The sequence below is a fragment of the Ranitomeya variabilis genome, chromosome 1 (genome assembly GCF_051348905.1).
Source record: "Ranitomeya variabilis isolate aRanVar5 chromosome 1, aRanVar5.hap1, whole genome shotgun sequence".
In the NCBI taxonomy this organism is placed as follows: domain Eukaryota; kingdom Metazoa; phylum Chordata; class Amphibia; order Anura; family Dendrobatidae; genus Ranitomeya; species Ranitomeya variabilis.
This window is the reverse complement of record NC_135232.1, coordinates 1,166,164,498-1,166,308,676: the sequence shown is the minus strand read 5'-3', so window position 1 is coordinate 1,166,308,676 and position 144,179 is coordinate 1,166,164,498. Positions and strand designations below refer to the sequence as shown.

The window sequence follows — 144,179 nt, the reverse complement described above, 5'->3', positions numbered from 1 at the left end:
TGATAGTTTGTTCATAGAGCAGGAAGATACAGCTAGTAAATTATATATTTTACTCCATAAAAAGTTTGGCAGCGTTTACAAAGTAGAAAAGTTGTTAGCTCGCTTCTTGGACCAACTCTAACTCCATGTATGTATATATGTACAGTATATATACAGTATATATATATATATATATATATATATATATTCGGTGCACCCCTGTGCCGATCATGAAAACAGGGTGCAAAACCTGGCCTGTAGAATAAATTGAATAAGAACAAAAGAGAAAAAGACTAGGCCAATGACGGTATGCACACCAATAGAATATACAAAACATCAAAAACGTTAATTACACCTCAAGAAGACAAACACATAATAAATCCATTTAAAAGAGGCCTGAATACAGGACCAGTAACCACCACCCCTAGACATATACATGAAGCAGCATGACACATAGATAAAGTGCTTATCAATAGATACAAATATACAGTGTCTCTTGTCCATAGGGATATCTCAAATCACAAAATGATATAGAGGCATAATATTACAGACACAAATACATGAAGGATAAACCAAACAATAACGCACGATAACCAGTAATCATATATTAACCTGTAATCATATATTTATTATATCCCTATATACTAAGTAATTTGCAGTGTTAAATGAGTGTTAAATGAGCATAATCACTACCCAGGACAGTGATAGTGCCAATATTACTGTCCCAATATAGGTTTAAGCTGTATGCCTAAGACCTCAACCAGGTATATAATAGGTCGCCCATAATCATCCAGAATGGCAAAGAGGATATGCTGCAACTGGAGAACGATAAATTTATAGGTTTGAGCAAGATGGAACAAAAAAGTGCCAAAAGTGCAGCACCAGTGCTGAGCAATAGTATGCTATGGGCAGAAATGCCCGAAAACTCTAACTCCCAGCTCAGCAGGGGTGAAGATATGCCCTCTGTCGTGACATAACTGAGTGGGCTGAGTAATGATATGCACTCATTTCCCAATTATTTAAGTTTTTGTAAGTCCCCAGACAAAGGCATTCGTTGGGCAAGGGGAGGGGGAATGAGTGGCTTTACAGGATTGGTCACTGTAGTTTAAAAGCCACACCCTGCTCACATATTAGTATCAAGGTGCACAGTGTCTCTGCCATAGGCTTTGTTTGTAGTATGTGTGAATGCAGGGGGAGAACGGGGGGTCGAAGCTGCAGTGTGTGTGTAGAAAGCCATGTAACTTTCTGAAACTAAACTCACAATAGGACATTTTTGGCATTATAGTGACACCTCCCCCTTTTGGACTGCGCTACGGAGGCAGAACCTCTCAGTACTCCTCCATGCACACCTCACCAGGTTCACCCTGGTGGGACAACCCATCGGCATTTCCCTGCCCATTTTGTGTTTGATGGTAAAGTCATACTGCTTTAGGGCAAGGCTACAGTGTAGCAACCTTCCATTGGTTCCACACATGGCTTGTAGTCAGCGCAGAGGGTTGTGGTCGGTCACAACAGTGAATGTGCGACCATACAAGTAGGGCTGCAACTGTTGCAGGGCCCAGACTATGGCCAGGCACTCCCTCTCGATGGTGGAATAGGCCACTTCCCTTGGCAGAAGTTTCCATCTCAGGTACAACACGGGGTGCTCGTGGTTCCCCGAGTCGACCTGGCTGAGCAGAGCACTGAGGCCAAACTTGCTGGTGTCAGTCTGCACCAAGAACGGTCGACTGCTTTCAACACAAGAGCATTGCACAGGGCTGTTTTCAACGCCTGGAAAGCCCCTTCACAGCCATCGGTCCAGTTGACTATGTGGGGTAGCTTCTTCCTGGTGAGGTCCATCAAGGGTTTTACCAGGCTACTATAGTGCAGTATGAAGCGCCTATAGTACTCTGCAATGCCCAGGAAGGACATCACCTGTTTCTTCATCCTGGGGGTTGGCCAGGACACGATCACATCCACTTTTCCAGGCTCTGACTTTATGGAGCCCCCGCCTACCCGGTGCCCCAGGTAGTGGACCTCACTCATGCCCATATGGCACTTTCCCGGCTTGATGGTCAGACCGGCTTGGTGAATTCGCCTGAGCACCTCCTCAAGATGCTGCATGTGTTCAACCCAGGAGAAACTGAAGATGGTAATGTCATCCAAGTATGCCACCGCGTACTTCTCCAGTCCCTGAAGCAGGTGGTTGATCATACACTGGAAAGTGGCAGGGGCATTCTTTATACCAAAGGGAATGACCGTGGACTCGTACAGTCCGAAGGGTGTGAAAAAGGTGGACTTCTCCTGCGCCTTGGGGCTCAGGGGAATCTTCCAGTATCCTCGACTCAGATCCATTATGGTCAGATAATTTGCACCAGCTAACCACTCAAGCAGCTCCTCGATGCATGGCATTGGGTGCCCATCAGAGCCTGTGATGGCGTTGTGCCCCCTGAAGTCCACGCAGAATCGTTTGACCCGATCCTTCTTTGGAACGAGAACTACAGGTGAGGCCCACTTGCTCTTTGACCGTTGAATCACCCCAAGCTGTAACATCTCATCGATCTCCTGGTGCATAACCTGCTGAACCTCATCGGAGATCCGATAGGGTGTTCACCATAGTGGGGCATGATTCCCGGTGTCCACCTCATGGGCCGCTAACATCATCCTTCCAGGTCGGTCGGAGAAAAGGCCCGGAAGGGTTCCAGTGTGGTCCGCAACTGCGATCGCTGGGGTTAGGTTAACAAGGCGCTTACCTCCACTTCCTCGATGGACCCACTGGCTTTCACTTGAGCCATCATGTCCAGGAGGGGGTCTTCCTCCTAGTCTTCTGGCAGGCTGCAGACTGGTAGGACGTAAGGTTCACATTCGTGATGAGCCTTCATCATGTTGACGTGAAAGGCCTTTCGCCTACCCCGAGTGTAGTCAAGATTGACCACATAGGTGACCGGGTTGAGCTGTTGGTGGATCATGCACGGGCCTTCCCAGGATGCCTGAAGCTTATCCTTTGGTATGGGGACCAGCACCCACACCTTTTGACTCACGTGGCAGATCCACTCCAGGGCGTTCTGGTCGTACCAGTGCTTCTGATCAACCTGAGCCTGTGTCATGTACCAACTGCATCAAGGTCGGCATTTTGTCACGGTAGCGCATGACATATTCCACTATGGACATGTCAGAAGGGTTCGGCTCCTCTTCCCAGGATTCCCTTACCAACCCAAGGGGTCCCCGCACTCACCTGCCTTACAGGAGCTCAAAGGGGGAGATCCCCGTCGAGGACTGCGGAACCTCTCGGTAAGTCAATGGCAGGTGTGGGAGGTACTGCTCCCAGTCCTTGGGTCTCAACCAGCATGCGTAGCATCTGTTTGAGGGTACCACTGAAGCGCTCACACAAGCCATTGGTCTGTGGGTGATACGCACTCGATACCAGGTGCTTCACCTGCATTCTCTTACAGAGAGCCTCCATTAGGCGAGACATGAATTGGGTCCCTTGACCGGTAAGCATCTCCCTGGGAAATCCTACCCATGAAAAGATAGTCAACAGTGCATCCGCCACCTTATCTGCCCAAGTTGAGAACAGAGCCACGGCATCTGGGTACCGAGTAGCGTAGTCTTCCACAGTGAGGACATATTGCTTTCCAGAGCTGCTGGGGACGGCCAGCGGGCCCACAATGTCCATCGCGATCCTCTGGAAAGGCTCCTCTATCACTGGCAAAGGGATAAGGGAAGCCTTAAGAGCAGGCCCCGCCTCCCCACTCTTTGGCAGGTGATACAGGAGCGGCAGTGGTTTTTCACATCTGTCCCCATCTTGGGCGAATAGAAGTGTTGAGACAGCCAGACCTTAGTTTTGCTGATCCCCAAGTGTCCAACTAGCGGGATCTCATGGGCAATCCGTAACAACTCACCCCGGAATTGGTGTGGGACGACCAGCTGTCTTTCCTTCTGTGATTTTCCGGGTACTGTCTCCTGGTACAATCTCCCTCGTTCCCAGAACACCCTCTCCTTATCAGTCACGGAGGTGGGCGTCTCGATGAGGTGTCTCAAATTCTCCGGGCTCACATCTGCGTGCAGAGCTGCCTGGAAGTCCTGGCTAGGGGAAACCAGAAGCGACATTGGGGTCCCTTCCCCATGGGAACCCTCTGGGACCTGCTCTGGGTCCATCTCTGGTTCAGTCACGCCTGTGACTGAGGAGGATCCAGAAGGCAGACAGGTATCTGCGTTCCGGGCACTCTGACTGCGGTTGACAGCAGCTACGTAGGCTGTCTCCCCGGAGATTTCCACAGATCCATCAGCTGGCACTGCTATGTATACTACCTCCACATCCATCCCAGGAGCAGTGCTATATATGGGGCAGTTACCTTCCTCGGTGGCACTGGTCAGTTGCACGGCATCACCTTCCTCATAGTTCCCATGCATCTCCCCATTTCCCATAGCACTATCGCTTTCTCCTGTTAGGGGTTCCTCAGCCATCCCACTCCGCGGAGTGATGTGGCTGAGCAGTCCTGAACCTGTAAACACATCATTCTTAGGAAATAAATGGTTAGCTGGTGACACATGGACATTTTCATCATTAGCATTATCGGTATTACCCTCGGCATTTTCAGAAAAATGATTATCAGGTACATCATTAATTTGTACAGCATTGTCAGGTAACACATGCAATTTCCCATTGCTATCATCAGCATTCGATTGGGGAGGGGAGTCAGGGACATAATATGCAACCATTCTCCCCAAATCAGTCCCCAATAAAACATCAGTGGGCAAATTATCAGACAGCCCCAGTTACTTCACCCCGTTCCCGGCACCCTAATCTATATACACCCGGGCCATTGGCAGGGGACAGCTGATGCCCCCAATCCCGGTGACACTCAGGGTTTTCCCCAGAATTATCTCTTCAGGGGCCACCAGTTCAGCCCCGGTGTCCTTGAGGCCTGTAGCGACATGGCATCCCACGGTGATGTACTGCACGTTGTCACACGCCCCCCCAAACGCCCCACCCACTAAAAGAACCGCTGCATTAGGCCCTGGCTGGGGTATTCTTCTGCTTCTCTGGACAGTGGGCACTGATATGACCAGTCCGCTTGCAGAAAAAACACTGACGAGGATCGGTGGTAGGTCTGATGCTGTTGGCCACGGGGACTGGGCCTCTGGTGTGTTGGCTGGCAGGGGTACTGACGTTGTTTGCAGGCTTACCCCCTCTCCAGCTGGTGGTGACTGGCTTCCCCACTTCCGATCTACGGTTGGCATTATATGTATCGGCAATCTGCCCTGCTTTAGTCACGTCCTTGGGCTCTCTGTCCATCACAAAGTATTGCACCTCAGCTGGGCAAAGATGTAGGAACTGGCCTTTGATCATCAGGTCTCCCAGCTGCTTAATGGTTGTCACTGACAGTCCTTGGATCCACTGGTTAAAGTGGGTCCTGAGTCCATGCGCCAAATCGCAGTAGCTGTCGTGTGGGCCACGTTGGAGGTTCCAGACCTTTCTATGGTAAACCTCAGGTGTAAGCTGGTACTTGGCTATCAGGGCCTGCTTGATGGCCTCAGTCACCATCTTGTTCTTGCGGGAGAGCAGCAAACGCCTCCAGAGCTTTGTCTCTTAGCCCTGGGGTCAGGCATAGGGCCCATTCGTTCCCAGGCTGCCAATACTCTCTGCAGGCTTTCTCAAAGGCCCACAGGAAAGTGTCCAAGTCCCCGTCCTTTTCCATCACTGGAAAGTGCTCTGTCCGGGGGTTAGGGGTCTGAGCGTTGCTTGACTCACTACCCCGCCTTGTGGATGGTACTGCCCCAAGTTGGGCCATCTGCAGTTCATGGGCCCTCTGAGCTTCGGTCTCCCGCTCAGCTCGGTTTTGCTGGATCAGCTGCAGACATCCATCACGGTCGTCAGCGGGGAGTAGTTCCAAGACCGCCTGCAGATTGGGGTCCCTGGTTGCAAGTAGGGCCGGAATTCAGTGGTTGGACCTCTGCTGCAGCACCATTTTTAATTGTGCTGGCTTCTGCGGCCACTGGGCTCTGAGGCCGGGCTTGGTCCGCTTCAAATTTCGCCAGTTCCTTGACCATTTGGCTTTTGGTTTTGCCATGGGGGTCCAGGCCATAGTACATGCATAGTCCAAGAAGAGTGTCCTTCTTCTGGTGGGTGTACCAGGCTCCTCCTTTTGCGGCCATCATTGCCAAATAAAAGATAGGATAGAAAAACGAAGAGAAGGGAGGGGGTAATCGCAAGTACACACTGTTGTCTCAGGACTAGTGAACACTGAGCTTGCTCTCCAAACCTTATTTACGCAGAGTCCTCTCAAGAACTGTGCAAGTTTTTAGTGAGAGGAATGATTGCTCAAACCAGATCACTAATGCTGTTATCCCACTGCTCTGCCACCAATATGTCACGGATCACACAGTGCTGCCAACAATATGTCACGGATCCCAGGGAAGATACCTTTATCAGCCCCACCACTCACACCAATTTGTCATGAACCGGGGTTGTTTGGTTGACCCTGGTTCCTTCTGAAGGGGATTTATCTATATCCCACTTCCCAGTTCCGGTTTGGAACTTGCAGCTCTCTGGCGCCCCCCTTACCTCAGGTCAGACTAGGTACTGCACCTAGGGTAATCAGTCACCAGAAAGGCTGCCTGCTATGTACTGGCTACTGGGCACGCTGCAGCGAGGGTGATATAACTACTCCCACTCAGGCAGGAACATTAATTATCAACGCCGCCAGTCACTACAAAGTCTCCCAACCGCACTGAGCAAAGTATGCTGCCACCAGCTCCCATTCTCTTAGGATTAACGGGTCCGGAGCCAACCCAAATCAGTAGCGTAATTCATTTCAGAGGATGCGACAGTTCGTTTATAGAGCAGAAAGAGATAAGTTAGTAAATTATATATTTTACTCCAAAAAAAAAGGTAGGTAGTGTTTACAAGGTATAAAAAGATATTATAAAGAAGACAAAATCATGTGTACATTACAATTACAATTACAAATAAAAGAAGGATTAAAATTGAAAAAACACTTACATAGCGTTCAGATCATTTCATATCATCGTGGCTGGCTGTGGGGTTTGTAGGATGCACACATCTAGATGCATATCACATCTGCACACAGCTAGACCCCGGACACAAAGACACTCCCAGAATGCTGGTCTCACTAAGTTTTTCTAGCCCAAAACCCAGGCACTCCCCCTGTGGTGACATGACTTAGAGGCTGACACCTCTCCTTAACTTAGAGCTATGTTAACTATTTTCATACATAACTTGCTGTGTGAACCTCGTATAAGTACGAGACAATGCTCATGATGTTCCCCACATCAGGGGCATTCTTTTAAGTATGAACACAGAGTAAATACGTGAACTGCTTACTGAGAAATCTGCACTTTGCACTCGTTGCATTTAGCTGCTAGCGCTTTCAGTGAGCGACAGATCTATCGATGGACATCTGGAATATATAATTCTTATAACCCTAGCCCCGATCGGTGCCCCTATATATCACATTAATTGAACAAAGAATTTCAACAAAAAGTTTTGGCTGGTATTGGTTGGGAAGTGGGAATGAGTAGTTTTCACAGAGACTGGTTGTCACGATATTGTATGAAATATCATATAAGTTTAGTTTCTCTTGTTAGCCCAGGCTGTGGGCTAAAAACCCCCCTTCCCTTTCACTCAGGCAAGAGCTTGCCTTGTCAATGTATGTGGGGGAGTTTTATTGAAGAAAGGAATTTACGACCGGCATAGCTGCAGTGGAAAGTTGTGCTAGCAGAAACTGGTCTGATCCCTTTTAAAACATGAGGCTCTTTGTTCTGTTTTAGTAAGATATTGGGCCAACGGTTTTGTTTAGGAAAATGAGGGGTCCAGTTTGTGAATCTCCATCGACGGTTCGGTCAGCCACTCTAAACATGTGCTTCTAACTCCATCAGGTAAAAAGTAGGGATTTCTCTGTAATTATGCATCACAAATAGACAATATTTGATATCATTAGAATGCCAACGTTAATACGAGATGAATGCTGGGTTTGTTATGACTATGACATGTTCTGTAGCGGAGTTATAGGCATTAGACAAATTTAGGTTGAATTTAGTAAAACTGAAGAGATAGGAGGGTCTGGGAAAACCAACCCTTTTTGTGATGGCATCAGGCTGAGCAATAAGTCTGTCTGTCTGGTGGAGTCTATGTGAGTCTGACTTGAAGAGCTGTTCCTAACCAGAGTCCTGATGCATTGGGACATATGGGAACTCCACTAGCCTGGTTGCCTCAAATGATCTGAACACATGTAAGTGTTATTTCTAATTTAACCCCTGTTATTTTTATAATTACCTATTTTCAATTGTCTCTTTTTGTAACAACCTTGTAATATTTTTCTATAAACAGTGCCTAAACTTTAATGGGATATAATATTTAATACTAGATTCGTTCTTCATGCTCTAAAACGTATCCTAAGTCTTCTGAAGGGAATTACGCTACTGTTTTGGGTTAGCTTCGGACCCATTAATCGAAGCTGATTGCGGCATACCTTGTCCTGTGCCTTTGGGTGTCGTTGTAGCGACTGCGGCGTTGATAATTATTGTTCCTGCCTGAGTGGGAGTATTTATATCGCCTCGCTGCAGCGTGCCCAATAGCCAGTACATAGCAGGCAGCCTTTCTGGTGACTAATTACCCTAGGTGCAGTACCTAATCTGACCTGAGGGTAAAGGGGGTGCCAGAGAGCTGCAGGTTTCAAGTGGAACTGTAAGCGGGATATACAAATCCCTGCAGTTCGTGGTATATTGAAGAGCAGTGGGATACCTAGAATAAGCCCCTGCTGTAAACTAAGAGGTCAATAGCCTTGTGTGTGTTTTTTTCATCACATTGTAGCAGTGGAGGGATAACTAGGATAAGCCCCCCCTGCACATGTGATAGCCGTCTGTTGGCCTAAAGTCACCCCAATCCATGACGTAGGGGTGACGGTCACGGTGTGAATCGTGACATATTGGTGGCAGCGGTGTGGATTCGTGACACTGGTATTTGCAGCTAAGCCATAAAACTCCAGTGATAATAGTGAATTACACACAACAAGCAGCAGGCAGAGAGAGAAGAGGGGGGGGGGGCAGAATTGCCCACAGCGTGTATCGTAAAGTTAGGCAGATACTCAAACATGGGATACTCACATTATCGTGACAGAGTGTATGATAGGAGTAGTAGTCCTGCAGGAGGAGGTGTGGATATGGAGGGTATGATAGGAGTAGTAATCCGGCAGGAGGAGGTGGGGATATGGAGGGTATGATAGGAGTAGTAGTCCTGCAGGTGGAGGTGTGGATATGGAGGGTATGATAGGAGTAGTAATCCGGCAGGAGGAGGTGGGGATATGGAGGGTATGATAGGAGTAGTAGTCCTGCAGGTGGAGGTGGGGATATGGAGGGTATGATAGGAGTAGTAGTCCTGCAGGTGGAGGTGGGGATATGGAGGGTATGATAGGAGTAGTAGTCCTGCAAGAGGAGGTGTGGATATGAAGTGTATGATAGGAGTAGTAGTCCTGCAGGAGGAGGTGTGGATATGGAGGGTATGATAGGAGTAGTAATCCGGCAGGAGGAGGTGGGGATATGGAGGGTATGATAGGAGTAGTAGTCCTGCAGGAGGAGGTGTGGATATGGAGTGTATGATAGGAGTAGTAGTCCTGCAGGAGGAGGTGTGGATATGGAGGGTATGATAGGAGTAGTAGTCCTGCAGGAGGAGGTGGGGATATGGAGGGTATGATAGGAGTAGTAGTCCTGCAGGTGGAGGTGGGGATATGGAGGGTATGATAGGAGTAGTAGTCCTGCAGGTGGAGGTGTGGATATGGAGTGTATGATAGGAGTAGTAGTCCTGCAGGAGGAGGTGTGGATATGGAGTGTATGATAGGAGTAGTAGTCCTGCAGGAGGAGGTGGGGATATGGAGGGTATGATAGGAGTAGTAGTCCTTCAGGAGGAGGTGGGGATATGGAGGGTATGATAGGAGTAGTAGTCCTGCAGGTGGAGGTGGGGATATGGAGGGTATGATAGGAGTAGTAGTCCCTCAGGAGGAGGTGTGGATATGGAGGGTATGATAGGAGTAGTAGTCCCTCAGGTGGAGGTGTGGATATGGAGGGTATGATAGGAGTAGTAGTCCCTCAGGTGGAGGTGTGGATATGGAGGGTATGATAGGAGTAGTAGTCCTGCAGGAGGAGGTGTGGATATAGAGGGTATGATAGGAGTAGTAGTCCTGCAGGAGGAGGTGTGGATATGGAGGGTATGATAGGAGTAGTAGTCCTGCAGGTGGAGGTGTGGATATGGAGGGCATGATAGGAGTAGTAGTCCTGCAGGAGGAGGTGTGGATATGGAGGGTATGATAGGAGTAGTAGTCCTGCAGGAGGAGGTGTGGATATGGAGGGTATGATAGGAGTAGTAGTCCTGCAGGAGGAGGTGTGGATATGGAGTGTATGATAGGAGTAGTAGTCCTGCAGGAGGAGGTGTGGATATGGAGTGTATGATAGGAGTAGTAGTCCTGCAGGAGGAGGTGTGGATATGGAGTGTATGATAGGAGTAGTAGTCCTGCAGGAAAGGTGGGGATATGGAGGGTATGATAGGAGTAGTAGTCCTGCAGGAGGAGGTGTGGATATGGAGGGTATGATAGGAGTAGTAGTCCTGCAGGAGGAGGTGTGGATATGGAGTGTATGATAGGAGTAGTAGTCCTGCAGAAGGAGGTGTGGATATGGAGTGTATGATAGGAGTAGTAGTCCTGCAGAAGGAGGTGTGGATATGGAGTGTATGATAGGAGTAGTAGTCCTGCAGGAGGAGATGTGGATATGGAGGGTATGATAGGAGTAGTAGTCCCTCAGGAGGAGGTGTGGATATGGAGGGTATGATAGGAGTAGTAGTCCCTCAGGAGGAGGTGTGGATATGGAGGGTATGATAGGAGTAGTAGTCCCTCAGGTGGAGGTGTGGATATGGAGGGTATGATAGGAGTAGTAGTCCTTCAGGAGGAGGTGTGGATATGGAGTGTATGATAGGAGTAGTAGTCCTGCAGGAGGAGGTGTGGATATGGAGTGTATGATAGGAGTAGTAGTCCTGCAGGTGGAGGTGTGGATATGGAGGGTATGATAGGAGTAGTAGTCCTGCAGGAGGAGGTGTGGATATAGAGGGTATGATAGGAGTAGTAGTCCTGCAGGAGGAGGTGTGGATATAGAGGGTATGATAGGAGTAGTAGTCCCTCAGGAGGAGGTGTGGATATGGAGTGTATGATAGGAGTAGTAGTCCTGCAGGAGGAGGTGTGGATATGGAGGGTATGATAGGAGTAGTAGTCCTGCAGAAGGAGGTGGGGATATGGAGGGTATGATAGGAGTAGTAGTCCCTCAGGAGGAGGTGGGGATATGGAGGGTATGATAGGAGTAGTAGTCCCTCAGGAGGAGGTGTGGATATGGAGGGTATGATAGGAGTAGTAGTCCTGCAGGAGGAGGTGGGGATATGGAGGGTATGATAGGAGTAGTAGTCCTGCAGGTGGAGGTGGGGATATGGAGGGTATGATAGGAGTAGTAGTCCTGCAGTAGGAGGTGTGGATATGGAGGGTATGATAGGAGTAGTAGTCCTGCAGAAGGAGGTGTGGATATGGAGGGTATGATAGGAGCAGTAGTCCTGCAGGTGGAGGTGTGGATATGGAGGGTATGATAGGAGTAGTAGTCCTGCAGGTGGAGGTGGGGATATGGAGGGTATGATAGGAGTAGTAGTCCTGCAGGTGGAGGTGTGGATATGGAGGGTATGATAGGAGTAGTAGTCCCTCAGGTGGAGGTGTGGATATAGAGGGTATGATAGGAGTAGTAGTCCTGCAGGAGGAGGTGTGGATATGGAGGGTATGATAGGAGTAGTAGTCCTGCAGGAGGAGGTGTGGATATGGAGTGTATGATAGGAGTAGTAGTCCTGCAGGAGGAGGTGGGGATATGGAGTGTATGATAGGAGTAGTAGTCCCTCAGGAGGAGGTGTGGATATGGAGGGTATGATAGGAGTAGTAGTCCTGCAGGAGGAGGTGTGGATATGGAGGGTATGATAGGAGTAGTAGTCCTGCAGGAGGAGGTGTGGATATGGAGGGTATGATAGGAGTAGTAGTCCTGCAGGAGGAGGTGTGGATATGGAGGGTATGATAGGAGTAGTAGTCCTGCAGGAGGAGGTGTGGATATGGAGGGTATGATAGGAGTAGTAGTCCTGCAGGAGGAGGTGTGGATATGGAGGGTATGATAGGAGTAGTAGTCCTGCAGGAGGAGGTGTGGATATGGAGGGTATGATAGGAGTAGTAGTCCTGCAGAAGGAGGTGTGGATATGGAGGGTATGATAGGAGTAGTAGTCCTGCAGGAGGAGGTGGGGATATGGAGTGTATGATAGGAGTAGTAGTCCTGCAGGAGGAGGTGGGGATATGGAGGGTATGATAGGAGTAGTAGTCCTGCAGGTGGAGGTGGGGATATGGAGGGTATGATAGGAGTAGTAGTCCTGCAGGAGGAGGTGGGGATATGGAGGGTATGATAGGAGTAGTAGTCCTGCAGGTGGAGGTGGGGATATGGAGGGTATGATAGGAGTAGTAGTCCCTCAGGAGGAGGTGTGGATATGGAGGGCATGATAGGAGTAGTAGTCCTGCAGGTGGAGGTGTGGATATGGAGGGTATGATAGGAGTAGTAGTCCTGCAGGAGGAGGTGTGGATATGGAGGGTATGATAGGAGTAGTAGTCCTGCAGGAGGAGGTGGGGATATGGAGGGTATGATAGGAGTAGTAGTCCTGCAGGAGGAGGTGTGGATATGGAGGGTATGATAGGAGTAGTAATCCGGCAGGAGGAGGTGGGGATATGGAGGGTATGATAGGAGTAGTAGTCCTGCAGGAGGAGGTGGGGATATGGAGGGTATGATAGGAGTAGTAGTCCTGCAGGAGGAGGTGTGGATATGGAGGGTATGATAGGAGTAGTAGTCCTGCAGGAGGAGGTGGGGATATGGAGGGTATGATAGGAGTAGTAGTCCTGCAGGAGGAGGTGTGGATATGGAGGGTATGATAGGAGTAGTAATCCGGCAGGAGGAGGTGGGGATATGGAGGGTATGATAGGAGTAGTAGTCCTGCAGGTGGAGGTGTGGATATGGAGGGTATGATAGGAGTAGTAGTCCTGCAGGAGGAGGTGTGGATATGGAGGGTATGATAGGAGTAGTAATCCGGCAGGAGGAGGTGGGGATATGGAGGGTATGATAGGAGTAGTAGTCCTGCAGGAGGAGGTGGGGATATGGAGGGTATGATAGGAGTAGTAGTCCTGCAGGAGGAGGTGTGGATATGGAGGGTATGATAGGAGTAGTAGTCCTGCAGAAGGAGGTGTGGATATGGAGGGCATGATAGGAGTAGTAGTCCTGCAGGAGGAGGTGTGGATATGGAGGGTATGATAGGAGTAGTAGTCCTGCAGGAGGAGGTGGGGATATGGAGTGTATGATAGGAGTAGTAGTCCTGCAGGAGGAGGTGGGGATATGGAGGGTATGATAGGAGTAGTAGTCCTGCAGGAGGAGGTGTGGATATGGAGGGTATGATAGGAGTAGTAGTCCTGCAGGTGGAGGTGTGGATATGGAGGGTATGATAGGAGTAGTTGTCCTGCAGGAGGAGGTGGGGATATGGAGTGTATGATAGGAGTAGTAGTCCTGCAGGTGGAGGTGTGGATATGGAGGGTATGATAGGAGTAGTAGTCCTGCAGGTGGAGGTGTGGATATGGAGGGTATGATAGGAGTAGTAGTCCTGCAGGAGGAGGTGGGGATATGGAGTGTATGATAGGAGTAGTAGTCCTGCAGGAGGAGGTGGGGATATGGAGGGTATGATAGGAGTAGTAGTCCTGCAGGTGGAGGTGGGGATATGGAGGGTATGATAGGAGTAGTAGTCCTGCAGGAGGAGGTGGGGATATGGAGGGTATGATAGGAGTAGTAGTCCTGCAGGTGGAGGTGGGGATATGGAGGGTATGATAGGAGTAGTAGTCCCTCAGGAGGAGGTGTGGATATGGAGGGCATGATAGGAGTAGTAGTCCTGCAGGAGGAGGTGTGGATATGGAGTGTATGATAGGAGTAGTAGTCCTGCAGGAGGAGGTGGGGATATGGAGGGTATGATAGGAGTAGTAGTCCTGCAGGTGGAGGTGGGGATATGGAGGGTATGATAGGAGTAGTAGTCCTGCAGGAGGAGGTGGGGATATGGAGGGTATGATAGGAGTAGTAGTCCTGCAGGTGGAGGTGGGGATATGGAGGGTATGATAGGAGTAGTAGTCCCTCAGGAGGAGGTGTGGATATGGAGGGTATGATAGGAGTAGTAGTCCCTCAGGTGGAGGTGTGGATATGGAGGGTATGATAGGAGTAGTAGTCCTGCAGGAGGAGGTGTGGATATGGAGGGTATGATAGGAGTAGTAGTCCTGCAGGAGGAGGTGTGGATATGGAGGGTATGATAGGAGTAGTAGTCCTGCAGGAGGAGGTGTGGATATGGAGTGTATGATAGGAGTAGTAGTCCTGCAGGAGGAGGTGGGGATATGGAGGGTATGATAGGAGTAGTAGTCCTGCAGGAGGAGGTGGGGATATGGAGGGTATGATAGGAGTAGTAGTCCCTCAGGTGGAGGTGTGGATATGGAGTGTATGATAGGAGTAGTAGTCCCTCAGGTGGAGGTGTGGATATGGAGTGTATGATAGGAGTAGTAGTCCCTCAGGTGGAGGTGTGGATATGAAGTGTATGATAGGAGTAGTAGTCCCTCAGGTGGAGGTGTGGATATGGAGGGTATGATAGGAGTAGTAGTCCCTCAGGTGGAGGTGTGGATATGAAGTGTATGATAGGAGTAGTAGTCCCTCAGGTGGAGGTGTGGATATGGAGTGTATGATAGGAGTAGTAGTCCCTCAGGTGGAGGTGTGGATATGGAGGGTATGATAGGAGTAGTAGTCCTGCAGGAGGAGGTGTGGATATGGAGTGTATGATAGGAGTAGTAGTCCTGCAGGAGGAGGTGTGGATATGGAGTGTATGATAGGAGTAGTAGTCCCTCAGGTGGAGGTGTGGATATGGAGGGTATGATAGGAGTAGTAGTCCCTCAGGTGGAGGTGTGGATATGGAGTGTATGATAGGAGTAGTAGTCCCTCAGGAGGAGGTGTGGATATGGAGTGTATGATAGGAGTAGTAGTCCCTCAGGTGGAGGTGTGGATATGGAGGGTATGATAGGAGTAGTAGTCCCTCAGGTGGAGGTGTGGATATGAAGTGTATGATAGGAGTAGTAGTCCCTCAGGTGGAGGTGTGGATATGGAGGGTATGATAGGAGTAGTAGTCCCTCAGGAGGAGGTGTGGATATGGAGTGTATGATAGGAGTAGTAGTCCCTCAGGAGGAGGTGTGGATATGGAGTGTGTGATAGGAGTAGTAGTCCCTCAGGTGGAGGTGTGGATATGGAGGGTATGATAGGAGTAGTAGTCCTTCAGGAGGAGGTGTGGATATGGAGGGTATGATAGGAGTAGTAGTCCTGCAGAAGGAGGTGTGGATATGGAGGGTATGATAGGAGTAGTAGTCCTGCAGGTGGAGGTGTGGATATGGAGTGTATGATAGGAGTAGTAGTCCCTCAGGTGGAGGTGTGGATATGGAGGGTATGATAGGAGTAGTAGTCCTGCAGGAGGAGGTGTGGATATGGAGGGCATGATAGGAGTAGTAGTCCCTCAGGAGGAGGTGTGGATATGGAGGGTATGATAGGAGTAGTAGTCCTGCAGGAGGAGGTGTGGATATGGAGGGTATGATAGGAGTAGTAGTCCTGCAGGAGGAGGTGTGGATATGGAGGGCATGATAGGAGTAGTAGTCCCTCAGGAGGAGGTGTGGATATGGAGTGTATGATAGGAGTAGTAGTCCCTCAGGTGGAGGTGTGGATATGGAGGGTATGATAGGAGTAGTAGTCCTGCAGGAGGAGGTGTGGATATGGAGGGCATGATAGGAGTAGTAGTCCCTCAGGAGGAGGTGTGGATATGGAGGGTATGATAGGAGTAGTAGTCCTGCAGGAGGAGGTGTGGATATGGAGGGTATGATAGGAGTAGTAGTCCTGCAGGAGGAGGTGTGGATATGGAGGGCATGATAGGAGTAGTAGTCCCTCAGGAGGAGGTGTGGATATGGAGTGTATGATAGGAGTAGTAGTCCCTCAGGTGGAGGTGTGGATATGGAGGGTATGATAGGAGTAGTAGTCCTGCAGGAGGAGGTGTGGATATGGAGGGTATGATAGGAGTAGTAGTCCCTCAGGAGGAGGTGTGGATATGGAGGGCATGATAGGAGTAGTAGTCCTGCAGGAGGAGGTGGGGATATGGAGGGTATGATAGGAGTAGTAGTCCCTCAGGAGGAGGTGTGGATATGGAGTGTATGATAGGAGTAGTAGTCCTGCAGGAGGAGGTGTGGATATGGAGTGTATGATAGGAGTAGTAGTCCCTCAGGTGGAGGTGTGGATATGGAGGGTATGATAGGAGTAGTAGTCCCTCAGGAGGAGGTGTGGATATGGAGTGTATGATAGGAGTAGTAGTCCCTCAGGTGGAGGTGTGGATATGGAGGGTATGATAGGAGTAGTAGTCCTGCAGGAGGAGGTGTGGATATGGAGGGTATGATAGGAGTAGTAGTCCCTCAGGAGGAGGTGTGGATATGGAGTGTATGATAGGAGTAGTAGTCCTGCAGGAGGAGGTGTGGATATGGAGTGTATGATAGGAGTAGTAGTCCCTCAGGTGGAGGTGTGGATATGGAGGGTATGATAGGAGTAGTAGTCCCTCAGGAGGAGGTGTGGATATGGAGTGTATGATAGGAGTAGTAGTCCCTCAGGTGGAGGTGTGGATATGGAGGGCATGATAGGAGTAGTAGTCCCTCAGGAGGAGGTGTGGATATGGAGGGTATGATAGGAGTAGTAGTCCCTCAGGTGGAGGTGTGGATATGGAGGGTATGATAGGAGTAGTAGTCCCTCAGGAGGAGGTGTGGATATGGAGGGTATGATAGGAGTAGTAGTCCTGCAGGAGGAGGTGTGGATATGGAGGGTATGATAGGAGTAGTAGTCCTGCAGGAGGAGGTGTGGATATGGAGGGCATGATAGGAGTAGTAGTCCTCCGGTGGCTTTCCCCCCCTCTCTGCAGTCTGGGGGTCGTCACTGGCGCAGGATCATCTTTTATTGCCTGTTTTGCCCCCCTGGAGGCTGCGGCTGAGTTCTCCCTGGACGGGGTGAAGAGAAGTGACGGCAGTGATAGGAGGGGATGGAGACCCCCAGATTCTGGCCGGGAGGCTAGAAGGGGCGGGTGTGGGCTCAGCCTCGGGGTTTGGGGGGTCGCCCTGTGCTCGGGTGGGATAGTGATCAGGCTGCCAGAAGTTGGGGGCTCCAGACAGAAGGGATCAGCTGTGAGCTGTGGAGGGGACATGAAGGAGAGGGGACCCCGAGGGGGCATGGAGCCCCCCACCAAGCCCTTCACCGCCTTCGGCATAGAAGATATCCTCAGCCGGCCCCGCGATGCCAGAGGAAGACCCCCGCAACTGCTCCGCACCAGAGTAAGCCCCCCGCAACTGCTCCGCACCAGAGGAAGCCCCCCGCAAACGCTCCGCACCAGACGAAGCCCCCCGCAAACGCTCCACACCAGAGGAAGCCCCCCGCAGATGCTCCGCACCAGAGGAAGCCCCCCGCAAACGCTCCGCACCAGAGGAAGCCCCCCGCAGATGCTCCGCACCAGAGGAAGCCCCCCGCAAACGCTCCGCACCAGACGAAGCCCCCCGCAAACGCTCCACACCAGAGGAAGCCCCCCGCAGATGCTCCGCACCAAAGGAAGCCCCCCGCACGTGACCCGCACCAGAGGAAGCCCCCCGCAGTCCCCGCTCTGCGCCCTGGAGGAGCTGGCGAGCAAACCATTCCGAGGGCTGGAGATGGGGGTCCTGCAGGTGGCGGAGGGTAAGGGGGTCTCTGTACCGGGGAGGGATGTGTGCTTGTACTGAGGGGGCTACATCCATAGGGGCTGCAGGAGACGTCCAGTGTGTGGGTTACCGGGGGCCACAGCTCTGCACCGCGTATACCGGGGGCCACAGCTCTTCACCGTGTATACCGCGGGCCACAGCTCTGCACCGTGTATACCGGGGGCCACAGCTCTGCACCGTGTATACCGGGGGCCACAGCTCTGCACCGTGTATACCGGGGGCCACAGCTCTGCACCGTGTATACCGGGGGCTGCAGGCGGGGTGGGGCCCTCAGTGGGAGCAGTGCAAACGGGACGCGGCAACTCTGCGCTCAGATCGCTGCCCCCACACAGCGGACACCTCAGGATCACCGGCACCACCAGAATCATCATCATCATCAGCAGCAGAAGCAAATAATGGGGAAAAAGGGTAAACTGAGAGGAGGAATGAAGTGGTGAGGACTGAGGAGAGCGCGGCTGTGGGGATTCCTGCCCGTACACTCAGCTCCACAGAGAGTGCTGCCGAGTCCGGAGTGCTGCCGACACCTCCTGCTGGGACAGCGGCTGCTCCACAGACACTGAGGTGTGCACAGATTATATATATATATATGTATATATATATATATATACACACACACACACACACACACACACACACACACACACACACACACACACACACACACACACACACACACACACACACACACCACCCATACTTCTTACAGCAGGGCTTTTCAGGCTATGTGCACACGCATTTTTTAGGTGTGTGGATTTTTCCACAGTGGATTTGAGAAATCCACACGTAAAAGGCACTGTGTTTTACCTGCGGATTTACCGCGGATTTTATGCGTTTTTTGTGCGGATTTCACCTGCGGATTCCTATTATGGAGCAGGTGTAAACCACTGCGGAATCCGCACAAAGAATTGACATGCTGCGGAATGTAAACTGCTGCGGAATGTAAACTGCTGCGGAATGTAAACTGCTGCGGAATGTAAACTGCTGCGGAATGTAAACTGCTGCGGAATGTAAACCTCTGCGTTTTTTTCCGCAGCATGGGAACAGCGTCTGTTTTCCATAGGTTTACAATATACTGTAAACTCATGGGAAACTGCTGCGAATCCGCAACGTGTGCACAGAGCCGGACACACAACCTTCAGCCACCTGGAAAACCCAGACAGGAAATCTGTGACTGCCATGCACACCTATGGGCTCCATCCGTCCGCACTCGCATTCTGGGGAGCACAAACGGCGCCCCCTAGTGGTATCAGAGGCCACAGCCCTGCAATATATGTATACAGAGACCAGCGGCTACATTATATATATATATATATATATATATATATATATATATATATATATATATATATATATACACATTATGTGGTTATTATACAGTGATTATACAGCTATTATTATGTGGTTATTACTTATAGTGATTATACAGCTATTATTATGTGGTTGTTATACAGTGATTATACAGCTATTATTATGTGGTTATTATTATATAGTGATTATACAGCTATTATTATGTGGTTATTATACAGTGATTATACAGCTATTATTATGTGGTTATTATATAGTGATTATACAGCTATTATTATGTGGTTATTATATAGTGATTATACAGCTATTATTATGTGGTTATTATTATGTAGTGATTATACAGCTATTATTATGTGGTTATTATTATATAGTGATTATACAGCTATTATTATGTGGTTATTATTATATAGTGATTATACAGCTATTATTATGTGGTTATTATTATATAGTGATTATACAGCTATTATTATGTGGTTATTATTATGTAGTGATTATACAGCTATTATTATGTGGTTATTATTATATAGTGATTATACAGCTATTATTATGTGGTTATTATTATATAGTGATTATACAGCTATTATTATGTGGTTATTATTATGTAGTGATTATACAGCTATTATTATGTGGTTATTATTATATAGTGATTATACAGCTATTATTATGTGGTTATTACTTATAGTGATTATACAGCTATTATTATGTGGTTATTATTATGTAGTGATTATACAGCTATTATTATGTGGTTATTACTTATAGTGATTATACAGCTATTATTATGTGGTTATTATTATATAGTGATTATACAGCTATTATGTGGTTATTATATAGTGATTATACAGCTATTATTATGTGGTTATTATTATATAGAGATTATACAGCTATTATTATGTGGTTATTATTATATAGTGATTATACAGCTATTATTATGTGGTTATTATTATATAGAGATTATACAGCTATTATTATGTGGTTATTATTATATAGTGATTATACAGCTATTATTATGTGGTTGTTATTATATAGTGATTATACAGGTATTATGTGGTTATTATTATATAGTGATTATACAGCTATTATTATGTGGTTATTATTATATAGTGATTATACAGCTATTATTATGTGGTTATTATTATGTAGTGATTATACAGCTATTATTATGTGGTTATTATTATATAGAGATTATACAGCTATTATTATGTGGTTATTATTATGTAGTGATTATACAGCTATTATTATGTGGTTATTATACAGTGATTATACAGCTATTATTATGTGGTTATTATTATATAGTGATTATACAGCTATTATGTGGTTATTATTATGTAGTGATTATACAGTTATTATTATGTGGTTATTATTATATAGAGATTATACAGCTATTATTATGTGGTTATTATTATATAGTGATTATACAGCTATTATTATGTGGTTATTATTATGTAGTGATTATACAGCTATTATTATGTGGTTATTATTATATAGTGATTATACAGGTATTATGTGGTTATTATTATATAGTGATTATACAGCTATTATTATGTGGTTATTATTATGTAGTGATTATACAGCTATTATTATGTGGTTATTATTATATAGAGATTATACAGCTATTATTATGTGGTTATTATTATGTAGTGATTATACAGCTATTATTATGTGGTTATTATTATGTAGTGATTATACAGCTATTATTATGTGGTTATTATTATATAGTGATTATACAGCTATTATTATGTGGTTATTATTATGTAGTGATTATACAGCTATTATTATGTGGTTATTATTATATAGTGATTATACAGCTATTATTATGTGGTTATTATTATATAGTGATTATACAGCTATTATTATGTGGTTATTATTATATAGTGATTATACAGCTATTATTATGTGGTTATTATTATATAGTGATTATACAGCTATTATTATGTGGTTATTATTATGTAGTGATTATACAGCTATTATTATGTGGTTATTATTATATAGTGATTATACAGCTATTATTATGTGGTTATTATTATATAGTGATTATACAGCTATTATTATGTGGTTATTATTATGTAGTGATTATACAGCTATTATTATGTGGTTATTATTATATAGTGATTATACAGCTATTATTATGTGGTTATTATTATATAGTGATTATACAGCTATTATTATGTGGTTATTATTATGTAGTGATTATACAGCTATTATTATGTGGTTATTATTATATAGTGATTATACAGCTATTATTATGTGGTTATTACTTATAGTGATTATACAGCTATTATTATGTGGTTATTATTATGTAGTGATTATACAGCTATTATTATGTGGTTATTACTTATAGTGATTATACAGCTATTATTATGTGGTTATTATTATATAGTGATTATACAGCTATTATGTGGTTATTATATAGTGATTATACAGCTATTATTATGTGGTTATTATTATATAGAGATTATACAGCTATTATTATGTGGTTATTATTATATAGTGATTATACAGCTATTATTATGTGGTTATTATTATATAGAGATTATACAGCTATTATTATGTGGTTATTATTATATAGTGATTATACAGCTATTATTATGTGGTTGTTATTATATAGTGATTATACAGGTATTATGTGGTTATTATTATATAGTGATTATACAGCTATTATTATGTGGTTATTATTATATAGTGATTATACAGCTATTATTATGTGGTTATTATTATGTAGTGATTATACAGCTATTATTATGTGGTTATTATTATATAGAGATTATACAGCTATTATTATGTGGTTATTATTATGTAGTGATTATACAGCTATTATTATGTGGTTATTATACAGTGATTATACAGCTATTATTATGTGGTTATTATTATATAGTGATTATACAGCTATTATGTGGTTATTATTATGTAGTGATTATACAGTTATTATTATGTGGTTATTATTATATAGAGATTATACAGCTATTATTATGTGGTTATTATTATATAGTGATTATACAGCTATTATTATGTGGTTATTATTATGTAGTGATTATACAGCTATTATTATGTGGTTATTATTATATAGTGATTATACAGGTATTATGTGGTTATTATTATATAGTGATTATACAGCTATTATTATGTGGTTATTATTATGTAGTGATTATACAGCTATTATTATGTGGTTATTATTATATAGAGATTATACAGCTATTATTATGTGGTTATTATTATGTAGTGATTATACAGCTATTATTATGTGGTTATTATTATGTAGTGATTATACAGCTATTATTATGTGGTTATTATTATATAGTGATTATACAGCTATTATTATGTGGTTATTATTATGTAGTGATTATACAGCTATTATTATGTGGTTATTATTATATAGTGATTATACAGCTATTATTATGTGGTTATTATTATATAGTGATGATACAGCTATTATTATGTGGTTATTATTATATAGTGATTATACAGCTATTATTATGTGGTTATTATTATATAGTTATTATACAGCTATTATTATGTGGTTATTATTATATAGTGATTATACAGCTATTATTATGTGGTTATTATTATATAGTGATTATACAGCTATTATTATGTGGTTATTATTATATAGTGATTATACAGCTATTATTAGTGGTTATTATTATATAGTGATTATACAGCTATTATTATGTGGTTATTATTATACAGTGATTATACAGCTATTATTATGTGGTTATTATTATATAGAGATTATACAGCTATTATTATGTGGTTATTATTATATAGTGATTATACAGCTATTATTATGTGGTTATTATTATGTAGTGATTATACAGCTATTATTATGTGGTTATTATTATACAGTGATGATACTGCTATTATTATGTGGTTATTATTATTATTATATAGTGATTATACAGCTATTATTATGTGGTTATTATTATGTAGTGATTATACAGCTATTATTATGTGGTTATTATTATATAGTGATTATACAGCTATTATTATGTGGTTATTATTATATAGAGATTATACAGCTATTATTATGTGGTTATTATTATATAGTGATTATACAGCTATTATTATGTGGTTATTATTATATAGTGATTATACAGCTATTATTATGTGGTTATTACTTATAGTGATTATACAGCTATTATTATGTGGTTATTATTATTATATAGTGATTATACAGCTATTATTATGTGGTTATTATTATATAGTGATTATACAGCTATTATTATGTGGTTATTATTATATAGTGATTATACAGCTATTATTATGTGGTTATTATTATGTAGTGATTATACAGCTATTATTATGTGGTTATTATTATACAGTGATGATACTGCTATTATTATGTGGTTATTATTATTATTATATAGTGATTATACAGCTATTATTATGTGGTTATTATTATATAGTGATTATACAGCTATTATTATGTGGTTATTATTATATAGTGATTATACAGCTATTATTATGTGGTTATTATTATGTAGTGATTATACAGCTATTATTATGTGGTTATTATTATGTAGTGATTATACAGCTATTATTATGTGGTTATTATTATGTAGTGATTATACAGCTATTATGTGGTTATTATTATATAGTGATTATACAGCTATTATTATGTGGTTGTAGTCCTGCAGAAGGAGGTGTGGATATGGAGGGTATGATAGGAGTAGTAGTCCTGCAGGAGGAGGTGTGGATATGGAGGGTATGATAGGAGTAGTAGTCCTGCAGGAGGAGGTGTGGATATGGAGGGTATGATAGGAGTAGTAGTCCTGCAGGAGGAGGTGTGGATATGGAGGGTATGATAGGAGTAGTAGTCCTGCAGAAGGAGGTGTGGATATGGAGGGTATGATAGGAGTAGTAGTCCTGCAGGAGGAGGTGGGGATATGGAGTGTATGATAGGAGTAGTAGTCCTGCAGGAGGAGGTGGGGATATGGAGGGTATGATAGGAGTAGTAGTCCTGCAGGTGGAGGTGGGGATATGGAGGGTATGATAGGAGTAGTAGTCCTGCAGGAGGAGGTGGGGATATGGAGGGTATGATAGGAGTAGTAGTCCTGCAGGTGGAGGTGGGGATATGGAGGGTATGATAGGAGTAGTAGTCCCTCAGGAGGAGGTGTGGATATGGAGGGCATGATAGGAGTAGTAGTCCTGCAGGTGGAGGTGTGGATATGGAGGGTATGATAGGAGTAGTAGTCCTGCAGGAGGAGGTGTGGATATGGAGGGTATGATAGGAGTAGTAGTCCTGCAGGAGGAGGTGGGGATATGGAGGGTATGATAGGAGTAGTAGTCCTGCAGGAGGAGGTGTGGATATGGAGGGTATGATAGGAGTAGTAATCCGGCAGGAGGAGGTGGGGATATGGAGGGTATGATAGGAGTAGTAGTCCTGCAGGAGGAGGTGGGGATATGGAGGGTATGATAGGAGTAGTAGTCCTGCAGGAGGAGGTGTGGATATGGAGGGTATGATAGGAGTAGTAGTCCTGCAGGAGGAGGTGGGGATATGGAGGGTATGATAGGAGTAGTAGTCCTGCAGGAGGAGGTGTGGATATGGAGGGTATGATAGGAGTAGTAATCCGGCAGGAGGAGGTGGGGATATGGAGGGTATGATAGGAGTAGTAGTCCTGCAGGTGGAGGTGTGGATATGGAGGGTATGATAGGAGTAGTAGTCCTGCAGGAGGAGGTGTGGATATGGAGGGTATGATAGGAGTAGTAATCCGGCAGGAGGAGGTGGGGATATGGAGGGTATGATAGGAGTAGTAGTCCTGCAGGAGGAGGTGGGGATATGGAGGGTATGATAGGAGTAGTAGTCCTGCAGGAGGAGGTGTGGATATGGAGGGTATGATAGGAGTAGTAGTCCTGCAGAAGGAGGTGTGGATATGGAGGGCATGATAGGAGTAGTAGTCCTGCAGGAGGAGGTGTGGATATGGAGGGTATGATAGGAGTAGTAGTCCTGCAGGAGGAGGTGGGGATATGGAGTGTATGATAGGAGTAGTAGTCCTGCAGGAGGAGGTGGGGATATGGAGGGTATGATAGGAGTAGTAGTCCTGCAGGAGGAGGTGTGGATATGGAGGGTATGATAGGAGTAGTAGTCCTGCAGGTGGAGGTGTGGATATGGAGGGTATGATAGGAGTAGTTGTCCTGCAGGAGGAGGTGGGGATATGGAGTGTATGATAGGAGTAGTAGTCCTGCAGGTGGAGGTGTGGATATGGAGGGTATGATAGGAGTAGTAGTCCTGCAGGTGGAGGTGTGGATATGGAGGGTATGATAGGAGTAGTAGTCCTGCAGGAGGAGGTGGGGATATGGAGTGTATGATAGGAGTAGTAGTCCTGCAGGAGGAGGTGGGGATATGGAGGGTATGATAGGAGTAGTAGTCCTGCAGGTGGAGGTGGGGATATGGAGGGTATGATAGGAGTAGTAGTCCTGCAGGAGGAGGTGGGGATATGGAGGGTATGATAGGAGTAGTAGTCCTGCAGGTGGAGGTGGGGATATGGAGGGTATGATAGGAGTAGTAGTCCCTCAGGAGGAGGTGTGGATATGGAGGGCATGATAGGAGTAGTAGTCCTGCAGGAGGAGGTGTGGATATGGAGTGTATGATAGGAGTAGTAGTCCTGCAGGAGGAGGTGGGGATATGGAGGGTATGATAGGAGTAGTAGTCCTGCAGGTGGAGGTGGGGATATGGAGGGTATGATAGGAGTAGTAGTCCTGCAGGAGGAGGTGGGGATATGGAGGGTATGATAGGAGTAGTAGTCCTGCAGGTGGAGGTGGGGATATGGAGGGTATGATAGGAGTAGTAGTCCCTCAGGAGGAGGTGTGGATATGGAGGGTATGATAGGAGTAGTAGTCCCTCAGGTGGAGGTGTGGATATGGAGGGTATGATAGGAGTAGTAGTCCTGCAGGAGGAGGTGTGGATATGGAGGGTATGATAGGAGTAGTAGTCCTGCAGGAGGAGGTGTGGATATGGAGGGTATGATAGGAGTAGTAGTCCTGCAGGAGGAGGTGTGGATATGGAGTGTATGATAGGAGTAGTAGTCCTGCAGGAGGAGGTGGGGATATGGAGGGTATGATAGGAGTAGTAGTCCTGCAGGAGGAGGTGGGGATATGGAGGGTATGATAGGAGTAGTAGTCCCTCAGGTGGAGGTGTGGATATGGAGTGTATGATAGGAGTAGTAGTCCCTCAGGTGGAGGTGTGGATATGGAGTGTATGATAGGAGTAGTAGTCCCTCAGGTGGAGGTGTGGATATGAAGTGTATGATAGGAGTAGTAGTCCCTCAGGTGGAGGTGTGGATATGGAGGGTATGATAGGAGTAGTAGTCCCTCAGGTGGAGGTGTGGATATGAAGTGTATGATAGGAGTAGTAGTCCCTCAGGTGGAGGTGTGGATATGGAGTGTATGATAGGAGTAGTAGTCCCTCAGGTGGAGGTGTGGATATGGAGGGTATGATAGGAGTAGTAGTCCTGCAGGAGGAGGTGTGGATATGGAGTGTATGATAGGAGTAGTAGTCCTGCAGGAGGAGGTGTGGATATGGAGTGTATGATAGGAGTAGTAGTCCCTCAGGTGGAGGTGTGGATATGGAGGGTATGATAGGAGTAGTAGTCCCTCAGGTGGAGGTGTGGATATGGAGTGTATGATAGGAGTAGTAGTCCCTCAGGAGGAGGTGTGGATATGGAGTGTATGATAGGAGTAGTAGTCCCTCAGGTGGAGGTGTGGATATGGAGGGTATGATAGGAGTAGTAGTCCCTCAGGTGGAGGTGTGGATATGAAGTGTATGATAGGAGTAGTAGTCCCTCAGGTGGAGGTGTGGATATGGAGGGTATGATAGGAGTAGTAGTCCCTCAGGAGGAGGTGTGGATATGGAGTGTATGATAGGAGTAGTAGTCCCTCAGGAGGAGGTGTGGATATGGAGTGTGTGATAGGAGTAGTAGTCCCTCAGGTGGAGGTGTGGATATGGAGGGTATGATAGGAGTAGTAGTCCTTCAGGAGGAGGTGTGGATATGGAGGGTATGATAGGAGTAGTAGTCCTGCAGAAGGAGGTGTGGATATGGAGGGTATGATAGGAGTAGTAGTCCTGCAGGTGGAGGTGTGGATATGGAGTGTATGATAGGAGTAGTAGTCCCTCAGGTGGAGGTGTGGATATGGAGGGTATGATAGGAGTAGTAGTCCTGCAGGAGGAGGTGTGGATATGGAGGGCATGATAGGAGTAGTAGTCCCTCAGGAGGAGGTGTGGATATGGAGGGTATGATAGGAGTAGTAGTCCTGCAGGAGGAGGTGTGGATATGGAGGGTATGATAGGAGTAGTAGTCCTGCAGGAGGAGGTGTGGATATGGAGGGCATGATAGGAGTAGTAGTCCCTCAGGAGGAGGTGTGGATATGGAGTGTATGATAGGAGTAGTAGTCCCTCAGGTGGAGGTGTGGATATGGAGGGTATGATAGGAGTAGTAGTCCTGCAGGAGGAGGTGTGGATATGGAGGGCATGATAGGAGTAGTAGTCCCTCAGGAGGAGGTGTGGATATGGAGGGTATGATAGGAGTAGTAGTCCTGCAGGAGGAGGTGTGGATATGGAGGGTATGATAGGAGTAGTAGTCCTGCAGGAGGAGGTGTGGATATGGAGGGCATGATAGGAGTAGTAGTCCCTCAGGAGGAGGTGTGGATATGGAGTGTATGATAGGAGTAGTAGTCCCTCAGGTGGAGGTGTGGATATGGAGGGTATGATAGGAGTAGTAGTCCTGCAGGAGGAGGTGTGGATATGGAGGGTATGATAGGAGTAGTAGTCCCTCAGGAGGAGGTGTGGATATGGAGGGCATGATAGGAGTAGTAGTCCTGCAGGAGGAGGTGGGGATATGGAGGGTATGATAGGAGTAGTAGTCCCTCAGGAGGAGGTGTGGATATGGAGTGTATGATAGGAGTAGTAGTCCTGCAGGAGGAGGTGTGGATATGGAGTGTATGATAGGAGTAGTAGTCCCTCAGGTGGAGGTGTGGATATGGAGGGTATGATAGGAGTAGTAGTCCCTCAGGAGGAGGTGTGGATATGGAGTGTATGATAGGAGTAGTAGTCCCTCAGGTGGAGGTGTGGATATGGAGGGTATGATAGGAGTAGTAGTCCTGCAGGAGGAGGTGTGGATATGGAGGGTATGATAGGAGTAGTAGTCCCTCAGGAGGAGGTGTGGATATGGAGTGTATGATAGGAGTAGTAGTCCTGCAGGAGGAGGTGTGGATATGGAGTGTATGATAGGAGTAGTAGTCCCTCAGGTGGAGGTGTGGATATGGAGGGTATGATAGGAGTAGTAGTCCCTCAGGAGGAGGTGTGGATATGGAGTGTATGATAGGAGTAGTAGTCCCTCAGGTGGAGGTGTGGATATGGAGGGCATGATAGGAGTAGTAGTCCCTCAGGAGGAGGTGTGGATATGGAGGGTATGATAGGAGTAGTAGTCCCTCAGGTGGAGGTGTGGATATGGAGGGTATGATAGGAGTAGTAGTCCCTCAGGAGGAGGTGTGGATATGGAGGGTATGATAGGAGTAGTAGTCCTGCAGGAGGAGGTGTGGATATGGAGGGTATGATAGGAGTAGTAGTCCTGCAGGAGGAGGTGTGGATATGGAGGGCATGATAGGAGTAGTAGTCCTCCGGTGGCTTTCCCCCCCTCTCTGCAGTCTGGGGGTCGTCACTGGCGCAGGATCATCTTTTATTGCCTGTTTTGCCCCCCTGGAGGCTGCGGCTGAGTTCTCCCTGGACGGGGTGAAGAGAAGTGACGGCAGTGATAGGAGGGGATGGAGACCCCCAGATTCTGGCCGGGAGGCTAGAAGGGGCGGGTGTGGGCTCAGCCTCGGGGTTTGGGGGGTCGCCCTGTGCTCGGGTGGGATAGTGATCAGGCTGCCAGAAGTTGGGGGCTCCAGACAGAAGGGATCAGCTGTGAGCTGTGGAGGGGACATGAAGGAGAGGGGACCCCGAGGGGGCATGGAGCCCCCCACCAAGCCCTTCACCGCCTTCGGCATAGAAGATATCCTCAGCCGGCCCCGCGATGCCAGAGGAAGACCCCCGCAACTGCTCCGCACCAGAGTAAGCCCCCCGCAACTGCTCCGCACCAGAGGAAGCCCCCCGCAAACGCTCCGCACCAGACGAAGCCCCCCGCAAACGCTCCACACCAGAGGAAGCCCCCCGCAGATGCTCCGCACCAGAGGAAGCCCCCCGCAAACGCTCCGCACCAGAGGAAGCCCCCCGCAGATGCTCCGCACCAGAGGAAGCCCCCCGCAAACGCTCCGCACCAGACGAAGCCCCCCGCAAACGCTCCACACCAGAGGAAGCCCCCCGCAGATGCTCCGCACCAAAGGAAGCCCCCCGCACGTGACCCGCACCAGAGGAAGCCCCCCGCAGTCCCCGCTCTGCGCCCTGGAGGAGCTGGCGAGCAAACCATTCCGAGGGCTGGAGATGGGGGTCCTGCAGGTGGCGGAGGGTAAGGGGGTCTCTGTACCGGGGAGGGATGTGTGCTTGTACTGAGGGGGCTACATCCATAGGGGCTGCAGGAGACGTCCAGTGTGTGGGTTACCGGGGGCCACAGCTCTGCACCGCGTATACCGGGGGCCACAGCTCTTCACCGTGTATACCGCGGGCCACAGCTCTGCACCGTGTATACCGGGGGCCACAGCTCTGCACCGTGTATACCGGGGGCCACAGCTCTGCACCGTGTATACCGGGGGCCACAGCTCTGCACCGTGTATACCGGGGGCTGCAGGCGGGGTGGGGCCCTCAGTGGGAGCAGTGCAAACGGGACGCGGCAACTCTGCGCTCAGATCGCTGCCCCCACACAGCGGACACCTCAGGATCACCGGCACCACCAGAATCATCATCATCATCAGCAGCAGAAGCAAATAATGGGGAAAAAGGGTAAACTGAGAGGAGGAATGAAGTGGTGAGGACTGAGGAGAGCGCGGCTGTGGGGATTCCTGCCCGTACACTCAGCTCCACAGAGAGTGCTGCCGAGTCCGGAGTGCTGCCGACACCTCCTGCTGGGACAGCGGCTGCTCCACAGACACTGAGGTGTGCACAGATTATATATATATATATGTATATATATATATATATACACACACACACACACACACACACACACACACACACACACACACACACACACACACACACACACACACACACACACACACACACACACACACACACACACCACCCATACTTCTTACAGCAGGGCTTTTCAGGCTATGTGCACACGCATTTTTTAGGTGTGTGGATTTTTCCACAGTGGATTTGAGAAATCCACACGTAAAAGGCACTGTGTTTTACCTGCGGATTTACCGCGGATTTTATGCGTTTTTTGTGCGGATTTCACCTGCGGATTCCTATTATGGAGCAGGTGTAAACCACTGCGGAATCCGCACAAAGAATTGACATGCTGCGGAATGTAAACTGCTGCGGAATGTAAACTGCTGCGGAATGTAAACTGCTGCGGAATGTAAACTGCTGCGGAATGTAAACTGCTGCGGAATGTAAACCTCTGCGTTTTTTTCCGCAGCATGGGAACAGCGTCTGTTTTCCATAGGTTTACAATATACTGTAAACTCATGGGAAACTGCTGCGAATCCGCAACGTGTGCACAGAGCCGGACACACAACCTTCAGCCACCTGGAAAACCCAGACAGGAAATCTGTGACTGCCATGCACACCTATGGGCTCCATCCGTCCGCACTCGCATTCTGGGGAGCACAAACGGCGCCCCCTAGTGGTATCAGAGGCCACAGCCCTGCAATATATGTATACAGAGACCAGCGGCTACATTATATATATATATATATATATATATATATATATATATATATATATATATATACACATTATGTGGTTATTATACAGTGATTATACAGCTATTATTATGTGGTTATTACTTATAGTGATTATACAGCTATTATTATGTGGTTGTTATACAGTGATTATACAGCTATTATTATGTGGTTATTATTATATAGTGATTATACAGCTATTATTATGTGGTTATTATACAGTGATTATACAGCTATTATTATGTGGTTATTATATAGTGATTATACAGCTATTATTATGTGGTTATTATATAGTGATTATACAGCTATTATTATGTGGTTATTATTATGTAGTGATTATACAGCTATTATTATGTGGTTATTATTATATAGTGATTATACAGCTATTATTATGTGGTTATTATTATATAGTGATTATACAGCTATTATTATGTGGTTATTATTATATAGTGATTATACAGCTATTATTATGTGGTTATTATTATATAGAGATTATACAGCTATTATTATGTGGTTATTATTATATAGTGATTATACAGCTATTATTATGTGGTTATTATTATATAGTGATTATACAGCTATTATTATGTGGTTATTATTATATAGTGATTATACAGCTATTATTATGTGGTTATTATTATATAGTGATTATACAGCTATTATTATGTGGTTATTATTATATAGTGATTATACAGCTATTATTATGTGGTTATTATATAGTGATTATACAGGTATTATTATGTGGTTATTATTATATAGTGATTATACAGCTATTATTATGTGGTTATTATTATGTAGTGATTATACAGCTATTATGTGGTTATTATATAGTGATTATACAGGTATTATTATGTGGTTATTATTATATAGTGATTATACAGCTATTATTATGTGGTTATTATTATATAGAGATTATACAGGTATTATGTGGTTATTATTATATAGAGATTATACAGCTATTATTATGTGGTTATTATTATGTAGTGATTATACAGCTATTATTATGTGGTTATTATTATATAGAGATTATACAGCTATTATTATGTGGTTATTATTATATAGTGATTATACAGCTATTATTATGTGGTTATTATTATATAGTGATTATACAGCTATTATTATGTGGTTATTATTATATAGTGATTATACAGCTATTATTATGTGGTTATTATTATGTAGTGATTATACAGCTATTATTATGTGGTTATTATTATATAGTGATTATACAGCTATTATTATGTGGTTATTATTATATAGTGATTATACAGCTATTATTATGTGGTTATTATTATGTAGTGATTATACAGCTATTATTATGTGGTTATTATTATATAGTGATTATACAGCTATTATTATGTGGTTATTACTTATAGTGATTATACAGCTATTATTATGTGGTTATTATTATGTAGTGATTATACAGCTATTATTATGTGGTTATTACTTATAGTGATTATACAGCTATTATTATGTGGTTATTATTATATAGTGATTATACAGCTATTATGTGGTTATTATATAGTGATTATACAGCTATTATTATGTGGTTATTATTATATAGAGATTATACAGCTATTATTATGTGGTTATTATTATATAGTGATTATACAGCTATTATTATGTGGTTATTATTATATAGAGATTATACAGCTATTATTATGTGGTTATTATTATATAGTGATTATACAGCTATTATTATGTGGTTGTTATTATATAGTGATTATACAGGTATTATGTGGTTATTATTATATAGTGATTATACAGCTATTATTATGTGGTTATTATTATATAGTGATTATACAGCTATTATTATGTGGTTATTATTATGTAGTGATTATACAGCTATTATTATGTGGTTATTATTATATAGAGATTATACAGCTATTATTATGTGGTTATTATTATGTAGTGATTATACAGCTATTATTATGTGGTTATTATACAGTGATTATACAGCTATTATTATGTGGTTATTATTATATAGTGATTATACAGCTATTATGTGGTTATTATTATGTAGTGATTATACAGTTATTATTATGTGGTTATTATTATATAGAGATTATACAGCTATTATTATGTGGTTATTATTATATAGTGATTATACAGCTATTATTATGTGGTTATTATTATGTAGTGATTATACAGCTATTATTATGTGGTTATTATTATATAGTGATTATACAGGTATTATGTGGTTATTATTATATAGTGATTATACAGCTATTATTATGTGGTTATTATTATGTAGTGATTATACAGCTATTATTATGTGGTTATTATTATGTAGTGATTATACAGCTATTATTATGTGGTTATTATTATATAGTGATTATACAGCTATTATTATGTGGTTATTATTATGTAGTGATTATACAGCTATTATTATGTGGTTATTATTATATAGTGATTATACAGCTATTATTATGTGGTTATTATTATATAGTGATTATACAGCTATTATTATGTGGTTATTATTATATAGTGATTATACAGCTATTATTATGTGGTTATTATTATATAGTGATTATACAGCTATTATTATGTGGTTATTATTATGTAGTGATTATACAGCTATTATTATGTGGTTATTATTATATAGTGATTATACAGCTATTATTATGTGGTTATTATTATATAGTGATTATACAGCTATTATTATGTGGTTATTATTATGTAGTGATTATACAGCTATTATTATGTGGTTATTATTATATAGTGATTATACAGCTATTATTATGTGGTTATTATTATATAGTGATTATACAGCTATTATTATGTGGTTATTATTATGTAGTGATTATACAGCTATTATTATGTGGTTATTATTATATAGTGATTATACAGCTATTATTATGTGGTTATTACTTATAGTGATTATACAGCTATTATTATGTGGTTATTATTATGTAGTGATTATACAGCTATTATTATGTGGTTATTACTTATAGTGATTATACAGCTATTATTATGTGGTTATTATTATATAGTGATTATACAGCTATTATGTGGTTATTATATAGTGATTATACAGCTATTATTATGTGGTTATTATTATATAGAGATTATACAGCTATTATTATGTGGTTATTATTATATAGTGATTATACAGCTATTATTATGTGGTTATTATTATATAGAGATTATACAGCTATTATTATGTGGTTATTATTATATAGTGATTATACAGCTATTATTATGTGGTTGTTATTATATAGTGATTATACAGGTATTATGTGGTTATTATTATATAGTGATTATACAGCTATTATTATGTGGTTATTATTATATAGTGATTATACAGCTATTATTATGTGGTTATTATTATGTAGTGATTATACAGCTATTATTATGTGGTTATTATTATATAGAGATTATACAGCTATTATTATGTGGTTATTATTATGTAGTGATTATACAGCTATTATTATGTGGTTATTATACAGTGATTATACAGCTATTATTATGTGGTTATTATTATATAGTGATTATACAGCTATTATGTGGTTATTATTATGTAGTGATTATACAGTTATTATTATGTGGTTATTATTATATAGAGATTATACAGCTATTATTATGTGGTTATTATTATATAGTGATTATACAGCTATTATTATGTGGTTATTATTATGTAGTGATTATACAGCTATTATTATGTGGTTATTATTATATAGTGATTATACAGGTATTATGTGGTTATTATTATATAGTGATTATACAGCTATTATTATGTGGTTATTATTATGTAGTGATTATACAGCTATTATTATGTGGTTATTATTATATAGAGATTATACAGCTATTATTATGTGGTTATTATTATGTAGTGATTATACAGCTATTATTATGTGGTTATTATTATGTAGTGATTATACAGCTATTATTATGTGGTTATTATTATATAGTGATTATACAGCTATTATTATGTGGTTATTATTATGTAGTGATTATACAGCTATTATTATGTGGTTATTATTATATAGTGATTATACAGCTATTATTATGTGGTTATTATTATATAGTGATGATACAGCTATTATTATGTGGTTATTATTATATAGTGATTATACAGCTATTATTATGTGGTTATTATTATATAGTTATTATACAGCTATTATTATGTGGTTATTATTATATAGTGATTATACAGCTATTATTATGTGGTTATTATTATATAGTGATTATACAGCTATTATTATGTGGTTATTATTATATAGTGATTATACAGCTATTATTAGTGGTTATTATTATATAGTGATTATACAGCTATTATTATGTGGTTATTATTATACAGTGATTATACAGCTATTATTATGTGGTTATTATTATATAGAGATTATACAGCTATTATTATGTGGTTATTATTATATAGTGATTATACAGCTATTATTATGTGGTTATTATTATGTAGTGATTATACAGCTATTATTATGTGGTTATTATTATACAGTGATGATACTGCTATTATTATGTGGTTATTATTATTATTATATAGTGATTATACAGCTATTATTATGTGGTTATTATTATGTAGTGATTATACAGCTATTATTATGTGGTTATTATTATATAGTGATTATACAGCTATTATTATGTGGTTATTATTATATAGAGATTATACAGCTATTATTATGTGGTTATTATTATATAGTGATTATACAGCTATTATTATGTGGTTATTATTATATAGTGATTATACAGCTATTATTATGTGGTTATTACTTATAGTGATTATACAGCTATTATTATGTGGTTATTATTATTATATAGTGATTATACAGCTATTATTATGTGGTTATTATTATATAGTGATTATACAGCTATTATTATGTGGTTATTATTATATAGTGATTATACAGCTATTATTATGTGGTTATTATTATGTAGTGATTATACAGCTATTATTATGTGGTTATTATTATACAGTGATGATACTGCTATTATTATGTGGTTATTATTATTATTATATAGTGATTATACAGCTATTATTATGTGGTTATTATTATATAGTGATTATACAGCTATTATTATGTGGTTATTATTATATAGTGATTATACAGCTATTATTATGTGGTTATTATTATGTAGTGATTATACAGCTATTATTATGTGGTTATTATTATGTAGTGATTATACAGCTATTATTATGTGGTTATTATTATGTAGTGATTATACAGCTATTATGTGGTTATTATTATATAGTGATTATACAGCTATTATTATGTGGTTGTAGTCCTGCAGAAGGAGGTGTGGATATGGAGGGTATGATAGGAGTAGTAGTCCTGCAGGAGGAGGTGTGGATATGGAGGGTATGATAGGAGTAGTAGTCCTGCAGGAGGAGGTGTGGATATGGAGGGTATGATAGGAGTAGTAGTCCTGCAGGAGGAGGTGTGGATATGGAGGGTATGATAGGAGTAGTAGTCCTGCAGAAGGAGGTGTGGATATGGAGGGTATGATAGGAGTAGTAGTCCTGCAGGAGGAGGTGGGGATATGGAGTGTATGATAGGAGTAGTAGTCCTGCAGGAGGAGGTGGGGATATGGAGGGTATGATAGGAGTAGTAGTCCTGCAGGTGGAGGTGGGGATATGGAGGGTATGATAGGAGTAGTAGTCCTGCAGGAGGAGGTGGGGATATGGAGGGTATGATAGGAGTAGTAGTCCTGCAGGTGGAGGTGGGGATATGGAGGGTATGATAGGAGTAGTAGTCCCTCAGGAGGAGGTGTGGATATGGAGGGCATGATAGGAGTAGTAGTCCTGCAGGTGGAGGTGTGGATATGGAGGGTATGATAGGAGTAGTAGTCCTGCAGGAGGAGGTGTGGATATGGAGGGTATGATAGGAGTAGTAGTCCTGCAGGAGGAGGTGGGGATATGGAGGGTATGATAGGAGTAGTAGTCCTGCAGGAGGAGGTGTGGATATGGAGGGTATGATAGGAGTAGTAATCCGGCAGGAGGAGGTGGGGATATGGAGGGTATGATAGGAGTAGTAGTCCTGCAGGAGGAGGTGGGGATATGGAGGGTATGATAGGAGTAGTAGTCCTGCAGGAGGAGGTGTGGATATGGAGGGTATGATAGGAGTAGTAGTCCTGCAGGAGGAGGTGGGGATATGGAGGGTATGATAGGAGTAGTAGTCCTGCAGGAGGAGGTGTGGATATGGAGGGTATGATAGGAGTAGTAATCCGGCAGGAGGAGGTGGGGATATGGAGGGTATGATAGGAGTAGTAGTCCTGCAGGTGGAGGTGTGGATATGGAGGGTATGATAGGAGTAGTAGTCCTGCAGGAGGAGGTGTGGATATGGAGGGTATGATAGGAGTAGTAATCCGGCAGGAGGAGGTGGGGATATGGAGGGTATGATAGGAGTAGTAGTCCTGCAGGAGGAGGTGGGGATATGGAGGGTATGATAGGAGTAGTAGTCCTGCAGGAGGAGGTGTGGATATGGAGGGTATGATAGGAGTAGTAGTCCTGCAGAAGGAGGTGTGGATATGGAGGGCATGATAGGAGTAGTAGTCCTGCAGGAGGAGGTGTGGATATGGAGGGTATGATAGGAGTAGTAGTCCTGCAGGAGGAGGTGGGGATATGGAGTGTATGATAGGAGTAGTAGTCCTGCAGGAGGAGGTGGGGATATGGAGGGTATGATAGGAGTAGTAGTCCTGCAGGAGGAGGTGTGGATATGGAGGGTATGATAGGAGTAGTAGTCCTGCAGGTGGAGGTGTGGATATGGAGGGTATGATAGGAGTAGTTGTCCTGCAGGAGGAGGTGGGGATATGGAGTGTATGATAGGAGTAGTAGTCCTGCAGGTGGAGGTGTGGATATGGAGGGTATGATAGGAGTAGTAGTCCTGCAGGTGGAGGTGTGGATATGGAGGGTATGATAGGAGTAGTAGTCCTGCAGGAGGAGGTGGGGATATGGAGTGTATGATAGGAGTAGTAGTCCTGCAGGAGGAGGTGGGGATATGGAGGGTATGATAGGAGTAGTAGTCCTGCAGGTGGAGGTGGGGATATGGAGGGTATGATAGGAGTAGTAGTCCTGCAGGAGGAGGTGGGGATATGGAGGGTATGATAGGAGTAGTAGTCCTGCAGGTGGAGGTGGGGATATGGAGGGTATGATAGGAGTAGTAGTCCCTCAGGAGGAGGTGTGGATATGGAGGGCATGATAGGAGTAGTAGTCCTGCAGGAGGAGGTGTGGATATGGAGTGTATGATAGGAGTAGTAGTCCTGCAGGAGGAGGTGGGGATATGGAGGGTATGATAGGAGTAGTAGTCCTGCAGGTGGAGGTGGGGATATGGAGGGTATGATAGGAGTAGTAGTCCTGCAGGAGGAGGTGGGGATATGGAGGGTATGATAGGAGTAGTAGTCCTGCAGGTGGAGGTGGGGATATGGAGGGTATGATAGGAGTAGTAGTCCCTCAGGAGGAGGTGTGGATATGGAGGGTATGATAGGAGTAGTAGTCCCTCAGGTGGAGGTGTGGATATGGAGGGTATGATAGGAGTAGTAGTCCTGCAGGAGGAGGTGTGGATATGGAGGGTATGATAGGAGTAGTAGTCCTGCAGGAGGAGGTGTGGATATGGAGGGTATGATAGGAGTAGTAGTCCTGCAGGAGGAGGTGTGGATATGGAGTGTATGATAGGAGTAGTAGTCCTGCAGGAGGAGGTGGGGATATGGAGGGTATGATAGGAGTAGTAGTCCTGCAGGAGGAGGTGGGGATATGGAGGGTATGATAGGAGTAGTAGTCCCTCAGGTGGAGGTGTGGATATGGAGTGTATGATAGGAGTAGTAGTCCCTCAGGTGGAGGTGTGGATATGGAGTGTATGATAGGAGTAGTAGTCCCTCAGGTGGAGGTGTGGATATGAAGTGTATGATAGGAGTAGTAGTCCCTCAGGTGGAGGTGTGGATATGGAGGGTATGATAGGAGTAGTAGTCCCTCAGGTGGAGGTGTGGATATGAAGTGTATGATAGGAGTAGTAGTCCCTCAGGTGGAGGTGTGGATATGGAGTGTATGATAGGAGTAGTAGTCCCTCAGGTGGAGGTGTGGATATGGAGGGTATGATAGGAGTAGTAGTCCTGCAGGAGGAGGTGTGGATATGGAGTGTATGATAGGAGTAGTAGTCCTGCAGGAGGAGGTGTGGATATGGAGTGTATGATAGGAGTAGTAGTCCCTCAGGTGGAGGTGTGGATATGGAGGGTATGATAGGAGTAGTAGTCCCTCAGGTGGAGGTGTGGATATGGAGTGTATGATAGGAGTAGTAGTCCCTCAGGAGGAGGTGTGGATATGGAGTGTATGATAGGAGTAGTAGTCCCTCAGGTGGAGGTGTGGATATGGAGGGTATGATAGGAGTAGTAGTCCCTCAGGTGGAGGTGTGGATATGAAGTGTATGATAGGAGTAGTAGTCCCTCAGGTGGAGGTGTGGATATGGAGGGTATGATAGGAGTAGTAGTCCCTCAGGAGGAGGTGTGGATATGGAGTGTATGATAGGAGTAGTAGTCCCTCAGGAGGAGGTGTGGATATGGAGTGTGTGATAGGAGTAGTAGTCCCTCAGGTGGAGGTGTGGATATGGAGGGTATGATAGGAGTAGTAGTCCTTCAGGAGGAGGTGTGGATATGGAGGGTATGATAGGAGTAGTAGTCCTGCAGAAGGAGGTGTGGATATGGAGGGTATGATAGGAGTAGTAGTCCTGCAGGTGGAGGTGTGGATATGGAGTGTATGATAGGAGTAGTAGTCCCTCAGGTGGAGGTGTGGATATGGAGGGTATGATAGGAGTAGTAGTCCTGCAGGAGGAGGTGTGGATATGGAGGGCATGATAGGAGTAGTAGTCCCTCAGGAGGAGGTGTGGATATGGAGGGTATGATAGGAGTAGTAGTCCTGCAGGAGGAGGTGTGGATATGGAGGGTATGATAGGAGTAGTAGTCCTGCAGGAGGAGGTGTGGATATGGAGGGCATGATAGGAGTAGTAGTCCCTCAGGAGGAGGTGTGGATATGGAGTGTATGATAGGAGTAGTAGTCCCTCAGGTGGAGGTGTGGATATGGAGGGTATGATAGGAGTAGTAGTCCTGCAGGAGGAGGTGTGGATATGGAGGGCATGATAGGAGTAGTAGTCCCTCAGGAGGAGGTGTGGATATGGAGGGTATGATAGGAGTAGTAGTCCTGCAGGAGGAGGTGTGGATATGGAGGGTATGATAGGAGTAGTAGTCCTGCAGGAGGAGGTGTGGATATGGAGGGCATGATAGGAGTAGTAGTCCCTCAGGAGGAGGTGTGGATATGGAGTGTATGATAGGAGTAGTAGTCCCTCAGGTGGAGGTGTGGATATGGAGGGTATGATAGGAGTAGTAGTCCTGCAGGAGGAGGTGTGGATATGGAGGGTATGATAGGAGTAGTAGTCCCTCAGGAGGAGGTGTGGATATGGAGGGCATGATAGGAGTAGTAGTCCTGCAGGAGGAGGTGGGGATATGGAGGGTATGATAGGAGTAGTAGTCCCTCAGGAGGAGGTGTGGATATGGAGTGTATGATAGGAGTAGTAGTCCTGCAGGAGGAGGTGTGGATATGGAGTGTATGATAGGAGTAGTAGTCCCTCAGGTGGAGGTGTGGATATGGAGGGTATGATAGGAGTAGTAGTCCCTCAGGAGGAGGTGTGGATATGGAGTGTATGATAGGAGTAGTAGTCCCTCAGGTGGAGGTGTGGATATGGAGGGTATGATAGGAGTAGTAGTCCTGCAGGAGGAGGTGTGGATATGGAGGGTATGATAGGAGTAGTAGTCCCTCAGGAGGAGGTGTGGATATGGAGTGTATGATAGGAGTAGTAGTCCTGCAGGAGGAGGTGTGGATATGGAGTGTATGATAGGAGTAGTAGTCCCTCAGGTGGAGGTGTGGATATGGAGGGTATGATAGGAGTAGTAGTCCCTCAGGAGGAGGTGTGGATATGGAGTGTATGATAGGAGTAGTAGTCCCTCAGGTGGAGGTGTGGATATGGAGGGCATGATAGGAGTAGTAGTCCCTCAGGAGGAGGTGTGGATATGGAGGGTATGATAGGAGTAGTAGTCCCTCAGGTGGAGGTGTGGATATGGAGGGTATGATAGGAGTAGTAGTCCCTCAGGAGGAGGTGTGGATATGGAGGGTATGATAGGAGTAGTAGTCCTGCAGGAGGAGGTGTGGATATGGAGGGTATGATAGGAGTAGTAGTCCTGCAGGAGGAGGTGTGGATATGGAGGGCATGATAGGAGTAGTAGTCCTCCGGTGGCTTTCCCCCCCTCTCTGCAGTCTGGGGGTCGTCACTGGCGCAGGATCATCTTTTATTGCCTGTTTTGCCCCCCTGGAGGCTGCGGCTGAGTTCTCCCTGGACGGGGTGAAGAGAAGTGACGGCAGTGATAGGAGGGGATGGAGACCCCCAGATTCTGGCCGGGAGGCTAGAAGGGGCGGGTGTGGGCTCAGCCTCGGGGTTTGGGGGGTCGCCCTGTGCTCGGGTGGGATAGTGATCAGGCTGCCAGAAGTTGGGGGCTCCAGACAGAAGGGATCAGCTGTGAGCTGTGGAGGGGACATGAAGGAGAGGGGACCCCGAGGGGGCATGGAGCCCCCCACCAAGCCCTTCACCGCCTTCGGCATAGAAGATATCCTCAGCCGGCCCCGCGATGCCAGAGGAAGACCCCCGCAACTGCTCCGCACCAGAGTAAGCCCCCCGCAACTGCTCCGCACCAGAGGAAGCCCCCCGCAAACGCTCCGCACCAGACGAAGCCCCCCGCAAACGCTCCACACCAGAGGAAGCCCCCCGCAGATGCTCCGCACCAGAGGAAGCCCCCCGCAAACGCTCCGCACCAGAGGAAGCCCCCCGCAGATGCTCCGCACCAGAGGAAGCCCCCCGCAAACGCTCCGCACCAGACGAAGCCCCCCGCAAACGCTCCACACCAGAGGAAGCCCCCCGCAGATGCTCCGCACCAAAGGAAGCCCCCCGCACGTGACCCGCACCAGAGGAAGCCCCCCGCAGTCCCCGCTCTGCGCCCTGGAGGAGCTGGCGAGCAAACCATTCCGAGGGCTGGAGATGGGGGTCCTGCAGGTGGCGGAGGGTAAGGGGGTCTCTGTACCGGGGAGGGATGTGTGCTTGTACTGAGGGGGCTACATCCATAGGGGCTGCAGGAGACGTCCAGTGTGTGGGTTACCGGGGGCCACAGCTCTGCACCGCGTATACCGGGGGCCACAGCTCTTCACCGTGTATACCGCGGGCCACAGCTCTGCACCGTGTATACCGGGGGCCACAGCTCTGCACCGTGTATACCGGGGGCCACAGCTCTGCACCGTGTATACCGGGGGCCACAGCTCTGCACCGTGTATACCGGGGGCTGCAGGCGGGGTGGGGCCCTCAGTGGGAGCAGTGCAAACGGGACGCGGCAACTCTGCGCTCAGATCGCTGCCCCCACACAGCGGACACCTCAGGATCACCGGCACCACCAGAATCATCATCATCATCAGCAGCAGAAGCAAATAATGGGGAAAAAGGGTAAACTGAGAGGAGGAATGAAGTGGTGAGGACTGAGGAGAGCGCGGCTGTGGGGATTCCTGCCCGTACACTCAGCTCCACAGAGAGTGCTGCCGAGTCCGGAGTGCTGCCGACACCTCCTGCTGGGACAGCGGCTGCTCCACAGACACTGAGGTGTGCACAGATTATATATATATATATGTATATATATATATATATACACACACACACACACACACACACACGCACACACACACACACACACACACACACACACACACACACACACACACACACCACCCATACTTCTTACAGCAGGGCTTTTCAGGCTATGTGCACACGCATTTTTTAGGTGTGTGGATTTTTCCACAGTGGATTTGAGAAATCCACACGTAAAAGGCACTGTGTTTTACCTGCGGATTTACCGCGGATTTTATGCGTTTTTTGTGCGGATTTCACCTGCGGATTCCTATTATGGAGCAGGTGTAAACCACTGCGGAATCCGCACAAAGAATTGACATGCTGCGGAATGTAAACTGCTGCGGAATGTAAACTGCTGCGGAATGTAAACTGCTGCGGAATGTAAACTGCTGCGGAATGTAAACTGCTGCGGAATGTAAACCTCTGCGTTTTTTTCCGCAGCATGGGAACAGCGTCTGTTTTCCATAGGTTTACAATATACTGTAAACTCATGGGAAACTGCTGCGAATCCGCAACGTGTGCACAGAGCCGGACACACAACCTTCAGCCACCTGGAAAACCCAGACAGGAAATCTGTGACTGCCATGCACACCTATGGGCTCCATCCGTCCGCACTCGCATTCTGGGGAGCACAAACGGCGCCCCCTAGTGGTATCAGAGGCCACAGCCCTGCAATATATGTATACAGAGACCAGCGGCTACATTATATATATATATATATATATATATATATATATATATATATATATATATATACACATTATGTGGTTATTATACAGTGATTATACAGCTATTATTATGTGGTTATTACTTATAGTGATTATACAGCTATTATTATGTGGTTGTTATACAGTGATTATACAGCTATTATTATGTGGTTATTATTATATAGTGATTATACAGCTATTATTATGTGGTTATTATACAGTGATTATACAGCTATTATTATGTGGTTATTATATAGTGATTATACAGCTATTATTATGTGGTTATTATATAGTGATTATACAGCTATTATTATGTGGTTATTATTATGTAGTGATTATACAGCTATTATTATGTGGTTATTATTATATAGTGATTATACAGCTATTATTATGTGGTTATTATTATATAGTGATTATACAGCTATTATTATGTGGTTATTATTATATAGTGATTATACAGCTATTATTATGTGGTTATTATTATGTAGTGATTATACAGCTATTATTATGTGGTTATTATTATATAGTGATTATACAGCTATTATTATGTGGTTATTATTATATAGTGATTATACAGCTATTATTATGTGGTTATTATTATGTAGTGATTATACAGCTATTATTATGTGGTTATTATTATATAGTGATTATACAGCTATTATTATGTGGTTATTACTTATAGTGATTATACAGCTATTATTATGTGGTTATTATTATGTAGTGATTATACAGCTATTATTATGTGGTTATTACTTATAGTGATTATACAGCTATTATTATGTGGTTATTATTATATAGTGATTATACAGCTATTATGTGGTTATTATATAGTGATTATACAGCTATTATTATGTGGTTATTATTATATAGAGATTATACAGCTATTATTATGTGGTTATTATTATATAGTGATTATACAGCTATTATTATGTGGTTATTATTATATAGAGATTATACAGCTATTATTATGTGGTTATTATTATATAGTGATTATACAGCTATTATTATGTGGTTGTTATTATATAGTGATTATACAGGTATTATGTGGTTATTATTATATAGTGATTATACAGCTATTATTATGTGGTTATTATTATATAGTGATTATACAGCTATTATTATGTGGTTATTATTATGTAGTGATTATACAGCTATTATTATGTGGTTATTATTATATAGAGATTATACAGCTATTATTATGTGGTTATTATTATGTAGTGATTATACAGCTATTATTATGTGGTTATTATACAGTGATTATACAGCTATTATTATGTGGTTATTATTATATAGTGATTATACAGCTATTATGTGGTTATTATTATGTAGTGATTATACAGTTATTATTATGTGGTTATTATTATATAGAGATTATACAGCTATTATTATGTGGTTATTATTATATAGTGATTATACAGCTATTATTATGTGGTTATTATTATGTAGTGATTATACAGCTATTATTATGTGGTTATTATTATATAGTGATTATACAGGTATTATGTGGTTATTATTATATAGTGATTATACAGCTATTATTATGTGGTTATTATTATGTAGTGATTATACAGCTATTATTATGTGGTTATTATTATATAGAGATTATACAGCTATTATTATGTGGTTATTATTATGTAGTGATTATACAGCTATTATTATGTGGTTATTATTATGTAGTGATTATACAGCTATTATTATGTGGTTATTATTATATAGTGATTATACAGCTATTATTATGTGGTTATTATTATGTAGTGATTATACAGCTATTATTATGTGGTTATTATTATATAGTGATTATACAGCTATTATTATGTGGTTATTATTATATAGTGATTATACAGCTATTATTATGTGGTTATTATTATATAGTGATTATACAGCTATTATTATGTGGTTATTATTATATAGTGATTATACAGCTATTATTATGTGGTTATTATTATGTAGTGATTATACAGCTATTATTATGTGGTTATTATTATATAGTGATTATACAGCTATTATTATGTGGTTATTATTATATAGTGATTATACAGCTATTATTATGTGGTTATTATTATGTAGTGATTATACAGCTATTATTATGTGGTTATTATTATATAGTGATTATACAGCTATTATTATGTGGTTATTATTATATAGTGATTATACAGCTATTATTATGTGGTTATTATTATGTAGTGATTATACAGCTATTATTATGTGGTTATTATTATATAGTGATTATACAGCTATTATTATGTGGTTATTACTTATAGTGATTATACAGCTATTATTATGTGGTTATTATTATGTAGTGATTATACAGCTATTATTATGTGGTTATTACTTATAGTGATTATACAGCTATTATTATGTGGTTATTATTATATAGTGATTATACAGCTATTATGTGGTTATTATATAGTGATTATACAGCTATTATTATGTGGTTATTATTATATAGAGATTATACAGCTATTATTATGTGGTTATTATTATATAGTGATTATACAGCTATTATTATGTGGTTATTATTATATAGAGATTATACAGCTATTATTATGTGGTTATTATTATATAGTGATTATACAGCTATTATTATGTGGTTGTTATTATATAGTGATTATACAGGTATTATGTGGTTATTATTATATAGTGATTATACAGCTATTATTATGTGGTTATTATTATATAGTGATTATACAGCTATTATTATGTGGTTATTATTATGTAGTGATTATACAGCTATTATTATGTGGTTATTATTATATAGAGATTATACAGCTATTATTATGTGGTTATTATTATGTAGTGATTATACAGCTATTATTATGTGGTTATTATACAGTGATTATACAGCTATTATTATGTGGTTATTATTATATAGTGATTATACAGCTATTATGTGGTTATTATTATGTAGTGATTATACAGTTATTATTATGTGGTTATTATTATATAGAGATTATACAGCTATTATTATGTGGTTATTATTATATAGTGATTATACAGCTATTATTATGTGGTTATTATTATGTAGTGATTATACAGCTATTATTATGTGGTTATTATTATATAGTGATTATACAGGTATTATGTGGTTATTATTATATAGTGATTATACAGCTATTATTATGTGGTTATTATTATGTAGTGATTATACAGCTATTATTATGTGGTTATTATTATATAGAGATTATACAGCTATTATTATGTGGTTATTATTATGTAGTGATTATACAGCTATTATTATGTGGTTATTATTATGTAGTGATTATACAGCTATTATTATGTGGTTATTATTATATAGTGATTATACAGCTATTATTATGTGGTTATTATTATATAGTGATGATACAGCTATTATTATGTGGTTATTATTATATAGTGATTATACAGCTATTATTATGTGGTTATTATTATATAGTTATTATACAGCTATTATTATGTGGTTATTATTATATAGTGATTATACAGCTATTATTATGTGGTTATTATTATATAGTTATTATACAGCTATTATTATGTGGTTATTATTATATAGTGATTATACAGCTATTATTATGTGGTTATTATTATGTAGTGATTATACAGCTATTATTATGTGGTTATTATTATATAGTGATTATACAGCTATTATTATGTGGTTATTATTATATAGTGATGATACAGCTATTATTATGTGGTTATTATTATATAGTGATTATACAGCTATTATTATGTGGTTATTATTATATAGTTATTATACAGCTATTATTATGTGGTTATTATTATATAGTGATTATACAGCTATTATTATGTGGTTATTATTATATAGTGATTATACAGCTATTATTATGTGGTTATTATTATATAGTGATTATACAGCTATTATTAGTGGTTATTATTATATAGTGATTATACAGCTATTATTATGTGGTTATTATTATACAGTGATTATACAGCTATTATTATGTGGTTATTATTATATAGAGATTATACAGCTATTATTATGTGGTTATTATTATATAGTGATTATACAGCTATTATTATGTGGTTATTATTATGTAGTGATTATACAGCTATTATTATGTGGTTATTATTATACAGTGATGATACTGCTATTATTATGTGGTTATTATTATTATTATATAGTGATTATACAGCTATTATTATGTGGTTATTATTATGTAGTGATTATACAGCTATTATTATGTGGTTATTATTATATAGTGATTATACAGCTATTATTATGTGGTTATTATTATATAGAGATTATACAGCTATTATTATGTGGTTATTATTATATAGTGATTATACAGCTATTATTATGTGGTTATTATTATATAGTGATTATACAGCTATTATTATGTGGTTATTACTTATAGTGATTATACAGCTATTATTATGTGGTTATTATTATTATATAGTGATTATACAGCTATTATTATGTGGTTATTATTATATAGTGATTATACAGCTATTATTATGTGGTTATTATTATATAGTGATTATACAGCTATTATTATGTGGTTATTATTATGTAGTGATTATACAGCTATTATTATGTGGTTATTATTATACAGTGATGATACTGCTATTATTATGTGGTTATTATTATTATTATATAGTGATTATACAGCTATTATTATGTGGTTATTATTATATAGTGATTATACAGCTATTATTATGTGGTTATTATTATATAGTGATTATACAGCTATTATTATGTGGTTATTATTATGTAGTGATTATACAGCTATTATTATGTGGTTATTATTATGTAGTGATTATACAGCTATTATTATGTGGTTATTATTATGTAGTGATTATACAGCTATTATGTGGTTATTATTATATAGTGATTATACAGCTATTATTATGTGGTTATTATTATATAGTGATTATACAGCTATTATTATGTGGTTATTATTATATAGTGATTATACAGCTATTATTATGTGGTTATTATTATATAGTGATTATACAGCTATTATTATGCGGTTATTATTATATAGTGATTATACAGCTATTATTATGTGGTTATTATTATATAGTGATTATACAGCTATTATTATGTGGTTATTATTATGTAGTGATTATACAGCAATTATTATGTGGTTATTATTATATAGTGATTATACAGCTATTATTATGCGGTTATTATTATATAGTGATTATACAGCTATTATTATGCGGTTATTATATAGTGATTATACAGCTATTATTATGCGGTTATTATTATATAGTGATTATACAGCTATTATTATGTGGTTATTATTATATAGTGATTATACAGCTATTATGTGGTTATTATATAGTGATTATACAGCTATTATTATGTGGTTATTATTATACAGTGATTATACAGCTATTATTATGTGGTTATTATATAGTGATTATACAGCTATTATTATGTGGTTATTATTATATAGTGATTATACAGCTATTATTATGTGGTTATTATTATATAGTGATTATACAGCTATTATGTGGTTATTATTATATAGTGATTATACAGCTATTATTATGTGGTTATTATTATATAGTGATTATACAGCTATTATTATGTGGTTATTATTATAAAGTGATTATACAGCTATTATTATGTGGTTATTATTATGTAGTGATTATACAGCTATTATTATGTGGTTATTATTATGTAGTGATTATACAGCTATTATTATGTGGTTATTATATAGTGATTATACAGCTATTATTATGTGGTTATTATTATATAGTGATTATACAGCTATTATTATGTGGTTATTATTATATAGAGATTATACAGCTATTATTATGTGGTTATTATTATATAGTGATTATACAGCTATTATGTGGTTATTATTATATAGTGATTTTACAGCTATTATTATGTGGTTATTATTATATAGTGATTATACAGGTATTATGTGGTTATTATTATACAGTGATTATACAGCTATTATTATGTGGTTATTATATAGTGATTATACAGCTATTATTATGTGGTTATTATTATATAGTGATTATACAGCTATTATTATGTGGTTATTATTATATAGTGATTATACAGCTATTATTATGTGGTTATTATTATATAGTTATTATACAGGTATTATGTGGTTATTATTATATAGAGATTATACAGCTATTATTATGTGGTTATTATTATATAGTGATTATACAGCTATTATTATGTGGTTATTATTATATAGTGATTATACAGCTATTATTATGTGGTTATTATTATATAGTGATTATACAGCTATTATTATGTGGTTATTATTATATAGTGATTATACAGCTATTATTATGTGGTTATTATTATATAGTGATTATACAGCTATTATTATGTGGTTATTATTATGTAGTGATTATACAGCTATTATTATGTGGTTATTATTATATAGTGATTATACAGCTATTATTATGTGGTTATTATTATATAGTGATTATACAGCTATTATTATGTGGTTATTATTATATAGTGATTATACAGCTATTATTATGTGGTTATTATTATATAGTGATTATACAGCTATTATTATGTGGTTATTATTATGTAGTGATTATACAGCTATTATTATGTGGTTATTATTATATAGAGATTATACAGCTATTATTATGTGGTTATTATTATATAGTGATTATACAGCTATTATTATGTGGTTATTATTATATAGTGATTATACAGCTATTATTATGTGGTTATTATTATATAGTGATTATACAGCTATTATTATGTGGTTATTATTATATAGTGATTATACAGCTATTATTATGTGGTTATTATTATATAGTGATTATACAGCTATTATTATGTGGTTATTATATAGTGATTATACAGGTATTATTATGTGGTTATTATTATATAGTGATTATACAGCTATTATTATGTGGTTATTATTATGTAGTGATTATACAGCTATTATTATGTGGTTATTATTATGTAGTGATTATACAGCTATTATTATGTGGTTATCATTATATAGAGATTATACAGCTATTATTATGTGGTTATTATTATACAGTGATTATACAGCTATTATTATGTGGTTATTACTTATAGTGATTATACAGCTATTATTATGTGGTTATTATTATATAGTGATTATACAGCTATTATGTGGTTATTATATAGTGATTATACAGCTATTATTATGTGGTTATTATTATTATATAGTGATTATACAGCTATTATTATGTGGTTATTACTTATAGTGATTATACAGCTATTATTATGTGGTTATTATTATTATATAGTGATTATACAGCTATTATTATGTGGTTATTACTTATAGTGATTATACAGCTATTATTATGTGGTTATTATTATGTAGTGATTATACAGCTATTATTATGTGGTTATTATTATATAGTGATTATACAGCTATTATTATGTGGTTATTATTATATAGTGATTATACAGCTATTATGTGGTTATTATATAGTGATTATACAGCTATTATTATGTGGTTATTATTATATAGAGATTATACAGCTATTATTATGTGGTTATTATTATATAGTGATTATACAGCTATTATTATGTGGTTATTATTATATAGAGATTATACAGCTATTATTATGTGGTTATTATTATATAGTGATTATACAGCTATTATTATGTGGTTGTTATTATATAGTGATTATACAGGTATTATGTGGTTATTATTATATAGTGATTATACAGCTATTATTATGTGGTTATTATTATATAGTGATTATACAGCTATTATTATGTGGTTATTATTATGTAGTGATTATACAGCTATTATTATGTGGTTATTATTATATAGAGATTATACAGCTATTATTATGTGGTTATTATTATGTAGTGATTATACAGCTATTATTATGTGGTTATTATACAGTGATTATACAGCTATTATTATGTGGTTATTATTATATAGTGATTATACAGCTATTATGTGGTTATTATTATGTAGTGATTATACAGTTATTATTATGTGGTTATTATTATATAGAGATTATACAGCTATTATTATGTGGTTATTATTATATAGTGATTATACAGCTATTATTATGTGGTTATTATTATGTAGTGATTATACAGCTATTATTATGTGGTTATTATTATATAGTGATTATACAGGTATTATGTGGTTATTATTATATAGTGATTATACAGCTATTATTATGTGGTTATTATTATGTAGTGATTATACAGCTATTATTATGTGGTTATTATTATATAGAGATTATACAGCTATTATTATGTGGTTATTATTATGTAGTGATTATACAGCTATTATTATGTGGTTATTATTATGTAGTGATTATACAGCTATTATTATGTGGTTATTATTATATAGTGATTATACAGCTATTATTATGTGGTTATTATTATGTAGTGATTATACAGCTATTATTATGTGGTTATTATTATATAGTGATTATACAGCTATTATTATGTGGTTATTATTATATAGTGATTATACAGCTATTATTATGTGGTTATTATTATACAGTGATTATACAGCTATTATTATGTGGTTATTATTATACAGTGATTATACAGCTATTATTATGTGGTTATTATTATATAGTGATTATACAGCTATTATTATGTGGTTATTATTATATAGTGATTATACAGCTATTATTATGTGGTTATTATATAGTGATTATACAGCTATTATTATGTGGTTATTATTATATAGAGATTATACAGCTATTATTATGTGGTTATTATTATATAGTGATTATACAGCTATTATTATGTGGTTATTATTATATAGTGATTATACAGCTATTATTATGTGGTTATTATTATATAGTGATTATACAGCTATTATTATGTGGTTATTATTATATAGTGATTATACAGCTATTATTAGTGGTTATTATTATATAGTGATTATACAGCTATTATTATGTGGTTATTATTATACAGTGATTATACAGCTATTATTATGTGGTTATTATTATATAGAGATTATACAGCTATTATTATGTGGTTATTATTATATAGTGATTATACAGCTATTATTATGTGGTTATTATTATGTAGTGATTATACAGCTATTATTATGTGGTTATTATTATACAGTGATGATACTGCTATTATTATGTGGTTATTATTATTATTATATAGTGATTATACAGCTATTATTATGTGGTTATTATTATGTAGTGATTATACAGCTATTATTATGTGGTTATTATTATATAGTGATTATACAGCTATTATTATGTGGTTATTATTATATAGAGATTATACAGCTATTATTATGTGGTTATTATTATATAGTGATTATACAGCTATTATTATGTGGTTATTATTATATAGAGATTATACAGCTATTATTATGTGGTTATTATTATATAGTGATTATACAGCTATTATTATGTGGTTATTATTATGTAGTGATTATACAGCTATTATTATGTGGTTATTATTATGTAGTGATTATACAGCTATTATTATGTGGTTATTATTATATAGTGATTATACAGCTATTATTATGTGGTTATTATTATGTAGTGATTATACAGCTATTATTATGTGGTTATTACTTATAGTGATTATACAGCTATTATTATGTGGTTATTATTATTATATAGTGATTATACAGCTATTATTATGTGGTTATTATTATATAGTGATTATACAGCTATTATTATGTGGTTATTATTATGTAGTGATTATACAGCTATTATTATGTGGTTATTATTATACAGTGATGATACTGCTATTATTATGTGGTTATTATTATTATTATATAGTGATTATACAGCTATTATTATGTGGTTATTATTATATAGTGATTATACAGCTATTATTATGTGGTTATTATTATATAGTGATTATACAGCTATTATTATGTGGTTATTATTATGTAGTGATTATACAGCTATTATTATGTGGTTATTATTATGTAGTGATTATACAGCTATTATGTGGTTATTATTATATAGTGATTATACAGCTATTATTATGTGGTTATTATTATATAGTGATTACACAGCTATTATTATCTAGTTATTATTATACTAGACTGTGGCCCGATTCTAATGCATCGGGTATTCTAGAATATGCATGTCCCCGTAGTATGTGATTCGCGGCAGACTATGCCCGTCGCTGATTGGTCGAGGCAACCTTTATGACATCATCGTCGCCATGGCAACCATTATGACATCATCGTCGCCATGCTGTGCCCATCTCTGATTGGTCGAGGCCGCCCGACAAACCGTCGACCACTCCATATAAGGTATGGTCTACAAACCGCCAACCACTCCATATAAGGTATGGTCTACAAACCGCCGACCACTCCATATAAGGTATGGTCTACAAACCGCCGACCACTCCATATAAGGTATGGTCTACAAACCGCCGACCACTCCATATAAGGTATCCTGTTTGTAGACCATACCTTATATGGAGTGATTTCCAGGACAGACAGACAGACAGACAGACAGAAAGACAGACAGACAGACAGACAGACAGACAGACAGACAGACGGAAAAACCCTTAGACAATTATATATATAGATAGTGATTATACAGCTGTTATTATGTGGTTATTATATAGTGATTATACAGCTATTATTATGTGGTTATTATTATATAGTGATTATACAGCTATTATTATGTGGTTATTATTATGTAGTGATTATACAGCTATTATTATGTGGTTATTATTATATAGTGATTATACAGCTATTATTATGTGGTTATTATTATGTAGTGATTATACAGCTATTATTATGTGGTTATTATTATGTAGTGATTATACAGCTATTATTATGTGGTTATTATTATATAGAGATTATACAGCTATTATTATGTGGTTATTATTATGTAGTGATTATACAGCTATTATTATGTGGTTATTATTATGTAGTGATTATACAGCTATTATTATGTGGTTATTATTATATAGTGATTATACAGCTATTATTATGTGGTTATTATTATATAGTGATTATACAGCTATTATTATGTGGTTATTATTATATAGAGATTATACAGCTATTATTATGTGGTTATTATTATGTAGTGATTATACAGCTATTATTATGTGGTTATTATTATGTAGTGATTATACAGCTATTATTATGTGGTTATTATTATATAGAGATTATACAGCTATTATTATGTGGTTATTATTATATAGTGATTATACAGCTATTATTATGTGGTTATTATTATATAGTGATTATACAGCTATTATTATGTGGTTATTATTATGTAGTGATTATACAGCTATTATTATGTGGTTATTATTATGTAGTGATTATACAGGTATTATTATGTGGTTATTATTATATAGTGATTATACAGCTATTATTATGTGGTTATTATTATGTAGTGATTATACAGCTATTATTATGTGGTTATTATTATATAGTGATTATACAGCTATTATTATGTGGTTATTATTATATAGTGATTATACAGCTATTATTATGTGGTTATTATTATATAGAGATTATACAGCTATTATTATGTGGTTATTATTATGTAGTGATTATACAGCAATTATTATGTGGTTATTATTATATAGTGATTATACAGCTATTATTATGCGGTTATTATTATATAGTGATTATACAGCTATTATTATGCGGTTATTATATAGTGATTATACAGCTATTATTATGCGGTTATTATTATATAGTGATTATACAGCTATTATTATGTGGTTATTATTATATAGTGATTATACAGCTATTATGTGGTTATTATATAGTGATTATACAGCTATTATTATGTGGTTATTATTATACAGTGATTATACAGCTATTATTATGTGGTTATTATATAGTGATTATACAGCTATTATTATGTGGTTATTATTATATAGTGATTATACAGCTATTATTATGTGGTTATTATTATATAGTGATTATACAGCTATTATGTGGTTATTATTATATAGTGATTATACAGCTATTATTATGTGGTTATTATTATATAGTGATTATACAGCTATTATTATGTGGTTATTATTATGTAGTGATTATACAGCTATTATTATGTGGTTATTATTATGTAGTGATTATACAGCTATTATTATGTGGTTATTATATAGTGATGATACAGCTATTATTATGTGGTTATTATTATATAGTGATTATACAGCTATTATTATGTGGTTATTATTATATAGAGATTATACAGCTATTATTATGTGGTTATTATTATGTAGTGATTATACAGCTATTATTATGTGGTTATTATTATATAGTGATTATACAGCTATTATTATGTGGTTATTATTATGTAGTGATTATACAGCTATTATTATGTGGTTATTATTATGTAGTGATTATACAGCTATTATTATGTGGTTATTATATAGTGATTATACAGCTATTATTATGTGGTTATTATTATATAGTGATTATACAGCTATTATGTGGTTATTATTATATAGTGATTTTACAGCTATTATTATGTGGTTATTATTATATAGTGATTATACAGGTATTATGTGGTTATTATTATACAGTGATTATACAGCTATTATTATGTGGTTATTATATAGTGATTATACAGCTATTATTATGTGGTTATTATTATATAGTGATTATACAGCTATTATTATGTGGTTATTATTATATAGTGATTATACAGCTATTATTATGTGGTTATTATTATATAGTTATTATACAGGTATTATGTGGTTATTATTATATAGAGATTATACAGCTATTATTATGTGGTTATTATTATATAGTGATTATACAGCTATTATTATGTGGTTATTATTATGTAGTGATTATACAGCTATTATTATGTGGTTATTATTATATAGTGATTATACAGCTATTATTATGTGGTTATTATTATATAGTGATTATACAGCTATTATTATGTGGTTATTATTATATAGTGATTATACAGCTATTATTATGTGGTTATTATTATATAGTGATTATACAGCTATTATTATGTGGTTATTATTATGTAGTGATTATACAGCTATTATTATGTGGTTATTATTATATAGAGATTATACAGCTATTATTATGTGGTTATTATTATATAGTGATTATACAGCTATTATTATGTGGTTATTATTATATAGTGATTATACAGCTATTATTATGTGGTTATTATTATATAGTGATTATACAGCTATTATTATGTGGTTATTATTATATAGTGATTATACAGCTATTATTATGTGGTTATTATTATATAGTGATTATACAGCTATTATTATGTGGTTATTATATAGTGATTATACAGGTATTATTATGTGGTTATTATTATATAGTGATTATACAGCTATTATTATGTGGTTATTATTATGTAGTGATTATACAGCTATTATTATGTGGTTATTATTATGTAGTGATTATACAGCTATTATTATGTGGTTATTATTATATAGAGATTATACAGCTATTATTATGTGGTTATTATTATACAGTGATTATACAGCTATTATTATGTGGTTATTATTATATAGTGATTATACAGCTATTATTATGTGGTTATTATTATATAGTGATTATACAGCTATTATTATGTGGTTATTATTATATAGAGATTATACAGCTATTATTATGTGGTTATTATTATGTAGTGATTATACAGCTATTATTATGTGGTTATTATTATATAGTGATTATACAGCTATTATTATGTGGTTATTATTATATAGTGATTATACAGCTATTATTATGTGGTTATTATTATATAGAGATTATACAGCTATAATTATGTGGTTATTATTATGTAGTGATTATACAGCTATTATTATGTGGTTATTATTATATAGTGATTATACAGCTATTATTATGTGGTTATTATTATATAGTGATTATACAGCTATTATTATGTGGTTATTATTATATAGAGATTATACAGCTATTATTATGTGGTTATTATGATGTAGTGATTATACAGCTATTATTATGTGGTTATTATGTGGTTATTATTATACAGTGATTATACAGCTATTATTATGTGGTTATTATACAGTGATTATACAGCTATTATTATGTGGTTATTATTATGTAGTGATTATACAGCTATTATTATGTGGTTATTATTATATAGTGATTATACAGCTATTATTATGTGGTTATTATTATATAGTGATTATACAGCTATTATTATGTGGTTATTATTATGTAGTGATTATACATCTATTATTATGTGGTTATTATTATATAGTGATTATACAGCTATTATTATGTGGTTATTATTATATAGTGATTATACAGCTATTATTATGTGGTTATTATTATACAGTGATTATACAGCTATTATTATGTGGTTATTATACAGTGATTATACAGCTATTATTATGTGGTTATTATTATGTAGTGATTATACAGCTATTATTATGTGGTTATTATTATATAGTGATTATACAGCTATTATTATGTGGTTATTATTATATAGTGATTATACAGCTATTATTATGTGGTTATTATTATATAGTGATTATACAGCTATTATTATGTGGTTATTATTATACAGTGATTATACAGCTATTATTATGTGGTTATTATTATGTAGTGATTATACATCTATTATTATGTGGTTATTATTATATAGTGATTATACAGCTATTATTATGTGGTTATTATTATATAGTGATTATACAGCTATTATTATGTGGTTATTATTATATAGTGATTATACAGCTATTATTATGTGGTTATTATTATGTAGTGATTATACAGCTATTATTATGTGGTTATTATTATATAGAGATTATACAGCTATTATTATGTGGTTATTATTATATAGTGATTATACAGCTATTATTATGTGGTTATTATTATATAGTGATTATACAGCTATTATTATGTGGTTATTATTATATAGTGATTATACAGCTATTATTATGTGGTTATTATTATATAGTGATTATACAGCTATTATTATGTGGTTATTATTATATAGTGATTATACAGCTATTATTATGTGGTTATTATATAGTGATTATACAGGTATTATTATGTGGTTATTATTATATAGTGATTATACAGCTATTATTATGTGGTTATTATTATGTAGTGATTATACAGCTATTATTATGTGGTTATTATTATGTAGTGATTATACAGCTATTATTATGTGGTTATTATTATATAGAGATTATATAGCTATTATTATGTGGTTATTATTATACAGTGATTATACAGCTATTATTATGTGGTTATTATTATATAGTGATTATACAGCTATTATTATGTGGTTATTATTATATAGTGATTATACAGCTATTATTATGTGGTTATTATTATATAGTGATTATACAGCTATTATTATGTGGTTATTATATAGTGATTATACAGGTATTATTATGTGGTTATTATTATATAGTGATTATACAGCTATTATTATGTGGTTATTATTATGTAGTGATTATACAGCTATTATTATGTGGTTATTATTATGTAGTGATTATACAGCTATTATTATGTGGTTATTATTATATAGAGATTATACAGCTATTATTATGTGGTTATTATTATACAGTGATTATACAGCTATTATTATGTGGTTATTATTATGTAGTGATTATACAGCTATTATTATGTGGTTATTATTATATAGAGATTATACAGCTATTATTATGTGGTTATTATTATATAGTGATTATACAGCTATTATTATGTGGTTATTATATAGTGATTATACAGCTATTATTATGTGGTTATTATTATATAGTGATTATACAGCTATTATTATGTGGTTATTATTATATAGTGATTATACAGCTATTATTATGTGGTTATTATTATATAGTGATTATACAGCTATTATTATGTGGTTATTATTATATAGTGATTATACAGCTATTATTATGTGGTTATTATATAGTGATTATACAGGTATTATTATGTGGTTATTATTATATAGTGATTATACAGCTATTATTATGTGGTTATTATTATATAGAGATTATACAGCTATTATTATGCGGTTATTATTATATAGTGATTATACAGCTATTATTATGCGGTTATTATATAGTGATTATACAGCTATTATTATGTGGTTATTATTATATAGTGATTATACAGCTATTATTATGTGGTTATTATTATATAGAGATTATACAGCTATTATTATGCGGTTATTATTATATAGTGATTATACAGCTATTATTATGTGGTTATTATATAGTGATTATACAGGTATTATTATGTGGTTATTATTATGTAGTGATTATACAGCTATTATTATGTGGTTATTATTATATAGAGATTATACAGCTATTATTATGTGGTTATTATTATATAGTGATTATACAGCTATTATTATGTGGTTATTATTATATAGTGATTATACAGCTATTATTATGTGGTTATTATTATATAGTGATTATACAGCTATTATTATGTGGTTATTATTATATAGTGATTATACAGCTATTATTATGTGGTTATTATTATATAGTGATTATACAGCTATTATTATGTGGTTATTATTATATAGTGATTATACAGCTATTATTATGTGGTTATTATATAGTGATTATACAGGTATTATTATGTGGTTATTATTATATAGTGATTATACAGCTATTATTATGTGGTTATTATTATATAGTGATTATACAGCTATTATTATGCGGTTATTATTATATAGTGATTATACAGCTATTATTATGCGGTTATTATATAGTGATTATACAGCTATTATTATGCGGTTATTATTATATAGTGATTATACAGCTATTATTATGTGGTTATTATTATATAGTGATTATACAGCTATTATGTGGTTATTATATAGTGATTATACAGCTATTATTATGTGGTTATTATTATACAGTGATTATACAGCTATTATTATGTGGTTATTATATAGTGATTATACAGCTATTATTATGTGGTTATTATTATATAGTGATTATACAGCTATTATTATGTGGTTATTATTATATAGTGATTATACAGCTATTATGTGGTTATTATTATATAGTGATTATACAGCTATTATTATGTGGTTATTATTATATAGTGATTATACAGCTATTATTATGTGGTTATTATTATAAAGTGATTATACAGCTATTATTATGTGGTTATTATTATGTAGTGATTATACAGCTATTATTATGTGGTTATTATTATGTAGTGATTATACAGCTATTATTATGTGGTTATTATATAGTGATTATACAGCTATTATTATGTGGTTATTATTATATAGTGATTATACAGCTATTATTATGTGGTTATTATTATATAGAGATTATACAGCTATTATTATGTGGTTATTATTATATAGTGATTATACAGCTATTATGTGGTTATTATTATATAGTGATTTTACAGCTATTATTATGTGGTTATTATTATATAGTGATTATACAGGTATTATGTGGTTATTATTATACAGTGATTATACAGCTATTATTATGTGGTTATTATATAGTGATTATACAGCTATTATTATGTGGTTATTATTATATAGTGATTATACAGCTATTATTATGTGGTTATTATTATATAGTGATTATACAGCTATTATTATGTGGTTATTATTATATAGTGATTATACAGCTATTATTATGTGGTTATTATTATGTAGTGATTATACAGCTATTATTATGTGGTTATTATTATATAGAGATTATACAGCTATTATTATGTGGTTATTATTATATAGTGATTATACAGCTATTATTATGTGGTTATTATTATATAGTGATTATACAGCTATTATTATGTGGTTATTATTATATAGTGATTATACAGCTATTATTATGTGGTTATTATTATATAGTGATTATACAGCTATTATTATGTGGTTATTATTATATAGTGATTATACAGCTATTATTATGTGGTTATTATATAGTGATTATACAGGTATTATTATGTGGTTATTATTATATAGTGATTATACAGCTATTATTATGTGGTTATTATTATGTAGTGATTATACAGCTATTATTATGTGGTTATTATTATGTAGTGATTATACAGCTATTATTATGTGGTTATTATTATATAGAGATTATACAGCTATTATTATGTGGTTATTATTATACAGTGATTATACAGCTATTATTATGTGGTTATTATTATATAGTGATTATACAGCTATTATTATGTGGTTATTATTATATAGTGATTATACAGCTATTATTATGTGGTTATTATTATATAGAGATTATACAGCTATTATTATGTGGTTATTATTATATAGAGATTATACAGCTATTATTATGTGGTTATTATTATGTAGTGATTATACAGCTATTTTTATGTGGTTATTATTATATAGTGATTATACAGCTATTATTATGTGGTTATTATTATATAGTGATTATACAGCTATTATTATGTGGTTATTATTATGTAGTGATTATACAGCTATTATTATGTGGTTATTATTATATAGTGATTATACAGCTATTATTATGTGGTTATTATTATATAGTGATTATACAGCTATTATTATGTGGTTATTATTATATAGTGATTATACAGCTATTATGTGGTTATTATTATATAGTGATTATACAGCTATTATTATGTGGTTATTATTATATAGTGATTATACAGCTATTATTATGTGGTTATTATTATAAAGTGATTATACAGCTATTATTATGTGGTTATTATTATGTAGTGATTATACAGCTATTATTATGTGGTTATTATTATGTAGTGATTATACAGCTATTATTATGTGGTTATTATTATATAGTGATTATACAGCTATTATTATGTGGTTATTATTATATAGTGATTATACAGCTATTATTATGTGGTTATTATTATATAGAGATTATACAGCTATTATTATGTGGTTATTATGTGGTTATTATTATACAGTGATTATACAGCTATTATTATGTGGTTATTATACAGTGATTATACAGCTATTATTATGTGGTTATTATTATGTAGTGATTATACAGCTATTATTATGTGGTTATTATTATGTAGTGATTATACATCTATTATTATGTGGTTATTATTATATAGTGATTATACAGCTATTATTATGTGGTTATTATTATATAGAGATTATACAGCTATTATTATGTGGTTATTATGTGGTTATTATTATAGAGTGATTATACAGCTATTATTATGTGGTTATTATACAGTGATTATACAGCTATTATTATGTGGTTATTATTATATAGTGATTATACAGCTATTATTATGTGGTTATTATTATGTAGTGATTATACATCTATTATTATGTGGTTATTATTATATAGTGATTATACAGCTATTATTATGTGGTTATTATTATATAGTGATTATACAGCTATTATTATGTGGTTATTATTATATAGTGATTATACAGCTATTATTATGTGGTTATTATTATACAGTGATTATACAGCTATTATTATGTGGTTATTATACAGTGATTATACAGCTATTATTATGTGGTTATTATTATGTAGTGATTATACAGCTATTATTATGTGGTTATTATTATATAGTGATTATACAGCTATTATTATGTGGTTATTATTATACAGTGATTATACAGCTATTATTATGTGGTTATTATACAGTGATTATACAGCTATTTTTATGTGGTTATTATTATATAGTGATTATACAGCTATTATTATGTGGTTATTATTATATAGTGATTATACAGCTATTATTATGTGGTTATTATTATGTAGTGATTATACAGCTATTATTATGTGGTTATTATTATATAGTGATTATACAGCTATTATTATGTGGTTATTATTATGTAGTGATTATACATCTATTATTATGTGGTTATTATTATATAGTGATTATACAGCTATTATTATGTGGTTATTATTATATAGTGATTATACAGCTATTATTATGTGGTTATTATTATATAGTGATTATACAGCTATTATTATGTGGTTATTATTATGTAGTGATTATACAGCTATTATTATGTGGTTATTATTATATAGAGATTATACAGCTATTATTATGTGGTTATTATTATATAGTGATTATACAGCTATTATTATGTGGTTATTATTATATAGTGATTATACAGCTATTATTATGTGGTTATTATTATATAGTGATTATACAGCTATTATTATGTGGTTATTATTATATAGTGATTATACAGCTATTATTATGTGGTTATTATTATATAGTGATTATACAGCTATTATTATGTGGTTATTATTATGTAGTGATTATACAGCTATTATTATGTGGTTATTATTATGTAGTGATTATACAGCTATTATTATGTGGTTATTATTATATAGAGATTATACAGCTATTATTATGTGGTTATTATTATATAGAGATTATACAGCTATTATTATGTGGTTATTATTATACAGTGATTATACAGCTATTATTATGTGGTTATTATTATATAGTGATTATACAGCTATTATTATGTGGTTATTATTATATAGAGATTATACAGCTATTATTATGTGGTTATTATTATACAGTGATTATACAGCTATTATTATGTGGTTATTATTATATAGTGATTATACAGCTATTATTATGCGGTTATTATTATATAGTGATTATACAGCTATTATTATGTGGTTATTATTATATAGAGATTATACAGCTATTATTATGTGGTTATTATTATACAGTGATTATACAGCTATTATTATGTGGTTATTATTATATAGTGATTATACAGCTATTATTATGTGGTTATTATTATATAGTGATTATACAGCTATTATTATGTGGTTATTATTATATAGAGATTATACAGCTATTATTATGTGGTTATTATTATGTAGTGATTATACAGCTATTATTATGTGGTTATTATTATGTAGTGATTATACAGCTATTATTATGTGGTTATTATTATATAGTGATTATACAGCTATTATTATGTGGTTATTATTATATAGTGATTATACAGCTATTATTATGTGGTTATTATTATATAGAGATTATACAGCTATTATTATGTGGTTATTATTATGTAGTGATTATACAGCTATTATTATGTGGTTATTATGTGGTTATTATTATACACTGATTATACAGCTATTATTATGTGGTTATTATACAGTGATTATACAGCTATTATTATGTGGTTATTATACAGTGATTATACAGCTATTATTATGTGGTTATTATTATGTAGTGATTATACAGCTATTATTATGTGGTTATTATTATGTAGTGATTATACAGCTATTATTATGTGGTTATTATTATGTAGTGATTATACAGCTATTATTATGTGGTTATTATTATACAGTGATTATACAGCTATTATTATGTGGTTATTATTATGTAGTGATTATACATCTATTATTATGTGGTTATTATTATATAGTGATTATACAGCTATTATTATGTGGTTATTATTATATAGTGATTATACAGCTATTATTATGTGGTTATTATTATACAGTGATTATACAGCTATTATTATGTGGTTATTATACAGTGATTATACAGCTATTATTATGTGGTTATTATTATGTAGTGATTATACAGCTATTATTATGTGGTTATTATTATATAGTGATTATACAGCTATTATTATGTGGTTATTATTATATAGTGATTATACAGCTATTATTATGTGGTTATTATTATGTAGTGATTATACATCTATTATTATGTGGTTATTATTATATAGTGATTATACAGCTATTATTATGTGGTTATTATTATATAGTGATTATACAGCTATTATTATGTGGTTATTATTATATAGTGATTATACAGCTATTTTTATGTGGTTATTATATAGTGATTATACAGCTATTATTATGTGGTTATTATTATATAGTGATTATACAGCTATTTTTATGTGGTTATTATATAGTGATTATACAGCTATTATTATGTGGTTATTATTATACAGTGATTATACAGCTATTATTATGTGGTTATTATTATGTAGTGATTATACAGCTATTATTATGTGGTTATTATTATGTAGTGATTATACAGCTATTATTATGTGGTTATTATTATACAGTGATTATACAGCTATTATTATGTGGTTATTATTATGTAGTGATTATACATCTATTATTATGTGGTTATTATTATATAGTGATTATACAGCTATTATTATGTGGTTATTATTATGTAGTGATTATACAGCTATTATTATGTGGTTATTATTATGTAGTGATTATACAGCTATTATTATGTGGTTATTATTATACAGTGATTATACAGCTATTATTATGTGGTTATTATTATGTAGTGATTATACATCTATTATTATGTGGTTATTATTATATAGTGATTATACAGCTATTATTATGTGGTTATTATTATATAGTGATTATACAGCTATTATTATGTGGTTATTATTATACAGTGATTATACAGCTATTATTATGTGGTTATTATACAGTGATTATACAGCTATTATTATGTGGTTATTATTATGTAGTGATTATACAGCTATTATTATGTGGTTATTATTATATAGTGATTATACAGCTATTATTATGTGGTTATTATTATATAGTGATTATACAGCTATTATTATGTGGTTATTATTATGTAGTGATTATACATCTATTATTATGTGGTTATTATTATATAGTGATTATACAGCTATTATTATGTGGTTATTATTATATAGTGATTATACAGCTATTATTATGTGGTTATTATTATATAGTGATTATACAGCTATTTTTATGTGGTTATTATATAGTGATTATACAGCTATTATTATGTGGTTATTATTATATAGTGATTATACAGCTATTTTTATGTGGTTATTATATAGTGATTATACAGCTATTATTATGTGGTTATTATTATACAGTGATTATACAGCTATTATTATGTGGTTATTATTATACAGTGATTATACAGCTATTATTATGTGGTTATTATTATGTAGTGATTATACATCTATTATTATGTGGTTATTATTATATAGTGATTATACAGCTATTATTATGTGGTTATTATTATATAGTGATTATACAGCTATAATTATGTGGTTGTTATTATTATATAGTTATTATACAGGTATTATTATGTGGTTATTATTATTATATAGTGATTATACAGCTGTTATTATGTGGTTATTATATAGTGATTATACAGCTATTTTTATGTGGTTATTATATAGTGATTATACAGCTATTATTATGTGGTTATTATTATATAGTGATTATACAGCTATTTTTATGTGGTTATTATATAGTGATTATACAGCTATTATTATGTGGTTATTATTATACAGTGATTATACAGCTATTATTATGTGGTTATTATTATACAGTGATTATACAGCTATTATTATGTGGTTATTATTATATAGTGATTATACAGCTATTATTATGTGGTTATTATTATATAGTGATTATACAGCTATTATTATGTGGTTATTATTATGTAGTGATTATACATCTATTATTATGTGGTTATTATTATATAGTGATTATACAGCTATTATTATGTGGTTATTATTATATAGTGATTATACAGCTATTATTATGTGGTTATTATTATATAGTGATTATACAGCTATTATTATGTGGTTATTATTATATAGTGATTATACAGCTATTATTATGTGGTTGTTATTATTATATAGTTATTATACAGGTATTATTATGTGGTTATTATTATTATATAGTGATTATACAGCTATTATGTGGTTATTATTATACAGTGATTATACAGCTATTATTATGTGGTTATTATTATATAGTGATTATACAGCTATTATTATGTGGTTATTATTATATAGTGATTATACAGCTATTATTATGTGGTTATTATTATATAGTGATTATACAGCTATTATTATGTGGTTATTATTATATAGTGATTATACAGCTATTATTATGTGGTTATTATTATATAGTGATTATACAGCTGTTATTATGTGGTTATTATATAGTGATTATACAGCTATTATTATGTGGTTATTATTATATAGTGATTATACAGCTATTATTATGTGGTTATTATTATATAGTGATTATACAGCTATTATTATGTGGTTATTATTATATAGTGATTATACAGCTATTATTATGTGGTTATTATTATTATATAGTGATTATACAGCTGTTATTATGTGGTTATTATATAGTGATTATACAGCTATTATTATGTGGTTATTATTATATAGTGATTATACAGCTATTATTATGTGGTTATTATTATATAGTGATTATACAGCTATTATTATGTGGTTATTATTATATAGAGATTATACAGCTATTATTATGTGGTTATTATTATACAGTGATTATACAGCTATTATTATGTGGTTATTATTATATAGAGATTATACAGCTATTATTATGTGGTTATTATTATATAGTGATTATACAGCTATTATTATGTGGTTATTATTATATAGTGATTATACAGCTATTATTATGTGGTTATTATTATATAGAGATTATACAGCTATTATTATGTGGTTATTATTATATAGTGATTATACAGCTATTATTATGTGGTTATTATTATGTAGTGATTATACAGCTATTATTATGTGGTTATTATTATGTAGTGATTATACAGCTATTATTATGTGGTTATTATTATGTAGTGATTATACAGCTATTATTATGTGGTTATTATTATATAGAGATTATACAGCTATTATTATGTGGTTATTATTATATAGTGATTATACAGCTATTATTATGTGGTTATTATTATGTAGTGATTATACAGCTATTATTATGTGGTTATTATTATGTAGTGATTATACAGCTATTATTATGTGGTTATTATTATATAGAGATTATACAGCTATTATTATGTGGTTATTATTATATAGTGATTATACAGCTATTATTATGTGGTTATTATTATGTAGTGATTATACAGCTATTATTATGTGGTTATTATTATACAGTGATTATACAGGTATTATGTGGTTATTATTATGTAGTGATTATACAGCTATTATTCTGTGGTTATTATTATGTAGTGATTATACAGCTATTATTATGTGGTTATTATTATATAGTGATTATACAGCTATTATTATGTGGTTATTATTATTATATAGTGATTATACAGCTATTATTATGTGGTTATTATTATGTAGTGATTATACAGCTATTATTATGTGGTTATTATTATGTAGTGATTATACAGCTATTATTATGTGGTTATTATTATACAGTGATTATACAGGTATTATTATGTGGTTATTATTATATAGTGATTATACAGCTATTATTATGTGGTTATTATTATGTAGTGATTATACAGCTATTATTATGTGGTTATTATTATGTAGTGATTATACAGCTATTATTATGTGGTTATTATTATGTAGTGATTATACAGCTATTATTATGTGGTTATTATTATGTAGTGATTATACAGCTATTATTATGTGGTTATTATTATACAGTGATTATACAGGTATTATTATGTGGTTATTATTATGTAGTGATTATACAGCTATTATTATGTGGTTATTATTATGTAGTGATTATACAGCTATTATTATGTGGTTATTATTATGTAGTGATTATACAGCTATTATTATGTGGTTATTATTATATAGTGATTATACAGCTATTATTATGTGGTTATTATTATATAGTGATTATACAGCTATTATTATGTGGTTATTATTATATAGTGATTATACAGCTATTATTATGTGGTTATTATTATATAGAGATTATACAGCTATTATTATGTGGTTATTATTATATAGTGATTATACAGCTATTATTATGTGGTTATTATTATATAGAGATTATACAGCTATTATTATGTGGTTATTATTATATAGAGATTATACAGCTATTATTATGTGGTTATTATTATATAGTGATTATACAGCTATTATTATGTGGTTATTATTATATAGAGATTATACAGCTATTATTATGTGGTTATTATTATATAGTGATTATACAGCTATTATTTTGCCATGCTAAAATTTGTACTGTGGGTGAATTGAGGCCACTTTCCTGGTCCCCTAATTTGTTGTGTTTTGGCAGATTTTGGGCCCACTTCATGGTGTTGTGTATACATTTGCTTTTGCCTCTCATTGACTTCGGCTATGTTCGACGAATATTTGACGAATAAATCAGCAAATATTGCAAAATCGACGCTCGTAATCCGAACCGAATATTGAAATATTCACTTGTGCCTAGTCTTTACCCTTTTTGGGAATTACAGTAATTATTGCCTCCTGCATAGAAGGCAGGATGGAACCCTCGAATAATTAATGATTGAATATCTTTAATAAGCTAGAGAGTAATATATCACTATAACGTTTATAGACTTTGTGAAGAAAATTAAAGATATCATTTTATGCCAATCATTTGTATCCTATTAGGCATGGGATTATACAACCCTCTTTCCTTTGTCCAGCAGGGACTCAGCAAGAAGTCCAATATTCTCCAAGCCTCAAGGAGATAACTGGCACCTAGCTCACTGAGGGGGGGGGGGGGACGTCAAGCCTCCAAAGGCTGTGAGTGACAGATCTTAAACCTTGAACCAGCTCAGAGCAGGACAAACGCTTCCAATAGTCATACTAAAGCTCCCAAAGAACATTCTAGAAACATAACTCCAAAAGGAGGTATGGAGATACTATACATCCTAGCTCTACATCATGTACGGTTTCTTTCCGAGATCTCCAGAACTTGGCAAAACACCTTCCAGGTCACATCTATATAGCAGCTAGACCCCGTACACAAAGACACTGCAAGAATGCTGTCTCATTAAGTTATTCTTAGCCCAAAACCCAGGCACACCCCCTGTGGTGACATCACTTAGAGGCTGACACCTCCCCTTTACTTAGAATATGAAAACTATTTTTACGCATATCTCGCTGTATGAATCTCGTATACGCAATACACCAGGTTCTCAAGGTGCACCACGCCGGGGCGATTCTTTTAATTGTAAGCACGGCGTACTTACATGAACTGCTTAAGGAGAAAGTCACGCTTTGCACTCATTGTGTTTAGCAGCTAGCGCTTTCAGTGAGTGATAGATCTATCGATGGACATCCTGAATATATAATTCTTATATCTCTAGCCCAGATTGGTGCCCATATATAAAACACATTAATAGAAAAAAGAAATGCCTGCAGTTTGGAAGTGGCTATACCACTTTTGGCTGGTATTCGATGGGAGGAGGGAATGAGGAGTCAAGGGAGAATTGTCTGCCCAGCATAGAGCTGTAAAAATTCTTTTGGTGGGTGGGAAAATGAGGGCTTTTTGTTTGCACACACACACAGCAGGCAAAGTGAGAAGAGGGGGGGTCGGAATGGCCCACAGTGTGTGTGTTTTAAAGTTAGGTAGATACTCAAACAGGGCATATTCACATTATCGTGACACAGACATACCCAGCCTTTTACAAAAAGCCCTCCAGAATTTTGATACAAATTGCACCCCTCTATCAGACACCACACTGACAGGCACTCCATGCAATTGGACCAACATGCTCAATGAATAGTTTTTATAGTCTCAGCATTCGAAAGACCCGTCAATGGTACAAAATGCGCCTTTTTACTGAACCTATCAATGACTACCCAGATCACGGTTTTGCCATTAGAGGGGGGAAGATCGGTGATAAAATCCATGGACAGATGAGTCCATGGTCTATCTGGAATTAGCATTTCCCAGCTGGCTGGTGTCAGGAATCCCACCATGCTGCAACCAATAAGTCATGGTTCACGGGGAGGATAACTATCATCCCCACCACTTATACCAATTTGTCTTGAATCGGGGTTGTTTGGTTGCCCCTTTTTCTTTCTGAAGGGGATTTATCTATTTCCCACTTCCCAGTTCCGGTTTAGAACTTGCCGCTCTCTGGCGCCAACTAACCCTCAGGTCAGACCAGGTACTGCACCTAGGATAATTAGCTGCCAGAAAGGCTGCCTTCTATGTACTGGTTACTGGGCATGCTGCAGTGAGGGCAATATAACTACTCCCACTTAGGCAGGAACAATAATTTTCAATGCCACCGGTCGCTACAAAGACTCCCAACCGCACAGGACAAATCCGCTGCCACCAGTTCCGATTTCTTAATTAACAGGTCTGGAGCCAAACCAGATTAGCGTAATTCGCCTCAGAGGACCGTACGTGATAGAGCAAGGAGGACAAGCTAGTAACTTTATATTTTAATCCAAAAAAGGTAGGCATCGTTTACAGAGGTATAAAAATATTATAAAGAAGACAAATATCCTATGTACAATACAATTACAAATAAAATTGGATTAAGGTTGAAAATAAAACACTTACATTTTGTTATGTCATCTTATCTCATGGCCGATCGTGTGCTGTGGAGGAAGGGACACATCTAGATGCATAGCACATCTGTATAGCAGCTAGACCCAGGAAAAAGACACGTGAAGACTGCTGCTTCACTACTTATTTCCAAGCCTAAAACCCAGGCACTCCCCCTCTGGTGACCTCACTTAGAGGCTGAAAACTTTTTCTTAGAGGTATGGCACCCATTTTCATGCCTAGCTCGCTGTATGAATCTCGTATATGAAACCCACAAAGATCAGGATGTGCACCACGTCATGGCAATTCTTTTAAGTGTAAACACGGCGTACTTTCATGACCCACTTACGGAGAAACTGGCACTTTGCACTCGATGGGTTTCGCTTCTAGCGATTTCAGGGGGTTATTGGTCTTTCGATGGACATCCGGAATATATAATTCTTATATGTCTAGCCCTGATTGGTGCCAATATATATAACTTTGAAAGAACAATAGAAGCTCAGGCTTTCTATACCAGTTTTAACCAGTACAAGGTGGGACAGGGGAATGAATAGGGTAGGGAGACTTGCCTGCCCGCAGCATAGAGCCATATAAATTCTTGAGGGAGGGGTGAAATGAGGGGCTTAGGATTTACTCGAACAAAGTCCAGCTCACCATGATCGACATCCTTGGAAACTTGGAGCACAGAACCGCTGTGTCAAGACGTGGAGAAGTCAGGGAAGAAATGAGGAATCCAGCTCAATGAGATAGTGAAAAAACTCTTTTCTTTATTCACTTGAAAAATGTGTTCAGTGGAGGATAAAAACATCAGCAGTTACAAAGAAAAAAATATTTTATTCTTTGTAATTGCTGATGTTTTTATCCTCCACTGAACACATTTTTCAAGTGAATAAAGAAATGAGGTTTTTCACTATCTGGAGCTGGATTCCTCATTTCTTCCCTGCTTAGGATTTACACACACAGGAAGAGTGAGAAGAGGGGGGTCGGAAAGGCCTACAGCATGTGTCTGGAAGCCATGGAACTTTTAGGGTGATACTCAAACATGGCATATTCCCATTATCGTGACACATCCCCCTTCTGGACCGCGCTATGGAGGCAGAACCTCTCGGTACTTCTCCATGTGCACCTCATCAGGTTCGCCCCGGCTGGACAACCCATTTGCATTGCCATGCTCCCTGCCCATTTTGTGTTTGACTGTAAAGTCATACTGCTGGTGGGCAAGGCTTCAGCATAGCAACCTTCCATTGGTTCCACCCATGGCTTGTAGCCAGCGCAGAGGGTTGTGGTTCATCACCACAGTGAAGGTGCGACCGTACAGGTAGGGCTGCAAACGTTGCAGGGCCCAGACTATGGCCAGGAGCTCCTTCTCGATGGTGGAATAGGCCACTTCCCTCAGCAGAAGCTTTTTAGCTCAGGTACATAACGGGGTGCCCCTGGTTCCCCAAGTCGACCTGGCTGAGCACAGCACCGAGGCCAAACTTGCTGCGCTGGCGTCGATTTGCACCAGGAACGGTCGACTGCTTGTAACAAGGGAGAGTTGCTCAGGGCTGGAAGGCCCCCTTACAGCCGTCGATCCAGTCAACGATTTGGGGAAGCTTCTTCCTGGTGAGGTCCATCAAGGGTTTTGCCAGACTACTATAGTTCTGTACGAAGTGCTTATAGTACCCTGCAGTGCCCAGGAAGGACATAACCCTGTTTCTTGGTCCTGGAGGTGGGACAGGACGTGATCACGTAAACTTTCCCAGGCTCTGACTGTTACGGCTAGCGGAACGCACCGAGTAAATATAGATGTTTATTTTAAATGGTGCGTTCGCAGCCCGGGGTCCACCGTGCAGGAGGAACCTGCTGCTAGTGAATGGTGGCACTGTTTGGCGGTATAGACTAGCTCTGTTACTTCACAGAGTAGCCGTGAGAGGAAAGCACTGCGCCCTGTTAGACTCACAGGAGCACAAGCTTGCTGCCGAACTGATAGCAGTCAGTGGTTATGCACACACGTAATCTCCCCACAGGAGGTGCCGGTATTCTAGGGGCTTATTTCAGCCGGGTCCCTGAATACGTTCATACAATCTCCTTTCCGGAGGTGCCGGTATTCTAGGGGCTTATTTCAGCCGGGTCCCTGAATACATTCATACATAACCACACTGGCGCAAAGCACATATTTGGATTGATACTAGCGCATGCGAGCCTTTTATAGCTGCAGCAAGTACAAGACTTTCCTAGAAGGACCAGTGAGAGGCTGCCACAGAGCCTGAGCACCTTCAGGACCTTCCCGGAGAACCAATGGGCTTTGTTGCAGTATCCAAGCATGGACCCTCGATCTCCAATGACTCTGAGAGATCTTACTCAGGGCATGCTCAGAAGGACAAAAGCAGGACTTAGTCCAAAAAGCGTCTGCTCGCCGCTGCCGAGCACTGGCTTCAATGGCAGAAGCTGGAAAAGCAGCAGTAACCCTTTGCACAGAGTCAGACTGAGTGAGATGCTGGGACCGACATCTCTGCTGAGCAGACTCCACTGCAGCAGGAGAAGAATGGGAGACCGCAGCGGTGATGGCCCGAGATTCCCCCTGTGCAGAGGCGGGAACTCGACCCCTAACACTGACTTTATGTAGTTCCCGCCTACCCGGTGCCCCAGGTAGTGGACCTCTCTCATGCCCATCTGGCACTTTCCCAGCTTCATAGTCAGGCCTGCTTGGTGAATTCACCTGAGCACCTCCTGAAGATGCTGCAGGTGTTCATCCCAGGAGGAACTGAAGATGGCAATGTCATCCAGGTACACCTCTGCAACTTCTGCAGTCCCTGAAGCAGGTGGTTGACGATCCGCTGGGAAGTGGCAGGGGAATTTTTCATGCCGAAGGGCATGACCGTGGACTCGTACAGTCCAAAGGGTGTGATAAAGGCAGACTTCTCCTGCGCCTCGGGGCTCAGGGGAATCTGCCAGTATCCCCGACTCAGATCCATTATGGTCAGATAATTTGCTCCAGCTAACCGCTCAAGCAGCTCCTCAATGCGCGGCATTGGGTGCACATCAGAATCTGTAATGGTCTTGAGCCCCCTGTAGTTCACGCAGAACCAGGTGGTCCGATCCTTCTTTGGCACGAGAAGTACAGGTGAGGCCAACGCGCTCTTTGACTGTTGAATCACCCCCAGCTGTAACATCTCATCGATCTCCTGGCGCATAACCTGCGGCATCTTGTCGGAGATCTGACAGGGTGTTCGCTGTTGTAGGGGATGATTCCCGGTGTCCACCTTGTGGACCGCTAACTCAGTCCCTCTGGGTCAGTTGGAGAACACGTCCCAGAAGGGTTCCAGCGTGGTCCGCAACTGCGACCGCTGGGTTCGGTTAACAAGGCACTTACCTCCACCTCCTCGAGGACCAACCGGAGTTGGCTTGGGCCAGCATGTCCAGGAGGGGTCTTCCTTCCCGTCTTCAGGCAGGTTGCAGACTGGTAGGACGTAAGCTTCATGTTAGTGATGAGCCTTCATCATATTTACGTGAAAGGCCTTTTGCCTACCCCGAGCGTGGTCAAGCGTGATCACGTAGGTGTCTGGGTTGAGCTGTTGGTGGACAACGTACGGGCCTTCCCAGGCTGCCTGAAGCTTATCCTTTGGTACAGGGACCAGCACCCACACCTTTTGACCCACCTGGTAGGTCCCCTCCCATGCGTTCTGGCCATACCAGGACTTCTGATCAGCCTGAGCCTGCATCATGTAGTCATGCACCAACTGCGTCAAGGTCTGCATTTTGTCACGGAAGCGCATGACATACTCCACTATGGACACCGGAAGGGTTCAGCTCCTCTTCCCAGGATTCCCTTAAGAACCCAAGGGGTCCCCGGACTCATCTGCTGTACAGGAGCTTGAAGGGGGAGAACCCCGTTGAGGCCTGCGGAATCTCTCGGTAAGCGAAGAGCAGGTGTGGGAGGTACCACTCCCAGTCACGTCCTTGGGTCTCCACCAGCATGCGTAGCATCTGTTTGAGGGTACCGTTGAAGCACTCACAAGCCATTGGTCTGTGGGTGATACACACTCGATACCAGGTGCTTCACCTGCATTCTTAAACAGAAAGCCTCCATTAGGCGATACATGAATTGGGTCCCTTGATCGGTGAGCATCTCCCTGGGAAATCCTACCCGTGAAAAGATGGCCAACAGTGCATCCGCCACATTATCCGCCCTAGTTGAGGTCAGAGCCACTGCCATTGGGTACTGGGTAGATTAGTCTACCACAGTGAGGATGTATTGCTCTCCAGAGTTGCTGGGGATGGCCAGTGAGCCCACAATGTCCACCGCGATCCTCTGGAAAGGCTCCTCCATCACTGGCAAAGGGATCAGGGGAGCCTTAAGAGCAGGGCCCACCTTCCCCACTCTGACAGGTGATACAGGAGCTGCAGTAGTTTGTCACATCTGTCCCCATCTTTGGCCAATAGAAGTGTTGAGACAGCCGGGCCTTAGTTTTTCTGATCCCCAAGTGTCCAGCGAGCGGGATTTCATGGGTAATCCACAACAACTCACCCCTGAATTGGTGCGGGATGACCAGCTGTCTTTCCCTCAACCACTCCTTTTGGGATTTTCTGGGTACTGTCTCCCGGTACAACCTTCCTCGTTCCCAGAACACCCTCTCCTTATCAGTCACGGAGGTGGGTGTTTCGGTGAGGTGTCTCAAATTCTCCAGGCAAGCATCTGAGTGCAGAGCGACCTGGAACTCCTGGATAGGGGCATCCAGAAGTGACGTGGCTGAGCACTCTTGCACCTGTGAACACATCTTTCTTAGGAAATAAATGGTTAGCAGGTAAAACATGCACATTTTCAGCATCATCAGTATCACCCTCGGCATTTTCAGATCAAGGATTATCAGGTACATCGTTGCCCGGTAAAGCATGGTCAGGTAACACATGCAGGTCCCCATCGCTATCATCAGCATTCAATCGGGGAGGTGAGTCAGGGACATAATATGCAACCATCCTCCCCAAATCAGTCCCCAGTAAGACATCAGTGGGCAAGTTATCGGACAGCCCCACTTCCTTCACCCCACTCCCGGCACCCCAATTTATATACACCTGGGCCATTGGCAGCGGATGCCCCCAATCCCGGTGACAATCAGGGTTTTCCCTGGAATAATCTCTTCAGGGGCTGCCAGTTCGGGTTGGATGAGGATTCGTTCAGCCCCGGTGTCCTTGATGCCTTGAGCGACATGAACCCCTACGGTGACAAGCTGCAAGTTGTCACATACCCTCCCAACTGCCCAACCCACCAAAAGAATTGCTGCATTAGGCCCAGGGGCCTTGGCTGGGGGTTTCTTCTGCTTCTCCAGACAGTTGGTTCTGATATGACCAGTCAGTTTGCAGGAAAAACACAGGCGAAGGTCGGTGTTAGGTCTGGTGCTGTTGGCAACAGGGACAGGGCCCCCGGTGAGTTGGCTGGCAGGGGCACTGACGTGGGTTACAGGCTTACTCCCTCTCCAGCTGGCGGTGACTGGCTTCTGCACTTCTGTATTACGGTTGGCCTCATATGCATCGGCAATCTGCCCTGCTTTAGTTACGTCTTTGGGCTCTCTATCCATCACGAACTGTTGCACCTCAGCTGGGCAAAAATGTAAGAACTGGTCCTTGATCATCAGGTCTCCCAGCTGCTCAAAGCTGGTCACTGACAGTCCTTGAATCCACTGGTTAAAGTGGGTCCTGAGTCCATGTGCCACATCGTCGTAGCTGTCATGTGGGCCACGGAGGTTCCGGAACTTTCTTCGGTAAACCTCAGGTGTAAGCTGGTACTTTATCAGGGTCGGCTTGGTGGCCTCATAGTCATCTTCTTGATCTGGCAGGAGAGAAACAAACGCCTCAAGAGCTTTGCCTTTTAGCGCTGGGGTCAGGTATCAGGCCCATTGGTTCCCAGGCAGCCGGTACTGTGTGCACGCTTTTTCAGGGTTTAGGGATCTGAACGCTGTTGGGCTCATGGTTCCGCATGGTAGATGGTACTGCCCCAAGTTTGGCCATCTGCAGTTCATGGTCCCTTTGAGCTTGGGCCTCCCGCTCGGCTTTCTCTGCCTCTTGGAATTGCAGGACCAGCTGCAGACGTCTCTCTGTGTCTTCTGCGGAACAGTGTTGCAGAGCCAGCTGCAGGTGGGGGTCCAATCCACCCTGGTTGCTGGTACAGCCGGCATTCAGTGGTTGGACCTCTGCCACAGCACCATTTTTGCTTGGGCCGGCTTCTGCGTCCACTTGGCTCTGAGTGATTTCCCGTTGCACCAGAGCCGTGACCAGTTGGCTTTTGTTTTTGCCCGTGGCGTCAATCTGCATCAACCCCCAAAGGGCAATAAGAGTGTCCTTGTTATGCTGTTTATACCAGCCTTCTCCTTTTGCGGCCATCATTGCCAAATAAAAAGATAGGATAGAAAAGCAAAGAAGAAAAAGGGATAGGGGGTAATCACAAGTACACACAATTGTCTCAGGACTAGTAAACACTGAACTCGTTCTCCAAAACTTTTTTGCACCAAGTCCTCGCAAGAACTGTGCAAGTTTTTAGTGAGAGGAATGATTGCTCATACCAGATCACTAATGCTCTATTATCCCACCGCTGCCACCAATATGTCAGGAATCCCATCGTGCAGCCACCAATATGTCACGGTTCACGGGGAGGATACCTGTATTATCATCCCCGCCACTCACACCAATTTGCCATGAACTGGGGTTGTTTGGTTGCCCCTGGTTCTTTCTGAAGGGGATTTAACTCTATCCCACTTCCGGTTTGGAACTTGCAGCTCTCTGGCGCCCCCTTTACCCTCTGGTCAGACCAGGTACTGCACCTAGGATAATTAGTCACCAGAAAGGCTGCCTTACTTTGTTTTGGCTATTGGGTACGCTGCAGCGAGGGTGATATAACTACTCCCACTCAGGCGGGAACAATAATTATAAATGCCATCAGTCGCTACAAAGACTCCCAACCGCACAGGACAAATCTGCTGCCACCAGCTCCGATTTCTTAAAGGGTCCGGAGCCAACCCAGATTAGTAGCGTAATTCACCTCATAGGACGCGACCGTACGTTATAGCGCAATGAGAGACAAGCTAGTGATTTTATGTTTTACTCCAAAAAGGTAGGCAGTGTTTACAGAGGTATAAAAAGATATTATAAAGAAGACAAATATCATATATACAATACAATTACAAATAAAATAGCGCTCCTTCTACAAACTGCCAATTGTTGTTCTAGATCCCAGAAATAGACACGTGAACACTGCTGCTTCACTACTTATTTCCTAACCTAAAACCCAGGCACTCCCCCTGTGGTGACCACACTTAGAGGCTGAAACTTCCTGTAGTGAAATATGTGTATGTGTATATATATATATATATATATATATATATATATATACACTCACTGGCCACTTTATTAGGTACACCATGCTAGTAACGGGTTGGACCCCTTTTGCCTTCAGAACTGCCTCAATTCTTCGTGGCATAGATTCAACAAGGTGCTGGAAGCATTCCTCAGAGATTTTGGTCCATATTGACATGATGGCATCACACAGTTGCCGCAGATTTGTCGGCTGCACATCCCTGATGCGAATCTCCCGTTCCACCACATCCCAAAGATTTCATGTTGTTTACGCCAAATTCTGACCCTACCATCCGAATGTCGCAGCAGAAATCGAGACTCATCAGACCAAGCAACGTTTTTCCAATCTTCTACTGTCCAATTTCGATGAGCTTGTGCAAATTGTAGCCTCAGTTTCCTGTTCTTAGCTGAAAGGAGTGGTACCCGGTGTGGTCTTCTGCTGCTGTAGCCCATCTGCCTCAAAGTTCGACGCACTGTGCGTTCAGAGTTGCTCTTAGGCCTACCTTGGTTGTAACGGGTGGCGATTTGAGTCACTGTTGCCTTTCTATCAGCTCGAACCAGTCTGCCCATTCTCCTCTGACCTGTGGCATCAACAAGGCATTTCCGCCCACAGAACTGCCGCTCACTGGATTTTTTTTCTTTTTCGGACCATTCTCTGTAAACCCTAGAGATGGTTGTGCGTGAAAATCCCAGTAGATCAGCAGTTTCTGAAATACTCAGACCAGCCCTTCTGGCACCAACAACCATGCCATGTTCAAAGGCACTCAAATCACCTTTCTTCCCCATACTGATGCTCGGTTTGAACTGCAGGAGATTGTCTTGACCATGTCTACATGCCTAAATGCACTGAGTTGCCGCCATGTGATTGGCTGATTAGAAATTAAGTGTTAACAAGAAGTTGGACAGGTGTACCTAATAAAGTGGCCAGTGAGTGTATATATATTACATACACACACATATATACACATACATACATACATACATACATACACAGTAGTCTATGTATAGATTTATTGTGTCACTGGCAATAATGTAACATCTGTCCTGAAGGCTGCAGGTTCGCCCCCAGGTGTTAATATGTATTTTACTGGGACAAATAGAATTCTGTCTCCAATCTCACCAGGGGGTCCTGCTGGAAGCCAACAAGAAAGGTAACATTTGACACCTAGCTCTTGGAAGAGAGATGTTAATTACAGCCTGATAATATCTCTGTGAGAGCTGTTACACAAAGGATCTCAAGAGAAAATAATATATTCATTGGGGGGCGCGGCCGTGGTCCAATCAAAAACCAAGCAATTATGATATTAACCTGAGGGGCTGGTCTAGAAACCTGACCTCCAGACCAAAGCTATAAATTAGATCTGTATACAGAGAAACGTGTTCACATAATGGGGGTGGCTGAGCTGGTGTGATCCAATCTACATTCATCCTACCCACCAAGTTAGATGATTTCTATAAGTTTTCTCCTGTTATTTTCTACTGTTTTGCATAGTTGTATGTCTTTTTAATTATCATATTTTTATACCTTACTGTAAGCACTGAACCTTTTTGTATTAAAGTATAAACTTTAACAAGTTGAACCTTGAATATTCTGAAAGAATCCATAGCCTAAGGTTTGTGAGCCTTATGAGTGGTAGACATTATTAGTATTAATATTTCCAGGACTCATCGCCCATGTATTCGGTGAGTGGTGGCAGCGTGTATACGAGCGGGTGTGTGGCCTGGGTCAGTGTGTGATTTATGCTCCCATTACAGCATAGGACAGAGGTTGGATGCTGGACTGAGAGAGGGGAGATGGATTAACCCTTGTAGGCACAACCCAAGTCATGTGCTGAGAGCGGGTACGTGACGGATTAGTTACACCATGGAGTAGGGATCTGTGACAATTGGTGGCAGAGTGGTGGTGAAGTGTCCGAGGGCAAGGTCGCCCATGCATATCCATGATCTGGCCCAGCAAAACCTCCACACTCAGATTCCATCTTAACAAACGTATCTTTACTGTTATACATTTTTCTTAACACAACAGAACCCAATAATATACAGTACAAAGTAGGCTTATCCACAGAAATAACGTGTAATAACAAACTATCCCTCACTGTCCCTATCCACACGTTACCAGTTCCTTTGCTCCGGGAGGGTATCTTCCCACGTCGCAGGCCTGTCTATCACTGCAGGGAGACGCTCCGGCCGAAGAGAAAAACAACAGGGCTTGAACAAACTCTGTCTCTCAGGTCCAGACTGTAGTCCTTGGGGTTCAGCAGGTAAGGGTGGAATGTTCGGCCTCTCAACAGAGGACCCGCTTACAGTTCATGGGCTCCAGAATCTGTGAAGATGTCACCGCTGAGTGCTCCGCAGTGTGGGAGCTGGGAACAAGCTGGATGTCAGCTTCCAAGAGAGAGAGGTCATACAGACAATCTTTTATATCGCATCTACAGGAGGACGCCAGCACACACAGACTTCTCTCTGCACCCAAAAGTTTCCCGGGCTCTTTCTTTTCCTCCCCTTCCTGTTCACATGACACAACAGGGGGGAGTTTAGCCAATACAGTTTGTTTCTCTGTAATCACATTCGGCATAGGTATAACTTCTGGCCACACGGGGGCAGTGTCTGTCACAGATTCTATGTCAATGATAACAGAACAGTCACAGCTGGCCAGCTCACTACACGCCCCCCCGCTTAAAGGTTGGCAGTCCCTGTCAACGACTGTCTCCAGGGCGGCGATGGCTGTGGAGGTTGTAGGACCCGGCTGTGAAAAGGGCCACACATATTGGTCTCTGTAGGACTGTCCCGGGGGCACTCCTGCGGTGGTCCTCGCTGTCCGCCTAATGGGTGCTAGTCTCTCTCCCCGATCAGTCACCCCACTCTCCGCCCCAGTCGGTAACTCAGTCGAGGAGGTAAGGGGTTCAGACGCGTCAGTCAGGCAAGCAGGGGTAGGGATGTCTTCCACCTCTACATCCCCAGTATCGGTGTTTCCCACAGTATTAGTGATATCCGTCTCTCTAGGCATTATAGGAGGGGAGTCAGGCTGAGAACGACAGGGGCGCAACATGTTACGGTGCAGGGTGCGGAGGCTGCCACTGTCTTCGCCTTGTACTTGGTAGATGGGGCCACCAGGGTACGGGTGTCCAATTATTGGATAGACTTCGGTCTCCCACTTGGGCCGGAGTTTTCCTTGTGGTTTCTTTATACGAACTAGGACTAGTTGACCCACACTCAGTAGGTCTTCTTGTACTGGAAGTGGATCAGCGTGGACCTGGTCCTGGATCTGCTGTTCCACCAGCCAGTAGACAGTTTCCATCCTTTGACGGTGTGCTTGTAGCCAGGAAGGATAGGTACCACAGGTGTCTTCATCAGAGTTAGACAGGTGTAGCTCATGGATGCCTTTGCCTGGGCGGCCAAAAAGGAGGGTGTAAGGCGTGTATCCGGTGACAGAATGGACTTGATTGTTATAGGCCCACAGCAGTTCTGGGAGGAATCGAGGCCAGTCGGGCTTTTTGTCTTTTGCTAAGGTTCGGATCAGTTGTAAGAGGGTCCGGTTGAAACGTTCACACGCGCCATTCCCTTGTGGATGATACGGGGTGGTCCTGGACTTCTTGATTCCATACATCTGCTGAAGTTCTTCAATGACTCGCCCTTCGAAACACGCCCCCTGATCAGAGTGCAGCCGCTCCGGACACCCGTAGACCCGAACGAAGTGTTGACAGATGGCCTGTGCAGCTGATTCGGCAGTCTGATCTTTGGTAGCAACAGCGACGGTGAATTTCGTGAAGTGGTCCACCATCACCAGACAGTACTGGTAGCCACTATTCGCCATTCCGATCAACAGATAGTCCACCATCAACAACTCGAGGGGCCTGGATGTGCTAATAGTCTGGACGGGTGCACGCTGCTCAGTAGACTTGTGGAGTTCACATGTACGACATCTTAGGCAGACGTTTTCAACCAGCTGACGGAGTCCTGGGCAAAAAATGAATTGCTGGGTCCACCGGAGGGTCTTGTCTATGCCGAAGTGTCCGTTCCTTCTGTGGGCTTCAGCCACCATCTCATGGGCTAGCTGCACCGGGACGACAATCTGCAAACATTCTTCCAGCATATGGGATAAAAGGGCCCTGCGATACAAGACTCCATCCTTCACGATCAGCCGATCCCATTGGACAAGTAGGGCAGAGGCTCTGGTTGATAGTCGGGCTCTTACTTCGGAGGGTGGTTTCTCTTGTGTCTTCACGTACTGTTTCAGTAAGACGTGTTCAGGGTCTCGATCTTGAAGCTTGGCCCATTCTTGTTGGGACAGGGGGGACCCCACTACGGCTTCGATCCCGCCTACAGCATTCTGGCGGCCATCTTCTATTTGTTTAGCTAGCCGGGCAAAGTCGGGCAGTTCATCTTCCTCCAACTCTTCATCCCGGTCTCCCACTGGCGGGGATGATGTCACTCTGGAAAGGCTGTCAGCATTCTGATTCTCCGTCCCCGCTCTGTATTTAATTTTGTATTGGAATCTAGAGAGCCTTGCCATCCAGCGCTGTTCCATTGCCCCTAGTTTGGCATTTTCTTAGGTGGGCAAGAGGATTGTTGTCTGTCATCACCAGCACCTCCGCCCCTGTCAGGTAGCCAGCAAATTTCTCTGTATAGCCCAGGTCAGGGCCAGGAGTTCCAGGCGGAAAGAGCTGTAGTTGACGGGGTTCTTTTCGGTGTCACGGAGGGATCTACTGGCATAGGCTATTACGCGTTCCTTGTTATCTTGGACTTGGAAGAGGACCGCCCCGAGACCTTGAAGGCTGGCGTCGGTGTATAACTGGAACGGCAAGGTGTAGTCTGCAAATGCCAGAATAGGGGGTGATGTCAGAGCAGCTTGAAGCGCCCGGAAGGATTTTTCTTGGTCGGGCCCCCAGCTGATGCGTCGTCCTCTGGGACTGTTCGCGGTCCCTCGGAGGGTCTCATGCAGTGGTTCCGCAAGCCGGGCAAAGTCCTTGACAAATCGGCGGTAATAGCCCGCTAGCCCCAGGAAAGCCTGGACTTCTTTGATGGTAGTTGGTTGTGGCCACTCTCGGACAGCTGCTATCTTCTCTGGAGAGGGTTGGACACCTTCGGCCGAGATCCGGTGTCCCAGGTAATCGATCTCCTGCTGGAATAGACGGCACTTGCTGGGCTTCAACTTCAAGCCGTGTCTCTTCAAGCCCTGGAACACTTTGCCAAGCTTGTGAAGATGATCCTCAAAGGTGGCGGAGTATACCACGATGTCATCAAGGTATATCATCGTGAATTCGAAGTTGAAATCTCCCAGACAGCGTTCCATCAGTCTCTGAAAGGTCCCTGGTGCGTTACTCAAGCCGAATGGCATCCGGTCAAACTCGTACGGGCCCATGGGAAGGATGAAGGCGGTCTTTTCTCTGTCCTTCTCACTCATGGGGACCTGCCAATATCCACTGGCCAAGTCTAGAGACGAAAAATATTTGGCCTTTTTCAGGGCGGTCAGTGACTCTTCGATCCGGGGGAGTGGATAGGAGTCCCGGATCGTGCAAGCGTTCAGCCGACGGTAGTCTACGCAAAATCTCAGGGATCTATCTTTCTTTTTGACTATCACCACGGGTGCAGCCCATGAGCTCTGGCTTTCCCGCACCACTCCGGCGTGTAGCATAGATTCTAAGAGGCTTTTCACCTCCTGGTATTGTTGAGGTGGTATTTGCGAATAGGGGCAGCATCGCCCGTGTGAATCTCGTGTTGGATACTGGTGGTGTACCCGAAGTTGGTGTCATGCTTTGCAAAGGAGTCTTGGTGTTCTCGCAGTAGTTTCTCCATTTGAGACACTTCCAGTTTGGTGTACTGGGACGGGTCCAGTTGCACTTTTTCCAGTAGTTTTCGCCCAATGTCTTCATCATCTGCTTGAGCATTTATGGCTGAGACAGTTACCGTCCAGCCATCTTCTGCAGACGGGGTGAATTGTAAGGGTCCCATGGGGTTCACTTCTGTGGGTAGAGCATATACTCTGGCAAGTTGCATGCCAGCCTCAAGAGCTACACCTACGTCTGCGGTGTTGTTTAGCCTGACAGGGACTCTTCCGTTCCTCACGATGGCTAGGGTGCGGGCGACTAGTGGGTTTAGCTTACTCCCACTTGGAGCCCTCGGCTCGATTAACACTTCAACTCCTTCAAGTTGTCGGTTGGTGTTAAGAGGCAGGGAAATGACTGTCTCTTTTTCAGCGGGCAAAGTAATCCGGGTACAGCGGGGCACTTTAATGGCTGCTAGGGGTAGTTGTTCCTTTGCCATCTGTTGAAGTCCAACGGTCCGGATTACGCGCTGGAATGCCAGACGAGTCGGTTTATGTTTGGTAACTTTCTGCCAGTACTTGGGCCCTTTTCTTGTCAACAGCATAAGATCCAGGTCTTTCAAGATATTCATTCCGATTATTACTGGGGTCTCGGAGCCGAAGCCTTCCTTGACAATGACGATTCCTCGTTTCCCTAGGTCTTGTCCACAGGCCTTCGTATCCATCCAGGCGACTCCGGTTACTGGAATAGGTAGGTTATTAGCCGCAATAATCTTAATGGTGGTATCTGGATCACAAGCAGTTCTTGGTTTGAGGTACTTTTCATAAAACTGTTCAGAGATCGTGGTCACTTGTGACCCAGTGTCCATCAATCCTTGCACTGCAACTCCCTCCAGAATAACTTCAAGTGTAGGACTACTCGAGGCAAGAGTACTCCGTTGCTGGCTCTGTTTTTCTACACCCCATTCTCTGTCCCCCCCTGCTGCTCGAGCCTCAGCTGCAGGGGTGTCTAGTTTAACGGCGGCCATTGTGGTGAGACCTGGCGTGGCGGCTCTGCTCGTGGATGTAGCTGATATTCTGTACGTCGTGGTAACTGACGGTTTGTTCGTTGAGGACAACGATTCGCCCTATGACGAGGGTCACCACATGACCAACACGGTCCCGCGGGACGGCTAGGTCGTATCCGCTGGTCTCTCTGTCGTTCTAGTGTTAACTGTGACATCTGTTGCTGTAAATCTGCTACCATCTGTTTCAGCTCCTCGGTGTCACTGTTGGGCTGTTTACTGTTTAATATGGATCTGCACGCAGCGCTTTGAGTCCCCACATCCATGATGGGTCCCCTAGAACGTTCTATGGCTTCCTGCTTGACTTCAGCGAAGGTGAGAGTCGGCGTCATCCGAATCAAGTCCTGTAGCGTACGGTTAAGATACTGGTCTCTCAGCCCTATAACGAATTGGTCTCTCAGTACCAGGTCACGAGGAGCTATAGTAGCCAGTTCCCCTTTTGCACAGACTTGTTCAAGGAGTACCTGAAGGGCATTTGCATATTGGGGAATGTCCTCCCATTCAAGCTGTGTCCGTCTGAAGAACAGGTATCGCAGTGTTCCCTGGTACGTAGTAGGTCCATAGGTCTTTTCCAGCACCTGCACCAAATCCTCCAACGCACGCTGCCCCCTGACCATCTCCAGTCTGACTGTCATCCATGCCTCCCCCTCTAGCGTCAGTACCGCCATTTCCGCCAAGGTCTTAGGGTCAATATTATACATTTCTCCCAGTATCCGCACTTGTTCCGCCCACTCTGGTACGGGGTAGTTTCGCCCGCCAAACTTCCTGACCTGGTTTACAATGGACACCGGCGGCTGTTTCTGACTGTACACTGGGCCTGGGTGGGAATCTTGCTGGGCACAGATCCTGCTGACTACGCCAGATGAAGTGGACGAGGGCACGGCCGCCCATGCATATCCATGATCTGGCCCAGCAAAACCTCCACACTCAGATTCCATCTTAACAAACGTATCTTTACTGTTATACATTTTTCTTAACACAACAGAACCCAATAATATACAGTACAAAGTATGCCTATTCACAGAAATAACGTGTAATAACAAACTATCCCTCACTGTCCCTATCCACACGTTACCAGTTCCTTTGCTCCGGGAGGTTATCTTCCCACGTCGCAGGCCTGTCTATCACTGCAGGGAGACGCTCCGGCCGAAGAGAAAAACAACAGGGCTTGAACAAACTCTGTCTCTCAGGTCCAGACTGTAGTCCTTGGGGTTCAGCAGGTAAGGGTGGAATGTTCGGCCTCTCAACAGAGGACCCGCTTACAGTTCATGGGCTCCAGAATCTGTGAAGATGTCACCGCTGAGTGCTCCGCAGTGTGGGAGCTGGGAACAATCTGGATGTCAGCTCCCAAGAGAGAGGAGTAATCCAGGCAACCCTCTATATCGCATCTACAGGAGGACGCCAACACACACAGACTTCTCTCTGCACCCAAAAGTTTCCCGGGCTCTTTCTTTTCCTCCCCTTCCTGTTCACATGACACAACAGGGGGGAGTTTAGCCAATACAGTTTGTTTCTCTGTAATCACATTCGGCATAGGTATAACTTCTGGCCACACGGGGGCAGTGTCTGTCACAGATTCTATGTCAATGATAACGGAACAGCCACAGCCGGCCAGCTCACTACAGTGGGATAGAATTATTTCTATTAGAGAATTGGTGCATGGTTTAAGCAATTATTCCCTGTACTAAAGAATTGGTATCCTTGCGAGGAGTGCACCAGTTCTACAAGGTTCAACTCAGTGCTTTCTTAGACATACTTGCAAACCGTTTCCCCTCCCCGTTTTTCTTTTCTATCTTTTTATTTGGCAAAGGCTGTTCATCGATATGGCAGCCCAGTACAAGAAGCAGAGCAAAGAAGCTCTGACCGACCTCTGTGAGCAGAGAGGAATAAAGACGGATGACAGATCCAGGGAGCGGCTGATACGCGCCTTGGTCAAGCAGGACATAGAGCAAAGTGCTGGAACATCTGGGCAAGGAGAGAGCCCACCTCAGAGAGACCCAGCAATGCCAGCTCTTGCACCAGGGATACCTGATGGAAATGCCAGCAATGCTAGTGCTGAGGAGCCTATGGACTGTACTTTGCAAATGGACTTACAACGGCTGGGAACAAGTGATCCCAATCTGGCCATGCAGCTTATTCTACAGCACCGACAGGCTGCTGCTGCAGAAAGCCGGGACAGGGCAGAGAGAGAGGCTGCAGAACGCCAGGCTGAGAGAGAGGCTGTGGAACGCCAGGCTGAGAGAGAAGCTGCAGAACGCCGGGACCGACAGGCTTAGAGAGAGGCTGCAGAACGCCGGGAGGAGAGAGAGGCTGCAGAACGCTAGGAAGAGAGGACTTTCCAGCTTCAGATGGCTCAAACAGAGATGGGTATCAGTCCTCAGTTAACCCCCTCCCAGGACATAAATCCGAGGAGACCACATCTGGAAAACTTCCCTGTGATGGAGAAGGATACAGACTTAGATACTTTCCTTCGGGGGTTTGAAAAAACCTGCAGGCAATACCATCTACCCTGTGAGCAGTGGGCACAGCATCTAACCCCAGGGTTGAGCGGCAAAGCCTTGGAAGTTTTTGCTGGCCTCCCACCAGAGCTAGATGGGAACTATGAGGCCATAAAAGAGGCCCTGATCAGGAAATACAACCTGACACCAGAAGTGTATCGGAGAAGGTTCCGGAACCTCCAAGGTGGATCAACTGACAGCTATGCGGATGTCGTGAGCACCTTGAGGACCACATTCCACCAATGGATTAGGGGACTTTCTGTTAACAGTTTTGAGGACAGCGGATCTTATGGTCAAGGATCAATTTCTTCACATGTGCCCCACGGATGTACGACAATTTGTGTGTGATCAGGAGCCACAAACTGCGGATCAGGCTGCAAGGATTGTGAACTGCTATGTGGCTAACAGGATGCCTTAAGTGCGGAAGCCATCGGGATTCAGCTGGAGGTGAGGTAAGCCAAACGGGGACCCTTCTCCCTCTGCCGGCCGATCACCAGTGCTGTCCAAGCCCACCTCCTATGGGGCCCCAGGGAATAGACATTCTCTAGGCGGTGCACGCCGGTGCTTCTCCTGCAACAAAGTGGGACATGTTAGCGCTGTCTGCCCTGATAGGGAGAAACGCCCAACTACCACCACAAAGCCGTCTGTGCCCCCACCGTCTGTCCTCTTTGTAGCTGGCTCTGATGCGAGGGCGAATGAGAACTGTCAATCTGTCACTGTTGGCAATAAAGTCACCATTGGTCTCAGGGACACTGGGGCAGAGGCGACTCTGGTGCATCCAGCCATGATAACCCCTGCCGATATCATACCAGGAAAGACTATGACTATAACCTGGATTGGAGGGGTCAGCCCTGCCGTGCCCATGGCCCGTGTGTACCTGGACTGGGGAGCAGGGAAAGGACTGAGAGAAGTGGGAGTATCAGAGGCTATTCCCACCAATGTGTTACTAGGCACGGACCTGGGGAGGATGGTGTCCCACTATGTTCCTCCCTTGCAAGTAAATGCTACAGAGAAGGTGGAAGAAAGTGACCCACCTGAGATCCGTTGTGAGGAGGGAAAATGTCCCAATGCGCAGGACTGTAATTATGTGGCAGCTGTGACCCGGAGTCGGGGTGCGGCTCAGACTCAGGCCCAGAGATTAGAAGATGAGTCTCAGACAGAACTGCCAGGAGAGGAGGCCCATACTGTGGTCCCGGAGCCTCCATACATGCCAGACCCACCAAGGTCCCTGATAACAGATACTGAAAACTCAGCTTCAGACCAGGGCCTGGCAGTCACACTAGGCCAGGGCCTGCAGGCTGACCGTCAGAGCTTCCAGGAGACCCTGCAGACAGATGTCAGTCTGGAGGAGCTCAGATGTCTTGCAGACCGACCCCCTGCTGCTTCTGACAGAGAGTATACTGGGACCAGGGCAGACTGTATACAGAGACTATCCCCACGGATACTACAGAATCTTGGGACTATGAACGGCGGCTGATCGTCCCTTATCCATTTAGGGAACAATTATTGAGGATTGCCCATGAAATTCCTCTGGCCGGACGCCTTGGAATACAAAGGACTAAAGCTCGCCTGACACGTAACTTCTATTGGCCCAAGATGGGGACAGATATTGCCAATTACTGCCGATCATGTGTAGTTTGTCAGAGAGTTGGAAATTCCAGAATATACCGAAAGCTCCATTGATACCACTGCCAGTGATCAATGAACCTTTCCAGCGAGTGACTGGATATCATAGGGCATTAAAATCTTGAAATTCTTTATTGGTGCATATAAATATAGCGTGATTAAAATCCTTGCTCCAAGGTGGATGCAGTCATGAGGATAGACAACGCGTTTCGATCTATGCGATCTTAATCATGTCTAACAGCATGTGAGCAATGCCAGTATTCATAGTACTAAGGAACCAATCACTGTGAGTTTCACAATCACATGACTGAAAAGTCACAGGTCCTACTATATAACCATCTCACAATAAAACTAAGTATTGATAAATAAAAGCCATTTAACAATAATGATATAATATTTTGTTTCTCTTATTTAAACCTAATGGTGATCTTGTTTGTAAAGTGTATATGCATTACGCCTCCCTGGTTAGGAGGCGTCTTTTGATATCCCCACCACGATTTGTGCATTTAGCCAGTTCTATGCCCTGAACAGACATCGCTGCAATGTTACCTCCGTGGCAAGTAGCAAAATGTTTGGCAACCAGATCCATTTCTATTACCCCCATAGAAATTACTTGTGTCTCTTATGTGTTCAGAGATTCTCGTTTTGAGCTTTCTGGTGGTACATCCCACATATGAAACTTCACACTGTGTACAGTTGATCTTATATACCACGTTTTTAGAGTGGCAATTTATGAAGTCTCTAATTTTATAGCTTTTAGAGTTGTCATAATTAGTAAATGTATTGCCTGATTGGCTTGATGCACATGTGCTACATGCGAGAATAGAACACCAACAAGGGTGACACAAATAGTTAAATTTTATTAAACAAATAGTAAACAGACAATTTAAAACCAGAATAAAATAGGGAAATGACAATGTGAACCACAGGCAGGAGGCACCACAGGAAAAACAGAGCCCAGTCAGGTTAAACCAAAATATTATAACTACTCAGCAATTACCCGTACATCTACAGAGTCACAAAGAAGTCCAAAAGTGCTAGGAGGGCTGTAGACCACCCCTACAACTAAGAGTAGCAAAGTACCAGTACGGTCAGAGATAAAACTCATATATTACCTGCTAGGATGCTGTAAAACTGTGGCGCCACCTGTCCCCTACGCGCGTTTCGGCGCTATTAGCCTTCTTCTTTTATGATCTAAGGCTAATTTAGGCACCTTCTGTTACTTCTGCACCGCTTCTTGTTTCCTAGGTGCAGGTCTTGCATGATCTGATTCACATGTGCTACATGCGGTAGTGCCGCATTTATAGAAGCCTTTACATTCCAACCATGTATTGGATCTGGATTTGGATGTATATTGACTTGGAGAACTTATATCCCCTATGGTTGGAGCTCTTCTGGCTACGATATTTATGCCGTCATTTATATATTTGACAAAATGTCATCCTGTTCTAAAATAGGTAGCCGCTTCTGTATAATGGATTTGATCTCATTAAAATGGGAACTATACTGAAGGCTAACGTACGGTTTATTTTGTTTAGCTGCCCTGCTTTTTTTAGATTTCAGATTGGATCTTAATAAATTCTCTCTATCTTTTTGATCTACCATATTTCGGGCTCTTGTTAGACACCATTTAGGATAACTGCGCTTATCAAGTCGTATTTCCAAATTGTCAAACTCTCTATCTATTGCTTTGCTGCAGTTTCTCTTGAGTCTGGTGAATTCTCCCATCGGTATGGATTTAATTGTGTGGGAGCGGTGACTGCTCTTGGCGTGTAGAACCGGATTTCCACTCATGGGTTTAACATGCGTTTTACTGTGAATAGATTTACCGCACTCCCCCTCCAATTCCAGATCAAGAATCGATATACACTTTATGTTGTGCCTGTACATAAACCTAATACCAAAATCATTACCATTAACATATTCCATGAATTCCGGTATGGCAGACATCGCCCCCCAAATAATGAGGGTGTCATCGATGTATCTGCCATACCAGAACAAATAATCAAGAAACGGGTTATCAACAGAATAAATGTACACAGATTCCCAAAAAGCCATAGTCAGGTTTGCTAGCGATGGGGAGTACTTAGCTCCCATAGGAACTCCAGTCCTTTGTCTGTAAATTGTCTTATTAAATGAAAAAACATTATGCTTCAGTAAGAAAAATGTCACTTGCAATATGTACTGTATCAGATCCTGTGAATAAAGATTATTGTTAAGATGAAACTCCAAGGCTCTCATGGCAACATCATGTGGTATGCTCGTGTCACGTGAAATAACATCACAACAGAGCCACGGAAAACCTTCTTCCCATGTTTTTCTGGAGAAAGTTTTTAGTACTTCTCTAGAGTCCTTGATGTAACCTGGGTCCTTCTTACTAACTGTTGCAATAATGAATCCAACCACTCACACATATGTTCCGTCATAGATCCGACCCCTGAAACTATGGGTCTAACGGGTGGTATGCCATTACCCTTGTGGACTTTGGGAAGTCCATATAGTGTTGGTAAAGTAGGACATGGTACATATAAATACTCTGCTTTTTTTTGTGTAAAACACCCAAACTTACACCTTCTTCGATCATTCTACTAATCTTTACATTGTATTCCTTAGTAGGATTGCTGCTGAGTTTTTCATATGTGTTGTGGTCTGCAAGGTGTTCTTCCACTTTGGTGATGTGATCTACTTCATTTAGAGTGACAATCATTCCTCCTTTGTCGCTTCTTTTTATCACAACATGCTTCATGTCTTTTAATTCTTGGAGAGCTTTTTTCTGATTAAATGTCAGATTGGATCTTTTGGTAATTATTTTTTGATCACATTCTTCTTTTAATTTTCTCAAATCTTTTTCTATCATTTGTGGAAATCCTCCATACAATCCACTCTGGTCTGTATTGGATAGAAATAAGGATTTTTTACTTTGAGGCCATCATATTGATTCTTTTTTTCTTTTTCCATTGGGATTTGTTCAGATGATAGGTCTTGCAGAGTAATAAGCGTCATTTGATCTTTAAAGTCCAAATTTTCGTATTTCTTTTCATTATTTTCCCCACACGCCATGACATTTTCACTTTCCTCTGAGAAAAAATGTTTTTCTCTGACGCCCATGACGGCACCACGGAGAGAGGGGATCCGCCCACCAAGGACAGGAAACCTACAGATAAAAAGGCGGTACCACTCTCCCGCATCAGGTGGTTTCCTGTCCTTGATGGGAGACCTACAGCTTACCAACAGGAAGATGTCGTTGGATTCCAGGGCCAATCAGTCCGACTCAGGCAGCGGGGGTCCCCCTGTCTCGGCTGGTGTGGTGACCCGAAGCGCCACCGCTGGGGCTAGTGGGCCTCTAGGGTGTGCGGGGGAGGTGGCATGGAGTTTGCGGCTACCTCCTCAGGTAAGATGCTGCAGCAGCGATAAACATCCAGGGGGGTCCCTCTGTGGTTGCGGGGAGAGTGGCGCTCTCCCTCCTGAAGCGTCAGCCTGCAAGCTGCAAAAGCCTGGGCCTCCGGTGTGCAGTGTGAAAAAAAAAAAAAAGCCGCATCCCAGAATGTTCTCCAGAGCTGAGCCCGTGGCTGAAACCCTCCTAGGAGGGGTCACTCAGCCACAGAGACCACTGAGCGGACGAGGCTCCTGGGTGGAGCCGCTTCCTCCCACAGCAGAGGCCCTCTGCTCCAGCGTCGGCTGGCAAGCCACCACTACTTCTGTTGCCAGGCCAGACTGATCCAGGTGGCGTAGTATCCTGAGGCGCCACTGCTGGGGCAGCGGGCCTTTAGGGTGTGTGGGGAGAGGTGGCAAAGAGGACGCATGGTGGAGAAGACTGTCGTACTTCAGCTGACGTCAGAGCAGGGCGCCGGGGGATAAGGTCGCCTTGCGTTCCACGGTAGAAAGTGCGGAACGAGACAGGCAACAGACTGGTTTCCTGGATCTCATGGGGCAGGAGAGAAAATCATTGACAGCAATGCAGCATTCCTGATGGGACATCGCTTCCCTTCATGATGGGCTCTCGGCGTTACCAGCTCCCCCTGTTTTTTCAGCAGGTATGGAGCCAGCACAGGTAAGTGCATGGTGGAATGTTCTGTTGATAGCTCATGCCTTTGTGCCAAAGCTGTGCTAGAGCCTCATGTGCAAGGTATGTTTTCACATATACACAGCTAGGCCTTGGACCTCTAGGCTATAATAAGGCCACATGTTCAGGCTACATCTCATGATTTGACTTAAGTTAGTTGCATGTCTTGTTTGCGCAGAGCCTTATGATTGGACTTCAGAGTGACTTTTTGGAAGCATGTTTTTCATTTTTTTGGTTCGATAAACAGGAGTCTCACTTTTCTTTGCAACTTAACTACTCTATGCCTTGGGAGGACACATGGGGTTAATGGAGCACTTTGTCTCCATGAAGACTGCCCTTCAGCTGCCGCTCATTAGTTAGCTCCTTCGGGTGGGGTCAGTCAGACAAATGAGATGTACTATTCTGAGTGGAGGCTTATCCGTATCTATGAGAAATTGCTCTTTTGCTTGTAACTGTGGGCCTGTTTGGCATCTTCAAGCTAACTGTAGCTCTATGCATTATATTGCGTGCCTCTGTGTATCATTGCATCTTAGTGCTTCTATGCATTGTATTGAGTGCCTCTGTGCATCATAGTGCCTCTATGCATTATATTGCGTGTCTGTGTATCATATTGCATCATAGTGCCTCTATGCATTATATTGTGTGCAGCTGTACATCATATTGCATCATAATACTTCTATGCATTATATTGAGTGCAACATGTTGCATCATGGTGCCTCTGCATCGTATTGAGTGCCTATGTGTGTCATATTGCATCATAGTGCCTCTATGCATCATACAGAGTGCCTCTGTGTGTCATATTGCATCATAGTGCCTCTATGCATCATACTGTGTGCCTCTGCATCATATTGCATCATAGTGCCTCTGCATTATATTACGTGTCTGTGTCATATTGCATCATAGTGCTTCTGTGCATTATATTGCGTGTGTCTGTGTATCATATGGCATCATAGTGCCTCTATGCATTATATTGCATGCCTCTATGTATCATATTGCATCATAGTGCCTCTATGCATTATATTGCGTCCGCTGGACATCATATTGCATCATAATACTTTTATGCATTATATTGAGTGCAACATGTTGCATCGTAGTGCATCTATGCATCATACTGAGTGCCTTGGTGCTTCATATTGCATCATTGTGCCTCTATGCATCATACAGAGTGCCTCTGTGCATCTTGTTGCATCATGGTGCATCAATGAATCATATTGAGTGCCTCTGTGTATCATATTGCATCATGGTGCCTCTGTGCATCATGTTGTATTATAGTCTTTCATATTGCATCATGGTGCCTCTGCATCATGTGGCGGTCATGGTGCTTCACAGTGCCTCTGTGCATCATGTTGCATCGTGGTGCTTCATGTTGCCTTTATGCATTGTGTTGCATCATGGTGCTTCATTGTGTTTTTTTTTGCTTCATATATCATCAGGGCTGTTACAGAACCCCCCAGCACCAAGAATATGTTATGCAGTATATGTATGTATAATAGGTTCCATGTGAAATGCATCAGTCCACAGGCTGCGCCTCTGGACAAGATATTATCCTTCTAACTCCCCCACCTTTGTAATTCCCACAGTAAATATCGGCAAGCTCCGGCCCCCTGCGGCTATTATAATGTATGTCTGGTCTGCTGTTTTTCTATTGGCCTGCCCTCTGTATCTGTGTTATATATTCTGTGTGCTGTTAGACTGGAAATACGTGGAGAAGCAGTGAGATTTTATATGCTCCCATGTAACCAAGGAATGCCAGCCAGCGTCCTTCATTCAGAGTCCAGCCAAGGCAGAGTGGACCTCCTGAAACACGGGGTGGTACCTAAAGAGGTACTACAGCACAGTAGACCCCGTTACAAGGGCTTCATAGCGCCTCTATGCATCAAAATGTGTGCTTACGGGCATCTTATTGAATCATATTGCTTCAGTGCCCCTGTGCCTCAGGGGGTATCATTAGTGTCATAGTGCCTCTGTGCTTCATAGTACTTTCGGGCTTGGTGCCTTTTTTGCCTCTGGGTTAGACCTTCTGACTTATGCCATGTTGCGTGGCTGCACATCGTATCGTTGGCCTACTACTTCACATTTTTGTCTTGGGCCCCAACTCTGGCTTATAAAGTCCTAGTGGTTTTGTACCCAGTTCCAACTTCTGTTGCTTCATTCTTTACAACAGGGCTTACCCAATCAAACAGCTATGCTTGAATTGGCTTAGTAAATTTGCAGTTATTCCGTTTGGAACAGTTTTCTCAACCTATAAAAGGACATACTACTGTCCGAGGAGCAGAAAATACCAGGAGGTGGAAGGAAAGAATACTTCCCAATTCCACATACGTCAATCAGGCTAGTTTCCTTGATTAACATCCAGTAGACAGATTTTCGTCACATAAGTCTATTGTATTATGTGTTATGAACTGGTGGTTTAGGAGCAACATGGGACGTGCTGTGGAGGAGGTGGTACCTGTACTGACCGCAGTTCCTGAGCTTAACACAACACTAGAAGTAGCCGTGGGATGTTCCTGTCACTCCCTAGACACCTCGTCACAGCCGGAGAACTAACTACCCCTAAAGATAGAAACAGGAAAGCTATCTTGCCTCAGAGAAAATTCCCAAAGGACAGACAGCCCCTCACAAATATTGACTGTGAGTGGAGAGGGAAATGACATACGCAGAATGAAACCAGGATGTAGCAAAGGAGGCCAGTCTAGCTAGATAGATAGAACAGGACAGAATACTGTGCGGTCAGTATTAAAAACTAGAAAAATCCACCACAGAGTTTACAAAAATCTCCACACCTGACTAAAGGTGCGGAGGGTAAATCTGCTTCCCAGAGCTTCCAGCTTAACTGAATAAATCCATACTGACAAGCTGGACTAGAAAAAACATAGAAAGTGCTAAACGATTAAGTCCACAAAATGTGGACAGCAAAAGAACAAAGCAAGGACTTATCTGTGCTGAACTGGTCAGAATATCAGGGAAATCCAAGAGAGATGTGAATCCAAGCAGGAACCATTGACAACTGGCACTGGCTGAAGGATAGAGCCAGGATAAATAGCAGAGCCAGAATAGACGATCAGTGGAAGCAGCTGCTGACTGCTAAATCCAAGGAGCAGCAGTTCCACTTAAATCCACCGGAGGGAGCCCAAGAGCAGAACTCACAAAAGTGCCACTTACAACCACCGGAGGGAGCCCAAGAGCGGAATTCACAACAATTATGGTTACCAGGGACGGCATGTGTGCCTTTAGTACCTTGTGGCAAATCAGCCCCTCTCTGGTGGGAAGAAACCTGCTTTTCTCTAGCTATAAAGTATGGTTACCCCCTCCATGGCTGTCTGGGTGTATAAATAACACTGACAAGCTTGCCTTTTAGGATATGTATATGTGTGTAATATCAGTAAAATAGGAGTGATGATCCACATTTCCCTTTCAGTGCTTCTAATGAGAAGGCCAACTCTGGTAATGTCAGGAAATATTAACTGCCGGATTGTGTATTCCTTAGTTTCAATAATATCCAACCCTTGCTTGGGGTTTAGACATCTAAGGATTCGGAATAGATGTGATCTCCTGGATGAGTAATGGTGTACATCCTAATGCTCTGCCATTATCCATGTACTAACTGTTATTGGTTTGATCTTCCCGCAGTCCAGGACCGGAGGCTAGTGCGCACGCGCAGGGTGAGCGCGCGCCCCTATGACGCAAACAGACGCCGCGGTGCATGACTGGGTAATCCAGTCTGAACAGGCACATGTCGCTTCTCCAAGTCCCCTCCTCATGGAAATATGGTGCAGGTGGTCGGGGGCTGGTACTCTGAGCCCTAATATGTGGCAATGGTCAAAAGTCTGGTCACCCAGGCTTCACTGGTGCAACTCCTCAGAATATTAACCATAATATTGCTTGTGAATGTTTCCAGGAGTAGAGAAGACCATATAGGAACCACCAAACTGCATGGGGGAAACCTGGAGGAACTTCTTTTTAGGTTCCATGTTAGAAGAGGGAGTTTCCAATAACAGCTGTCTTAGAGTTTCTGCACAAGGGGTTGGAACAGGGGCTAGCCACAAATACTTTAAAAGTTCAAGTCTTGGCTTAAGGACCCTGTACAATTACGACCCGGCTAGGAATCGGGGGATATCCAGGTTCATCAAAGCATTGACCAGGTCTAGACCCATCCCCTCTGTTTACTCCTCCTTGGGATTTAAACTTGGATCTTACATCCCTATCCAAACCTCCTTTTGAACCCCTGTCAGAGGCTTCTCTGGGAATCTGTCCCTTAAAACATCACTTTATGAATCGGTGGGTTTCCAGGTTCATCAGGGCAGCAGGTAGATCGAGACCACTTCCAGTAATACCCCTCAATGGGATTTAAATTTGGTCCTTAATGCCCTGACTAAACCTCCCTTCGAGCCCTTAGGAGATATCCCATTGAAATTCCTATCCCTCAAAACATCCCTACTCATCGCCCTCACGTCTGCACGTAGAGTTAGCAACATACAGGCTCTATCTGCTAACCCTCCTTACACACAGTTCTTGGAGGATAGGGTTGTTCTCAAAATAGACCCAGCATACCTCCCGAAGGTAGCATCCCGGTTTCATAGAACTCAAGAGATATCTCTCCCCTCCTTCTGTCCCAACCCTAAAAACAAGGAGGAAGAATCCTTACATACACTAGATGTCCGGAGATGCCTCATGCATTACATAGAAGCCACCAGAGGGAGTAGGGATGATGCCTCTCTTTTTGTGTGTTTTCAGGGTCCCCGGAAGGGGAAAAAAGCCTCCAAAGCCACTTTGGTGAGATGGATCACGGATACCATCAGCCTATCATATTCATCAAGTGGAATGTCCGTCCCGGGAGATGTCAAGGCTCAGTCAACGAGAGCAGTAGCAACTTGTTGGGCGGAGAAGGCCGGAGCTTCAATTGACCAGATATGTAGAGCTGCTACCTGGTCCTCACATCTACATTTTATAGGCACTATAGATTGGACCTTATCTCCTCTTCAGACCTCACTTTGGTAAAAGGGTTCTGGAAGCGGTGGTCCCTCCCTGAATGTACATTCTCTGCAAATCTCTCCGTGGTGCCGTCATGGGGGACAGAGAAAAATATAGTTCTTACCGATAACGGTATTTCTCTGAGCCAATGACGGCACCCGTACATTCCCTCCCTTCACTTATGGGTGTGCACACTGATATAGTGCCATATGCTATTTATATGATTAAGTCATGCGGTATCTCAATTAAGTTAAGTAATGTTAAAACTAATACGCTGTTCCATAGTCTCCCATCGTTCTCTAGTAAACAACTGATGCGGGAGAGAGGTACCGCCTTTTTATCTGTAGGTTTCCTGTCCTTGGTGGGCGGATCCCCTCTCTCTGTGGTGCCGTCATGGGCTCAGAGAAATACCGTTATCGGTAAGAACTATATTTTTTGATAGATTTCTAATGAATTTATTTTATCTAAAATAGTCATGAAAAGGTTAAAATTCGTGTCAGGCACAAAATTTAAGCCTAAGGCAAGTACTCCTGATTGATCTTTTGTGAATTCACATGTGGATAAATTCACCACACTATTTTCTTCATTTACTTGAATGTTTTCTTGTTGTGGCGAGTAGTTACTCCTGGTGGATTTTTTATGTTTTCTCCCTCCTCTCCTCTTACGTTTGACATCCTATAATTTCTCTTCCTATCTTCATTTGTATTATATTCAACTGAAGCATCCGATGTACTTGCATATGTGTCCGTTACATTGAGTTTAAAAGTGAATGGAATCAAATATTAACAAATTGTTCTCTTAATTTGATAAAACTCAATCAAAAATGAAGAAATCAAATTAAAGGATGTGCAGAAAAATATGGAAGAAGCAAATAAAATTTTGGAAGAATATACAAATTTGACACTATGAAGATTCTCTATCCAAGATTAAAGCGAGTATTAGCGCTTTAGAAAATGATATTATTCATTGTAAGAAGCGCAAGTTTGAAAGAGATCTAAATGATTACACAGCTGAAAAGGTATATGAATGGGGACAATAGGAGAAACCTCGCAAATCTCCCCGTCCAATTTTAAAACAGCATTTTGCTCAGAAAAAAAACGACATATAGACCGCAAGTGAGCTTTATGTCCTCAGAATCCGATGTAACAGAAAAAAGCTCTCCAAGAATTAAAAGACATGAAGAATGTTGTGATAAAAAGAAGCGACAAAGGAGGAATGATTGTCTCTCTAAATGAAGTAGATCACATCACCAAAGTGGAAGAACACCTTGCAGACCACAACACATATGAAAAACTCAGCAGCAATCCTACTAAGGAATACAATGTAAAGATTAGTAGAATGATCGAAGAAGACTTAAGTTTGGGTGTTTTACACAAAAAAAAGCAGAGTATTTATATGTACCATGTCCTACTTTACCAACACTATATGGACTTCCCAAAGTCCACAAGGGTAATGGCATACCACCCGTTAGACCCATAGTTTCAGGGGTCGGATCTATGACGGAACATATGTGTGAGTGGTTGGATTCATTATTGCAACAGTTAGTAAGAAGGACCCAGGTTACATCAAGGACTCTAGAGAAGTACTAAAAACTTTCTCCAGAAAAACATGGGAAGAAGGTTTTCCGTGGCTCTGTTGTGATGTTATTTCACGTGACACGAGCATACCACATGATGTTGCCATGAGAGCCTTGGAGTTTCATCTTAACAATAATCTTTATTCACAGGATCTGATACAGTACATATTGCAAGTGACATTTTTCTTACTGAAGCATAATGTTTTTTCATTTAATAAGACAACTTACAGACAAAGGACTGGAGTTCCTATGGGAGCTAAGTACTCCCCATCGCTAGCAAACCTGACTATGGCTTTTTGGGAATCTGTGTACATTTATTCTGTTGATAACCCGTTTCTTGATTATTTGTTCTGGTATGGCAGATACATCGATGACACCCTCATTATTTGGGGGGCGATGTCTGCCATACCGGAATTCATGGAATATGTTAATGGTAATGATTTTGGTATTAGGTTTATGTACAGGCACAACATAAAGTGTATATCGATTCTTGATCTGGAATTGGAGGGGGAGTGCGGTAAATCTATTCACAGTAAAACGCATGTTAAACCCATGAGTGGAAATCCGGTTCTACACGCCAAGAGCAGTCACCGCTCCCACACAATTAAATCCATACCGATGGGAGAATTCACCAGACTCAAGAGAAACTGCAGCAAAGCAATAGATAGAGAGTTTGACAATTTGGAAATACGACTTGATAAGCGCAGTTATCCTAAATGGTGTCTAACAAGAGCCCGAAATATGGTAGATCAAAAAGATAGAGAGAATTTATTAAGATCCAATCTGAAATCTAAAAAAAGCAGGGCAGCTAAACAAAATAATCCGTACGTTAGCCTTCAGTATAGTTCCCATTTTAATGAGATCAAATCCATTATACAGAAGCGGCTACCTATTTTAGAACAGGATGACATTTTGTCAAATATATAAATGACGGCATAAATATCGTAGCCAGAAGAGCTCCAACCATAGGGGATATAAGTTCTCCAAGTCAATATACATCCAAATCCAGATCCAATACATGGTTGGAATGTAAAGGCTTCTATAAATGCGGCACTACCGCATGTAGCACATGTGCATCAAGCCAATCAGGCAATACATTTACTAATTATGACAACTCTAAAAGCTATAAAACTAGAGACTTCATAAATTGCCACTCTAAAAACGTGGTATATAAGATCAACTGTACACAGTGTGAAGTTTCATATGTGGGATGTACCACCAGAAAGCTCAAAACGAGAATCTCTGAACACATAAGAGACACAAGTAATTTCTATGGGGGTAATAGAAATGGATCTGGTTGCCAAACATTTTGCTACTTGCCACGGAGGTGTCACGGGGAGACTAGGTCAGCTAAAGCTGGTTACCCGGGCCCCTGCGATATCCCTCAGACTAGGGAAAACCCTGTCTGTCCCTCTCCCAGAATTTACACTGATGGTGTGCTTGTCTGGGCCGCCAGGCCTGACCCTGACTCCTGTTTCAGTCCTATGCTGAAACCTCCACCCGCCACCCAGTGATTAGACCACACACCAACCTCCACAGAAAGCACAGACAGGGAAAACTAAAAACGCACCACGCCGCAGACTCACAGGAAAACACTATAATGTGCACAGGGCAAAACAAATACAAATATAGGAAGGAGAAATATGATAAAGTATAATACACCACCAGATACGATATTTCTTCTCCTAGACCACCACTCCAGACCGGAATCACTAGGCATGAGGCACAAGCTATAATCGGCAACGCCCAAAGTCCAGCAATACTATTTAAAGGCCGTGGGTGTGACCCAGCCTCCAACCCGAGTACCAGCCAGATTAACCCTGGGCAACCTGGATAAAGTCTAGCCGGCGCCACTGAGCGTATAGTGGACGAATGTGGAATTACCGCTGTCTGTCGGACGCCCTAGTGTGAACAGCGTCCGACATGACAGGAGGTAACATTGCAGCAATGTCTGTTCAGGGCATAGAACTGGTTAAATGCTCAAATCGTGGTGGGGATATTGAAAGACGCCTCCTAACCAGGGAGGCGTAATGCATATACACTTTACAAACAAGATCAGGTTTAAATAAGAGAAACGAATTATATCATTATTGTTAAATGGCTTTTATTTATCAATACTTAGTTTTATTGTGAGATGGTTATATAGTAGGACCTGCGACTTTTCAGTCATGTGATTGTGAAACTCAGTGATTGGTTCCTTAGTACTATGAATACTGGCAATGCTCACATGCTGTTAGACATGATTAAGATCGCATAGATCGAAACGCGTTGTCTATCCTCATGACTGCATCCACCTTGGAGCAAGGATTTTAATCACGCTATATTTATATGCACCAATAAAGAATTTCAAGATTTTAAGGAGCTGGAGTACACACCTTTTCCTCATCTTCCATTGCTGCACGTCTTGGTCGGTGCGAAATCTCCGTGCTCCTTCAGTCTGTCGGTGAGCTGGCTGTGGCTTTTAGCCTTATTTTTCTATATATCATAGGGCCACTTGCAATCCCTAGCAGCTCTGGCAAAAAGTACATCCTCACAGTGGTGGACTATGCTACACGATACCCGGAAGCTGTGGCACTGTCCTCCATCCGAGCAGACAAAGTGGCGGATGCTTTACTGACTGTGTTCTCTCGTGTGGGTTTCCCCAGGGAAATGTTGACCGATCAGGGAACCCAGTTCATGTCCGAGCTGATGGAAAGCCTCTGCGAGAAAATACAAGTGCAGCATGTTGTGGCCAGCGCCTATCATCCCCAAACCAACAGACTCTGTGAGCGTTTTAACGGAACATTAAAGCAAATGCTCAAAATGCTGGTGGAGACTGAAGGGAGAGACTGGGAGCGGTACCTCCGCCATTTGCTGTTTGCCTACAGAGAGGTACCCCAGGCTTCTACTGGATTCTCCCCCTTTGAACTGGTTTATGGGAGGAGGGTCAGGGGGCCACTTGATTTGATTAAGGACTGTTGGGAGGACGACCCCAGAACTACTGGAGTCTCAGTGGTCAAATATGTACTGCGGCTCAGAGACAGAATGCAAAAACTGAGCAACCTGGCCCATGAGAATGTGACCCAGGCCCAAATCAACCAGAAGGTCTGGTACGACCGTAATGCCAGACTGAGGGCCTTCGAGGAGGGGCAGAAGGTTTGGGTGTTGGTCCTTATGTTACAGAATAAATTACAGGCCGCATGGGAGGGACGATACACTGCACACAAGCGGCTAAATTATGTTAATTATGTGGTGACACTAGATGAGCATGCAAAGCGTCAGAAAGTGTTTCATGTGAATATTCTGAAGGCTCATCATGACAGGGAGACCTGTGTCTTACCTGTCTGTAGCCGGCCTGAAGAGGGGGAGGCTGATCTGTTACTGGATGTGGGGGCCGGGACTCAGTACATGGAGTCCCTGGAGTCAGTTTAACCCTGAGCTATCCCATAGTCAGAGGTCTGAGCTGATGGGGGCGCTCAGCGAGTTCACCGAAGTCTTCACAGGGGAGCCTGGGAGGACACACTTATCAGCTCACCATGTGGACACTGGTACTAATCCCCCAGTACGGCAGTCTGCATACCGTGTCAGCAGAGGTGAAGGCACACATGAGGGAACAGGTAGAGGAGATGCTGAACCTCAAGGTGATCCAAAAATCCCAGAGTGCCTGGGCCTCGCCTGTGGTTCTTGTTCCAAAAAGGACCGTACTACCCGGTTCTGTGTAGACTACAGGAAATTAAATGTACTAACTACATGTGAGGTATACCCCATGCCGAGGAAAGACGAGCTGTTAGAGCAGCTAGCTAAAGCATCGTACCTCACCATCATGGACCTGAGTAGGGGATATTGGCAGATACCCCTGACCAGAGAAGTGGCTTATACTACCATTGAAAAAAAATGTTTGGCAATTGTGTGGGCTCTGCAGAAGCTTCAACCATACCTCTATGGGCGCAACTTCACCGTGATCACAGATCATAACCCATTGAGTCGGCTCAACAGAGTAGTTGGGGACAACAGGAAATTGCTTAGATTGAGTCTGATATTTCAGCAATACGATTTCACAATTCAGCATAAGAAGGGAGTTGATCATGGCAATGCTGATGGCCTATCTCGCCAAGGTGGGGCGAAACCAGATACGTGCTCGGGAGCTGATCTGTAAGTCAACCTCCACCCACGTTCATAAGGAGGGAGGTATGGTGAAATATGTGTGTGTATATATGTACAGTATATATATATATATATATATATATATATATATATATATATATACAGTAGACTATGTATAGATTTATTGTGTCGCTGGCTATAATGTAACATCTGTCCTGAAGACTGCAGGTTCGTACCCAGGTGTTAATATGGATTTTACTGGGACAAGTAGAATTCTTTCTCCAATCTCACCAGGGGGTCCTGCTGGAAGCCAAGAAGAAAGGTAACACTTGACACCTCCTAGCTCTTGGAAGAGAGATGATAATTAAGGCCTGATAGTATCTCTGTGAGAGCTGTTACACAAAGGATCTCAAGAGAAAATAATATATTCATTGGGGGCGTGGCCGTGGTCCAATCAAAAACCAAGCAAGTATGATATTAACCTGTGGGGCTGGTCTAGAAACCTGACCTCCAGACCAAAGCTATAAATTAGACCTGTATACAGAGAAATGTGTTCACATACCGAGGGCGGCCGAGCTGGTGTGATCCAATCTACATTCATCCTACCCTCAGGGAGCAGAAAGCAGACTACCAAGTTAGATGATTTCTGTAAGTTTTCTCCTGTTATATTATACTGTTTTGCATAGTTGCATGTCTTTTTATTATCATATTTCTATACCTTTTCTTACTGTAAGCACTGAACCTTTTTGTATTAAAATATAAACTTAAAAAGTTGAACCTTGAATGTTCTAAAAGAATCCATAGCCTAAGGTGTGTGAGCCTTATGAGTAGTAGACATTATTAGTATTAATATTTACGGGACCCATCACCCATGTATTTGGTGAGCGGTGGCAGCGCGTATGAGCGGATGTGTGGCCTGGGTCGGTGTGTGATTTATGCTCCCATTACAGCATAGGACATAGGTTGAATGCTGGACTGAGAGAGGGGAGATAGATTAACCCTTGCAGTCACAACCCCAAGTCACGTGCTGAGAGCGGGCATGTGACAAATTAGTCACACCACAGAGTAGGGATCCGTGACACCTCCCTTTTACTTAGAGGTATGGCACCCATTTTTATGCCTAGCTCGCTGTATGAATCTCATATATGATAGGCACTATGAGCAGGAGCTGCACCACATCGGAGCGATTCTTTTAAGTGTAAACACAACATACTTACATGACCCGCTTATGGAAAAACCCGCACTTTGCACTCATTGGGTTTAGCTTCTAGTGATTTCAAGGAGTTATAGATCCCTAAGTGGACATCTGGAATATATAATTCTTATATCTCTAGCCCTGATCGGTGCCAATATATATAACCTTGAAAAGGACAATAACAATAGAAGCTCAGGCTTTCTATACCGGTTTTAACCAGTACCAGGTGGGAGGGGGGAATGAGTAGGGTAGGGAGACTTGTCTGCCCACAGCTTAGAGCCATATAAAATTCTTGAGGGAGGGGTGAAATTAGGGGTTTAGGATTTACACACACGGGCAGAGTGGGAAGAGGGGGGTCGGAAAGGCCCACAGCGTGTGTCTGGAAGCCATGGAACTTTTAGGGTGATACTCAAACATGGTATATTCCCATTATCGTGACAGTTGGGTATGGGAGGTTTTTGCACGGGCACAAGTTTCGCAGGAGGACACAAATCCAGTGATCAAATATACAATTCACGCACTCATGTGGATTATCATGCAAAAGACGTACAAATTTATTACTTCATAATCTGGTAGCATAACAGAATAAATGCGATATACAAGAACGTTTCGGCTCTACCGGAGCCTTTGTCAAAATCGCTGTGAACAAAAGAAAATATATACATAAACAATAAAATCAAAACGGAACATCTGCAATAAATGTCAGTCATAATAAGGTGATCCCCGTGTAAACAAGCATTCAGATCAAGTGGATCCTACAAAAATAAATAGATGTGCTCAAAAAGTTTCCACAAATATATACATATATGGAAAAATATACAGAATGTCCCAAGGACCGGTAACAAATGACAGATTATGGGGCTTAATCCAGACGAAAAGGAACTGAGTAGAGAGGAGGGGTGAAGATCCCAGTGAGGTCTTACAGAGACTGTGGGGAACAGCGATAACCAGTATATGAAAAGCTAACAATGAGTGCCCATAGAGTTGGAATATGAATGCGTGCCGATACACGTGGCTGGCTGGCTGCGGAGGATCTGCAAATGAGTGGTAAATAAATGTAGCCGGCATGTTGTCTTATATAGTATGGGGGCCAGGTCAGAGGGATAAGCGGTGGTTACCTGTAGATATCGCTCCCGCGCCTTGCTAGATAAGGCATGTACACATACAAGAAATAACATCATGTGTATACAGGAGATAAATGGTGTAAAAAACAGGCATAACAATAAGGCCACAAAATCATCCCAAAACACATGTGGAAAAATATATAGGACAGACTGCAAATATACTACAAAACTACAAAAAAGAGCACCAAACACAGTCTTTTTAGTCCAAAGTATCAAATATAATTTATTCAAAGTATAAAAAGATAACAGACAGATACAGGAGGCACATAGGGGAACTATGCAGCAATGCAGTATAGTGTGCCCAACGAAAGCAGCGGACGGCGTATGTGGTACATCATGCTTGGAACAAGTAACTTCAATCGACACAGATAAGAATAAAGCTTGTACAAAACCTAATCAGTACTAAGGTACATTCCTGGTCAATAATACATATATAGTAAATCCAACATAATATAACAGAGACTAGCAGCCAGGGACATACCCGTAGTGTGTGTGTACGTCACGGGTATGGACGGCGTGGTGGTTGGCTGACGTACACACACACTACGGGTATGTCCCTGGCTGCTAGTCTCTGGTATATTATGTTGGATTTACTATATATGTATGCAGGTTCACCAAAAGGACCGATGTTGGGGTAAGCTCTTGTAAGAAGGGGCCAATGCTTCTTAATGATGGAATAAACTTTGGGCACGAGCGGATGAAATGTATGTACGAACGGAACCCTCTCTCTAGAGCGTTTCGGAGGACGGGGGGAGGGAGGTGTTAAGGCACGTGCCTTCTCGTTGAGGAGTCTCATGGGGTAGTATCTTGTTTTGAATTTCTTGGTCATCGTGTCCAATCTATCGTTAAGGGTATTGAAGTCAGAGACAATGCGCGTGACTCTTATTTTTGTAGGATCCACTTGATCTGAATGCTTGTTTACATGGGGATGACCTTATTATGACTGACATTTATTGCAGATGTTCCGTTTTGATTTTATTATTTATGTATATATTTTCTTTTGCTCACAGCGATTTTGACAAAGGCTCCAGTAGAGCCTTGTATGTCGCATTTTTTCTGTTATGCTCCCAGATTATGAAGTAATAAATTTGTACATCTTTTGCATGATAATCCACATGAGAGTGCGGTGAATTGTATATTTGATTTGAGTATAGGGCCATTTGGTCCGTTATACCGACACCTCATCCTCTTTTTTGACTGAGTGCACGCTAAAATTATTTCTACAAATCCAGTGATGTCAGAAAACCAACAAGGGCCACCAAAACAGCCTAGCGATGGCTTTACGCATGGCCGAGATTCCAGGATGCCCACTCAGAGCCGAGTCATGGAACTCCCGAAGCACCCTTAACCAATACTGGACAGGCACGAAGAACTTATTAGGTACGGACGGAGGAGCTAGAGATTGGCCTTCACTAATCTCCCGCTCCAATGCCGAGGAAACCGCAGCCACCATTCCGCGCTGAAGAATGGAGGAAGGAGGTTCAGGAGGTGATATTGGATCCAGGTTGCGAGATAAGGCATCGGCCTTCACATTCTTGGACCTCGGCCTGAAATTGATTGAAAACTGAAATCGAGAAAACAAAAAAAACAAAAAAGTGACCACCTCGCCTGTCTTTGGGTTAAACGCTTGGCGGACTCGATGTAAGACAGGTTCTTGTGATCCATAATGACAGTGATACGATGGACAGCCCCCTCCAAAAAATGGCTAAATTCTTCAAACGCCAATTTAATTGCCAATAACTCCCGGTTACACATATCATAATTCCTGTTAGCAGAGGAAAATGTTTTCAAAAAGAAGGCACAGGGTCTTAGGTTAGTCAACGTAGTGGGCCCCTGAGACAAACCACCCACACTCCCACGTCCGAGGCATCACCTCCACAATAAACAGTTTAGACAAGTCAGGTTGAATCAGTACGGGGGCGGACATGAAACAGTATTTTAAAGCAGAAAATGCCGCCAAAGCTGTGGCTGACCAATTTTTGAGATCAGCCCCCTTACGAGTTAAATCAGTGAGGGGTTTGACCACCTGAGAAAACCCCTTGATGAATTTTCTATAGTAATTAGCAAAACCCAGAAAACGCTGAAGATCCTTGAGATCTCTGGGTTGCACCCAATCCACAATAGCCTGTACCTTTCTAGGGTACATATGGAACTCCTCAGCAGACAAAATAACCCCTAGAAAAGACAATTCTTGAGCAAAAAATGAACACTTCTCCCATTTAGCAAAGAGTGAGTTTTCCCTGAGCCTCTGGAGAACCGCATGGAGGTAGCCCATGTGACCGTTTATCCGAAGAATATATGAGGATATCATCCAGATAAACTACCATGAAACGCCCCCAAAAAATCTGAGAAAACATGATTAAAGGGAACCTGTCACCCCCCCCAGCCATCACTCAGGGCCTCCAGGAGCCGCCTCCATTTCCTTTATGAACATTCTCGGCGCCTGTGCTGTAAGTTCGAAAGGCAGCGCAAATTGCGCATGCCAAAAAAAACCAAAAAAACAGCGCAGGCGCCGTGGACATTCACGCCCCCGGAAGAAGCTGGTTGCGAAACGCGCGTTGGGGTGAGGTGGGATGCTGTGTTGCAGGTAGATATTACTCTTATCTGTTGGTTTCATATGCATCTGTACTATATACATGCTGGGGCAGCTAAGGATGTACCGGAGAGGTATAAGGGATGTAACATAGTTATTAAGGTTGAAGGAAGACTTTAGATCCATCTAGTCCAACCCATAGCCTAACCTAACATGCCCTAACATGTTGATCCAGAGGTGGGAAAAAAAAAAACATGTGGCAAAGAGTAACTCCACCATGGGGAAAAAAAATTCCTTCCCGACTCCACATACGGCAATCAGACTAGTTCCCTGGATCAACGCCTTATCAAGGAATCTAGTATATATATCCTGTAACATTATACTTTTCCAGAAAGGTATCCAGTCCCCTCTTAAATGTAAGTAATGAATCACTCATTACAACATCATACGGCAGAGAGTTCCATAGTCTCGCTGCTCTTACAGTAAAGAATCCGCATCTGTTATTATGCTTAAACCTTCTTTCCTCCAGACGTAGAGGATGCCCCCTTGTCCCTGTCTCAGGTCTATGATTAAAAAGATCATCAGAAAGGTCTTTGTACTGTCCCCTCATATATTTATACATTAACATAAGATCACCCCTTAGTCTTCGTTATTCCAAGTGTAATAACCTATCTTGGTATTGCAGACCCCCCCGTCCTCTAATAACCTTGGTCGCTCTTCTCTGCACCCGCTCCAGTTCAGCTATGTCTTTCTTATACACCGGAGACCAGAACTGTGCACAGTATTCTAAGTGTGGTCGCACTAGTGACTTGTATAGAGGTAAAATTATGTTCTCCTCATGAGCATCTATGCCTCTTTTACTGCATCCCATTATTTTATTTGCCTTTGTAGCAGCTGCCTGACACTGGCCACTGAATATGAGTTTGTCATCCACCCATACACCCAGGTCTTTTTCATTGACGGTTTTGCCCAGAGTTTTAGAATTAAGCACATAGTTATACATCTTATTCCTTCTACCCAAGTGCATGATCTTACATTTATCCCCATTAAAGCTCATTTGCCATTTATCAGCCCAAGCTTCTAAGTTTACATAAATCATCCTGTAATATAAAATTGTCCTCCCCTGTATTGATTACCCTGCAGAGTTTATTGTCATCTGCAAATATTGAAATTCTACTCTGAATGCCCCCTACAAGGTCATTAATAAATATGTTAAAAAGAAGAGGGCCCAATACCGACCCCTGTGGTACCCCCACTGCTAACCGCGACCCAGTCCGAGTGTGCTCCATTAATAACCACCCTTTGTTTCCTATCCCTGAGCCAGCTCTCAACCAACTTGCACATATTTTCCCCTATCCCCATTATTCTCATTTTATGTAACAACCTTTTGTGTGGCACCGTATCAAAAGCTTTGGAAAAGTCCATATACACTACATCCACTGGGTTCCCTTGGTCCAGTCCGGAACTTACCTCTTCATAGAAGCTGATCAGATTAGTCTGACATGAACGGTCCCTAGTAAACCCGTGCTGATACTGGGTCATGAGGTTATTCCTCCTCAGATACTCCAGTATAGTATCCCTTAGAATGCCCTCCAGGATTTTACCCACAGTAGAGGTTAAACTTACTGGCCTATAATTACCGAGTTCAGTTTTTGTCCCCTTTTTGAATATTGGCCCCACATTTGCTATACGCCAGTCCTGTGGTACAGACCCTGTTATTATGGAGTCTTTAAAGATTACAAATAATGGTCTATCAATGACTGTACTTAGTTCCTGCAGTAGTCGGGGGTGTATCCCATCCGGGCCCGGAGATTTGTCAATTTTAGTGATTTTTAGACGCCGCCGTACTTCCTGCTGGGTTAAGCAGGTGACACTTAATGGGGAATTTTTGTTATCAGTAGTGTTGAGCGATACCGTCCGATACTTGAAAGTATCGGTATCGGAAAGTATCGGCCGATACCGGCAAAGTATCGGATCTAATCCGATACCGATACCAATACAAGTCAATGGGACTCAAGTATCGGACGGTATCCCTGATGGTTCCCAGGGTCTGAAGGAGAGGAAACTCTCCTTCAGGCCCTGGGATCCATATTAATGTGTAAAATAAAGAATTAAAATAAAAAATATTGCTATACTCACCTCTCCGACGCAGCCTGGACCTCACCGAGGGAACCGGGAGCCTTCTTTGCTTAAAATGCGCGCTTTTACTTCCTTCCGTGACGTCACGGCTTGTGATTGGTTGCGTGCCGCCCATGTGGCCGCGACGCGACCAATCACAGCAAGCCGTGACGTAATTTTCAGGTCCTCAATGCCTAATTCTAGGCATTCAGGATTTTAAAATTACGTTCCGGCTTGTGATTGGTCGCGTCGCGGTCACATGGGCGACGCGACCAATCACAAGCCGTGACGTCACGGGAGACAGGAAACGTGCGCATTTTTAAAATTACGTCATGGCTTGTGATTGGTTGCGTGCCGCCCATGTGACCGCGACGCGACCAATCACAGCAAGCCGTGACGTAATTTCAGGTCCTGAATGCAGAAATAGGCATCAGGACCTGAAATTACGTCACGGCTTGCTGTGATTGGTCGCGTCGCGGCCACATGGGCGGCACGCAACCAATCACAAGCCGTGACGTCACGGAAGGAAGTAAAAGCACGCATTTTAAGCAAAGAAGGCTCCCGGTTCCCTCGGTAAGGTCCAGGCTGCGTCGGAGAGGTGAGTATAGCAATATTTTTTATTTTAATTCTTTGTTTTACACATTAATGTTGTTTCGATACCGATACCACAAAAGTATCGGATCTCGGTATCGGAATTCCGATACCCGCAAGTATCGGCCGATACCCGATACTTGCGGTATCGGAATGCTCAACACTAGTTATCACTGATCATATTGTCGCCATGGGATTTTCTTGTGTAAATACTGATGAAAAAAAGTCATTTAGCATATTGTCTTTTTCCTCGTCCTCATCCACCATTTCACCCAGACTATTTTTAAGGGGCCAACACTGTCATTTTTTAGTTTCTTACTATTTATGTAGAATATTTTGGGATTTTTTTTGCTCTCTCTGGCAATGAGTCTCTCTGTCTCCGTTTTTGCTGCCTTGATTTGCTTTTTACAGAATTTATGTAATTTTCTGTATTTATTTAATGCCTCCTCACTACCTACTTCCTTTAATTCTCTAAATGCTTTCTTTTTGTCCCTTATTGCGCCCCTTACAGCTCTATTTAGCCATATTGGTTTCCTCCTATTTCTAGTATGTTTATTCCCATACGGTATACATTGTGCACAGGTCCTATCCAGGAGGCTAATAAATGTCTCCCATTGTCTTTGTGTATTTTTATGTCTCAGGATATCGTCCCAGTTAATTGCACCAAGATCCTCTCTCATCCGTTGGAAATTTGCCCTCCTGAAGTTTAGTGTCCTTGTCACCCCTCTACTACACATCTTATTAAAGGAGACATGAAAACGTATTATTTTGTGATCACTATTCCCCCAGTGACCCCCAACCCTTATATTTGATATGCGGTCTGGCCTGTTGGTTAATATTCGGTCTAGCAGTGCCCCCCTTCTTGTTGGGTCCTGAACCAGTTGTCAGAGGTAATTGTCTCTCATAGTTGTCAGACACCGATTACCTTTGCTGGAACTGCAGGTTTCTGTTCCCCAATCTATTTCAGGGTAGTTGAAGTCCCCCATAATAATGACTTCTCCTTGAGTCGCAGCTTCATCTATTTGCTTTACGAGGATATTCTCCATTGCTTCCATTATTTTTGGAGATTTATAACAAACCCCTATCAGTAATTTATTATTTTTTCCCCCTCCCCTTATCTCCACCCACAGGGACTCTACATTTTCATTAGATTCACCTATATTATCACGCAGGATGGGTTTTAAGGTCGATTTTACATATAGACACACCCCTCCCCCTCGCTTATCTGTACGGTCATTTCTGAACAGGCTATAGCCCTGCAAGTTAACAGCCCAGTCATGGCTCTCATCCAGCCATGTTTCAGATATCCCCACCATGTCATAATTATGCTCCAACAACATTAGTTCTAATTCGTCCATTTTGTTGGCGAGGCTTCTGGCATTAGTATACATGCACTTGATGTTCCTCTCTGTACCTCTATTCTTTCTTAAATTACTAACTGTTCTAACCCCACCCCCCATGCCACCGCCACCCCCAACTTCCTTATTTGTGCCCAGGTCTCTATCTGCACTATCTTCCCCTCCTATAAAATGAATACCCTCCCCCCAATCCCTAGTTTAAACACTGCTCCAACCTTCTAACCATTTTCTCTCCCAGCACAGCTGCACCTTCCCCATTGAGGTGCAGCCCGTCCCTAGCGTAGAGCCTGTAGCCCACTGAGAAGTCGGCCCAGTTCTGCAGGAACCCAAACCCCTCCTTCTTACACCAATTCCTGAGCCACTTATTAACCTCCCTAATCTCCCGTTGCCTCTCTGGCGTGGCACGTGGTACAGGCAGTATTTCAGAAAATACCACGTTGGAGGTCCTTGCTTTCAGCTTGCAGCCTAATTCCCTGAAATCATCTTTAAGGACCTTCCACCTACCTCTAACTTTGTCATTTGTGCCAATGTGCACCATGACCGCTGGGTCCTCACCAGCCCCTCCCAGTAATCTGTCCACCCGATCAGCGATGTGTCGGACTCGAGCGCCAGGTAGGCAGCACACCGTGCGACGATCCCTGTCTTTGTGACAGATTGCCTATATTAACTACTTTGCACTACTGACTACTGAGTGTGATATACATTATTCAGCTACCCACTTTGTTAGGGTGCTTGGGCATTTATGCATGTGATAAATATTGTTTACAATAAAGCTTTAATGCATTTTATTGCTACTCTGGATCGGTTCATTTCGGCTGTTTTGTTAGGTTAGACGGAATTTTGATTAGTATGCATTGAGAAGTGCCAGTCATTATAGCTGGACATTGGTGACTAGATTGTCAAAAATAAGTCCTCAAAGAATCTGTCCACAGATATATGTTCAGGGGCAGAAGCAGGTAAAGAGAAAGCCCATGACTGAGGTCCCTCCTGCAGTAAGGAAATGATTATCCCCACACGCTGACTCATCTCCAGAAGATCGGAGTCTAAGAAAACAATACCTTGCAACTTTCCTCGAACATACAGAACCTCTCCTTTTCCCCAGAGAAAGTATCTGGGAACCTGACCTTAGGTTCAGGAGAGTGCAATGAGACATCAACAGTGTTAGACTGCTTACAGACAGTCTGCAAAGATTTCACTGTGTCAGAAAGTTCCCTTTGCGGGTGGTTATGAGACGAGGCCAAGGCCCTCTGTTCCACAGACAGATCCTGCATCATTTGTCAAACTGTCCATTTGATCCGCCAAGGTACAGTACAGACCAAAAGTTTGGACACACCTTCTCATTTAAAGATTTTTGTGTATTTTCATGACTATGAAAATTGTACATTCACACTGAAGGCATCAAAACTATGAATTAACACATGTGGAATTATATACTTAACAAAAAAGTGTGAAACAACTGAAATTATGTCTTATATTCTAGGTTCTTCAAAGTAGCCACCTTTTGCTTTGATGACTGCTTTGCACACTCTTGGCATTCTCCTGATGAGCTTCAAGAGGTAGTCACCGGGAATGGTTTTCACTTCACAGGTGGGCCCTGTCAGGTTTAATAAGTGGGATTTCTTGCCTTATAAATGGGGTTGGGACCATCAGTTGTGTTGAGCAGAAGTCTGGTGGATACACAGCTGATAGTCCTACTGAATAGACTGTTATCTGCTTTTTTCTTGCCATAATACAAATTCTAAGTAAAGAAAAATGAATGATCATCATTACTTTAAGAAATGAAGGTCAGTCCGTCCCAAAAATTGGGAAAACTTTGAAAGTGTCCCCAAGTGGAGTTGCAAAAACCATCAAGCGCTACAAAGAAACTGGCTCACATGAGGACCGCCCCAGAAAAGGAAGACCAAGAGTCACCTCTGCTTCTAAGGATAAGTTTATCCGAGTCACCAGCCTCAGAAATTGCAGGATAACAGCAGCTCAGATTAGAGACCAGGTCAATGACACACAGTTCTAGCAGCAGACACATCTCTACAACAACTGTTAAGAGGAGACTTTGTGCAGCAGGCCTTCATGGTAAAATGGCTGCTAGGAAACCACTGCTAAGGACAGGCAACAAGCAGAAGAGACTTGTTTGGGCTAAATAACGCAAGGAATGGACATTAGACCAGTGGAAATCTGTGCTTTGGTCTGATGAGTCCAAATTTGAAATCTTTGGTTCCAACCACCGCGACGCAGAAAAGGTGATCGGATAGACTCTACATGCCTGGTTCCCACCGTGATGCATGGAGGAGGAGTGTTGTGAATTCTGTTCTCGAGCTCCCTCCTGTGGTTATGAATGGTACTTCGGTGAGTTCTGTTTATGGACTCCCCCTGGTGGCTGTGAGTGGAGCTGCTGGTTCTGAGATTCCTTCTCCAGCTGATCTCGTTCAGGCCTTGGCTGGCTGCTCTATTTAACTCCACTCAGATCTTTACTTGATGCCAGCTGTCAATGTCCTAGTACTGGTTCAGTTCTCTTGGATCTTTCAGATGACCCGTCTATTTCAGCAAAAGCTAAGTCCCTGCTAGCTTATTTGTTACCATTGTGTTTTTGTCCAGCTTGCTATTATGATTTAATCTTGTTAGCTGGAAGCTCTGGGATGCAGAGTGGCACCACCGCGCCGTAAGTCGGTGCGGTGGTTTCTTTTGCACACTCTGCGTGGTTTTTTGTTAGTTTTTTATGCTGACCGCAAGGATACCTTTTCTATCCTCTGTCTGTTTAGTTAGTCTGGCCTCCTATGCTGAAACCTGTTTCATTCCTGTGTTTGTGACTTCCATCTTAGCTCACAGTCATTATATGTGGGGGCTGCCTATTTCTTTGGGGAATTTCTCTGAGTCAAGGTAGGCTGTATTTTCTATCTTTAGGGGTAGTTAGCTCTTAGGCTGTGAAGAGGCGTCTAGGCAGAGTCAGGAACGCTCCACGGCTATTTCTAGTTGTTGTGATAGGATTGGGGGTTGCGGTCAGCAGAGCTCCCACTTCCCAGAGCTCGTCCTGTATTGCTAGTTTGCTCATCTGGTCATTTCTAGTGCTCCTAACCTCCAGCCAAACATAACAGTACAGCTGGCCCGCAAAGTGTTAATGCATTTCAATAGAGGGATAAGAGAAGTTCTGAGACCATTTTTTTATCTCTACAGTGTGTTTTGTATTTCTTTTCCCCTTAACCTCTGGGTGGTTCAGGACACAGGTGTAGATATGGACATTCAAGGTCTGTCCTCTTGTGTGGATCAACTCACTGCAAGGGTACAAAGCATTCAAGATTATGTAGTTCAGAACCTGATGTTAGAACCCAGAATTCCAATTCCTGATTTGTTTTCTGGGGATAGATCTAAGTTCCTGAATTTCAAAAATAATTGTAGACTGTTTTTTGCTTTGAAACCCCGCTCCTCTGGTGACCCCATTCAGCAAGTAAAAATCATTATTTCTTTGCTACGTGGCGACCCTCAAGACTGGGCATTTTCCCTTGCGCCAGGAGATCCTGCATTGCGTAATGTAGATGCGTTTTTTTCTGGCGCTTGGATTGCTTTATGATGAACCAGATTCAGTGGAACAGGCAGACAAATTTTGCTGGCTTTGTGTCAGGGTCAGGATGAAGCGGAGGTATATTGTCAGAAGTTCAGAAAGTGGTCTGTGCTTACTCAGTGGAATGAGTGTGCCCTGGCGGCAATTTTCAGAAAGGGTCTTTCTGAAGCCCTTAAGGATGTTATGGTGGGATTCCCTACGCCTGCTGGTCTGAATGAGTCTATGTCCTTGGCCATTCAGATCGATCGACGCTTACATGAGCGCAAAAATGTGCACCATTTGGCGGTGGTTTCTGAGCAGAAGCTTGAGCCTATGCAATGTGATAGGACTTTGACCAGAGCTGAACGGCAAGAATACAGACGTCAGAATGGGCTGTGTTTTTACTGTGGTGACTCCACTCATGCTATCTCTGATTGTCCTAAGCGCACTAAACGGTTCGCTAGGTCTGCCACCATTGGTACTGTACAGCCAAAATTTCTTTTGTCCGTTACTCTGATTTGCTCTTTGTCGTCCTATTCTGTTATGGCATTTGTGGATTCAGGCGCTGCCCTGAATTTGATGGACTTGGAGTTTGCCAGGCGCTGTGGTTTTTTCTTGGAGCCCTTGCAGTATCCTATTCCATTGAGAGGAATTGATGCCACACCTTTGGCCAAGAATAAGCCTCAGTACTGGACTCAATTGACCATGTGCATGGCTCCTGCACATCAGGAGGATATTCGCTTTTTGGTGTTGCATAATCTGCATGATGTGGTCGTTTTGGGTTTGCCATGGCTACAGGTCCATAATCCTGTATTGGATTGGAAATCAATGTCTGTATCCAGTTGGGGTTGTCAAGGGGTACATGGGGATGTCCCATTGTTGTCTATTTCGTCTTCCCATCCTTCTGAAGTCCCTGAGTTCTTGTCAGATTACCGGGATGTATTTGATGAGCCCAAATCCAGTGCCCTACCTCCTCATAGGGATTGAGATTGTGCTATTAATTTGATTCCTGGTAGTAAGTTTCCGAAGGGCCGACTGTTTAATTTATCTGTGCCAGAACACGCTGCAATGCGGAGTTATATAAAGGAGTCCTTGGAGAAAGGGCATATTCGCCTGTCGTCGTCACCGTTGGGAGCAGGGTTCTTTTTTGTGACCAAGAAGGATGGTTCTCTGAGACCTTGTATAGATTACCGCCTTCTTAATAAAATCACCGTCAAATTTCAGTACCCTTTGCCGCTACTGTCTGATTTGTTTGCTCGGATTAAGGGGGCTAGCTGGTTCACCAAGATAGATCTTCGAGGGGCGTATAACCTTGTGCGTATTAAACAGGGCGATGAATGGAAAACAGCATTTAATACGCCCGAGGGCCATTTTGAGTACTTGGTGATGCCATTCGGGCTTTCTAATGCTCCATCTGTGTTTCAGTCCTTTATGCATGACATCTTCTGAAAGTACCTGGATAGATTCATGATTGTATATTTGGATGATATTTTGGTCTTTTCGGACGATTGGGAGTCTCATGTGAAGCAGGTCAGAATGGTGTTCCAGGTCCTTCGTGCTCATTCCTTGTTTGTGAAGGGGTCTAAATGTCTCTTTAGAGTTCAGAAGGTTTCATTTTTGGGCTTCATTTTTTCCCCTTCTACTATCGAGATGGACCCTGTTAAAGTTCAGGCCATTTATGATTGGACTCAGCCTACTTCTGTGAAGAGCCTTCAGAAATTTCTGGGCTTTGCTAATTTTTACCGTCGCTTCATCGCTAATTTTTCTAGTGTTGTTAAACCATTGACTGATTTGACCAAGAAAGGTGCTGATGTGGTCAATTGGTCCTCTCCGGCCGTTGAGGCTTTTCAGGAGCTGAAGCGTCATTTTTCTTCTGCCCCTGTGTTGTGTCAGCCAGATGTTTCGCTCCCGTTTCAGGTCGAGGTGGATGCTTCTGAGATTGGAGCAGGGGCTGTTTTTTCTCAAAGAGGTTCTGATGGCTCTGTGATGAAACCATGTGCTTTCTTTTCTAGAAAGTTTTCGCCTGCTGAGCGCAATTATGATGTGGGTAATCGAGAGTTGTTGGCTATGAAGTGGGCGTTTGAGGAGTGGCGACATTGGCTTGAAGGAGCCAAACATCGCGTGGTGGTCTTGACGGATCACAAGAATCTGACTTATCTCGAGTCTGCTAAGCGGTTGAATCCTAGACAGGCTCGATGGTCGCTGTTTTTCTCCCGCTTCAATTTTGTGGTTTCGTACCTTCCGGGTTCTAAGAATGTGAAGGCTGATGCCCTTTCAAGGAGTTTTGTGCCTGATTCTCCGGGAGTTCCTAAGCCGGCTGGTATTCTCAAAGAGGGGGTAATTTTGTCTGCCATCTCCCCTGATTTGCGGTGGGTGCTGCAGGAGTGTCAGGCTGATAGACCTGACCGTTGCCCAGCGGAGAAGCTGTTTGTCCCTGATAGATGGACTAGTAGAGTTATCTCTGAGGTTCATTGTTCGGTGTTGGCTGGTCACCCTGGAATCTTTGGTACCAGAGATTTGGTGGCTAGATCCTTTTGGTGGCCTTCCTTGTCACGAGATGTGCGTTCTTTTGTGCAGTCCTGTGGGACTTGTGCTCGGGCTAAGCCCTGCTGTTCTCGTGCCAGTGGGTTGCTTTTGCCCTTGCCGGTCCCGAAAAGGCCCTGGACGCATATTTCCATGGATTTTATTTTGGATCTTCCTGTCTCTCAGAGGATGTCAGTTATCTGGGTGGTTTGTGATCGCTTCTCTAAGATGGTCCATTTGGTACACTTGCCTAAATTGCCTTCCTCCTCTGATTTGGTTCCATTGTTTTTCCAGCATGTGGTTCGTCTACATGGCATTCCGGAGAACATCGTGTCAGACAGAGGTTCCCAGTTTGTTTCAAGATTTTGGCGGTCCTTTTGTGCTAAGATGGGCATTGATTTGTCTTTTTCTTCAGCTTTCCATCCTCAGACAAATGGCCAAACCGAACGAACCAATCAGACTTTGGAAACATATCTGAGATTCTTTGTTTCTGCTGATCAGGACGATTGGGTGTCCTTCTTGCCTTTGGCTGAGTTCGCCCTTAATAGTCGGGCCAGCTCGGCCACTTTGGTTTCGCCTTTTTTCTGTAATTCTGGTTTCCACCCTCGTTTTTCTTCAGGGCAGGTTGAGCCTTCGGACTGTCCTGGTGTGGATTCCGTGGTGGACAGGTTGCAGCAAATTTGGACTCACGTAGTGGACAATTTGACATTGTCCCAGGAGAAGGCTCAACGTTTCGCTAACCGCTGTCACTGTGTTGGTCCCCGACTTCGTGTTGGGGATTTGGTTTGGTTGTCGTCTCGTTTTTACATAGTTACATAGTTATTAAGGTTGAAGGAAGACTGTAAGTCCATCTAGTTCAACCCATAGCCTAACCTAACATGCCCTAACATGTTGATCCAGAGGAAGGCAAAAAAAACCCATGTGGCAAAGAGTAACTCCACCATGGGGAAAAAAATTCCTTCCCGACTCCACATACGGCAATCAGACTAGTTCCCTGGATCAACGCCTTATCAAGGAATCTAGTGTATATACCCTGTAACATTATACTTTTCCAGAAAGGTATCCAGTCCCCTCTTAAATTTAATTAATGAATCACTCATTACAACATCATACGGCAGAGAGTTCCATAGTCTCACTGCTCTTACAGTAAAGAATCCGCGTCTGTTATTATGCTTAAACCTTCTTTCCTCCAGACGTAGAGGATGCCCCCTTGTCCCTGTCTTAGGTCTATGATTAAAAAGATCATCAGAAAGGTCTTTGTACTGTCCCCTCATATATTTATACATTAAAATAAGATCACCCCTTAGTCTTCGTTTTTAGCCCCAAGTGTAATAACCTATCTTGGTACTGCAGACCCCCCAGTCCTCTAATAACCTTGGTCGCTCTTCTCTGCACCCGCTCCAGTTCAGCTATGTCTTTCTTATACACCGGAGACCAGAACTGTGCACAGTATTCTAAGTGTGGTCGAACTAGTGACTTGTATAGAGGTAAAATTATGTTCTCCTCATGAGCATCTATGCCTCTTTTAATACATCCCATTATTTTATTTGCCTTTGTAGCAGCTGCCTGACACTGGCCACTGAATATGAGTTTGTCATCCACCCATATACCCAGGTCTTTGTTCCTATATACCCAGTTTTGTTCCTATGAAGGTTTCGTCTCCTAAGTTTAAGCCTCGTTTCATTGGTCCTTATAAGATTTCTAAAATTATTAATCCTGTGTCATTTCGTTTGGACCTTCCAGCTTCTTTCGCCATCCATAATGTGTTCCATAGGTCGTTGTTGCGGAGATATGTGGCTCCTATGGTTCCCTCCGTTGATCCTCCTGCCCCGGTGTTGGTTGAGGGGGAGTTGGAGTATGTGGTGGAGAAGATTTTGGATTCTCGTATTTCGAGACGGAAACTTCAGTACCTAGTCAAGTGGAAAGGTTATGGTCAGGAGGATAATTCCTGGGTAGTTGCCTCTGATGTTCATGCTACCGATCTTGTTTGTGCCTTTCATTTGGCTCGTCCGGAGCGGCCTGGAGGCTCTGGTGAGGGTTCGGTGACCCCTCCTCAAGGGGGGGGTACTGTTGTGAATTCTGTTCTCGAGCTCCCTCCTGTGGTTATGAATGGTACTTCGGTGAGTTCTGTTTATGGACTCCCCCTGGTGGCTGTGAGTGGAGCTGCTGGTTCTGAGATTCCTTCTCCAGCTGATCTCGTTCAGGCCTTGGCTGGCTGCTCTATTTAACTCCACTCAGATCTTTACTTGATGCCAGCTGTCAATGTCCTAGTACTGGTTCAGTTCTCTTGGATCTTTCAGATGACCCGTCTATTTCAGCAAAAGCTAAGTCCCTGCTAGCTTATTTGTTACCATTGTGTTTTTGTCCAGCTTGCTATTATGATTTAATCTTGTTAGCTGGAAGCTCTGGGATGCAGAGTGGCACCACCGCGCCGTGAGTCGGTGCGGTGGTTTCTTTTGCACACTCTGCATGTTTTTTGTTAGTTTTTTATGCTGACCGCAAGGATACCTTTTCTATCCTCTGTCTGTTTAGTTAGTCTGGCCTCCTATGCTGAAACCTGTTTCATTCCTGTGTTTGTGACTTCCATCTTCGCTCACAGTCATTATATGTGGGGGCTGCCTATTTCTTTGGGGAATTTCTCTGAGGCGAGGTAGGCTGCATTTTCTATCTTTAGGGGTAGTTAGCTCTTAGGCTGTGAAGAGGCGTCTAGGCAGAGTCAGGAACGCTCCACGGCTATTTCTAGTTGTTGTGATAGGATTGGGGGTTGCGGTCAGCAGAGCTCCCACTTCCCAGAGCTCGTCCTGTATTGCTAGTTTGCTCATCTGGTCATTTCTAATGCTCCTAACCACCAGCCAAACATAACAGAGGAGGTGTGATTTTGTGGGGATGCTTTGCTGCTGACACTGTTGGAGATTTATTTAAAATTGAAGGCATACTGAACCAGCATGGCTACCACAGCATCTTGCAGCGGCATGCTATGCCATCCGGGTTGCGTTTAGTTGGACCATCATTTATTTTTCAACAGGACAATGACCCCAAACACACCTCCAGGCTGTGTAAGGGCTATTTGACCAAGAAGGAGAGTGATGGGGTGCTACGCCAGATGACCTGGCCTCCACAGTCACCAGACCTGAACCCAATTGAGAAGGTTTGGGATAAGCTGGACCGCAGAGTGAAGGCAAAAGGGCCAACAAGCGCTGAGCATCTCTGGGAACTCCTTCAAGATTGTTGGAAGATCATTTCCGGTGACTACCTCTTGAAGCTCATCAAAAGAAAGCCAAGAGTGTGCAAAGCAGTCATCAAAGCAGAAGGTGGCTACTTTGAAGAACCTAGAATATAAGACATAACAAAAAGGTGTGAAACAACTGAAATTAAGTATATAATTCCACATGTGTTAATTCATAGTTTTGATGCCTTCAGTGTGAATGTACAATTTTCATAGTCATGAAAATACAGAAAAATCTTTAAATGAGAAGGTGTGTCCAAACTTTTGGTCTGTACTGTATGGGGCTTATCCATAGAAAGCAAAAGTGCAAAATGCCCTTCAAATTTATGGCTAGTGATAATGTAATGCTGCTCCAGTACAGTATAGCGTAACCTCCACCAGGAGATGCTGGTGAGGGAAGAAAGGCTGCACACACAGGGTAACACCACTGAGCAGCAGCACAAGCTCCACCAAGTGGCGATAGAGTGGTCAGACTAGCCGAGTCAGAAACAGTCTGGACAAGAATTACCAGAGGTCACAGCAATACATGTGGTCACATACAAGCCAGAAGTCAGAGACAGACGAGAGCTGATATAACCGAGATGAGAGACAGTAAAACAGGCCAGAAGACAAGTCAGGTCACATACCAAGAGGTCCAAGAACAGAGAGGGAACACTAAGACAAAGCTGGATGGCAGAAAAGGGAAGTCATGGGAACAGAATACACAGGCAGGGAACACATGGTATCAAGGGGTCAGCTGCTCTAGCCTGGAAGCATGAACTATCACGGACATAGGTCTGCAGGCACAGCAGACTGAAATAGGCACACCGAAGCCAAAACGAGGCAGAGAAGGTCAACCCCCGCATGGCAAGACCAGGGAGAGAACAACATGAAACAAACCCCTGCCTGGATCATTACATACTAACCTGTGTCACAGAAATGGCAAAGATCTTAGTGTAGGGAATCTCTCCTATGAAAAGGGTACAGAACCACAGCGCATGGTGTCTTCAAGGACTGACCAAGATTATATTTCAAAATCTGTATTCATCAGATAGGAGTTATGCCCTCATACCTCCCCTGGATGACCTCAGATTGGGGCTGGTCAATAACATGCAGCTAGGTCCCAAAAATGATGAGATCCCCAGTTTTCAGGATCTCCTACCACATGGGGGTCCCAGGCGCGAGATATCAAAGCCATATTGCCCATCATGATTTTAGCTCATTATGGATAGGAAGCATGGTATATATATTTATCCATTTGTCCAATATTAATTTGGAGCTGTTGCAGCAACCGCACAGTGATGTAAGTAAATGCGTTACATTCGCCACTTTATCATGATGACAAAAATATGTCTCCGATAACCGTTGGACCTACAACGGTCACAAAACACAAATATTCATGACTGGAATCTGGCTCCAAAAAGTCTGCTATAATTACTTACACCCAAGTGAAATGGGAATGGTTGGTGATATCAACTTCCTGTTTGCTTCCAAGCATTCCTACATGAACAGTTTCCTGGAAAGTGGATTGGTCATCGTGGACCAGTTGAATGGCCACCAAGGTCTCCTGATCAGACCCCCTTAGACTTTTATCTTTGGGGTCATCTGAAGGCAATTGTCTATGCTGTGAAGATACGAGATGTGCAGCATCTGAAACAACGGATACTGGAAGCCTGTGCTAGCATTTCTTCTGTGGTGTTGCTATCAGTGTGTCAAGAGTGGGAGAAGAGGGTTGCATTGACAATCCAACAATGGATTGTCTGACCAGACGTGTCTGACCATCTTTCAAATTCCATCTTTCAAATTACATATTTCTAATTACTGTGAATTAGACTTGAATTCCATGATGCACTTACCCATTCATCACTGTTGTACTATGATCGTCCTCATCACCACCTGTATCATCTAATCGAGTTGTTTTGTCTACCCTCAGGTATGCTCACTCTGCTTTCCTGCTTTGTCTGTCTATATTAAGTGCATAGAATCCTCACCTGGTATGCTTTGCCTAGCCATTATTTTCTATCCATATGCAGTTCATGCCTCTTGCATCTCCCTTGCATACCTGAATGGTCAATCTACCCCACTCCCTCTTTATGACCTGGCTTAACTGTGAACATGTGCTCTGGACACACACGCCCACATCCCCTTTCAGCTGCGAGTCCTTAGGTGCACATAAATTCAAAGCCATGAGTCTGACCAGACGTGTCTGACCATCTTTCAAACTGCATATTTCTAGTTACTCTGAATTAGACTAGAATTGGACTGGAATTGACTGGAAGGTAAAGGAATAGAAAACTACAATAATGTTTCGGTTTCTTTTAACATTCACCCCCATAATACTCTCTTTCTTCCTATCTCCTGTAATCTCTCCACCCAGTAAGGAACTAGTCATTTCTTCCTCCATCCTCCCCAGCCACCTCACCTCCTCCACAGAACTATTCCCTCACATACAATCCTTTTTCTCCATACACATGGCCACATCATGTCCTATCCTGCTCCCACCTTCTAACGCTCTGTCTGCTACTCCTCATTGCTGGCGACGTATCCCCTAATCCCGGCCCTCCTCAACACATCCCGACACGATCCTCTACACGATCCTCTACACGTCTTTGCAACAACAATAACCTCATACCCATTCATCCAGCCCCCACTCCCCCTACCTGGAGCACTATGGAACGAACGCTCTGTCTGCAATAAACTGTCGTTTATCTATGACCTCTTTATCACTAACAAACTCTCCTTCCTCGGCATCACTGAAACCTGGCTCACCCCCTCTGACTCAGGCTCTCCAGCCGTGCTTTCCTATGGTGGATTCCATCTGTCTCACACCCCCCGCCCCACCAGCAAACATTGTAGAGGAGTTGGCCTGCTCTTGTCCGATACCTGCTCATTTACCCCAATTCCTCTACCACCCTCCGCTATTCTTCCCTCATTTGAGGTGCACTCCGTCCGCATCTATTCCCCCTCCAACCTCCAGCTGGCTCTCATCTACCGCCCCCCAGAACTAGCCATCTCCACCTTTCTTGACCACTTTACCACGTGGCTACTTCATTTCCTCTCAGACGACATCCCCACTATCATCATGGGTGACTTCAATATTCCCATTGACACTTCCAACCCAGCTGCCTCTAAACTTTTATCGCTCACTGCCTCCTTTGGCCTCACTCAATGGTCCTCTGCAGCCACGCACAAAGATGTTCACACACTGGACCTCATCTTCACCCGCATTTGCTCCCTTACTAACTCACCCCTCCCCCGGTCTGACCACAGCCTACTGACATTCCCTTCCCTCTCCTCTCCTAGTGCGCAACCCCCACTCCACGAACTCACTCAACCTCGCAGAAATCTCAAACACCTAAATTTACACACACTCTGAGTCCCTTCTTCCTCTTAGACATAGCTTCCTTCCGTGACACAGATGCTGCTGCCACTTTTTATAACACCACAATAACAGCTACACTTGATTTGGCAGCCCCCTCACACATAGCAAAACTCGTACAATCAACAGACAGCCCTGGCTGACCATCCTGACCAAAGAACTGAGACGGGCTTCCAGGGTCGCTGAGCGGAGATGGAAGACATCTCATTCTGCTGAGCACTTAATCGCATACAAGCAGACCCTTGCTAGCTTCAAGTCCACTCTGAATGCTGCAAAACAAACCTACTTCTCATCTCTCATATCCTCCCTGACTCACAACCCTAAACAGCTCTTCAACACTTTCAATTCTCTACTCCGTCCCCCAGGACCTCCTCCCTCTCCTCTCATTTCTGCTGAAGACTTTGCCTCTTTCTTTAAGCAGAAGATTGATAACATCAGACAAAGCTTTGGCCCGCAGCCCCCAATGCCCCTCCTCTTGACTGCTCAGCCCTGTTCTTCCAAAGCCAGGTTCTCCACCATGACAGGCGATCAGCTCTCCACCCTTCTGTCAAGATCACATTTCACCATTTGGACGCTTGACCCACTCCCATCCCACCTTATCCCTAATCTTGCCAAAGTCTTCATCCCAACCCTAAGGGAATGTGTCCACGTTCAGGATTGCATCAGGATTTGGTCAGGATTTTACGCAGGTAAAATCTGCACCTGAGGTCACTGGCAGGTCACCTGCACTTTTCATGCGTTGTTTGAGCATTGTAAGGCATGCTGCGTTCTGAAAAGACACGCCGCATGTCCGTTTACGCTGGTCTGCCGCATGCGTCTTTTAACGCCTAGTGGAGATCGGATTTCATGAAATCTCCTTCACTATGCTGTAACATCTGGACGCTGCGTGTTTGACGCTGTGGCTCTACGCAGCGTCAAACACGCAGCGTTTCCTGAACGTGGAAACATACCATAACACAACTCTTCAACCTCTCACTTATAAAATCCCACCTATCCTCAAAAAACCCTCCCTCGACCCATCCTCTGTGTCAAGCTGTTGCCCGATATCCCTTCTCCCTTATGCCTCAAAACTACTGGAACAGCATGTCCATCTTGAACTGTCCACCCACCTCTCCTCCTGCTCCCTCTTTGACCGGTTACAATCTGGCTTCCGACCACATCACTCAACTGAAACTGCCCTAACTAAAGTGACCAACGACCTACTAATCGCCAAGAGCAAGCAATACTACTCTGTCCTCCTCCTGGACCTGTCTTCTGCATTTGACACTGTGGACCATTCCCTCCTGTTACAGATTCTCTCATCTCTTGGCATCACAGACATGGCCCTATCCTGGATCTCATCATATCTAACAGACCGGACATTCAGTGTCTCCCTCTCCCACACCACCTCCTCATCTCGCCCCCTGTCTGTCGGTGTTCCCCAAGGCTCAGTTCTAGGACCCCTACTCTTCTCCATCTACACCTTCGGCCTGGGACAGCTCGTAGAATCCTACAGTTTACAGTATCATCTCTACGTTGATGACACGCAGATCTACCTTTCTGGACCTGACCTCACATCCTTACTGACCAAAATCCCACAATGTCTGTCTGCTATTTCATCTTACTTTTCTGCTCGCTTTCTAAAAAACTGAACACGGACAAAACAGAATTCATTATCTTTCCCCACCTCACTCTACCCCTCCACCCGACCTATCCATCAATGACAATGGCTGCTCATTTTACCCAGTCCCGCACGCTCGGTGCCTCAGGGTGATCCTTGACTCTGCCCTCTCTTTCACGCCACATATCCAAGCCCTTGCCTCCTCCTGCCGATTCCAACTCAAAAAACATTTCCCGAATCCGTGCATTCCTTGACCATGAAACCACAAAAACACTAGTGCATGCCCTTATCATCTCCAGCTTCGACTACTGCAACCTCCTACTCTCTGGACTCCCCTCTAGCACTCTGGCACCACTCCAATCCATCCTAAACTCTGCTGCCCGACTAATCCACCTGTCTCCTCATTATTCCCCAGCCTCTCCTCTGTGCCAGGCCCTTCATTGGCTTCCTATTGCCCGGAGGCTACAGTTCAAAACACTAGCAATGACATACAAAGCCATCCACAACCTGTCTCCTCCATACATCTGTAACATGGTCTCCTGGTACCTACCTACATGCAACCTTCCATCCTCTCATGATCTTCTCTACTCCCCTCTTATCTCTTCCTCCCACAAACGCATACAAGATTTCTCCCGTGCTTCCCCCATACTCTGGAACTCTCTACCACAACATAGACACTCACCTACCACGGAAACCTTCAAAAGGAACCTGAAGACCCATCATCCATCAAGCCTACAACCTGCAGCGATCCTCAGTCTACTGAACCGCCGCATGACCAACTCTACTCTCTCCTAGTGTATCCTCACCCATCCCCTGTAGACTGTGAGCCCTCGCGGGCAGGGTCCTCTCTCCTCATGTACTTGTGTGTGCCTTGTTTTACTCATGTTTATTGTACTTGTCTAAATTTGCCCTGTTCACATGCAAAGTGCCATGGAATAAATGGCGCTATAAAAATGAATAATAATAATAATAATAATAATAATAAGCAGTACTTTGAACACATTTTATAAGTGGTTATAAACTTGTAAATAATTCATGAAAGAATAAAGTTAAGTTGAAACCAAGCACACCATTATTTTTCTTGTGAATTCTCAATAAGTTTGATGCATCACATGACCCTATTCCCATTGGAAAAAATAAATTTGAATCCAAAATGTCTGACTTCAAAATGGCCACCATAGTAACCACCCATCTTGAAAAGTTTTCCCCCTCCCATATACTAATGTGCCACAAACAGGAAGTTGATATCACCAACCATTCCCATTTTTTTTAGGTGTATCCATATAAATGACCCACCCTGTAGTTGCATAAGAAGTGCAAGCTTTTATTTCCTTCTAATCAAAATGTAGCCCTCAATCACAGTCAATCTGCGCCAACTTCCTGCATCCTACTCCAGCATAACAATTTGCACCAGAACCAGACCACTGTCAGAATTAGTTCCACCACCATTCCCCACTTCAGCACACTCCAATGCCAACATACTGTATGCCACAACGGTATTTACTCCAGGTCAGAATTTCCCTGTGTCACTATAATGTAAAAAATGCCATGTTCAGAGTAATTTTTCAGAGGGTGCCATGGTTCCAGACACACGCTGTTGGCTCTCTGACCTCCCTCTCCTCTCTGCCTGCCAGCACAGGCTGAAATTCTAAGCCACTCTTTTCCCTCTCCCTCAGGAATGTCTTTGTTTGCAACTGTGAAACCGAACGTAAAGAGTAGCAGTGCATGGCAATTCCTTTGTGTAGCTACAATGGTCCTTTAAGACAAAATATATCCAAACCGGATATTCACAGAAATAGGCTGTTCATATTTCCATAAACCGCAGGGACAGGGCTCCTAACTGGTGGGTGTGGGGAGCCCAGCGCTTAGCCGAAAGAGAGAAATGCATTACTGCTTAACTGGGGCTCCTAGCCAAGATGTGTTTCCACTTAAATTAACCTTCAGGACTTGCTGAGCAAAGTGATAATTTTGTCTTTCTGCTACGAAGTTCATACGCCAAAATATGTGTAAAAATGGCTCTTCATAATGTTAAGAAATGGGAGTATTTAGCCTCTGAGTGAAGTCGCCACAGGGGGAGTGCCTTGGTTTTGGGCACGGTGATAAATGAGTGAGACATCAGTCTTCACTAGTCTTTTGTCCCGGGACTAGCTGAGAGTCGCATCTGTCATGCACTGGGATATATTATTATTATTCTTTTTTATAGCGCCATTTATTCCATGGCGCTTTACATGTGAAATACGGGGCAAATCTAGACAAATACATTAAACATGAGCAAAAACAAGGCACACGGGTACATAAGGAGGGAGGACCCTGCCCGCGAGGGCTCACAGTCTGCAGGGGATGGGTGATGATTAGTGTTGAGCGATACCGTCCGATACTTGAAAGTATCGGTATCGGAAAGTATCGGCCGATACCGGCAAAGTATCGGATCCAATCCGATACCGATACCCGATACCAATACAAGTCAATGGGACTCAGGTATCGGACGGTATTCCTGATGGTTCCCAGGGTCTGAAGGAGAGGAAACTCTCCTTCAGGCCCTGGGAACCATATTAATGTGTAAAAGAAAGAATTAAAATAAAAAATATCGCTATACTCACCTGTCCGACGCAGCCGGGACCTCAGCGAGGGAACCGGCAGCGTTGTTTGTTTAAAATTCGCGCTTTTACTTGGTTACGTGAGGTCCCGGCTTGTGATTGGTCAGGGCGGCCATGTTGCCGGGACGCGGACCAATCACAGCAAGCCGTGACGAAATTACGTCACGGCTTGCTGTGATTGGTCCGAGTCCCGGCAACATGGCCGCCATTAACCAATCACAAGCCGTGACGTCACGGGAGGCTGGACATGCGCGTATTTTGAAAAGCGCGCGTGTCCAGCCTCCAGTGACGTCCCGGCTTATGATTGGTCACGGCGCCATGTTGCCGGGACGCGGACCAATCACAGCAAGCCGTGACGAAATTACGTCACGGCTTGCTGTGATTGGTCCGCGTCCCGGCAACATGGCCGCCATTAACCAATCACAAGCCGTGACGTCACGGGAGGCTGGACACGTGCGCTTTTCAAAATACGCGCATGTCCAGCCTCCCGTGACGTCCCGGCTTGTGATTGGTTAATGGCGGCCATGTTGCCGGGACGTCACTGGAGGCTGGACACGCGCGCTTTTCAAAATACGCGCATGTCCAGCCTCCCGTGACGTCCCGGCTTGTGATTGGTTAATGGCGGCCATGTTGCCGGGACGTCACTGGAGGCTGGACACGCGCGCTTTTCAAAATACGCGCATGTCCAGCCTCCCGTGACGTCACGGCTTGTGATTGGTTAATGGCGGCCATGTTGCCGGGACGTCACTGGAGGCTGGACACGCGCGCTTTTCAAAATACGCGCATGTCCAGCCTCCCGTGACGTCACGGCTTGTGATTGGTTAATGGCGGCCATGTTGCCGGGACTCGGACCAATCACAGCAAGCCGTGACGTAATTTCGTCACGGCTTGCTGTGATTGGTCCGCGTCCCGGCAACATGGCCGCCCTGACCAATCACAAGCCGGGACCTCACGTAACCAAGTAAAAGCGCGAAATTTAAACAAACAACGCTGCCGGTTCCCTCGCTGAGGTCCCGGCTGCGTCGGACAGGTGAGTATAGCGATATTTTTTATTTTAATTCTCTTTTTTACACATTATTACATTAATGTTGTTGCGATACCCGATACCCGATATCACAAAAATATCGGATCTCGGTATCGGAAATTCCGATACAGCAAGTATCGGCCGATACCCGATACTTGCAGTATCGGAATGCTCAACACTAGTGATGATACACTAGGAGAGGGCAGAGCTGGTTGTGCGGCGGTTCAGTTGGTTCAGGATCACTGCAGGCTGTAGGCTTGTCGGAAGAGGTGAGTCTTCAGGTTCTTTTTGAAAGTTTCTATGGTAGGCGAGAGTCTAATGTGCTGGGGTAGAGAGTTCCAGAGTATGGGGGAAGCACGGGAGAAGTCTTGGATGCGGTTGTGGGAAGAAGAGATGAGAGGGGAGTAGAGAAGGAGGTCTTGAGAGGATCGGAGGTTGCGTGTTGGTAGGTACCGGGAGATCATGTCACCGATGTATGGAGGAGATAGGTTGTGGATGGCTTTGTAGGTCATTGTGAGGGTTTGTGAGAAAATCAACTTACGGTTCTTTCATATCATGGCTTCCCCCGAGCCGCATAGTCAGCCATGATATGAAAGAACCGTAAGTTGATTTTCTTCTGTTAATCTCGTTATTTGTAATTGTTTGTACATACGATATTTGTCTACTTTTATAAGATCTTTCTATACTTTTGTAAACACTCCCTACCTTTTTGGAGTAAAATATATAAAATTACTAGCTGTGTTTCTCCTTGCTCTATAACGTACGGTCACGTCATCTGAAGTGAATTACGCTACTAATTTGGGTTGGCTCCGGACCCGTTATTAATTAAGTAATCAGAGTTTGCCCTGCACGTTTTGGAAACCTGGTAGCGACGGACAGCGTTGATAATTATTGTTCCCGCCTGAGTGGGAGTAGTTATATAACCCTCACTGCAGTGTGCCCATTAGCCAGTACAAAGTAAGGCAGCCTTTCTGGCGACTAATTACCCTAGGTGCGGTACCCTGCCTGACTTGAGGGTAAGGGGGCGCCAGAGTGCTGCAAGTTCCAAACCAGAACTGGGAAGGGGGATATAGATAAATCCCCTTCAGAATAGAACTAGGAGCAACCAAACAACCCCGTTCTTGACATATTAGCGTGAGCGGTGGGGATGATAAAGATATCCTCCCCGTGAGTCGTGACTCCCTGCAACACCAAGCTCCATTTTAGCTATTCACTCCAGCCCAGCCCTGTAGTTCCACCTGGTCCAGACATCTACTCCATAGTGACACACCAACCCACTGCAAAGCATCCTACTCCAGCACTGCACAAGACCTTATCCACCTCAGCCTAGGATTATGAATTATGGGATGAATAAGAGTCTTCTCCCCTGGTCCAATGTGAAGGGTCAATATATGGAAGTAAAGACAGATGGTGGTTAGAGGACTGGGGAGATGATTGCATGCATGTGGATATATCTATTGTTCATGAGCAGATATATTTGGCATGGCTTTAGACTTTTGTGTCTACTTCTCAGAATTCATTCTCATTGTCTTCTTCTCTCACAATGAAAGGTCGTGAGCCCCTGGAGTCATTCGGACATCGGCCTAGTTCTAAAAAGAGACGCAAATCTCGAACTGCTTTCACCAATCACCAAATCTACGAGCTGGAGAAACGTTTCATCTACCAGAAATACTTATCCCCTACTGACCGTGACCACATCGCCCTGCAGCTGGGACTCAACAATGCCCAAGTCATCACCTGGTTCCAGAACCGAAGAGCCAAGCTGAAGAGGGATCTGGAGGAGATGAAGGCCGATGTGGAGTCTTTGAAGAAACTTCCACCACATGCACTGGAGAAGCTGGTGTCCATGCCTGATGACAGGCCAGAGGAGGAGGAGGAGGACACAGGTCCGTGCTACCCAACATCACAAGGATTGTTCTTCCAGTCATCACAATGTTCCTCCATGGAGCACGCCATCGATGAATTCTCAGATGAAGAGATTGAGGTAGACGACTAAAAAAAACTGGAGAAGATGGAGAAAGAGGAGCTAGTATGCTAAAGACTGCACATGAAGAAGAAAGGAAAGGGAGGGTGGATGACAGACAGGATGGGAAAAGTAGGAAGGAGGGCAAGGATGGACGGGAAAAGAGCCATGAAGAAGAAAAGAATGGAACGAAAGAGCATGTATACAGAGAAGTCACTTCAGTGATGGCCCTGCTGTGCAGGAAACTGCAGTCACCACAATATGTCATTGGTATACACATAGTATACACCAATGACATATTACAGCCTGGGAAAAATGGGACTGTGCAGTGTGTACCTATACAGGAGGAATACTGTGCAGTGTATATACACAGGACAGGAGGAGTGGTACTGTGCAGTGTATATACACAGGACAGGAGGAGTGGTACTGTGCGGTGTATATACACAGGACAGGAGGAGTGGTACTGTGCAGTGTATATATACAGGGCAGGAGGAGTGGTACTGTGCGGTGTATATATATACAGGACAGGAGGAGTGGTACTGTGCAGTGTATATATACAGGACAGGAGGAGTGGTACTGTGCGGTGTATATACACAGGACAGGAGGAGTGGTACTGTGCAGTGTATATATACAGGAGGAATACTGTGCAGTGTATATACACAGGACAGGAGGAGCGGTACTGTGCAGTGTATATACACAGGACAGGAGGAGTGGTACTGTGCAGTGTATATATACAGGGCAGGAGGAGTGGTACTGTGCGGTGTATATATATACAGGACAGGAGGAGTGGTACTGTGCAGTGTATATATATACAGGACAGGAGGAGTGGTACTGTGCAGTGTATATATACAGGACAGGAGGAGTGGTACTGTGCAGTGTATATATACAGGACAGGAGGAGTGGTACTGTGCAGTGTATATATACAGGACAGGAGGAATACTGTGCAGTGTATATATAGAGGAGGAATACTGTGCAGTGTATATATACAGGGGGAGTGGTACTCTGCAGTGTATATATACAGGATAGGAGAAGTGGTACTGTGCAGTATATATATACAGGACAGGAGGAGTGGTACTCTGCAGTGTATATACACAGGACAGGAGGAGTGGTACTGTGCAGTGTATATATATACAGGACAGGAGGAATACTGTGCAGTGTATATATAGAGGAGGAATACTGTGCAGTGTATATATACAGGGGGAGTGGTACTCTGCAGTGTATATATACAGGATAGGAGAAGTGGTACTATGCAGTGTATATATACAGGACAGGAGGAGTGGTACTCTGCAGTGTATATACACAGGACAGGAGGAGTGGTACTGTGCAGTGTATATATATACAGGACAGGAGGAGCGGTACTGTGCAGTGTATATACAGGACAGGAGGAGTGGTACTGTGCAGTGTATATATACAGGGCAGGAGGAGTGGTACTGTGCGGTGTATATATATACAGGACAGGAGGAGTGGTACTGTGCAGTGTATATATACAGGACAGGAGGAGTGGTACTGTGCGGTGTATATATACAGGACAGGAGGAGTGGTACTGTGCAGTGTATATATACAGGACAGCAGGAGTGGTACTGTGCAGTGTATATATACAGGACAGGAGGAGTGGTACTGTGCGGTGTATATACACAGGACAGGAGGAGTGGTACTGTGCAGTGTATATATATACAGGACAGGAGGAGTGGTACTGTGCAGTGTATATATACAGGACAGGAGGAGTGGTACTGTGCAGTGTATATATACAGGAGGAGTGGTACTGTGCAGTGTATATACAGGAGGAGTGGTACTGTGCAGTGTATATGGAGCGCCCCCACACCGCTGCAGGGGCCTAGGGGTACCCGGAGCCGGGCCTCTGAGTCTCAGTCCTGGGGTTGTCACGGTGGCTAGACCCGGTCCGTGGCCCTGTCTGTCAGTGGGGGACGTCCGGTAGAATAAGTGATGTTGTAACGGTGGTGTAGTTGTGGGGTGCAGGTCGCGGTAAATAATGAGGACACCAGTTTGCAGTCTCTTTACCTCTTTACTGAAGATGTGGGAGACCTCAGTCCAGAGCGCTGTTAACTGGGTTTTCAGAGACCGGCCGGTCCAACGACACATCAGGAGCCCTCTTTACAGGTGGGAATCAGTATCTACCTTCTAGCGCTGTGTGTTGTAGTTCTTCCCTGCCGAGCTCCCGGGGTAGTCCTCACAACTGTTTCTTTCTGTCTCTACTGTTCTTTTTCCGTCCCCCAGGTGATATGGTAGGACGCACCCGTATGACGGGGTAGGCCTGGAGTTCTTCCGGGACCCTAGAGTCGCCCCTCTCCCACAGCTGCCTCCGTTGTCTGCTTAGGTGTTAAGTGAGACAGCCAACCTATAATTGGCTGTCCGGCCGTGGTTTGCAATGTACTTAAAGTCTCTTACTTGCTCGGCGTTCCGGCCACCGACTGTTGCGCCTCAGAAGGATGTTGCCTCGGTCTAACAGCAAGACCCCTTCTGGTATTTCTCCTTTTCTGTATTCCCGTTGTTTACTGGTTAGTTCTGCTCTGAGGAGTCTGCCAGGATCCCATCCCTGACAGGTCCTCTCACTAGCTCTTCCCAGCTACTTCTCCCTGTCTTCCTGTCCAACCCCCAGTTTTACCAGAGTTGTGAGGAGTGGCCTACTAGATAGGACCACTCCCCCTGGTGGCCGGAGTGTGAAGTGTGGTGTGAGTGTACCTGGTCAGAGAAACTCCTTAGTGCAATCAGACGTACCATAGCTCCCCGTAGTGGCGGAGCCACAGTACTGCAACAACCAGGACTCTGGGGTGCTGCACTCCCCCCCGGTTAAATCCAGTACTCCGGGACTGGGAAAACAAGAACAATAATACATGTTAACAGAAAACACACAAATTTTTGAAATAGCATAACAATTGAACATAACAATGCTTCCCTTTACAGGAGGTGAGGATTCTTGAACGTTGCAAAAGTTAGGTCATGCACAGTTTATGACTCTCAGTTCAGTGGTTGAAACAGCGGGGACCCCGGGTAAACAAAGGGGCCCCCTTTTTGAAAGTTTTTGAGCAATTCATCGTCCATTACTCTATTGTCCATTTAAAACCCTGTAACAAAAAGATATATATACAAACATTTTCAATTAAATAGCGGCCCTTATTAATACCTCCAAGGTTTGTAGCGGAGGGGAGTTTGATTTTGAGTGCTGCGTGTGGACCTTCGCAGCGCAGGGGTTGCTATTGGCCTAACAGGGCCCGCTATTCTTGCTACCGCTGGTGTAGTGCACTGTCTTCTAGCTACACTTCTAGTGAGTCTGGGTAGCACTGGCAGGTTAGGGCTCTCAGAGCTGCTGCTATCAACAGTGGGTACAGCAGATTCACCGATAGCAGAGGGAGGATTTGCCGGTTCAACGGTTGGCATGGCTTCATCAGGTAAGGCTTGTTGAGGTAGTGGGGCCGGATGATCTGGTACCTCCATCGTTTCTGGCGGGTCCGGCTGTGGAAACATTAGGACAGGTACCACGAGGGCTTGGTTTATCTGAGTCCAGGACTGGGGAAAGTCACCAAGGACAGTATGGAACACCTTCTCCTTTTCTACCGGCGGGGAGATTTCTGGGGCCGTGCCCCCCTCTTTCAACTTATCGGGGCAGACCTTAAGGTGATCCCTGGATAACGCTGCCGAGGTCTCCCCTCTGTCCTTGCTGATGAGACAGACCTTAGTGTTGTCGAAGTCGGATGGCAAGATGGTATACGGTTCCGCTTCCCATTGGTCATCGAGCTTGTGTAACCTCCTCTTTCGTTTAAGCACTTGCTCACCAGGTGACAGGGGAGTCGCAGGAGCATGTTGATTGTAGTCCCTTTCTTGTTTCTGCCTGGCCTGGGCGAGACTTCTCTCTACACACTCCTGTATTTCGCGGTACCTTCGCTGCCTTTCTGCATCCCAATCTGCATCCGGCGAGGTATCTTCGGGTACTAGGACCCCCATGTCCAGATCAACGGGTAACCGACTAGATCTTCCTCGCATCAGGTACGCTGGAGTACAGTTGGTGGAACTTACGGGGATGTGATTGTACATATCCACTAAGTCAGGCAACTTTGTCAGCCACAGGTTCCGTTCCTCCACCGGTAAGGTCTTCAATAAATCAATTACCACCTGGTTCATCTTCTCGCACATCCCGTTGGTTTGAGGGTGGTACGGTGTAGTTCTGATCTTCTTACACCCGTACAACTGGCAGAATTCTTGGAACACTTCCGCTTCGAATGCAGGCCCCTGATCGGTCAGTACTTTCTCTGGGTAGCCATGGGGCCTACAAAAGTGCTGCTGGAAGGCCCTGGCGGCAGTCCTAGCTGTTAGATCCTTGACAGGCACAACCACCAAAAACCTGGAGTAGTGGTCCACGATGGTAAGGGCGTAGATATAGCCCGACCGGCTAGGCGTCAGCTTCACATGGTCCAGCGCGACCAGTTCGAGCGGCCGTTTGGTGATGATAGGCCGCAGGGGAGCCCGTTGACTGTCACGGTCCTTCCTGCGCAGACTACATGGACCACACTCCCGACACCACTTCTCAATGGTTCTCTTCATGCCAATCCAATAGAACCTCCCTCGGAGCAGCTTCTCCAGCTTCTTCCATCCGAAGTGTCCGGCTCCATCATGGTAGGCTCCCAGAATCATGGGCGCATCTCGCCTTGGCACCACTATCTGCCACACCAATTCATGAGTACGTGGGTCGATGCTCCTCCTGCACAACTTGCCATCATGGATAAACAGTTTGCTTCTCCCCTTCCACAGCTGTTGGGTCTCTTGTGGATCATCTGGGCCAGGGTGCAAGCCAGCCTGCGTCAAGAGTTCCTTCACCTGACGGACCGCGGGGTCACTATCCTGGGTTTCTGCCCATCCGTGGTGGGGCAGGGGATTCAGCGTGGCATCCAGTTGGTTCTTGTGCCTGTTCTTCACATGGTGAGAGTTCTGAGTGGCTTTGGGGCGATGGAAGGCAGGCAGCTCCACTTCTTCAAGTGCCTCCGGGTCTTCTCCCACTTCTGGTAAATTGGGCATTCGGGACAGAGCATTGGCATTCTGGTGCCCTGCCCGATATTTGATGGTGAAATCATAGTTGGACAGCCGGGCCATCCACCGCTGTTCCAAAGCCCCGAGTTTGGCAGTATCCAGATGCGTTAGCGGATTGTTGTCCGTGAAGACGGTGAATTTCGCAGAGGCCAGGTAGTGCTTAAACCTCTCTGTCACCGCCCAGACGAGGGCAAGGAATTCCAGTTTGAAGGAACTGTAGTTGTCAGGGTTCCTTTCCGTGGGACGGAGTTTCCTGCTGGCGTAAGCAATCACTCTTTCCTTGCCTTTCTGGACTTGAGACAGCACGGCTCCTAATCCCACATTACTGGCATCTGTGTACAGCACAAACGGTTGGTCGTATTCGGGGTAAGCCAGTACCTCTTCCCCCGTCAGCGCCGACTTCAAGCAGGTGAAGGATTCTTCCAGCTCCCCGTTCCAGTCAAAGGGGGTGTTCTTTCCCCTGGTCTTCTTTGGTTGGCCCACCAACAGGTTTTGCAAGGGTGCGGCCTTTTTGGTGAAGTCTTTAATGAACCTCCGGTAATAGCCTACCAGCCCGAGGAACTGCCGGACTTCGTGGAGGTCACTGGGCTTTGGCCAGTCCTTGATCACTGTGACCTTGTCAGGGTCTGGGGCCACTCCTTCAGCGCTCACCACATAGCCCAGGTACTGCACTTTAGGTTTCAGCAGATGACACTTGGACGGTTTCACTTTTAGGCCGAAGTTGGACAAGGCTTCAAACACCTCGGCCAGGTGCTTCAGATGGTCTTCGTAGGTTTTAGAGAAGACTATGACGTCATCCAGATATAGCAGCACGGTTTCAAAGTTCAGGTGTCCCAGGCAGCTCTCCATCATCCTCTGGAACGTTCCGGGAGCATTGCACAATCCGAAGGGCATGTAGTTGAACTCACAGAGGCCCATTGGCGTCGTGAAGGCCGTCTTCTCTTTGTCCGCCTCCGCCACAGGAACCTGCCAGTACCCACTGGTGAGATCTAAGGTAGAGAAATAGTTAGCAGATTTTAAGGCAGCCAGAGACTCCTCTATCCTGGGCAGTGGGTATGCGTCCTTATGTGTAATGCGATTCAACTGTCTGTAGTCAACACACATCCTCATTGTACCATCTTTCTTTTTAACAAGGACTAACGGAGCCGCCCAGGGGCTACAGCTGTCTCTCACCACCCCAGCCTCCTTCATTTCTCGCAACATGTCCTTGGCACACTGGTAATGAGCTGGGGGTACAGGGCGATATCTCTCTTTTATGGGTCGGTGATCTCCTGTGGGGATGTGATGTTGGATCCCTTTCACCTGCCCAAAATCTGAGGGGTGTTTGCTGAATACCTGCTCGTACTCGTGTACCACTCTGTAAGCCCCCTGTATTTGATGAGATGGGGTAGAGTCAGTGCCCACATGCAATTCCCGACACCAGTCTTTCAAGTGCTCGGCAGAACCTTTGTTCTCCGCCACGTTTGACGGGACCAAGGGTTCAGGTGTCTGTATTACACTATTATTGACAGTGAACAGTTTGGCGAGCGTGGTATACTTGGTTAGGTGGACCTCTTCCTCCCCACAATTGAGGACACGTACGGGCACTCTCCCCTGTCGGACGTCGACCACCCCCCGGGCTGTCAGAACAGTAGGCCTATTGTCTGAATATACAGGTTCCACCAAGGCCTGGTAGTCCTTACCCCTGAGGCCTATGGCTGCTCGACACCATATTAACATTTCACTTTTGGGGGGTATCGCGATGGGGTTTGAATCACTCACAGTGACACGACCAATCTCACCACCAGTCAGCTCTACCTGTTGTCTCTGCATCAGAGCTCTGATTTCCTTCTGCAGGGCACGTTGCTCACTGTGGCCAGCGGTTTCTGCCACCTGTTGCAACAAAACAATCACTTCTGCAAGACAATTTTCTATAACATTAGTACCAAGAGTCATCATGGGATTACATTCTCGACGATCAATATCTACAATCACAATCCCTTGGGCTTTCAATTCCACCCGCCCCACTTTGATGGTGACCTCCTTATACCCCACCTGTGGCAACGGCTGACCATTACTGGCGATTATGGTGAAATCATCGTCAGGGCCACGAGTAATATCAGCGTCCTCCCAATACCGTTTGTAGAGCACGTAAGGTATAGTCGTCACCTGAGAACCGGTGTCCAGCAAAGCATTCAAGGGGATTCCATCAATCACTACAGGGAGAACTGGTCGTCCTCCAATATACTTGGTTCTCCAATGCCGCGGGCCTGACCGTCCTACTCCTGGGGGTTGGCCCTTTGCCCCAGGGGTTGCTCGTTTAAAGGACAGTACCTTGCAAGATGGCCCACCTGGTGACAGCGGCGGCAGATGGGTCGTCCATCCGGGTGGAAGCGATCGTCGGGCCGGCTCCTAGTCGGCGGAGTCCTCCTCTGTCGCATCCAAGGGACATCCTCCGGACTGGAAGCCAACTGGATCTTCTCTTTGGGGGCCTCCTGTAGGGACTGCACCGTCCGGGCCAGGGCAGCAACGCTCTTGGTTAGCTCCTGCATCTGAAGACGGAGTCCTGCAGGGGAGTCGTCCTCGAAGCTCTGGGCGTCGGCCTCCGCGGCAACTGGGGTATCCGATGCCACCTCCTAGTGGTATGTGAGAGCGGGGCGCCTGGGTGGTATTGCGCGGCTGGGCTGTCGCTCCTGCAATGCCTGGATAGCTTTATCTTTAAACTGCGCAAAAGTCAAGTCTGGATTTTGCATGGCCAGGAAGTGCAATTGGCTCCGCTGGTGACTGCACAGGAGCCCCTCAATGAACCGCTCCTTCAGGATTTTATCCTCATCCTGCATGCTGCCGGGGTCACTCTGCTTAATGGCCCGCATCGCTTCCTGGAGATTAAGGGCATAGTCCCGTAAGCTATCCTGTGACCTTTGTTTGCATCCATAAAAAGTCAGTTTAATTTCTGTAGCAGTGCGAGTATCAAAGGTGGCTTTAAGCTTGGCAAAAATCTGTTGTGCAGTTCCTTTATCCTCAGCGGGCCAGGATTTCAATTCTCTCAGAGCCGCCCCAAAGAGTTGGCCGGTTATCATATGGACCTTCTGAGGCTCGGTTAGGGGATAGAACTCGAGCAGGCTGCAGAGCCCTTCCTTAAAGTCAGTGAACGTATGCGCCTCCCCAGAGTATCGTGGGAGCCAGGCCGCTCCGGGCAGGTAGGGCATGGAGAAGGGCATTATGGCTTTTGCATTAGCGGCAGTGTCCGACTGGCTGATGGGGGCAGCGGGTTCTGCGGCAGCCAGTGGTGGTATTAGGGCCACGGCTTCGCCCGCTGCGGGGACCGGAGCTGCCCCTGCGTCCGCGGCTGCGACCGCCACCTCCTCTCCTCCCGACTCGGACATGGCCGTCCCTTCCTCCCACTAACCTGCTGGAGGTCGGAGTTCCTCTTCCGGGATTGGCGTCTCACCGCGCTTTCCGTCCCGCGCTTCTTTTGGCTGATCCCGCCCACGTAGCTAAGGCTCCTCCCTCCGCGCGCGGCAATGGCGAATTTTGGCGGTAACTTTCCGCGGCAAGCAGTAGCACACAGTTCTCTCAATAAAGTACAGTCCAAGCACAACAAATCACAGTTCCAAGGCACACATGACCTGATTCCTCAGGCTTAAGTAGATCCTGTTCGTGACGCCAAATTGGAGCGCCCCCACACCGCTGCAGGGGCTTAGGGGTACCCGGAGCCGGGCCTCTGAGTCTCAGTCCTGGGGTTGTCACGGTGGCTAGACGCGGTCCGTGGCCCTGTCTGTCAGTGGGGGACGTCCGGTAGAATAAGTGATGTTGTAACGGTGGTGTAGTTGTGGGGTGCAGGTCGCGGTAAATAACGAGGACACCAGATTGCAGTCTCTTTACTGAAGATGTGGGAGACCTCAGTCCAGAGCGCTGTTAACTGGGTTTTCAGAGACCGGCCGGTCCAACGACACATCAGGAGCTCTCTTTACAGGTGGGAATCAGTATCTACCTTCTAGCGCTGTGTGTTGTAGTTCTTCCCTGCTGAGCTCCCGGGATAGTCCTCACAACTGTTTCTTTCTGTCTCTACTGTTCTTTTTCCGTCCCCCAGGTGATATGGTAGGACGCACCCGTATGACGGGGTAGGCCTGGAGTTCTTCCGGGACTCTAGAGTCGCCCCTCTCCCGCAGCTGCCTCCGTTGTCTGCTTAGGTGATTTGTGTGAGACAGCCAACCTGTAGTTAGCTGTCCTGCCGTGGTTTGCAATGTACTTAAAGTCTCTTACTTGCTCGGCGTTCCGGCCACCGACTGTTGCGCCTCAGAAGGAAGTTGCCTCGGTCTAACAGCAAGACCCCTTCTGGTATTAATTCCTCTTTACTGTATTCCCGTTGTTCACTGGTTTGTTCTGCTCTGAGGAGTCTGCCAGGATCCCATCCCTGACAGGTCCTCTCACTAGCTCTTCCCAGCTACTTCTCCCTGTCTTCCTGTCCAACCCCCAGTTTTACCAGAGTTGTGAGGAGTGGCCTACTAGATAGGACCACCCCCCCTGGTGGCCGGAGTGTGAAGTGTGGTGTGAGTGTACCTGATCAGAGAAACTCCTTAGTGCAATCAGACGTACCACAGCTCCCCATAGTGGCGGAGCCACAGTACTGCAACAACCAGGACTCTGGGGTGCTGCATATATACACAGGACAGGAGGAGTGGTACTGTGCAGTGTATATACACAGGACAGGAGGAGTGGTACTGTGCAGTGTATATATAGAGGAGGAATACTGTGCAGTGTATATATACAGGAGGGTGGTACTGTACAGTGTATATATACAGGATAGGAGAAGTGGTACTATGCAGTGTATATATACAGGACAGGAGGAGTGGTACTGTGCAGTGTATATATATACAGGATAGGAGAAGTGGTACTATGCAGTGTATATATACAGGACAGGAGGAGTGGTACTGTGCAGTGTATATATACAGGAGGAATACTGTGCAGTGTATATATAGAGGAGGAATACTGTGCAGTGTATATATAGAGGAGGAATACTGTGCAGTGTATATATACAGGAGGAGTGGTACTCTGCAGTGTATATATACAGGATAGGAGAAGTGGTACTGTGCAGTGTATATATACAGGAGGAGTGGTACTGTGCAGTGTATATATACAGGACAGGAGGAGTGGTACTATGCAGTGTATATATACAGGACAGGAGGAGTGGTACTGTGCAGTGTATATATATATACAGGAGGAGTGGTACTGTGCAGGGTATATATACAGGACAGAAGGAGTGGTACTGTGCAGTGTATATATACAGGACAGGAGGAGTGGTACTGTGCAGTGTATATATACAGGACAGGAGGAGTGGTACTGTGCAGTGTATATATATATACAGGAGGAGTGGTACTGTGCAGGGTATATATACAGGACAGGAGGAGTGGTACTGTGCAGTGTATATATACAGGACAGGAGGAGTGGTACTGTGCAGTGTATATATACAGGACAGGAGGAGTGGTACTGTGCAGTGTATATATATATACAGGAGGAGTGGTACTGTGCAGGGTATATATACAGGACAGGAGGAGTGGTACTGTTCAGTGTATACATACAGGACAGGAGGAGCGGTACTGTGCAGTGTATATATATATACAGGAGGAGTGGTACTGTGCAGTGTATATATACAGGAGGAGTGGTACTGTGCAGTGTATATATACAGGAGGAGTGGTACTGTGCAGTGTATATATACAGGAGGAGTGGTACTGTGCAGTGTATATATATACAGGAGGAGTGGTACTGTGCAGTGTATATATACAGGATAGGAGGAGTGGTACTGTGCAGTGTATATATACAGGACAGGAGCAGTGGTACTGTACAGTGTATATATACAGGACAGGAGGAGTGGTACTGTGCAGTGTATATATACAGGACAGGAGGAGTGGTACTGTGCAGTGTATATATACAGGACAGGAGGAGTGGTACTGTGCAGTGTATATACACAGGACAGGAGGAGTGGTACTGTGCAGTGTATATATACAGGACAGGAGGAGTGGTACTGTGCAGTGTATATATAGAGGACAGGAGGAGTGGT

General features: G+C 42.0%; 1 protein-coding gene across 1 annotated transcript; it reads left to right on the top strand.

Annotated features, from left to right (window-relative positions):
- Positions 1–41,860: 41,860 nt before the first annotated feature.
- LBX2 (ladybird homeobox 2) lies at positions 41,861–133,132 on the top strand. The gene is made up of 2 exons (XM_077281239.1): positions 41,861–41,999; positions 132,687–133,132. Exons 1-2 carry the CDS (start codon positions 41,861–41,863, stop codon positions 133,130–133,132), a joined length of 585 nt encoding a protein of 194 aa, XP_077137354.1.
- Positions 133,133–144,179: the final 11,047 nt, after the last annotated feature.

Excerpts from the sequence above, each read along its gene's own strand:
- LBX2 (XM_077281239.1), top strand. The coding sequence starts at position 41,861 with ATGCTCCGCACCAAAGGAAGCCCCCCGCACGTGACCCGCACCAGAGGA. Across the intron at positions 42,000-132,686 it reads GGTCCTGCAGGTGGCGGAGG|GTCGTGAGCCCCTGGAGTCA; the intron begins GTAAGGGGGTCT and ends TCACAATGAAAG.